This window comes from Gadus macrocephalus, chromosome 13 (genome assembly GCF_031168955.1).
Source record: "Gadus macrocephalus chromosome 13, ASM3116895v1".
Lineage (NCBI taxonomy): Eukaryota > Metazoa > Chordata > Actinopteri > Gadiformes > Gadidae > Gadus > Gadus macrocephalus.
The window spans coordinates 4046690-4185749 of record NC_082394.1 but is presented as its reverse complement, the minus strand read 5'-3'; the positions used below and the strand labels follow the sequence as shown (position 1 = coordinate 4185749).

Here is a 139060-nt window from a genome sequence, read left to right as displayed (position 1 = left end):
CTCCCCCCTCCAGGTATCTCCTCTGTGCTGTTTGACTCCAGGCTGGGCTGTCTGGAGCCGGTGGTTCCCGAGGAGACGGAGCGGTTCATCCAGTCCATCAACACCATGTTCGTCATGACGCTGCTCACCATGGCGATGCCCGACTGGCTGCAGCGCCTCTTCCCCAAACCCTGGACCACCTTCTGCCAGTGCTGGGACTACATGTTCGCCTTCGGTCAGTACATCAAATGTAATTGTATTTGTATAGCCCTTAATCACGGGTACAGTCTCAGAGGGCTGAACATGTTGATGACACCCCCCTGAGCGTGACCCTAGAGGTTAGGGAAAACTCTTAATTAGCAAGGAGGAAATCTGGGGGATCCCTCCTTCCAGGGATGATCAGGAGTGCATTGGGGGCCATCATTTCTCATTTCTAGTTGGTAGTCGCAATCTTTACATTATCATATAAAATACATTTTTGTTAAGGCCCTCTCCAATGCTGTTGAGGTAACGCTAAGGGGAATGAGCCTACAGCCCCCTGAGGAAAGCCCTTGCATGTTTAGCATGATGAATGTTAGAAAATGGGTGTCATACCACTTATCACCAGAGGTGTCGCCAGATAGAACAAAACAGAGATAATTTAGCTTGCCCGTTCAAAAAAGACTACTCTGAAACTGACCTGTCCCCTTTGCATGTTTTCGCTGTAGCCAAAGGTCACATCGACGAGCGTCTGCAGAAGGATGCAGCGAACATGGCTCGTGGGGAGAAGGTGGAGGGGAACTACCTCACCTACTACCTGACCCAGGCCGGTCTGCCCATGAAGACCGTCTACAGCAACGTGACCGAGCTCCTCCTGGCTGGGGTGGACACCGTAAGAACCCTGAATCCTCTGTCTATACTGTTAAAACATCTCAATGTTCAGCCGGCTGGAAATATTCAGCTAACTAGAAACATTGAAATATTCAGTTGAATAGAAACAATTCAATATTCAACTAGAAACATGTAAATATCAGCTAATTGGAAACATCTAAATATACAGCTAATAAGGAATAATCTAAATATTAACTAGAAACATCAAAATATTACATAGAAACATTGACATTTTAACTAGAAACAACTTAATATCAACTAGAAACATCTTTATACTCAGCTAACTTGAACCATTTTAATATTAACTAGAAAACCTCTAAGTATTAACTAGAAACCTCTAAATATCAACTAGAAACCTCTTAATATTCAGCTTCCTAGAAACATCTGGCCCATTCCCACTGACACTGTGGGCGGAGATGTTAATCGCTCCCTGGTCCTTCCTCCTAGATCTCCAGCACCCTGTCCTGGTCGCTGTACGAGCTGTCCCGCCACCCTGAGTTGCAGGCGTCCCTTCGAGAGGAGGTGCTGTCCGTCCTCGGAGATCGTAAAATACCCGAGGCTGCGGACGTGGCTCGCATGCCCCTCCTGAAGGCCACCGTCAAAGAGGCCCACCGGTACGAAGAACCACAACTCAACCATAACCATAACCTAACCTCGACCAGCTCTGAGTTCACACTGTAACCAACCAGTGATCACTATTATTCACCTGCTCTGAGTTCACACTGTAACCAACCAGTGATCACTATTCACCAGCTCTGAGTTCACACTGTAACCAACCAGTGATCACTATTACTCACCAGCTCTGAGTTCATACCGTCAACATACTATAACTATCACACTGGTTGCTTCAGACTGTAACCGGTTAGGGGTAACCATGACCTTTGTGTTTCTTCAGGCTGTACCCTGTTATCCCGGCCAACGCCCGGGTCCTCACAGAGGGTGACATCGAGCTTGGAGGCTTCCTCATTCCCAAAAATGTAAGCTCATCTTTTGTTCTGTCTGTAGGGATTTAAAATACTCCATCTGCTAGCTTCCATCCATCCACAAATTCACCTGGCGCTGCGATGTGAAATCAATACGATTATAATCACTTTGTTGACACTTCTTTATTATAATCGATCAGATCAAGACATTGACTCATGCTGAAGATCGTGCTGCAGATCTCTAATCCTACGTCTGTCCTCCCCAGACTCTGATCACGCTGTGCCATTTCGCCACCTCCCGGGACCCTGCGATCTTCCCGAACCCGGATGAGTTCCAGCCGCGGCGCTGGCTGAGCCGGGACCAGAGCCACCACCCGTACGCCTCTGTGCCGTTCGGCGTCGGGAAGCGCAGCTGTGTGGGTCGACGCATCGCTGAGCTGGAGCTCTACCTCGCACTCGCCCGGGTCAGTTGACTCACTCCTCTCACTCTCGTTAAACGGGTTCCAGAACATTCACTCATATCCCAGTACACGTACTTCCTGAAATGTACTGACAGTCTCTCCAATTAGTAACTATACTGTTTATTGCTAATTGCTTAGTGAAAATCCCGATAACAGAACATGTGGGACCTGGATTCATTGTATTCGGGGGTTTGGGGTAACCTAACAATCGTTAGTGCTTGGCACTTGGTTCTATGAATATCCTTAGTGTACAGAAAGCGTTGTATGGTTGTTTCCCTTTCTTCTGACAATTGTGCTTACTGTAAGTCAGTTTGGAAAAGCGTCTTCTAAATGCCCTAAATGTAATGTAAAAGTAATGTAAAAGTAAATAGAACTCGTTCCATTGTGAATCCCTCCATTAATGAAGCATAGAGCTATCTACAGGCCAATCATATCTGTTGAACATGCTATAGTTTGCCCTTTAAATGGGTAATCCCCGTGTTCAGAAATGCAACCACAGTATCATCTCTGTCACACCACCATTAATGAATAACGGTTGTTCCTTGTTCCTCCAGATTGTGACGGAGTTCGAGGTGAAGCCAGACCCAGCAGGAGGAGACGTGAAGCCCATGACCCGAACGCTTCTGGTCCCCGACCGGGATGTCAACCTCCAGTTTGTTGACCTGTGACCCCTAGAGCTGACTGCTTCAGCTACGGGGAAATCGATAAGACTAGACTTGTCCGTCCAAGAGATAAAAAATACTGTGAGGAGGACTTCTCCTTGTTGCTCGCTCCAGATGGCTACAATAGATTTAGGCTCTGGGGCTCTTCTGATTTACTCGTTCAATCACTTGAAATGACAGAATGGGCCGAGGCATTCTGTAATTCAATCAGGCCAGATGTAGCTGTGTGTGTTGTAATGTGTCTTTTTATAAGATGATCATGGTGAATTATCAGAAATGTATTGCCTTTATGTGTTTAACTAGTATGTAAATACTGTAATTCTAGGAATGGCAGCTGTTACTTGAAAAACAAATCCCTTTTAATGATACTTGTTTCCGCATTTCAAAAGTCCGGAATGCAGCACAGTGGACTTTCTGTATATATTACATAGTCTGTAAATGTATATATGTGTTTATATGTATTTATCTACCTTCGAATAATTGAAGCTAAAGCTAATGTGCAAAGTGACCGTGGGTGCTATTTTGTAAACCTTTTTGAACCTTCACGATCTGAAGTCTGTATTTAGTATGATGTTAAACATTATGGAAATGTGTGTATTCATACGGCCATCCAATCGTTTTATATAAACTTGTAGCATGATGGTAATCTACCAGACCTTTATCCTCTACTAAATAGTCTTTTGTGTAAATAAGTGTTGGTGCTACTTTGAGGGGCCCCTGTTAATATTCCTTTTTGAAAAGACCCTCTTTCCCCATGTTTACCTGGTGGCTCACCTTGAAAGTCTGATAAGCTCCAGTTTAGACACGTAGGCACTTATTTCTAAGAAATAGTGCTGAGGTTTCTGGTTACTGTAGGGCACGGCCAGGAACCTGGGCATTGTATTACAATGCACTCATTTGCAACCGCAAACCAATATCTTGCAATACATGTCTCGTTCTGTTCCACATTGTTTTTAATAAAAACATATGCCCAGAAAAATCTCCATTGGTATTTAGTGTTCTTTATCTATTTATTAATATATGATAATATAATGATAAACTTGTCTTTTTGTCTGTCTGCCCTTCCTTCGTCCTCTTTGTAATAATGAGGGAAAATAATAACTTTGAAATAGACAGAGCATTGATGCAACCTCCATTTCTCTTAAGATGTTTACTGTATCATGCAAATCATTAACTACCTCGAACATAGAAATTAAAATACCAAGTGATAGAAGTAGCAAAAAAAGTCATGGTAGTATAGCAGTAGTACATTTACTTTGACAACTTAAAAATATGCCTACATACGTACACTGTTCAAAAGACAGTCTATATATATATATATATACACACACACACACACACACACACACACACACACACACACACACACACACACACACACACACACACACACACACACACGTATTAGTTAGCCTAGTATTCAGATATCTATAGGGTGGAGTCCCATGTTTCTCCACCAGGGGGCGAGAGGGTTCTGTTGGGTACACATCCCTCCCAGTCACCAAATAAACCAAAAGCAGTAGAAGAAGAACACGTAGCTAACTGTAGCTAACAAAGCTAAACATTTTAGCTTCTCCTGTTGTTATATTAATATAAAGCAGACGTAGCTACTGCCTGGGATGCTACGACTCTAGATGCACTGAAATCTGTCGGCCTACAAAAAGATTTAACCGAGGTGAGTGACTTGGCGGGATTAATCAATATATATTCGAGCTAAGGGAGCTAGCTGATGCTAGTTCCAGTATCATGATAATAACGACAGTAAAGCCTAGCTAGCCTGTGTTCTGACTTAACGAGGGATTCGAGATGTTTCTTTGTATCTGGTGCCCACATCACACTGCAGGCTCAGACGCTAAAATACGTTGAACTAACGTTAACCATGCAGATGTGGTTAGCTGTGTAGCTACGAACACCTGCTGTGTCTGTGTCTCAATAACAACACCAGGCCAGACACACACAGGAATGTTCAATGTTGACGTGAACACATCATCGGTTGTTGGCGCATCACACGCATGATATGTTTATGTGTGAGATCATGCATGTGTGACTCGGGCCAACTGGATCGGCTGTGTGCTGCTGGCGTTCTGGTGCAGAACCTTCTGCATGATCACCGTCTCTGAAGTCAGTTCAGAGGGTCTCTAGGAACCTTAGAGTAAAGGTTTATTCAGGATACATTAAGTCTGGCATACAGCCATGACATCTGACGTGCCCTCCTCCTCCGTGTCGGACTAGATGCAGGCGGGGGGCCCTGTAGGCCCGCAGATGGCAGCGGCCGGAGCTCAGAGTCGGTCGGAGGATGAGGAGCCCGCAGGGAAGAAGGATCTGAAGAGGACGACTACCCAAGCCTTCGGCGGTGGGATTCCCAAACGGAGGAGTTCGTCCAGGTGTGATTGCCTTCATTTCCATATGTGTCGGATAATTAAACTAGCATAAAACCACATCATTGTCTTAGACAATTGAGCCATGTCAGATTTACTTATGTATGAATGCAAACAATGTTCCCCTTTTTAGGTCCATTAAGAGGAAGAAGTTTGACGATGAGCTGGTGGAGAGCAGCCTGGTGAAGTCCTCAACCAGAGTGAAAGGCCCTCCAGTCATAGAGCCAATCCGCTGCTCAGGGAGCGAGCCTTCGTCCAATGAGAAAAAGAAGGTAACTGAGACATCAACAGCGCTCCAATTATACACTTAAAAGACGGATGTTCAGAATTTTTCTGATTGATTGCTTCTCCCCCAATTTCAAACCCTTCGTTTCAGGTGACAAAGTCCAGCACTACTCTTACACCCCCCCTCACCATGGTGGTCACCCCCCCTCCCATCGCCAAGAGGGTGAAGAAGAGCAAGCAGCCGCTGCAAATCACAAAAGACCTGGGCCGCTGGAAACCCACCGACGACCTCCTCCTCATCAACGCTGTTTTACAGGTGAGTTCTGCTGTCCTACAGGTGAGATTAGTCTGGTGCATGCGTATGGGTTCTTATGAGTCTGATTGCATATGGGTTCTTCTGCGTCCTGCAGACCACAGACCTCACCTCGGTCCACCTGGGGGTGAAGTTCAGCTGTCGTTTCACCTTCCGGGAGATCAAGGAGCGATGGTACGCTCTGCTCTACGACCCGGTCATCTCAAAGTAAGACGAGTCTCCAAACCGCTCCCTGCATGTCTCTCTCTCCCTTTGTACTCCTTCTGGTCTCCTCGTCACCTAACCCTTCTCCTTCCTGTCGCCCCCACCCCAGGCTGGCGTGGCAGGCCATGCGCCAGCTCCACCCGGAGACCATCGCTGCCATCCAGAGCAAGGCCCTCTTCAGCCAGGCGGAGGAGGCCCTGATGGCAAAGATCGGCTCGGTAAACACCGGAAAGATCCGTGGAGGGAATGATACTTGTGGATTGAATCATTTTTTTGGACCCTGTGCAGTGATAATCATAGTGCTCTTCCTATCTTCATGACAAACTCAGTGTCTTATATGACATGTTGTTCATGATCAACAAACTGCTGGCTAACATTGAACATTACACTTGTTAAGGCTGATGGGAGGCTGATGACTTGCATGTAGGGTATAATACAACACCTTGAAAGTGCATGTAATGCAACACTAAGGGGCGCCATTGTCTCATGTAAACCAACATGGCAGTCCGCCACTTGAGATGACTGTGTGAATGTACCCTGCGGATGTGAATGTACAGCATGGATGGATCACCACAATATCACACTGGTGTTATGATTCTAATATTATACTGTTATTTAGTGTTTTTTTTATATATACTGTGATAAAATGCAAATCTGTTTACATTTCTTGGTCATATCCCAGAGTCAAAACAAGAGATGACTTTGTGTCTCTTCCACCTTACAGACCAGTCAGCCGAAGCTGGAGGTGTTCCAAGAGCTTCTGAGCAAATACCCCAGCGTGTTCCATCCCTCCAGGACCCCCAAGAGCCTGCTGGTCCACTGGCAGCTGCTCAAGCAGTACTACCTCCTGGAGGACCAGAGTGGTGGGTCTTCTCCTTAGAACTGGACTAGTATCACCTGGTCCTCACTCTCTGTGACGGTCTGGTCTCGGCAGCGGTTCCGCTGTTAAGGTTTCAAAACGTGATTCATGTTTCGGATTTGTGGCATAGATGTGTTTCACCGATTTAGTGGAAGTACAACTGATCAGATGTACTACATATTTAGAGAATTAATGGATCATGAAGTAAATGAGGCTGTCCAGTCAGGGCAGTGTGAGTGAATGAATGGAGGCGAGGAAACCAGCCTAATAAACTCATGTATAATGGTGGTGTGTTGCAGTCCAGCCCCTACCGAAGGGGGACCAGGTCCTCAACTTCTCTGACGCTGAGCAGATGGTCGATGAGGCCAAACTAAAGTAAGGGAACCACCCCCCTCCTTAAATCCCTTTAGTGTTGCTCTGGTGAGAACTGTTCCGTGGTGAGTTGAGTATCATGCGTTCTGCGTTCTGTGTTTGACACAGGGACAGCAGGGACGAGGTGTTGGAGCATGGTAAGCATTCATCTTAATGTGATCTTCGATTGGCTACTGCCCTCTATGAGGTGACGTTATCTTCCTGGATCAGCCTATTACGGGCTGTCCAGCAGCAGGTCTGTGGCCCGCCCCTTCATGGCTCTGTTTGTTCCCTCAGAGCTGATGATCTCCGACCGGCACCAGAAGCGGGAGATCCGCCAGTTGGAGCAGGAGTTGCCCCGCTGGCAGGTTCTGGTGGACAGCATCACCGGTCAGTAGGCCCCTGTTTACCGCCTCCCTGTACCCCCGTTTATTGGACGTGGAGAGTGGAGCGGGACGATTCAATCGATTTTAAACTGAGGCATGCAGAAGCGTGGGAGATGTGTTATTTATTGGGCTTTGTTAATCATTGTTATTCCTCAAAAAAAAAATCAAAACTCAAAAAATCTATATTCTTTTCACTTATAGAAAATAATCGATCAAAATCAATCATCAGGTTTGGTTTGGAAAAGATCGGAGATTTAATTTTTATGCCGAATCACCCAGCCCTAGTGGAGAGACGAGCTTCTTCCTCCTGTGGTTCTCCTCAGGAATGAACGTCCCGGACTTCGACAACCAGACCCTGGCTGCGCTGCGGGGCCGCATGGTGCGCTACCTCATGAGGTCCAGAGAGGTAAGCACACCCGGCGCACGGCCGCCTCCACGCAGTGGGCCTGAGGCTCCGCCTGCCTGGGTAACGGGTCGGCTTAGCTCAGGAGGTAGAGCAGGGTGGGCTGCTAACCGGAAGGTTGGTTGGTAGCCTCACCCTGACTGCTCCCGACGAGCTGGCTGTCGCCTTGCATGGTCGACTCCGCTGTCGGTGTGAATGTGTCCATTAACCGTTGTCAGTCGCTTTGGATAAAAGCTTCTGCTAAATGCCCTAAATGTAAAGGTAACGTCTGATTGATTGATTGAAAACTTTATTGAACCACAATTTAAAAAATAAATAAAATAAAGCCCAAAGGCTGGTTTCAATTGTGGCCCTTTTTAGATGGAAAGGGAGAAACGGCACAGGACTAAAACATGGAGAACGAACAGCACATGGACTACATTGAGGAAAACAATGTTTAGATTAACGTGTCGTCTGTCTGTGGGCCAGATCACCCTGGGGAGAGCCACCAAGGACAAACAGATCGACGTTGACCTGTCGCTAGAGGGGCCCGCCTGGAAGATCTCCAGGAAACAAGGTGATCCTCCGCAGTGACGGGGCTAAATACGAAAATACCCTCCTCGTTCTGCTTCCTGTCATTTCATTACATTTTATTGGGTTTTCTTATGCATTTTTTATTCCTTTTCCCATAAATATTCCCTGTTCTCATGCACTGTTTTTTTAGATTTTCCTTATGCTATTTGATTTGTATTGAATTTCATTAGGCTCTTCTTATTACATCATTATGATCCTAGTTTCATATGACCTGTTTTTTATCCCCCATCCACACTATTATATGTCTTGTATAAGGCTGCTACATGAAATATGTTTTATTTTCTTATTCAACTGGACGGTCTGGAAAGTCTTCTGTGCTCATGCATAGAAAGTCACCCATAAGTAAACATTGGTTATTTATCAGTATATCGCTGCGCCTATCAATTGCCTTCCCCAGGAATGTCCCTTTTTATTGCCCACAATCTCTGACTTCCCTTCTGTATCTATATCTGAAATACCTACAGGAATTATTAAGCTGAAGAATAATGGTGATTTCTTCATCGCCAACGAGGGTCGTCGTCCGATCTACATCGATGGCAGACCAGTTCTGTCCGGCAACAAGTGGAAACTTAACAACAACTCTGTGGTGGAAGTGGGTAACGCGCCTTTACCGTCTGAAACAAACACCTCATCCATTAGTCTGCTGAAACTTGAACAACGTGTTTGTGTCGTTCAGATTGCAGGGTTGCGATTCGTCTTCCTCATCAACCTCGAACTCATTTCACTCATCAAAGCGGAGGCGGCCAAGATGACTCAGCAGTGACCTCTACAGGTTTGGACTGAAACTACACGCGGAAGCCGTTCGGTCGCAGGAGCCTTGATGAAGACCATCAAGAACTTGTATCTGCATTGAGCATCTTACGGACCTCTTGTGATGCTCATGCTCACCTAACCTCCGGGAGCGAGAGAGAGACATGTTTCTTACTACCACGATTTAACTGTAGTCTTTTTTTCTGTATTGTTTTTTTCTGGATATTAAATTGTATTTAAACTTGACACAATGTTGTGGTCTCAACTTGCAAAATAAATGTGCTAGCTTGCCTTTTTGAAATATGGCCACGGAATAGTGCTGCAAAGCAGTATGTTAAGTATGTTTGTAAATGGGTACGCTTCATGAGTTTTCTGCTCTATTTGCTTACTCTTGTTTGCACTGAAATGATCCAGCTAAAAATTATATGTACTCTCATCAAGTCATCATGTTCATCTTCTGGGCTGTGGCAGGATTTGCCGGTGTTGCTAGCGTCAATATTGATATTTTTTTGATAAGCGTAGACGCCGGTGTTTGAACAATGAACAACATACAAAGTGATGACGTTTCAAAGTACGACTCCAAAAGGTATTTGGAATGGTCAAAGTATGGGAAGTTTTCAAAATGAAGAAAATAGAATAATAATAATAATACATTTAATTTAGAGGCGCCTTTCAAGACACCCAAGGAATACCGATCCATACAGACTTATCCAAGCGTTTGCTATACAAAACGTGTGCATGTTGAAGCGAAAACTACTTTATGTTGAGCTGCTGACGTGATTTCACACCTGACACTAGTCCTAATGTCTTGAAGACTCACTCAGGGGTCATCAGTGTCGGATGGTGCCTGGCCCCCGTGGGGGGGGAGGGGGGAATAGATACCATCCAGATCTCGCGAGATGATCTATTTCTCTGCAGAATTGTATTCATTACTGAACTGAAAAGTGAATATCTGGATGGTCAAACTTGGAACATCTACGGAAGTCTCACCAGTGATCCCTGGTGTCCTACTTGATATTGGAAATAAAAGCATTGCAATCGGGCAGTTGGTTCAAAATAGATGACGATTAGAAACATGAGCAGGAGATGCTATTCCTGGTTATAATTGTGTACATGCTATTGCTGCGCGACTGACCAGATAATTCCTATTGGTCCAAAACATGGGCGTCGACCTGCAGTTGGTGCGATTACGTACTGAACAGTAAACAGTAGCGTCGTAGCGGTCTTGAACGTCCCTTCTGTCCAGCTGCTCTTTTTGTGAGCCGGTAGTAAATTGTTTAACAGGAGCGTCGTGTCGGTCTTGAACGTGTTTGTCCACGTGTTTCAGCAGCTTCTGGTTTCCAGCAAGAGGCTGGGTGTTGTTAAACCTTCTGCTCTAATCTGTGCATCGTGGATAGCATCACTGGGTCCGAGTTATCCTGTCAACACGCGTTTTTAGGAGATAAAGGTCAGTGATGTCTTTTGTTTGGATTTAAAAAAAAAAGCTAATATTGAGTTGTGTTTAGTTGTTATCATCATATAGGGTCATTGACCTGTCAGATGAAGTGTTGCACAATACCAGCGGTAGCAGCACAAATCCGGGAATTAGCAGGCAATGAAAGTGACTTATCACTAATATTGTGAGTGCATGCGCCATTGTCCGTTATGTTTACCTGCACAATGCTTGTGGCTGGACTTGGTTCAAATAGGTGCAACTAGTTCAGTATTTGTCCATATGTCTGCAGGACTGATCTGGGCGTTTGTTTTGTCCTCGGACTACGCAAAAATGCCAACAGTTTCGAAACCTATAAGTTGAGTTAGAAAATGAAAATGACATCTTCTGAAACATAGTTTGGACGATTTAGTTTGTACCGAATATGGCCAATCAAGCGTATGAATGACATGCATTCATGCAACCAAACCTTCGGAAAGTTTCGAAATACTGGGAACGGAGAGGTTTGTTTGGTCCTCGGACTACGCAAAAATTCCATCAATTTCGAAACCTATAAGTTGAGTTAGAAAATGAAAATGTCATCTTCTGAAACATAGTTTGGACGATTTAGTTAGTACCGAATATGACCAATCAAGCGTATGAATGACATGCATTCATGCAACCAAACCTTCGGAAAGTGTCGAAATACTGGGAACGGAGAGGACAGTCCTACTGAGAGTTAAATGGAGAGAACAGTCCTACTGGGAGTTAAAAATACCGAATGGTCCTACCATTACAGGAAGGACTATGAACAGGCCTACCACCCTCTTCATCAAATGGATTTATGTGTTAACATCTAAGGGACTTCATATATATTCCACTCAGTCGACTGCTTCTTCTTCTAGTCGACTGCTGACTGTTGTTCTAAACACCACGAGCTGGTGGTATAAAGAAATGTAGGTTATAATACAGTAGTGCAGTATAATAGTAGCTGACTAGTGCTTGAGCAAATCAACCAGGAGGAAGACCGTAAGGTCCAACCTATGACCTAGCGATTTGCATTGGGAAATTGACTTACTAAAAATTATGCGTTGCTCCTTACTCTTGTTTGTATAGTGAAAGTAGGCAAAATATTAACATCTGCGTGACAAGGAACAGACGCCCGACTGAATTATGAAGGAACCACTAGAATCACAAAGGTGTATATTACATAAGGACTGAGGTGGGACGTCGTTATCCATTTACAGCTCCATTGACTGATTATTGGAAACCGATCTGCTGATAATGGGGCTGTCATCATTAAACCATCAGAGCTTCTGTGGTAAACGTGCTTAATGTTCCACTGAATGGGGTTAATGGGTAGCTGGGTAAAATTGGTCACATACATATAAATAAATAATACAATGAACGCAACATTTAAAATAATGTTCTGTTTAAATATGAATTGGCCTGTATTTTGGAATTCTGTAATTGTGATTCAAAATGTATTCAGCATAAACTGGCAAATCATGCACACTATAATTATTGTATTATAATAACTAATTTAGTCAAATGTACTTTTTTATATTGTTGAACCCTTTCACATAGTTTCGCTATCGAAATGACAAAATGTTACTTGCCATGTCTAGGCATGACATATAAATCATTAGAACTCTAAATTATGTTATGTTACAGTCCTTTTAATCAAAGTATCGTATCGTATAAGGGCAGGTCTTAATGTCTATCATGCCTTAGTTGTAGTGGTGGCCCTATCCCTCACAAGAAAACTAGAGCCTATTTACACGACTTCACCCCAGCTTGTTTCCACATACAACAACCTGTCACTGTACCCTCTGTGGGACGTCCTGTCACTGTTCCCTCTGTGTGGCCGACTGGAGGTGGTTAAGACGCTGTGCTGGTGTAAAGCACCAACCTTTGGTGCTTTACAACCTCTGGAATGTTTTAACGACTGGCAAATAAATGAGGCGTCCAGTAACCTGCTCTGGAACCTTCTTCCTCCTCCTGATCCCCTCCCTGCCCCACGCACTGCTGGTCTGAAGACGTGACCCCCGTGGATCTCCGAAGGGGGACAGCACGTGAACCCGAGGGATGGGTATGCCCTCTCTCTCTCTCTCTGCCCCCCAGTACACTGTGTCTAACGGTGAACCTCTTTATCTCTCGGCAGGACGTCGATGCGATGCTGCTGCTGCGACGGTGCAGACGGCTCACTGCAGGGCTGAGTCCTGCCCAGGCGCAACGGTAGGCGGGCAATCCACCAAGTGTGCCTCCTTTATTGGAGCGTGTGTTACGAGGCAAGGGTTGTCAAATTTAAATGTTTTCTCATTCATTCCCTCTATTGGCCGGTGACTCACTCACCGGCCAATAGAGGGAATTTTAGAAGCGTTGATTTTAGAATCGCACAGGACTTGTCAAGGGAATTCATGACCCACGCAGGTTTTTTTGCTTTCTCCCTTTTTTAAATTCACCTTTTCTGATGAATTGATTCAGCCTTCTTCACGGGTGACTCTTTATCTAGCATTAGCCAGCTGGATCATCAGCTCCTGTATGAGCTGGCTTCTGCTTCATGGGCTATCAGCCCGCCACTCGTCTGCTAGCCCTGCTTTCCCTGATAAGACTGTCTAATCAGCAGTGGTGGAAGAGCCACAGAGATAAGGTCTCATCTGAGGAAGTCTTCTATCTTAGAGAGGGAGACTCTGACTGAACCTTGTGTAGTTAACCAAAGCTACAGAGTTGAGGTCTCGGCTGAGGAAGACTTCTACCTTAGAGAGAGAGACTGAGTGTACCTTGTGTAGTTAGGCAAGGCAAGGCAACTTTATTTATGTAGCACTTTTCATACACAAGGCAGACTCAAAGTGCTTCACATATAAACATTGTCATACAATAAAATAAAATAATAGATAAGTAAAAGAAGACATATGCAAGGAAATGGGTAAAATAGGAAGTTAAAAAGGCATTTTAGTATTAAAATAGAAAATAAAGGCAAAGTTAAAAAAGCTTTTTAGAAAGTGCAATGTATTTAAGATTTAGCAGAAAGCTAAAGAAAACATAAAAAAGCTAGTTAACCAAAGTTAACCAGTTAACCAAAGCTACCGAGTTGAGGTCTGGGCTGAGGAAGCCTTCTTGGAGAGGGAGACTCTGACTGAACCTTGTGTAGTTAACCAAAGCCCCAAGGATAAGGCATTGTCTGAGGAAGTCTTCTACCTTAGAGAGAGAGAGACTCTGACTCTTACCCCTTTGTGTAGTAAACCATTTGTAGTTAACCATTTGTACTAAGATACTAACTCGGTTCATGTCCTCATCTCAGGGCCAGACCAGCGGGCTCCCCAGCCCCGTCATGGTGCGGGGTGGGGGGGGGCAGCCGGAGCAGCAGTGGTGGGGGTGAGGACGGGCAGACCGCCCAGGACCCCCGCTGGAGGCCCGCCCTGGCCGGCCTGCTGGTTGGGACCGGCGCCGTCCTGGCCTACGGCCTCCACCACCACAAGGTAGGACCCGCGGCCTGCTTCCAACCACAGCTTCACATGTACATCGGGCGGCAGTAGCTCAGGAGGTGGAGCGGGTTGGCTGGTAACCTGAAGGTTGCTGGTTCAATCCCCGGCTCCTCCTAGCTGAGTGTCGAGGTGTCCTTGAGCAAGGCACCTAACCCTGACTGTTAGCTCCCGACGAGCTGGCTGTCGCCTTGCATGGTTGACTCCGCCGTCGGTGTGTGAATGTGTGCGTGAATGGTGAATGTGAGGCAACATTGTAAAGCGCTTTGGGTGGCCGATGGTCAGAAAAGCGCTATATAAATGCAGTCCATTTACATTTACATCGAGGGCCTTTAGCAGGCGCTTTTATCCAAGGCGACTTACAATAAGTACATTGGTCAGAAGAGGGAGAAACAACAATATATCGCTGTCGGTCCAGTAAGGCTGTTAATAGAAACAAGGGCCAAGCACTAACCATCACTAGGTTAACCCATTCCCCATACACAACAAAGATAGCTAAGCTAAGATGCTACACCATGCCGAGAACAATTTTTTATGTGCAGGGACGTACAACATACAATAAGTGCGTACATTAGGTGCCAGGACGTACAATAAGTGCGTAAGAGTGGGGGGGGGGGGGGGGGGGGGGGGGGGGGGCTTTCTGTCAAAGATTGTCCCAGTGTTTCCCCTAGAATTTTTTTTTAGGCCCGGTGGTAAGAGCTGATAGTGTGATTTGTTATACATTTTTCCCGGGATGCTAGAGTATTTGTTGGTTATTTCCATATAAAACACTTGCTTAGCCATCACAAGTTGATAATGATTCAATAAACACGTTATTAACAATAAACTAATTTTATTTACAATACAATTTTTGGTGGTGCCATGCTAATGATGATATAACTTAATGCTGTCAGATTGTCCGTTATGATGGGGCATCATCTGCGCACGCGCGGCACCGCAGTATTTTATTATTATTTTTTTTTCTCTTTTTCATTTTCTTTTTTTTTTTCTCTTTTTCATATTTTTTCTTTTTTTTGGCCGGTTGTTGGCCTGGCGGGGGCGCTCGTTGGCCTGGCGGCCCGCCAGGCCTGAACAATGGTAGGGGAAACACTGTCCCCAGTACAAACATGTACTTTGGGGACTGGGTGGAAGGAGGCTGACAGGCGCATGACAAATGTTCATAGAAGAGAAAAATGTTATCGCCCTAGTCAGGCAGTAAACTGTACAAACAGAGCATGCAGTGAGCAGTGGTGTACATTTCATCACCATCATCCATGACACACATTATGCTTCCCAGGCGTTTTCTGAGCGCTGCTCACTTTAACCGATCATGATTTACTATTACCAAGAAAACTATGGCAATAGTTAGTGAGATAATTAGTGTTCACAACGATAACCCGACCATGACCTCGAGGAGATGTTGTTCTTCATTTGAGAGCCCGTGTAAATAGATGCATTTATACAGCGCTTTTCGAACCAGTGGCCACTCAATGCACTTTACAATATTTCCTCACATTCACCGATGTGGCGACAGCCAGCTCGTCAGGAGCAGTTGGGGTGAGGTGTCTTGCTCAGGGACACCTCGACACTCTGAATCAGTTAGTGCGAAGGTGCTCTTTGGTATACAAAAACATAGTTTCTAAAAAGATAAGCTGACCAAGGCACTCTTCTTAAAGTTAAAAAAGCTTTAAGAAATAGGCTAATTCATAATATAATTCTAAAAAAGTTACCAACATGTTTCGGCCATCGTAGGCCTTCATCAGGCCATGAATAATAAACAAGGTGTACCAGCAGTAATATCAAGTCATAGCGATTAGTAAACTCTCTACAGCTGGAGTAGGCTGAGTCAACCAATTACTCATAATGCAGCATAAATCAAGTAATACGATCACAAAATACATACATATCCATGACAAACATAGAATGGATCCGGTGTTGAATAACAATCATAGCATTACAATCAAAATCATTTAACCAGTCACAAACAGCTCCTCTACTCTGAAGGTAGACCGCCATTTCAATAGAGCCATTCAATCCTGGGAAGGCCATAGCATCTAGTTTATAGATCCAGCGACTCTCCGATTGGTTTAGGCCCAATCCCATTCCTACCCCTTCCCCTCCCCCTCCCCCTTCCCCTCCCCCTTCCCCTTCCCCTTCCCCTTCCGCTTCCCCTTCCCCCTACCCCTTCCCCCTTCACCCTTTCCCCTCCCCCTCCCCCTCCCCCTCCCCCTTCCCCTTCCCCTTCCGCTTCCGCTTCCACTTCCCCCTTCACCCTTACCCTTACCCTTACCCTTACCCCTTCCCCTTCCCCCTTCAAACCAAGGAATGGCTACCCCTTCCCCCTACCCCTTCCCCCTTACCCTTACCCCTTCCAACCAAGGGGTAAGGGTAAGGGGTAGGAATGGGATTGGGCCTTAGTGTTTGATGGGATGTAACCCCGCGTCCGTCTGTCCTCCAGGCGGAGCGGCCGTTGGCCCCCATGGAGCCGGCGCCGCCCGTCTTCAGCCAGGCTGAGGTGTCCAAGCACGGCTCGCTGGAGGCCGGCGTCTGGGTCACCTTCCGGGGCGGCGTCTACGACATCACCGAGTTCGTGGCCATGCACCCCGGGGGGGACAAGATCCTGCTGGCGGCGGGCGGGGCCCTGGAGCCCTTCTGGGCGCTGTACGCCGTCCACAGCCAGGACCACGTGCTGGACATCCTGTCGGAGTACAAGGTGGGCACGGAGGGGGCGGAGGGGGCGGGGTTCCGGGGTTCTGACCCTGTTCTCCACTGGGCTGCTCCTTAGGGCTCTACCTTAACACAGCAACACACCCAACGCTCTCCCTTCGTTTAAACAGGCCCTCAAAACACACCTTCCACCTCTCCCACCTCCTTCCCTTCCTACCTCCTTTTATATTTCTACTACTTCTATACGTTCTTATTAAATAATTCTACTCTATGTTCACTCTGTAAAGCGTCTTGAGTATTTAGAAAAGCGCTATATAAGTCTATTATATTCTTATTACCACCTGGGGTCAGGAGTAAAGTGTCGTTTGAATGATAGTCTGTGATGATCCACCTTGCTGTGGATCTCTCTCTCTCCTCTCTCTCCTCTCTCTCTCTCTCTCTCTCTCTCTCTCTCTCTCTCTCTCTCTCTCTCTCTCTCTCTCTCTCTCTCTCTCTCTCTCTCTCTCTCTCTCTCTCTCTCTCTCTCTCTCTCTCTCTCTCTCTCTCTCTCTCTCTCTCTCTCTCTCTCTCTCTCTCTCTCTCTCTCTCTCTCGAGGTGGGGGAGCTGGACCCTGAGGACCAGGCGCGCCAGCGGGCGGTGGAGCCGTCGGACCCCTACTCCGGGGACCCCCAGCGCCACCCCGTCCTGCGGGTCAACAGCGCCAAGCCCTTCAACGCCGAGCCGCCGCCCGAGCTGCTGGGCGACAGCTACATCACGCCCTCCGCCATCTTCTTCAAGCGGAACCACCTCCCCGTGCCGCGCGTGGACCCCGCGTCGTACCGGCTGCGCGTGGAGGGCCTCCCGCGGCCCCTGAGCCTCTCGCTGGCGGACCTCAAGAGCCGCTTCCCGAAGCACACGGTGACGGCCACGCTGCAGTGCGCCGGCAACCGCCGCTCTGAGATGAACGCCGTGAAGCAGGTGAAGGGGCTGAACTGGGGCATCGCCGCCATCAGCAACGCCACCTGGAGCGGCGCCCTGCTCAGGGACGTGCTGCGCGAGGGGGGCTGGGGCCCCGAGGCGGCCGGCGGGGGGGCCCGCCACGTGCAGTTCGAAGGCCTGGATGCGGACGCGTCGGGCACCACCTACGGCGCGTCCATCCCGCTGAACAAGGCGCTGAGCGAGGAGGGCGACGTGCTGCTGGCGTACCAGATGAACGGCGAGGACCTGCCGGCCGACCACGGCTACCCGCTGCGCGTGGTCGTGCCCGGCACCGTGGGCGCCCGCAACGTCAAGTGGCTGGGCAAGGTGATCGTCAGCCGGGAGGAGAGCGCCAGCCACTGGCAGCAGAACGACTACAAGGGCTTCTCGCCGGGCACGGACTGGGACACGGTGGACTTCAAGTCGGCCCCCGCCATCCAGGAGCTGCCGGTGCAGTCGGCCATCACGCAGCCCGCCGACGGGGCGGTGCTGGAGCGCGACGCCGACGGGGAGGTGACGGTGCGCGGCTACGCCTGGAGCGGCGGCGGGCGGGAGGTGGTGCGCGTGGACGTGTCGCTGGACGGGGGGAAGACGTGGCAGGTGGCGCGACTGAGGGAGGGGGAGGAGCAGGGGGAGGAGCAGGGGGAGGCCCCGCCGCCGCCGCCGCTGCCGGGCCGCGCCTGGGCCTGGAAGCTGTGGGAGGTGGTGGCGCCGCTGCCCCCCGGGGAGCAGCAGGTGGAGATCGTGTGCAAGGCGGTGGACAACAGCTACAACATGCAGCCCGACTCGGTGGCGCCCATCTGGAACTTGAGAGGCGTGCTGAGCAACGCCTGGCACCGGGTGAGGGTGACGGTCAGGGAGGACTGAGCACCCCGACACCCTCAACAACCTGACACCCTCAGCACCCTGACACCCACAGCTTTGAGGCTGTTTGTGCAGCTTCAGCCCTTTGCTGTCCTCATCCGGATACATGAAGTGCTTCTAGAAGGTTGCTTATCATCAGATAGTCTTGAGGTTTTATCTAGGGATCTAGGAATGAATGAATGTGATCGAAACAAAGAAGTATTATATTCGGCATTTGATCAATTGATTTGTGCTTTTTGTAAGACGTCTATTTTTCTAATCCTGACTTGAGTCAGGTCACTTAGCCAGAGTTTGAACACTTTGAATCATTGTTTCTCAATTAATCTTTTCAACTGCTGTGGGTCTTTTTCCCTTCCTTTTGTCTTTTTTAAATGTTAAAAGTAGACTTATTTAACTAATATTTGAAACATGCTCAAGTCAATAATTTGCTGTTCTTCATGTTAATGTTTGAACTGTATATTCAGTTTTGTATGAGTACTACTTTATTTATTCGACTTCTAAGCTGGTAAATAAAGTGAATGCTGATCACACGGTTTATGTGAGTGTTTTCGATCACAGAATGGACGTTCCTCTGGTTGTTTCGATCCTAGCCAACCTCACTCATCCAATATATCAAACACATCTTGGCTTTCCTATGAGATTCAGGAATCTTTTGACGTCCTCCGCATGACACCAGGTCTTTGGTCAAATATGCAGTCATAGGCAAGTCTTTATAATGAGCTACATATCGTTTTAAATGGGAACACTCGATTCCTGACACCCAGTTGCATGTCTTGTGGTATCGTACTTGTTTTGTTTTTCATTTCTAGAATATAGTTGTAAGAGACCTGTTGATCAAATCTACCACTGAGCCCTTTAGCAACCATCTACTTTAGTTATCCTCTATTCATCTAGTTTAATAACATCTAGTATCGTAATCCTTTAGTTGAGTTATCCTCTAGTCATCTAGATTAGATACCATCTAGTTTAGTTATGAGTTGACCGGAGTAATGCGTTTGTATTGCAGCCAATATAATGCGATTCAAAGGCCCAACTTTATAACTTAAATATGAGTTCTTGTAAAATAATTAAGGTGATTTATTACAGATGACGGATCTAAAAAGAATAGTCCTTATCGCAGTGCTGTCATTATTTTTTAAAAGGTATTGAAACCGATCAAAGGTCGAGAACCAGTCCCACTCTATTCATAGAGACACTGGTTCACTGACAGCCTTGTGTTTCACGGCCTTGTGAGGCTCACCAACAGAAGGAAGGTCTCTCAGCTCAGTCCAGCAGATGCATATCCTCAGACTAACTCTCAGCAGTCCATCTCTCACAGTTACATTAAGGCCCAATCCCATTTCTACCCCTTCCCCCTCCCCCTTGTTTTGAAGGGGGAGGGGGAAGGGGTAAGGGGTAGAAATGGGATTGGGCCTTAGGCCCAATCCATTTCTACCCCTTCCCCCTTCCCCCTTCAAAACAAGGGGGATGGGTAAGGGTAAGGGGTAGAAATTGATTTGGGCCTAAGCCTCCAAAGACTCACCTTAGAAAGGTGTTCATCTGATCAGTCTAGGGGGGACCAGACAGCTTAAGCTGCAGACCTCTCATCCCAGTTACTTTGCTGGCCTTCAAATTGGTTGGACAGGACTACCTCCCCTCTATTCACTTTGACTCCCCAGGAAAGATAAGACACATTAATATTCGGAATCAGCAACAAAGTCATGTCAACAAAGCCCTCCCCCCCCACACACACACACAGTTTCCAGCAAGGGGAGGACTGTTTCCTCCTCCCACTAATTGTGTCTGTTGTTAATTTAGTGGTGCGTTCCTGTTAGCTGGTCGTTTGGTCATTTCTTTGTTGCCCCCTAGTGGTCGTGGGACATTAATGGCGGATGCATTTTGTGCTATAATTACCAACAAAAACGTAATGGGAATGTAAAGTAAACTTTAACATAATAAAACTATAATAAATAAAAACGCTAATAATGTTGACATATTATGAAATAGTCTAGGCTACTTTTTGTAGAAATCTGAGTCTGGAATCTGCCCTCACCTACAGGGACGCGGGAAGTCAGTCCGAGGGGGGGGTGCTGAGAGAGAATCTATATAATGACGTCATAATAAATGCTGCGCAACATCCGTTGTTTACAGAGACGAGATGACGGGTGACGTCACATTCAGGGATCCGCTCTGATAAACACTCTACTGGTGTGTAAAAAGAGTTCTGCCAACTAGCCACTGTTATTCACAAACGTTAGCAAGTAAACAATGTGGAAATTAGAGTCAACTCGGCTGATACTGTGCTGAATTTCACACACTAACAACATGCCGACAAGCTGTTGCGGTCCGGGATTAGGCTATACACAGAGTTATAACAAGGATTCAGGAGGTTATTTCTAAAGGTTTACAAAGAAAAGTGACATAATAGAAAGCCTTCATTTTCATCCAGAGTTACGAGTTGTCTGATATGAGGAAAGTGGCGGTTTCTCCGTCAAGTGAACCGCCCGTCTTTGCTCTTTTTTTGCCAACCAGTTTACGTGCGGGATTCCAGAATCAAAACGATAACATTCAACGTGTCTATTAATATGGCAGCAACATTTTACACCAGTTTTAAAATGTTCACTACAACAGATGTTGAACACCAACATGCTTATGTAAAATCAGCATAGTACCGATGATACGTTAAATATCATAAAAAGGGTGGATGTCAATAATTTAATGAAAAATCATGTTGTATGATAAAATTATACAAAAAAAAAAAGTATTGATTTGTTCAGAAAACCTTCTCACTTGCAGTTACAGCCAGGGGCCGCTGCAGCACCCTAAGCACCCCCACTTCCCGCGTCCCTGGGTAACACTGTTGTTTTTTATTGGTCGTCATGAAAAAAAACATAAGGGGTAACACTGTTGTTTTTTATTGGTCGTCATGAAAAAAAACATAAGGGGTAACACTGTTGTTTTTTATTGGTCGTCATGAAAAAAACGTAAGGGGTAACACTGTTGTTTTTTATTGGTCGTCATGAAAAAAACATAAGGGGTAACACTGTTGTTTTTTATTGGTCGTCATGAAAAAAACGTAAGGGGTAACACTGTTGTTTTTTATTGGTCGTCATGAAAAAAACATAAGGGGTAACACTGTTGTTTTTTATCGGTCGTCATGAAAAAAAACATAAGGGGTAACACTGTTGTTTTTTATTGGTCGTCATGAAAAAAAACATAAAGGGGGTAACACTGTTGTTTATTATTGGTCGTCGTGAAAAAAAACATAAGGGAAATACACACATACATTTTAATGTCATGTATATCCTCTTTATTGATGATTGATTATTGTGTATTGTCATCGCCTCAGTGGTGCAGTGGGGTGCACTCTGCCTAACCCCCTGGTGACCGGGGTTCAAGTCCGGTTGATGACCTCTGTTGGAAGATTCTTTTCTCTATTTCATTCGAATAATAAAGTCAAGTATAACCTTTGTGATGACTTTAATCGGTGTCTTGATGGGGCATTGTTAAATTCGGAGGTTAACACTCTAAACAGCTCATGTTCGTGTCCCTGCAATAACGTCGACACGGGTGCTGTTGTTTTTTATTGGTCAACATGGAAAAAACATGAGGGGTAACTGTCGTTTTTTATCGGCCGTCCTGAAAAAAATATAAGGGGAATACACTGTTGATATTTATCAAATAAAACATAGGGGGTGACACAGTTGTTTTTCTTTGGTCGTCATGAAAAAAAACACAAGGGGTAACACTGTCGTTTTTATCAAATGAAACACAAGGGGTAACACTGTCGTTTTTTATTGGTCGTCATGAAAAAAAACATAAGGGGTAACACTGTTGTTTTTATTGGTCGTCATGAAAAAAAACATAAGGGGTAACACTGTCGTTTTTTATTGGTCGTCATGAAAAAAAACATAAGAGGTAACACTGTCGTTTTTATTGGTCGTCATGAAAAAAAACATAAGGGGTAAGACTGCTGTTTTTTATTGGTCGTCATGAAAAAAACATAAGGGGTAACACTGTTGTCTTTGTCAAATAAAATATAAGGGGTAACACTGTCGTTTTTTATCAGTCATCATGAAAAAAACAAGGGGTAACACGGTCGTTTTTTATTGGTCGTCACGAAAAAAAACATAAGGGAAATAATAGAAATACACACATACATTTTAATGTCATGTATATCCTCTTTGTTGACGATTGATTATTGTGTATCGTCATCGCCTCAGTGGTGCAGTGGAGTGCACTCTGCCTAACCCACTGGAGACCTCGGCTAAATTTCTGTGGAAAACACAATATCTTTAATTTTAAACGTAATGCTATCATGTCATATATAACCACAGACATAATGAAACTAAAAATCTCAGTGGGAAGTGGAGAGAGCTGTGAGCTAACCCCCTGGAGACTGGGGTTCAAGTCCGGTTGATGACCTCTGTTGGAAGACTCATATCACTATTTCATGCGAATTATAAAGTCAAGTATAACCCTTGTGTTGTCTTGATGGTGCATTGATAAGTTCGGAGGATAACTCTCTAAACAGCTCAAGTTTGTATCCCTGCAAAAACGTTGACTGGGCTACCACTGATGTTTCTTATTGGTCGACATGGAAAAAACATGAGGGGTAACTGTCGTTTTTTATCGGCCGTCATGAAATAAACACTGTCGATATTTATCAAATAAAACATGAGGGGTAACTGTTGTTTTTAATTGGTGGTCATGAAAAAAAACATAAGGGGTAACACTTGTTTTTTATTGGTCGTCATGAAAAACAACATAAGGGGTAACACTGTCGTTTTTTATTGGTCGTCATGAAAAAAAACATAAGGGCTAACACTGTCGTTTTTATTGGTCGTCATGAAAAAAAACATAAGGGGTAACACTGCTGTTTTTTATTGGTCGTCATGAAAAAAAACATAAGGGGTAACACTGTTGTTTTTTATTGGTCGTCATGAAAAAAAACATAAGGGGTAACACTGTTGTTTTTTATTGGTCGTCATGAAAAAAAACATAAGGGGTAACACTGTCGTTTTTTTGGGTCGTCATGAAAAAAAACATAAGGGGTAACACTGCTGTTTTTTATTGGTCGTCATGAAAAAAAACATAAGGGGTAACATTGTTGTTTTTTATTGGTCGTCATGAAAAAAAACATAAGGGGTAACACTTGTTTTTTATTGGTCGTCATGAAAAACAACATAAGGGGTAACACTGTCGTTTTTTATTGGTCGTCATGAAAAAAAACATAAGGGGTAACACTGTCGTTTTTATTGGTCGTCATGAAAAAAAACACAAGGGGTAACACTGCTGTTTTTTATTGGTCGTCATGAAAAAAAACATAAGGGGTAACACTTGTTTTTTATTGGTCGTCATGAAAAACAACATAAGGGGTAACACTGTCGTTTTTATTGGTCGTCATGAAAAAAAACATAAGGGGTAACACTGCTGTTTTTTATTGGTCGTCATGAAAAAAAACATAAGGGGTAACACTGTTGTTTTTTATTGGTCGTCATGAAAAAAAACATAAGGGGTAACACTGTTGTTTTTTATTGGTCGTCATGAAAAAAAACATAAGGGGTAACACTTGTTTTTTATTGGTCGTCATGAAAAACAACATAAGGGGTAACACTGTCGTTTTTTTTGGTCGTCATGAAAAAAAACATAAGGGGTAACACTGCTGTTTTTTATTGGTCGTCATGAAAAAAAACATAAGGGGTAACATTGTTGTTTTTTATTGGTCGTCATGAAAAAAAACATAAGGGGTAACACTTGTTTTTTATTGGTCGTCATGAAAAACAACATAAGGGGTAACACTGTCGTTTTTTATTGGTCGTCATGAAAAAAAACATAAGGGGTAACACTGTCGTTTTTATTGGTCGTCATGAAAAAAAACACAAGGGGTAACACTGCTGTTTTTTATTGGTCGTCATGAAAAAAAACATAAGGGGTAACACTTGTTTTTTATTGGTCGTCATGAAAAACAACATAAGGGGTAACACTGTCGTTTTTATTGGTCGTCATGAAAAAAAACATAAGGGGTAACACTGTTGTTTTTTATTGGTCGTCATGAAAAAAAACATAAGGGGTAACACTGTTGTTTTTTATTGGTCGTCATGAAAAAAAACATAAGGGGTAACACTTGTTTTTTATTGGTCGTCATGAAAAACAACATAAGGGGTAACACTGTCGTTTTTTATTAGGCGTCATGAAAAAAAACATAAGGGGTAACACTGTCGTTTTTATTGGTCGTCATGAAAAAAAAAACATAAGGGGTAAGACTGTTGTTTTTTATTGGTCGTCATGAATAAAAACATAAGGGGTAACACTTGTTTTTTATTGGTCGTCATGAAAAAAAACACAAGGGGTAACACTGTTGTCTTTGTCAAATAAAATATAAGGAGTAACACTGTTGTTTTTCATCAGTCATCATGGGAAAAAAACATAAAAAAAATAGTTTTTATCAAATGCAACGTAAAAAAAACTGTCGTTTTTTATCTGTGGTCATGAAAAACCCATAAGGGGTAACACTGTCGAAAAGTATCGAATCAAACATAGGGGGTAACACCAGGGACGCGGGAAGTCAGTCCAAGGGGGGGGGGGGTTGCTGAGAGAGAGTCTATATAATGACGTCATAATAAATGCTGCGCAACATCCATTGTTTACAGAGACGAGATGACGGGTGACGTCACATTCAGGGCTCCGCTCTGATAAACACTCTACTGGTGTGTAAAAAGAGTTCTGCCAACTAGCCACTGTTATTCACAAACGTCAGCAAGTAAATAATGTGGAAATTAGAGTCAACTCGGCTGATACTGTGCTGAATTTCACACACTAACAACATGCCGACAAGCTGTTGCGGTCCGGGATTATACACAGCGTTATAACAAGGATTCAGGAGGTTATTTCTAAAGGTTTAAAAGGAAAGTGACAATAAAAGAAAGCCTTCATTTTCATCCAGAGTTACGAGTTGTCTGATATGAGGAAAGTGACGGTTTCTCCGTCAAGTGAACCGTCCGTCTTTGCTCTTTTTTTGCCAACCAGTTTACGTGCAGGATTCCAGAATCATAACGATAACATTCAACGTGTCTATTAATATGGCAGCAATATTTTACACCAGTTTTAGAATGTTCACTACAACAGATGTTGAACACCAACATGCTTATGTAAAATCAGCATAGTACCATATTCAGCTATTGACAGTTCTGCGTTGTGCGTCATAGCCTACGTCGGCCTACTCAGACAATGTTCTAAATAAAATGAAATTGATGATGATAAATTTCATAAAAAGGGTGGATGTCAATAATTTAATGAAAAATCATGTTGTATGATAAAATGATAAAAAAAAAAAAAAAGTATTGATTTGTTCAGAAAACCTTCTCACTTGCAGTTACAGCCAGAGGCCGCCAGGGGGGGTGCTGCAGCACCCTAAGCACCCCCACTTCCCGCGTCCCTGCTCACCTACGTCAATCAATTACTTGTCATTGCTAACCATTTTAGTTAAGCATTGACCTTTTTTTGTTTCGTTGAATGGTACGATCCTCTGTGGGTTCATTTATTTTTTTACATACAAATAATCTGTTCTTTGTAGAGTTTTAGTTGGGCACTTTAAGCAACTCCTATGTTGTAGCCTGTATTGTACTGAAGGCCTATCTGGTGTAATAAATGTAAATGTATCATACCTATTAATAATAATTCATAAAACTAATTCTGTGTGTGTGTGTCGGTTATGATGGAGCCTTGTTTCATCCTGCAAACTGGTTTAGTCTCCTCTAAAACCACCTCAGTTTCGAGATTAGACTAACACGCACAAAATACACCCTCTAGTGTCTGATGTGAATTTCTCTGAAGACACAGCAATTGAGATCAAGGTAAAACGCAGCTGCAGATTAAACCACTAGTACATATGACACAGCAATGGAGTTTAAGACGTCACGTGACTTGAGTTTAAAACCGTGTTAAACTCTAAAAAGTGGCTAAGCTAGCGACAGAGCAATTGCCCCATCAGGTCTGGAGTGTTGTTACCAACTGCATTTTTGGATTAGCGTAGGATGGGACAGGTAACTAGACGTGTTGTCTACTCTGCAGCTACAGAGCTTTATTTTCTTGTTGTTAGCTACAAGCTTAGCGCTGTGTTGTTTTGTTCTTTTATTTGGCAACACTCGATTCCTGACACCCAGTTGCATGTCTTGTGGTATCGCACTTGTTTTGTTTTTTTATGTTCACTGATCCCCCGGTAAGACCCTTTTCATCATCTGTTGTTTCCAGTCCATTGTTAGTCACCAACAACACGCTCGTTCAATTATCCATAAGCCACACATTTCACATCCGTTACCAACCCTACCGCCCCGAGACAGCGGGGCGGCAACATCCTGGTAGATACCTGCATTCTTCATTAAAGGTTGGGTACGGAATTTGCTTTTTTGGCCATTTTTGCAAAATTACTATCCTTATCATAATCCGCTTACAGCCACTGAGTTAGAAGTACTGACATGAAAATTAAACAAGTCAATCATCTGTGGAACGGGCAGGGCTCGAAAAACTCCAGCCAATCATTTGGATTGCCACCTCGTTGCATTGGACAGTAAGTACGTCAATCAAACGGTCGTACTGCACTCCCCCTCCCCCGCGCCCCGCGCGCGACCCCTTCGTGCAGTACTCGTGACCCAGAGCAAGCTCCTGTTTGTTGTTATCCTGCGGTAGCTACTGGAACTAGTTAATCCACATTTGGAAGACAATTTCCATGGCAGACAAGACGCCACCATCCCCACCACCACCACCACCACCACCACCACCACCAGCAAAGAGAAGGAAAACTCTTTTTCAGAGAGTAATTGATAATAAAAACGCTGAAAGAGAAAAACTGAAATCAAGAATAATCCTAGGCGCTGCTTTCGAACGTTGGCGGCAACTGAAGGACGAGAAGGGTCTAAAAACCGATGCTTGTGTGGCGGTTGACATAGTTTCAAAGTTTATACCGTTTATACTCGGTAATACCGGTGTTGAGACGAGTGTATTACTCGTTGTGAAAATGTCCACACCGCAGCAACCCTAGTGAAAACCAGGACTTCCAATACAATTATATGAAACAAACATACATTTTCTAAAAATAGTAATGATTTATGTGACCGTTTAATGTTTATAACATCTGGTGCAACCATAGCCGCGAGAACGTATTCTCAGCAGGGGGTGCTGTAAAAAAATAACTCAGCCTGCACTAGACTCGCAACTAGTTACATTGATAAAAAAGATATATAGCAGCGCAGCTCAATTACACCAGTTGAAAATCGATCGTTGTGTTCACTTTCTTCACACCATGGTTCACATCCAGCTGCTCACAGAACAAGTTTAGCGCACCACCGCTACCCTCACACTTTTTCATATAACCTTTTTTCAGCACTAGGTCATATGAGCATTAAATAAATGCTGCGTCTCAAAATGCCTTGGACAGCAGCGAGGATGACTCCGAAACAGTTCGGAGCGACCACAGCCAGAGCGAACACAGCGGGGCAGAGGAGTGTCAGGAATAGTCTTTGGTGTACACATCAGTACGGCCTATTTGCACTACTGTTTAGTGGCAATGCAGTGTTTTATTCTATGCCTTTTTATTTTCGTATATTATTTCAATGAATACAATTTATTTATTCATAAAAACAAGATCTGGTCTTCAAATCTTTTTTCCAAATATAGGTCGTCTTACAATGGGGTTTGTGTTTATATTCGGACCAATACGGTACAGCGGGCGCTCACATGACGTTAAGCATTTCCTGGTGCATAATGTGACGCTTCAGAACCTACAATTTTAGAAATGATTTTCTGTGATAAGACAGGGCCTCGGACAGGGGGTGTTGCAGCACCCCCAGCACCCCTACTTCCCGCGGTACTGGGTGCAACTTACAGCTGAATGTAGTGCCATGTTGTTAAACGAAAACCTACGCTAGCCTGGCTCGCTCTCGCACATCTCTGTTCGCGCTCGTGCATGATTGCGCGTCCAGGTACTCAGCGTTGAAGGAGAGGGGGTAGGACCATTTGAGTTGTGTATTTTCAAAATCTGCTGGCGTTTCGCAAATCGCATACCCAACCTTTAAGTACTGGTAAATACCTGCATTCTTCATAAGGTACTGGTGAAGACCTCTGTGGGAGTGTGTGTGGACGATGGCTGGTTGAAGCAGCTTCTCCCGGCCCTTGGCAGGCTGATGGATAATTTGGACTCTGGGTCTGGCTGAGGCTGAACACCTGTTGTGCATAGAGTAATCAGTGTGCACAGGTTAATCACATTCCTACCCCTTCCCCCTTCCCCTTACCCCTCCCCCTTGTTTTGAAGGGGTAAGGGGTAGAAATGGGATTGGGCCTTAGGCCCAATCCCATTTCTCCCCCTTACGCCTTCCCCTTACCCCTTTCCCTTACCCCTTCAAAACAAGGGGGAGGGGTAAGGGGTAGAAATGGGATTGGGCCTAAACCCAGCCCAAGGTCATCTATCAGCCTTTACAATAACTGGTCTTCCAACAACCCCACCCTGCGCCCTTGGTTGGAGTAGCCCGGTTAAAGTCCCCTTAGGTGGGGGGCAGCATTGTCCTTGCTACAACCTGGATTCTTCAAAATTTGAATGCAAATTTAAATTCTAAAATGTTAAATTATACACTAACACAATGGATGAATTTTGGATTAATTGACTTTTTACAATAATGTCGGATAGTGTATTGTATGGTGATCATGTGAACATAAGTCTATGCATTGATAAATTAAGAAAATAAATTGTTTTGTATTAACTAGTAAACTTGGTTGAGAAGCAGGGGAGTTTGCTCTGCTCTCATTTTCATCCTCATACTATCTTCTCCTCTCTCTCCTCCTCTCCTATCCTGTTCTTGTTAAGGAACTGCGGGTGCATGCAGGCAGGTAGGACCCAAACGCAGACGGTATTTCAGGAAACGGCACTTTATTCAAGCCTAAAGGCTAAGGCACAGGAATCAGGGAACTCGGGAGACAACTCGGAACTCGGGAGACTACAGGGAACTCGGGAGACGACAGGGAACACGGAACACGCAGGACTAGCCACCACCAACAACCACAGCAAACCACAATAAACCACAATGACAGCACAAGGAACAAAGGAAAGACGAGGGCTTAAATAACAAACACAACGAGCAACAGCTGAGACACATTAGGGGAGGGAACAGTAATCAACACAGGAGGGAAAACCAGGGAAACACACACACCCTGACAGTACCCCCCCCTTAAGGGTCGACTCCCAGGCGACCCACGACAAGCAAAAAAAACAAAGAAAGTCAAACCCAAAACGGGTGGGTGGAGGGGCGCCAGGAGGGGGGAATCAAAAAAAAATAAATGGACTGGGGCAGAGCCGAGGGACGTCAAGCGGGCGGCCAGAAAACTGCCCCAGGGCATGGCAGGGAGCCTCAGGCGGACGGCCTGGGGGGCAAGCAGAGGCAGAGTGGAGGCGGAACCCTTCCGGAGGCCGGCGGCAAGGACGATGAGGGCTCAGTCCCTCAGGAGACCTGCAGTGGCGCAGAACCCCCTCAGAAGGCCGGCAGCGGTGAAGGCGGAACCCTTCAGGAGGCCGGCGAAGGCGAGGTAGAGGGCGGGTCCCCTCAAGAGGAAGGCCAGGTAGAGGGCGGGTCCCCTCAGGAGGCAGGCCAGGTAGAGGGCGGGTCCCCTCAGGAGGCAGGCCAGGTAGAGGGCGGGTCCCCTCAGGAGGCAGGCCAGGTAGAGGGCGGGTCCCCTCAGGAGGCAGGCCAGGTAGAGGGCGGGTCCCCTCAGGAGGCAGGCCAGGTAGAGGGCGGGTCCCCTCAGGAGGCAGGCCAGGTAGAGGGCGGGTCCCCTCAGGAGGCGGGCCAGGTAGAGGGCGGGTCCCCTCAGGAGGCGGGCCAGGCAGAGGGCGGGTCCCCTCAGGAGGAGGGCCAGGCAGAGGGCGGGTCCCCTCAGGAGGAGGGCCAGGCAGAGGGCGGGTCCCCTCTGGTGGCAGGCCAGGTAGGGGGCGGGTCCCCTCCGGTGGACAGGGTAGAGGGCGGGTCCCCTCTGGTGGAAGGCCAGGCAGAAGGCGGGTCCCTTCTGGTGGAAGGCCAGGTAGAGGGCGGGTCCCCTCCGGTGGAAGGCCTTGAAGGGGAACCCCCCTCGGGAAGGAGTGGAGGAGGGCCCCCACAGGCAGGAGCGGGGAGCGTGCCTCCCCTGGACGGTCTGGAGGGCGGACCCCCTCCGGCGGACAGGGTAGAGGGCGGGTCCCCTCTGGTGGAAGGCCAGGCAGAGGGCGGGTCCCCTCTGGTGGAAGGCCAGGTAGAGGGCGGGTCCCCTCCGGTGGAAGGCCTTGAAGGGGAACCCCCCTCGGGAAGGAGTGGAGGAGGGCCCCCACAGGCAGGAGCGGGGAGCGTGCCTCCCCTGGACGGTCTGGAGGGCGGACCCCCTCCGGCAGGAGCAGAGGCCGGTCCCCCTCTGGAAGGAGCAGGGGGCGGGCCCCCTCAGGCAGGAGCGGAGGGCGGACCACCTCAAGCAGGCGAAGAGGCCGGTCCCCCTCTGGAAGGCTAGGAGTGGGGTGAGGAACCGGACAGGGCTCGGGGACCGGAGTCAATGCGGAAGCTAGAGTACCAGGAGGAACCGGGTGGCACCCCCAACCCTTACAGCGCTCCATTGTCTTCCTTGTTTTGGCTACTAAATCCTCCAACTTACGGTCAAATTGAGCGTCCGCTGGGTCCCATAGTGGTGCTGTCATTCTGTTAAGGAACTGCGGGTGCATGCAGGCAGGTAGGACCCAAACGCAGACGGTATTTCAGGAAACGGCACTTTATTCAAGCCTAAAGGCTAAGGCACAGGAATCAGGGAACTCGGGAGACAACTCGGAACTCGGGAGACTACAGGGAACTCGGGAGACGACAGGGAACACGGAACACGCAGGACTAGCCACCACCAACAACCACAATAAACCACAATGACAGCACAAGGAACAAAGGAAAGACGAGGGCTTAAATAACAAACACAACGAGCAACAGCTGAGACACATTAGGGGAGGGAACAGTAATCAACACAGGAGGGAAAACCAGGGAAACACACACACCCTGACAGTTCTCTTCTCTCCTCCTCTCCTATCCTGTTCTCTTCTCTTCTCCCCTCCTCTCCTATCCTGTTCTCCCCTCCTCTCCTATCCTGTTCTATTCTCCTCCTCTCCTCTCCTCCTCTCTCTGTATTTGATATATCTCAATACCTCAAAAACTGACCCTGTTCTGCCAATCTAAGGATCTTCTCCCCAACAGCCCAACGTGTCTCTTGTATCAGTCTATTGTCTTTCATCTCCTCACACACCAAACGTCTATTTCCTCTTTCCTAATCCCAACATTTTGAGCCTATTTGAATTATATGATAGATTATTGAATCATACATTATAATAGCATTATAATGTGGGCTTCACCCAGACCCACGTCACGGTCCCCCTCCTCAGGGGGGGCTGGTCAGACCCGCGCCGGGAGCTGCGTGGGTTGAAGAGCCCCGAGAGGAACCCGGCTCCACCTCGTCCGACCCCGAGATCATGAGAAACACATCAGCGCAGACGAACCAGCCTCATCACAGACGCACCAGCCTCATCACAGACGCACCAGCCTCATCATAGACTCACCAGCCTCATCACAGACTCACCAGCCTCATCACAGACGCACCAGCCTCATCACAGACGCACCAGCCTCATCACAGACTCACCAGCCTCATCACAGACTCACCAGCCTCATCACAGACGCACCAGCCTCATCACAGACGCACCAGCCTCATCACAGACGCACCAGCCTCATCACAGACTCACCAGCCTCATCACAGACTCACCAGCCTCATCACAGACGCACCAGCCTCATCACAGACTCACCAGCCTCATCACAGACTCACCAGCCTCATCACAGACGCACCAGCCTCATCACAGACTCACCAGCCTCATCACAGACTCACCAGCCTCATCACAGACTCACCAGCCTCATCACAGACTCACCAGCCTCATCACAGACTCACCAGCCTCATCACAGACGCACCAGCCTCATCACAGACTCACCAGCCTCATCACAGACGCACCAGCCTCATCACAGACTCAGCAGCCTCATCACAGACGCACCAGCCTCATCACAGACGCACCAGCCTCATCACAGACGCACCACCAGCCTCATCACAGACTCACCAGCCTCATCACAGACGCACCAGCCTCATCACAGACTCACCAGCCTCATCACAGACGCACCAGCCTCATCACAGACTCAGCAGCCTCATCACAGACGCACCAGCCTCATCACAGACGCACCAGCCTCATCACAGACTCACCAGCCTCATCACAGACTCTCTGATGCTGCAGTGGGTTTGTGCGTGTGTGAGAACGAGCTGTTTAAGGACCATGGGGAGGTGGGGGACAGATGGGCTGCAAGGGCTTCTCAGATCGTCCCAAGAAACAGAATGGATGATTAGCGATAGATGATATGTACAGGGCCCTTATAAAAGGTACGCATTTGATACCACCGCAGTCAACAACCTCATGATGCAGGCACTGCTTGAGCGATCGATGCAATACGTGTTTTTCTGTGTTGCAAGCTGTAAATGTTGCAAGTACCACTGAGAACACTTCCCAAATCCACTGTTTCTTCCCCTCTAGGGATTATTCATTGCTTAATAAATGTGGTGGGGATGATGGAGGACAGGAAGTGTGGCTGAAGGGCTTCCTGTAAATAAACCCAGCTGGCAGGAAGGGAGATGGGATGACCCATCAAGAGTCACATGCCAAGAAAAGGAAATCCGTGTTTAGCAAAAGTCTAAATATAAAAGGAGGGTTATCAGGGAGTGAGGATTCACACTTGACAGCATGGATTTGATGGAGCAGTAATCTGTTGATAAGCATGTTTACATTTTGCTACATGCAAATTAGTTCCTCTAAAAAAGTGCACTGACTCACTGCCTGTTCGCATCAGAGTCGACGATAAACGCGATTCGTCAATTCTTTAGTTCTTAAGAAATTCGAGGATAGATGAAATGACGCCTCCATTTACTGCTATGACTGTTGAAATGATTTGATGTTCAAATCTTCTTTCTCTACTGACTCATAGATGATGACTGTGTGTGTGTGTGTGTGTGTGTGTGTGTGTGTGTGTGTGTGTGTGTGTGTGTGTGTGTGTGTGTGTGTGTGTGTGTGTGTGTGTGTATGTGTGTGTGTGTTTACCAGCGTCTAGTTATTTGGTACCGTGTATCGTGAGAATTTACTGCTTTATTGTTGCAGACTAAACTCATTCCATGTGTCAATGAGAGGCTCATTATGCAGTATATTGGTTCTGTATACTGATTCAGTCTGTGGACACAAAGTCCACAAAAAAAGAGTTATTGCTGTAGCCTACTCAGATCACTATATGGCTCTTTGGGCCGGCAGAATGTTTTAAAGGAGGCAACATCAACTCAGCAACGACACAATGTTCAACATTAAATACTCTTGGATAAATTCACTGCTGCTCAAATACCAAAACCACTGCAAAACATCTGGCTCTCAGTATAGATTAGCTTGTGATCCAACATTGAACTGACAGATAGCTGGACTACCCATACAACAGGTCAAAGAAGCTGAGCTTCAAGGTCTATGGCTTGACTGCTCAATCTCTGAGTCCAATCATATCTGCCTTATCAAAGATATCAAAGATATATTATCGGAGATAGAAGAGGTTCCAGGGTTGGCAGAGCTGTTTGAATCACCAGGAAATGGGTTCCTTCAGACCTCGTTGTTGAGCCAGATCCTTGAATCATCAGTGTCATCTGGATCATGGTTCGCTAGTTCGATCGTCTGATCAGATGGAAACCGCTGATAGCTTCAGTTGTCTCACCATAGAGCTTTTGGCCTGGTTCTGGACTGGTTCTGACCTGGTTCTGGACTGGTTGTAACTTGCTGTTCTGGGCCCATGAGGCTGGCACCCATACCCGTCTATAACGGCCCCCTGTAGAGAAAAGACTCTTTCATACAGTTACATAAACAGCGTTTCCTCAGCGTTTGTTTACAGTTAACTTATATCTCAAAACTACGAGTGGCCAGCAGGGGGCAGTAACACCCCATTTCAAACTGATTATTGGAAGAAGACTAAAGAATATACAGGAATACTATACAGACTGTTTATTATGTCCCTTGACCATCGTTACATTTGCTTGTACGCTGTTTGCTGGTTCATATCTGGTGAATTACATTGTTTTGGATGTGTTTGGCTATCAATGTCCTTATTTTCATTTTAGTGTTGGTGTTGTTTTAATTTAACTGTATTTCGTTTGTGTCGTCTATGGTTTGGTTTAATTTGTAGATTTGTTTTACTTCCCTTGTTTTGTCTGTCCGTTTCTTTCGTTATCACTGTTGGCCTGTTTTATGGTTCTGGACCCCAGGAGGTCTGGTTGGTCTGTGTGTCAGCGGGGGCGGCTTTAATAACACAAATCTGAAGATCAACGTTTGCTTCTGTAAATGCAAATCGAGTCAAATTCAGTCAGGTGGACATGATGGGAGGACTGTGGTTTGTCCTGCTAGATAAACAAATTCATATTAAACAATAAGTGTATTTTCTGTAAGTTAAGACTGCTTAGGCTGCACCACTCGGTGTTGATTACAATGTTTAGTGGAGGGCTTTGAGCTCAGAGGCATCTTTTTTTTTTAATAACAGAAACATATGTAATAACCGCCACAAATCATGTCGAACAACTTTTCTAAAAGCTTTTTATGGGTTCTGACTCACCAAAAAACCTCCTCACCGCCTAATGTTTACATCATATCATCGTTCGTAAAGCGGAAGGAGGACTACCAGCTGACTGCGTCCCTCCTCATTCCCCAGGGGTGCATCATCTTGACTCATCCTCTGGCCAACTCCAGGAACCGCCGCTTGTTCTGCAGCCTGCCAGGAGTACAAGAGGAACGATCACCCGCTCCACTCACTAAGAAAACAACCGAGGAGAACCGATCACCAGCTCCACTCACTAGAGCTCCAACCGAGGAGAACCGATCACAAGCTCATCTCACTAGAACGTCAGATGGGAACTTTACGGCCACTGGCGCTGCTGGTCGCCGCTTTGTTTTACGCAAATTCGGCTTCATTGGAGCGATGGCCTGAACTAGAAGAAGCAAAGGTAGGCTGACCTGGAGTGGACTCGATTGCAGGACTGCAGATCAAGCTTTATCTCATGTCTGCCTTTTACCTTCCAGGAATATCTAACAAAATACGGCTACTTGAAAAACGGCACCGACCTCCTGGACGCGTCCCACCTCAGGGATGTAATCGAGGCTCTGAGGTAACGGGACCACACCAAACCAAACGCACACATGTTGTACACGTCAGACGACAGCAAAGCGTGATGCTGTCCCACGGACGGTTATCGAGGGAGTAGGTGGATACGATACACCAAACGGAGTATCCACAGGACTGTGTGCAACTTTTGCCTGAGCTTAAACCTGTTAAACTTGTGAACGTCCCATGCAGAGTGTTCCAGCGGGTGAGCGACGTACCCATCACCGGGGAGGTGGACCCCGCCACCCTGGACGCGATGAGGGCGCCCCGCTGTGGCAACGAGGACCCCTTCAACCAGAAGACGCTCAAATACAGGATCCTGAGTGAGACCTCATATCTTCTTCGTCAGTTTGAATCATTACTTCAGGTCGATAGAAAAAAAAAAATAATGAATCAACAATCAACTTTCGCAGCATTCCACTTAAATTAAATAAAAAATATTTTTTTTGAATGACACGTGGTACCCGGTGCTGAGACCAGAGTTAAAGGGGTGATATAATGACACCAGGGGTGGGTGTGATACGCCATTACAAGCAGCTTGAAAATCGGACTTCATCCATCACAAGTGGGCGTGTCTACCTAAATGTACGCTGGATAGATCAGCAACATTTTCTACAGTCTACTGGGTAGGCTTGTAGAAACTACTCCAAACTCACACCTGGTGATATAATATCCTCCTCTTAACTAACCAAACGTGCTCCGTCTTTCTTCTGCTCGCATTCTCAACGTCAGGTCGCTGGCGCAAGAAGAGCCTGACGTACCGCCTGTACAACTACACCCCGGACATGACAAGGGCCGCCGTCCAGAGCGCCATCAAGGCCGCCTTCAAGTACTGGAGCGACGTGACCCCGTTGACCTTCAGGGAGGTCACCTACACCAGGGCCGACATTAGGATACTGTTCCACAGGAACGAGAACTTGTGTGATATCCCCTTCGACGGTCGCGGTGAGGAATCCGGCTACAAGCACTTGAACTTAAAGATAGTACTTAGCATTGTGTAGCATCTTATCGGAACTATCTTTGTTAAGGGGTGGGTTACCCTAGCGATTGTGAATGCTTGGCACTTGGTTCTATGAACATCCTTACTGTACCGACAGCGATATATTGTCGTTTCTCTTTCTTGTGACAAATGTACTTGTTGTAAGTCGCTTTGGATAAAAGCGTCTGCTAAAATGCCCTAAAGTGTAAATGTAAATGTACCAGCATCAGTGTCAAATGACCCAGATGGATATTGACTATGACATCACAAACCCTTTCTTTGTGTCATCGATGTCCCTCCAAGGCGGGGTGCTGGCTCACGCTAAAGAACCAGAATACGGTGTCGTCCATTTTGACGAGGCCGAGTTCTGGACAGAGGGCAGGTACTACGGCACCAATCTGCGTATCGTCGCCGCCCACGAGATAGGCCACGCCCTCGGCCTAGGCCATTCCCAGTACAGCCAGGCTGTGATGGGCGCCCGGTACAACGGCTACCGGACCAACTTCAGACTGCACCACGACGATGTGAAGGGCATCCAGTTCCTGTATGGTGAGTGGGTCAAGCAGCCCTACTGTGTGTTCACCCCCTAGCCCTACCCTGTCTTACTGGGTAGGACTCAGTCACCGTATAGGGACAGGAACAGTGGTTCTCAGACTTTTTTTGAGAATCACTGATTCTCAGGACATCCAAAAGTTCTCAAAATTGTTCTACTAGTGTACCCCCTCTCAGATATGTCATCAGTTTCAGTACCCCCTTAAAGGGCACAAGCCTTTTATTTTTAAGAATACACTAAATATTGAGAAACATGGGCCTGTGCTTTGTGCAACTGTTGGCTAATTTCTCCCCACATAAGAGGCCCAACGCCAGATGAGGGTCAGAGCATGTAGAGGTGAATCCCATTCAAATATATCCCTCCTGAAACTGACCAAACTTTCGTTGTTTTTGTTGAATGCAGGAATACCCCCTGCAGTTCTCCAAAGTACCCCTAGGGGTATGCGTACCCCCATTTGAGAACCACTGCTCTAGAGTTTAAACCTACCCTGTCTCACTGAAGGGCCGCCCTAACCTGTCTCACTGCCCTATCCTGTCTCACTGAATGGCATAATCCCAACTGGACTAGACAAGTATTTGTATATTTGTAGGCCTACTATTATAAGGACGGAAACTCTTGTCATTTAATAATACTCTGATTTAGTAAATGTCTATGTTCGTCTTCTTAAAGGGGCGGTACGATTCAAGATATGTCGATGCACCCTAACGTTTGACTCCTCCTCCGTGTGAAGGCTCAAAGCCCCCAAAGGGGTTGGAGACAGCCAATCATCTGCCGCTCCCAGGGGACCCAACCGGCGGCCCCGAGCAGGTTCCCGACCCCTGCACAGCCCGACTGGACGCCGTCATGCTGGGTAAGACAGCAGTCGATGTTATCGTAGTTGTGAACACCAGCTTCTTTCTTCACTTCATGTCATGAGCACTAGCCTGTAGCTCTGAAAGTAGAGATGTTCCGATACAATTTTTTTTTCCTTCCCGGTACGACAGTAATGTATAGTCAATGTATAGAATATTTTTTCAGAACTACATCATTTACATTTCTAATCTATAATTACAATAAAACATTTGTGTTATTGTGACCGCTAATAAACTCATCACAACACCGCACCTGTCTGTGATGTTCGATGCCTTTGTAGTAAATCACTAACGTGATGATATTGGATCGGCGCATAGACTCGCGTACTCGTCGATACCCGATTCTTTGGGCAGTATCGGAGGAATTTTTGACACTGGTATCGGTATCGGAACTCTGAAGCACCTCCAGACCCGTGAAGCTCCTGCCCTCCCACCCTCAGGTCCCTGGAAGAAGACGTTTGCCTTCAGCGGTGAGCACGTGTGGACCGTGTCGGACCAGGGCCACAACAAACCCCTGAGGATACACACGCTGTGGAAGGAACTCCCGGGGAACCTGAGTGCTGTGGTCTACTCCCAGAGGACCAAGAAGGCCTATTTCCTCAAAGGTAGGACCCTTGGGACCCGGTCCGGACCCCACCGGTGTCATCAGGGACCCCCCCCCCCCCCAACGCTGTCTGTGTTTGGTCCAGACGCCGCTGGTTTTATCAGGGACCCCTACCCTAACGCGGTCTGTGTTTGTCTCCAGGCAGGACGTTGTGGAAGTACAGTGACTTCGTGCTGGAACGGGGGTACCCCAAACAGATGACCCATCTCCCCGCAGACATAGACGCAGCGTTGTACCTGGAGAGGAACAAGAAGCTGGTCTTCATCAAGGTAGGGGAGCTGCACTATACACCATACTCCATCTGCTACCCCATACACCAATCAGTGGTGTATACTGCCTCTCTATCAGTCACAAAATACCGTCTCTCTACCAGACACCAAGTACTGTCTCTCTATCAGTCACCAAGTACTGTCTCTCTACCAGTCACCAAGTACTGCCTCTCTATCAGTCACAAAATACCGTCTCTCTACCAGTCACCAAGTACTGTCTCTCTATCAGTCACCAAGTACTGTCTCTCTATCAGTCACAAAATACCGTCTCTCTACCAGACACCAAGTACTGTCTCTCTATCAGTCACCAAGTACTGTCTCTCTATCAGTCACAAAATACCGTCTCTCTACCAGACACCAAGTACTGTCTCTCTACCAGTCACCAAGTACTGCCTCTCTATCAGTCACAAAATACCATCTCTCTATCAGACACCAAGTACTGTCTCTCTATCAGTCACCAAGTACTGTCTCTCTACCAGTCACCAAGTACTGCCTCTCTATCAGTCACAAAATACCATCTCTCTATCAGACACCAAGTACTGTCTCTCTATCAGTCACCAAGTACTGTCTCTCTATCAGTCACAAAATACTATCTCTCTATCAGACACCAAGTACTGTCTCTCTATCAGTCACCAAGTACTGTCTCTATCAGTCACAAAATACTGTCTCTCTACCAGTCACCAAGTACTGTCTCTCTATCAGTCACCAAGTACTGTCTCTCTATCAGTCACCAAGTACTGTCTCTCTACCAGTCACCAAGTACTGTCTCTCTATCAGTCACCAAGTACTGTCTCTCTACCAGTCACCAAGTACTGTCTCTCTATCAGTCACCAAGTACTGTCTCTCTACCAGTCACCAAGTACTGTCTCTCTATCAGTCACCAAGTACTGTCTCTCTACCAGTCACCAAGTACTGTCTCTCTATCAGTCACAAAATTCTGTCTCATCAGTCACAAAATATTGTCTCTCTATCAGTCACAAAATACTGTCTCATCAGTCACAAAATATTGTCTCTCTATCAGTCACAAAATACTGTCTCTCTATCAGTCACCAAGCACTGTCTCTATCAGTCGCAAAATACTGACCCTCTATCAGTCACAAAATACTGTCTCTCTATCAGGCACCAAGTTCTGTCTCTCTATCAGTCGCAAAATATTGTCCCTCTATCAGTCACACACTGTGTAAAACGACTGTCTCTCCATCAGTCACATACTGTGTACAATTATGGTCTCTCTATCAGTCACATACTGTGTAATTGACGGGCTCTCTTTTCCCTTGCCCCCCTGCAGGGTTCCCAGTTCTGGCAGTGGGATGAGCTGCAATACACCAACCTGACCTACTACCCCAAGCCCCTCTCCATGCTCTTTAGCGGGGTGCCCGCCAGCCCGGACGCAGCCCTCACCTGGACCAATGGGAAGGTGTTCTTCTTCAAGGGCGACGACTACTGGCGGTTGAACGACAGCCTGAGTGTGGACAGAGGCTACCCACAGAGCACAGCCACGCGCTGGATGCGTTGCTAGGGTTGACCAGCAGGTGGCAGCAAAGGCCGGGACGCTCCTCGATGCGGTGTCGGCGAAATGTGCATGAAAAAATAAGTCTTTACCAACTTACACTGAATCGTGCTTCACTGAATAAGACATCGTGAGAAAGTATATTCTCAGATGAAAAGCCTGACGTTATGCTGGGAACTGTCTACCAACAACCATGCATAGAACATTGTACGACCCTGCACAAAATGCAGAATATTTCATAGTTTCATACTTTTCTAAAAAGTGTGTATGTTCATCTGTGTGTGTGTGTGTGTGTGTGTGTGTGTGTGTGTGTGTGTGTGTGTGTGTGTGTGTGTGTGTGTGTGTGTGTGTGTGTGTGTGTGTGTGTGTGTGTGTGTGTGTGTGTGTGTGTGTGTGTGTCCTTTAACGACCTCAGGGAAGCATCGGAGTCTTGGGTCGGTCTGTGCAGCAGATGTTCTGCAAGGGCCTCTAAGCTCCGCCCACTCTAAGCTCCGCCCACTCACTGAGCCCCTATATTGGTGCTTCTTCGTGATCGCTTTTTACTTTTCTACTGTTTTTCAATGAGTGCCCTCTGGTGTTTTTCTTTTAATAAATACCTGAAAAATAAACGTGCCTTAGTATTTAATATCCTCAAAAACATTATTTGAGTCATCAGCATTCGGTATGTCGTCACCTTGTGCACGAAACCATGAAGTTTAGGTGCGCAACAGTTAATCCTGTAGAATCAGCTGATCCGACGTTACACACGATAAACTACTTTTGGTCTCCTCTTAGTCATGCGTCGGGTATGTCTGCTCAATAACATCTCAGGCACCATGGCAACAGGAACTCCTCCCTCTGGTCCTGGTCTGAGGGAGACAGCCGAAGCCCGCCAGACTCTGGCGTTGCTAGGCGATCAGTGTAGCGAAAACAGAGGCTGCTTCGCAGTCCGAGCTCTGACTCAGTGTTTCGTATTTCATCCAAGACATTTATTTGACTTTGAAAAACTCTATCAACAATTCTGTACACATGAATCTGACATGAAAAGGACTCACTCCTGCTCAATAACTCACCCACGCATACACACAAAATGTGATTATCACAATCTACGAATGAAAAGCAAAACGTTTTCTGAGGTTGTCGTGTTTCTTCCTTTTTCCTTATTGCGCACGGTGTCGGGGTGTGAGATGACCGAACGTTCTGAGTCCAGGGGTTTGGGTTCGACTGATAACGGCCCCTCCGCTCAGACATTAAGAACAAGCAAAACACATCTACATTTACCTATTCATACTCACCTATTCCTCTCTCAATCTAGAAATATTTAAAAAGATAGAAACTCCCAGTAAGACAGGATCAGTGAGACGGGTTGTCCACAACTTCCATTAAGACACGGCCAATGAGACAGGGTCAGTGAGACAGTTTGTTCACAACTTCCAATAAGACAGGGTCAGGGAGACAGGGTCAGTGAGACAGGGTCAGGGAGACAGGGTCAGTGAGACAGGTTGTCCAGAGTGAATAACTTGAGGAATCGGTTCCATAACGTTCTTCATCGCCCCTCACTATAAAACCTGTTCCATCATCAGGTAAAGAAAGATGTGAGCTGGGTTAGTATCTACCTCTAATGTCATGTCCCCTGTAACCCCCCCCCCCTCGTCCCTCTCCTTCAGTCTCTCTCCCTCTCTCTCTCCTTCAGTGTCTCTCTCCCTCTCTCCTTTAGTGGTTCTGAAGTGTGTCCAACAGACTCTCTCTCCCTTCCCGCCCTGTAGTCCAGGTGATGGGGCGGGGCGGGGGGGGGGGGGGGGGGGTTGGTGTTGGTGTTGGCGATGGGGGGTAGGGTTGCGGTGGGGGGGGGGTCAGGACCCCTCAGACCCGGACTACAGGGGGGTTGGCGATGGGGGCCCGGTGGGGGGGGGGTAAGGACTCGGACCACAGGGTTGGGGGTGGTGAGGGGCCAGATGGGGGGGGTCTTCAAACCCGGACCACGGGGGTTGGTGGTGGGGGTGGGGGCGTGGCGGGGGCCCGGTGGGGGGGGGTCAGACCCGCACCACGGGGGTGGTGGCGGTGAGGGGGGCGGTGGAGCCCGTGTCGTAGTCCATGTCGATCATGCTGTGGTTGGTGGCCCCCAGGCTGCTAAGGGATGTCCCGGTACCGCTTTGCCGGTCCCGCAGACTTTGCAGGTAGCTCTGGAGGGGGGAGACAACAGGGAGACAAGGGGGGAGACAAGGGTTAGGGCGCGCGGGACAGGACGTCATCAATGTGCTCCGGGGTCTACGGCAACGCTGGCTGAAGGGGGGGCTGGGGGGGGGTCTGAGACTGACCGGCGCCAGCAGGTCCCCGGCGTAACGTTTGACCGGGGGGGCTTTGCGGCGGTACGTTCCTTCCTGCCCACCTGTCTGCTGCCGCTTCCTTGCCTCCTTCTCCCGGATCCGCATCAGCTGCACGCGCTTCTGCCGGCGGCTGATCACCACTAGGGGGCGGCAGAGAGAGGGAGGCTCAGTGAGGCAGCGGGCAGCACGTTCAATGACGCTCGCGTTTAGCATTTACAACTACATCGAGGGCATTACGTTTTTTATCTTACGAGACTTACAACGGTTCACACACACACACACACACTCACACACACCGATGGCGGAGACTGCAGTTTAAGACGACAGCCGGCCCGTCGGGAGCAGTTAGGTTTAAGCGTCTTGCTCAGACACGCCTCGACACGCGAACTAGCAACCTTCCGGTTCCAAGTCAAACCGCTGTACCTCCTGAGCAAAGCCGACTCTTTAACTTCATTTCCTCTACTTATATCTATTGCAGTTCTTTCGTTTTTATTATTTTAACACACTGCAGTTCTGCTGCTGTGACTCCCGTTCCCGATGGGGATAACAAAGGAATCTCAAGTTATCTTACATTTTCAAAATTAAATCCAATCTTCGAACATATGAGCCGTCACAACCCAACAACGATCATCATCATCATCATCAAACCCCCCCCAACAGAGCCCGCCCCTCCCCGTTCGCCCTCTGACCTTCGGTGTGCGAGTACCCCGCGTCGGTCAGCTTCCACTGCACCAGCACGCCCATCAGGCTGAGCAGCGGCCACACCCCCAGCACCACCCAGCTGTACCAGCACAGCGGCGGGCCGGGCGCCAGCCGCAGCACGCCGTACGCGTGCAGCGTCAGCGTCAGCGTCTCCACAAAGTAGTCGGCGCACACCGTCATGATGGCGGCGCCGAACACGGCCGTGGACAGCACCGTCAGGGGCTTCTGCCACTGCAGCGTCAGCACCGAGAACAGCATGCCGGTGCCCAGCAGGGAGCCCAGGGGCACCCACACCGTGGTGGGCGGCGCGATGAACTGCTGCGCCGCCAGCAGGCCGGCCAGAGCCAGCAGCAGGCCCAGGAGCAGGCCGGTCATGAAGAGGCCCACGCTGCGCACCAGCATGGTCACCAGGCCGCACAGGAGGCCTATGCCCAGGCCGATGCCCGCCGAGGCCTCCACGCTCAGCTGGGTGTCCAGCACCCGCTCCTTGTGGCACAGCAGGAAGATGATGACCGAGCCGAACATCAGACCCGACAGGAACATCACCGCCTTGAAGCAGCGGTAACCTGGGGGGGAGGGGGGGAGAGGGGAGAGGGGAGAGGGGAGGTAGGGGGGAGGAGAGAGGAGGAGGAGGAGATTGGAGATGAGAAAGGGAGGAGGAGAAGGGGAAAGGAGGAGAGGGCGTGATGGGCGTTGGGGGAGGAGGAGAGGAGAGGGGGGAAAAGGAGGAGAGGCGAGAGTAGGAGAAGAGGAGAGGAGAGGGGGTGGGGAGAGGAGAGGAGGAGAGAGTGTTATGGTTTTGGCGAGGTGTTGGACGGGGGAGTCTTGGGAAGCTCTTGAGAGCATGAAGTGGTCAACTTACAGAGTCAACACAGCCGTGAGAGACTGTATGTCGTGTGTGTGCAGATCACAATAATAAAACACACAAATATCAGCTCGCTGTGTTAAAACCAACATTGCAGTCTTTGCAATGATATATGGATTACAATGCATCATACTGGAACTCATGCAGGGACAATTCATAACCTTTAAGCAAGGATGTATGGGCTCAATGTAGGTTTTTCTAGCTTTAAACAAGTCAAACACAGTTCATTGAACATCTGTTGAGTTCAACCCAGGCTGCGTCCTTTAACAGAGACACCGGCCAACACTGAACCATCAGTCCTTTAACAGAGACAACGGCCAACACTAGACCATGAGGCTGTGACCTTTAACAGAGAAACCGGCCAACACTAGACCATCAGTCCTTTAACAGAGAAACCGGCCAACACTAGACCATCAGTCCTTTAACAGAGAAACCGGCCAACACTAGACCATCAGTCCTTTAACAGAGAAACCGGCCAACACTAGACCATCAGTCCTTTAACAGAGAAACCGGCCAACACTGAACCATCAGTCCTTTAACAGACACCAGCCAACACTGAACCATCCGGCTCAGATGGCCGCCCTGTAACATAAGCTCATAGAGATGTTGTGTTTCAGAGTATGCTCAGAATGGGCAGATGCTCTTTATGGGGCCTCATGTCCCCCGGTTCGGCGCTCCCCGGGCTCCCAGCCAGCGGTGTGTGTGTGTGTGTGTGTGTGTGTGTTGGGGGGGGGGGGGGGGGGGTGTGGTCCTCACCGAAGAAGCAGTAGATGATCCCGAACAGGCAGCACATGGAGCAGATGACCGCCGGGATGACCTCGTAGTTCCTCTCGGGCTCCAGGCTGCAGATGTCCACCTCCGCCACGCCGGCCCCGGACCCCTCCAGACCGGGCCCCGTGGGGTCTGCCATGCTGGGGCGTGGATCAGGGACGGGGAGGGGGGTGGGGGGGGGGGTGTTGAGGGGAGGATGTGGTTCCAACTGGCGATGAGGGCTTTATCTGAAATCCATCCGGTTCGCCGGCTGTGGAGACAGAGAGCGTTCGGGACGGACGTCAGACGGATGTTTTTGGTTCATCAACGTTTTTAACGACGGTTTTGGATTAAGTTTGAGCGCCAAAATAAACGAGGTTCTCTGGTTACTGCTTCTGTTAGGAATGCCGTTTTTTTTCCCCCTCCTTCTTTTCACACGGTCTTCACAAAACAGGGCTCGGTGTTCCCAGACACAGAACCGCCCTGCAAGGGTCGGGGTACCCGGGGCTGAGAGGGAGGTGTGAAAGCTGCATGTCAACTGGGACTTCTCCCTGGTTACACACGCACACACACACACACACACACACACACACACACACACACACACACACACACACACACACACACACACACACACACACACACACACACACACACACACACACACACACAGGGGGGGTATCCATGGGAGTATAGGCAAGTCCACATCTCATGGATCACAAGGTGGTTCTCATTTCTCAAACCCAGGTGGGGTCATAGGTCATGACCCCACCTGGTAACCCCCCCTAACCCGTGACACCAGGAGGCCGGGGGGGTTGGCTGGGGTTGGCACCGTGGAGAAGCGATGGCTTCCCCACGGTGGGTCTTCCTGACAACTATTCAGTTTTCCGCCCGCAGCGGTTCAGCAGTTCAGCGGTTAAACGCGCCGTCGGTGCTTCCAGCTGACGGGGTTTGTTTGTGCTTCCTAACCGACACGCAGAACCCGTCCGACATGTTGGAAGAGGTTCAGAGAGGCCTCCCACAGACAGCCCTGGGGGGGGTTTGGGACTAGGCTGGGCTAGACTACTACGCCAGACTACTACGCAGGTCTACTACGCAGGAACATTACTACTACCGTACTACTATGCCGTACTACTATTCTGGACCGCTAGGCCGGATCACTAGGCTAGACCACTAGGCTAGACCACTACCCTGGACCCCAACCCTAGACCACTAACTTAGACTACTACCCTAGACTACTACCTTAGACTACTAACCTAGACTACTACCTTAGACTACTACCTTAGACTACTACGCAGGACCACTATGCCGTACTAACTAATAGGCTGGACCACTAAGCTAGACTACTACGATGGAGTACTACCCTAGACCATAACCCTAGACCACTACCCTAGACAACTGGGCTGGAGTACTACCCTAGAGTACTACTCTGGAGTACTACGAGCTCCACGTCAGCTCTCGGCTCTCTCCTACATGAGCTCACCAGAAGCCCGGCTCAGATTACAAACCCCCTCCCTGGTCCGGTCAACAACAGACTCTCCCCCCTTCTCCCCCTTCTCCCCCTTCTCCCTCTCACAGACCTCTGTGCGGGGCCCTTCTCATGTATGGATGAACCCGTCCCCCGTGTCTCCTGAGAGGAGAGGAGCGAGAGGCCTCCAGTGACGTGTGTGTGCGTGCCTCTCGCTCCACAACACGCGGACACGTAGCGCCCGACGGAGCCCGCCTCCACATGGAAAGAGTGAGGAGGCACCGCCGCCCTGCCTGCTCTGATAGTCTCCTTCCTCTGTCTGCTATCACTTCTCCTTCTTCTTCTTCTGCTGCAGAACACCGAGAGCAGACGCTGGTCTGGGGGGAGGGGTTCCCGGTAACCCTTTCACAATAAGGGGACATTGATCAACCATGGGTGCACTTCAGTTAACGCGGTTAGAAGCGTTACCTAACAATTAACTAACAGGGAATTAAGAGTTAACTTATGGTCTATTTACCATCATCCAACATTAGCTTGTTAGTTTAGGGGTGGGATTAGGGTTAACCTTAGCACTATTAAATACTGTAAACATGAACACCATTAGTAAACAACAAAACCATTAGTAAATGATTACTCGACTATCACTTAACTGTTAATGTTGTTTACACGTTGTTTAACGATGATTACGGCATTAACTAATGCTAATGAGTGTACCCTTATTGTGCGTTACCGTGGTTTCACATTCAAAAGGGCTTTCAATCCCTCCTCTATAGAGCCACTCACGGGGAAGGATTGTGAAATAAAGCCCTTGGGCCTACCCATAAACGTTACAGAACACTGGATTATTCTCATCTGGAGTCATTCTAATAACAGGTCTGAAACCCTAAAACGGCACAACATGTCAAGGCTGAAAGTGCACAAAGTACCCTTCGGGCAAAACAGCATATTTTTACGGTCTTTACTCCGACCAGAAAATCAGCGAGGCCCGAGAGAAATGTTTACACAATCAGGCCCACGGTATAATCTCCATGCGAGACTCCAACCAGCCGAAGAGGAGGAGGAAGGCGAGCGCCGTGGACAAAAACAGCCCCGGCATAATGGAGGAGTACGCCGGCTAACTTTAGAGCCAAAGGGTTCCCTCCTCTCTCATCGGCCCTCCCTGCCCCCAGAGCCCGACCACAGCTCCGGCTCCAGGGAGGCCTCATGTTTGGGCCCTTCTGTCCGCCGGGGGCCACCTGGCCGGGGCCACCTGGCCGGGGCCCCCCGGCTCAAACACCTGTGCTGCCGGCCAGCTGGCCCTGAGGTCATTTGCAAAGCCGTCTGCGGGGAGATGGATGCCTCTTCACAGGGCGCAGTTCAGAGCCCAGAGCTCCGCGCCCCTCTTTATGGCCGTCAAATGACCCTTTGTTATTTAAATCATTCGTCGGGGCTCGTTTTCATTTCTCCACGGAGGGAATTGGAGGACTCTAAGCGCTGGCTACTTGTTAATGGCTTTAGAGTAGCACTGCCGCCTAGCATTGAGTTACAGCCTTCTCTTTGAGCTGCTAAACCGGGACATTGTCCCAAGGAGAGATGTAAACTAGTATGTTGTACTTCTACAAGGGGCCAGGACTGCTCCAGTGATCGTTTCGTTGGGGCGTGAGGGGAGCAGCAAATCAAACCCTCTCCCCCCCCATCTCCAAAACAGGAAGTGAAGATCATGTTGCTAATCCTGCTCCATTGTTGATCTAGTTTAGCGCATGGGTCCTACTGTAGGGTAGTCCAAACAGCCCCGGTGAAGCAGCATTGTGATGAATAAACCCGTTCCAACACAGGGAACGGGTCCATCCTCTAGTGATCACCAGGGTTCCCGACGTGTTGTGAGTCAACAGCTCAATCTCCCCTGTGGGATCCATTAGGATCCATTCGGTCGACTGAGATGTTTGCCGTCACCACAGGCGATGAGAAACCCTTCCCTAAAACAGGGACCCGGGGAAGCTCAGAGAGCCGACCGTTTCCAAGGCGCCGTGTGTGTGTGTGCATGCTTGATGTCGGCGGCCCTCGGCGGGTCACAGTGGTGTCCTCTGTCTGCGAGGACTGGAGGTCCGTGCCTCGCGAGGAGAATGGAGCCATTATGGGGCCCGAACAAAGACTCTGGGGCCCGAGGCCTGACCCCCCCCCCCCCCTGGCACCCAGAGAGGGTCCCGCCGGGGGAGAGACGGGCCGCGCAGTGAAGGCCAGGGGGGGGGGGCGCTGAGGGAGCCCACAGCTCCGTGGGCCGCGGCCTGGGACGGGCGCCGCGGCGCCTCCGCGTGCTCGTGGGAGACGGAGCCGGGAGCGCTTAGGGGAACAGAGACGTCTGCGTCGTAGCGTCGCGGCGGTTCCCAGGCCGACTGCTCGACTGCTTAAGAAGCAGACGTCGCCCTGGCAACGCACAACAATGCCCTCGGACAAAGTCCGGCGAAGGGTCTTTGTTCCGCGGTACGAACGGCGGGTTCAGCAGAGGAGCGAGAAGGTTTGGGGGGGCTCGGGTCCCCAACGACATGCTGGGTTTAATCAAAGGCATTATCGTTGATCAAATGCATTATCGTTGATTAAATACGTTATCGTCAATCAAACACATTATCGTTTATCAAACGCATTATCGTTTATCAAATCTATTATCGGCTGTTATATGGCCGTTACATACGGGGGGGGGGGGAGGGGGGGAACCGAACCGGGCTGACAAGTTCCCCACATAGCTTGTTTAGGGGTGTGTGTGTGTGTGTGGACCAACACCAGCTGAACCAAGAAGCCTGAGACCTTGCAGATGTCCTGGCTGCGTGCTGCCGGCATGTTGAGGGGCAGCCGTTGGGGTCCACACACACACACACACACACACACACACACACACACACACACACACACACACACACACACACACACACACACACACACACACACACACACACACACACACACACACACACACACACACACACACACACACACACACCTTCTAAAATCGTTTGTGTTCTCCCGTGGCGCTCAGCTGAACCTACAGAGGCTTCGGGCCGGACTCGTCTGCTGTCACGCTTCAAACCGCGTAGCTGCTCGCCACTTCCTCTGCTGCGCCGCAGGGTAGCGGCGCCACAGGAAGTGGAGCTCATCAGGACCGCGTGCTGCAGCGGGCACTTCCTGTCGGGCCACATCGCAAACGCAGCAGCGACCTGGTGGCTTCCTGGCTGTCTGACGACAATACTCAGAATACTATATATATCACGCTCAGTGTTGCGTACTTATATATCATAGCCTACTCAGTGTTGTGCAAGTTCACCCTCCACAAGAGCTAGCTGAAAGATCAGTTCACACAGACTAAAAGTGAACTCGTTCACGTTCATAGCTAACAATTAAAAATGTTGTCACGGAAAATGAACAGTTACTTTCTTCTTTTTTATTCTATTATTTCCTTATCAGTAGAACCTCCTCCTCCCCATCCACCCCCAGGCCCCCAATCACTGCCCACTGCCCAAACTCAATGAATCACTGTGTACTACTGTAGAATCAAGATAACTTTAAAAGCCAAGATAAAACAATGCAAGTGTATGTTTCACCACTTAAAACAATAGGCCTTACCCATCTTGTGAATGATCGTCATTAAGTATTTACACAAATATTTTGCCAGACCGGTCGGACACTTCAATTCGATACGTCTGTTTAATTTGTTGCAGATGACGTGCAGACTCGTAACCTCAGACCCGGAGGGAACCATTTGCATTTCGACGTTTGATTTAAACCGTTCAAATCGGTGCTCGTTTGATCATAATCTTCTTTCAAGTATTCATATGACCTATTGGCTTCAGCGGTAGCTACGTTGTCGTTTTTCTTTTTTTTTAGAGCCATGCTGGCAGCCGGTTGCAGTGAATCATCAGGTGCCTGTAAACTGCGTGAGCGCTGTTCACTATCGCCCGAGCCTCGGAGAGTGAACGACGCTCACCTACTGGCTGCCGACGTTCTGGTCACGTTCACGTCACCGCCACACTTATCTTGTATATCATACTATACTATGATTTATTAGGAAAAGACAGTTATCTATCCTGGCTCTAATTAATACTTTTAAATCAAACCAAAGAAAGGATATAACCTGTACAGGGGAAGCTTCTCAAGCTTCTGAACACAGACCAAATGCTCAGATCAGACCAACCTTCAGTTGAAAAGAGTCGCTCTCAAGTGAAGACATGCAAACCGGATCTTCACTAATGGCCCCGATCAACTGCCGGTTTGATATTTGAATGCCCTCCATGATGCCCTCATTAGTGATGTAACAACAACATGGTAGAGTGTGCAGACTGAACAACAACGACCCACAGCCTGGGAACCCTGACCTCTCAGAACCCAGACCTGAAAGAACCCTGAACTGAGAGAATCCTGAATAGAGAGAACGCTGTCCTGAGAGAATCCTGAACTGAGAGAACAATGTCCTAAGAGAACCTTGTCCTGAGAGAACCCTGAACTGAGAGAACGCTGTCCTGAGAGAACGCTGTCCTGAGAGAACCCTGAACTGAGAGAACGCTGTCCTGAGAGAACCCTGACCTGAGAGAACCCTGAACTGAGAGAACCCTGACCTGAGAGAACCCTGACCTGAGAGAACCCTGAACTGAGAGAACGCTGTCCTGAGCCTCAGGGCCTGACCTTCCAGACGTACTTCCAGGCCCTGGTGACCCTCGTTTAGGGACGTGGGCCCCTAAACGAGGTGAACCTCTCTATCCGTAGCAGTCTTTCCGTTCACTGGGTATACCGTACTTGAATGCGTTTCACAGCAAATCACTCTTTTGATACTAGTCTGTATCAAAAGAGTGCTCATCATATTAAAATGAGCTAACTATTACTACTATACTTCAGGTTTTGTGGCAATAATTAAATATTATTCGCATTGTGTGCGAGTTTGAATTTGTGGCCTGGTGCATTGCATGCGCTTCCTGGAAAATATTAAAATACTGGGCAAGCACGAGGCATGATGCGTTGCGTTTCCAGCAATCAGGGCAGATCCAGAAACAGAGAGGGATCTTTTACATGAATGCATTAGGCACCGTCAGTAAGACTTAAGACACTTGGCATCTGATGAGAAAATTGCATTTCAGACAGAGGATAGGCCTCCTGCCTCAGGCCTGACTGCATAAATACATGCAGACCGATTATAGGCTTTAAAAAGAAGGTATCATACTGAATATTACCTTTTTCATGAAACTAATCGGAACTGAGCCGGTTTCTTCGCTCTCTGGTCTAAACGGTGGATTTGTGTTGTTTTGAAACCTCTCCAGACACTTGTGTAAAGTTGACTGCTGCGGGCCTAGTTTGTGTTCCCACTCACAGATCCTTCAGACTTTAGAGGGTAATCTAAAGTCTGAGAGACTAGGTTTCTTTAAATGGAGGCGTCAAACCGATTTGTCAACACACAGACAGCTTTTAAAAATAATGTGCGTCTCTGGTCTGAACCTGTCTATGGTTCAAACCCTGAATATAGGTCACGCCAAATAAATGACCGTATCGGATGTCGCTATAGGGTATGGATTTCCTCTGCATCTGTCACGATAAGATTTGCAAGTCTCTGAATGACATACACTTCGTAACACAACACCCGGAACGTAACTCCTCTCATCCCCTCGCGTTAAACCTTCCTTCACCTGAGGGGGGGGGGGGGGGGGGGGGGGGTCGTCCGTCTGTCCCTCATCTGTCCGTCTGTCTTGGCCAGGACTCCAGCCATGTACAATTAAATTGAATTGAACCAAGGGCCAAGCACTAACAGTTGCCACTAGGTTAACCCATTCCCCGTACACAACAAAGATGGCATTGTGTAACATCTTATCCTAGCTAAGTACTATTTTTAAGTCCCAGGACGTAGAACATAAAATACTTGTGTAAGAGGGTGTTTTGGGGGCCTATGCAGAGTCTAGGTGAACTCTGAACAAGTGAGCCTTGAGTCTTATGAACATCTGCCTAGGGCTGGCAATTCATCGAATCTCAATCTCGATTTCGATTTTAGCGTCAAACGATCACAAAACTAATATAAATCGAGTTTTAGATTATTATTATTATAATTATTATTTTTTTTATTAAATGTTTAATAGAAAGTGCAGAACAGCTGTATACATATCCGTGCATCATTTTAGATTTGACCATTTTCTTTTTGATCATTTATTGATCGTATATTTCTCGCGTGTAAGTAAGTTCTCAGTTACAAATTGTTTTTGGGAGAGACATGTTGAATAAATACATTATGCTTTCAAACTCAAAAGTAATCGTTTGAATAATCTTGATTTCAATATTGACCAAAATAATCGTGATTATGATTTTTTCCATAATCGAGCAGCCCTACATCTGCCCTCCAAGTATGAGCAGGAGCAACTCGTCCAAATTAGAGGACAATCAACATGGGGGCGGCATATATTTAAGGTAGAGTGGGTTGGCTGGTAACCGGAAGGTTGCTAGTTCGATCCCCGGCTCCTCCTAGCTGAGATTGTCGAGGTGTCCCTGAGCGAGACGCCTCAGCCTGACTGCTCCCGTCGAGCTGGCTGTCGCCTTTCATGGCGGACACCACCGTCGGTGTGTGAATGTGTGCATGAATGGGTGAATGTATAAATGCAGTCCATTTACCATGACCGGTGAAGCTTTGGCTGACATTGAGCCAAGAACAGAGCGGAACAACAGAGGGCGGTAGGGGAGGGCGGTCTCGCACCACCACCACCACCGGCAAGGAACCCAAACAAGGTAAACCAGGAGTCTACAGGTGGTCAGAAATACACGACGGTCCGCCAACGGCAAAATCTGAGGCTAACTTGATTGGTTGCAGAGATATTTGTAATGTAGAAACAGGCACACAAACTGAGGCTTCAAGAAGCACAATTAGACAGAAATGGGAAAAATGGGTTCTTTACAGGACTCAAAATGAAGACATTGGATTGGAACAATAACTAAGAGATAATTACATCCTCAGGATGTGAAAGTAAGAAGGCACTTCTCAGGCAGTTTGATTTAGCGATTAGCTTTTCTTTTATTTCTCTTGCCAACTTATATCTGTATGCATGGTATCAAGTTGCTGCAACTGTCATGTTAATGTGAAAAAACTCTCTATAAAGTTCTAAGAGATTTCGTTTTTTAAGAAATGCACGGCGTCAGATTCACACCCACCAGACTCAGTATGGATCGAAACCCAAATAAGCTGTCGGGTGAAACAGAGAATTCAGTGAACTCACGGCGACCGAAAAAGCCCAGAGCCGTTCGGCATTAGCAGTCGCCTCATAATCCCCTGGATCCATGATTAGAGAGCTGATGGGGAACAATAGGGGCCTTTCAACACAGAGCCGTTGGGCGATGCTCACAGAAAAAAGGCAGAAAATTACAGTCAGTTAAAGACCGGCTGCACAATGAGTCTGTTTTAAGAGGGTCACATGCCTCATTCTGCATGCTGGGACAGACATACAGGGAAACACAGACACAGACACAGACACACACACACACACACACACACACACACACACACACACACACACACACACACACACACACACACACACACACACACACACACACACACACACACACACAGTGCTGTGGGTCTCCAATGCATCAGTATTCAGAACGCTGGTTGAGGCGCAGTAAGTAAACTGTGTGGGGGGGCAGGGTGAGCTGTGTGTGTGTGTGTGTGGGGGGGGGGGGGCAGGGTGAGACGGAGGGTGAGCTATGTGTTTGTATGTGTGTGTGTGGGGGGGGGGGCAGAGGGTGAGACGGAGGGTGAGCTGTGTGTGTGTGTGGGGGGGGGGTGAGGCGCAGGGTGAGATGTGGCGGGGGGGGGGGCGTTTAGCTCTGCTGGGGAGTCCCAAAGACCCCCTGGTCTGGACGGCCCTCGTGGGGGCTTGGGGTGAATCAGGATGGACCGCACGGGAACAAAGCTATAGGGTTCCAGAGTGCAGGAAGGCGAAGAAGTGACTTTTAGCCCCCTATTATTTATGGCCACTCTTGAAGGGCTGCCCCCCCCCCCCCCCCCATCATATTTATTAGTCATTGTTGTTGTTTATGTTTTTAATGCTGTTTCATGTCCTCATGTATAATTGTTGGGATGTACTGCAAGAAAATATTCTGTGCAAACGGACGATAAAGTATCTTAACTTATCTCATCTAGCCGAGTGACAAAACCGGCCCACTGAGATACGTGAGGAAAATGCAAATGTCATCGGCCGTGATGAACTCTCTGCTCACGCCATTCGTCACTCGCGGAGGTGCCGAGCGTCGCGTTGGTGTCAGGGTAAGTCGAATCAAAGAAGGGACAAACATCTTGACTAAAGACATGAAGTGAAACGGGGGGGGGGGGGGGGGGGGGGGGGGAAGGAGGGGGTCTTCAGGCTCCAGCGGGCCGTGTCGTATCGCAGGGCTCCAGTAATAGATCCCCTGTGTAGGCTATTGAATGATACTCCTAGCATCAGCTCGGAGCCGTTCCATCTGTGACTAATGAGGCTTCCATACTGTAGCAGTCCAACCCCCCCCCCCACCCACCTTATGTTCTTCATCATCCAAGACATTCTCAACACCGGCCTTCTCCTTCCTAAACAAACTGAACCAAACTCCTCCTCAACGATGACCAGTTTGGTCTTCCCCCCTCGTTTGTCTAATTGCCAACCTCCCACTGTGTTCCCTGTACGGCCCACATCCTGGAGAGCAGGAGCAGAAGCAGCAGGTGACCTCTGACCTCTGACGGTGTAGCAATGTGCCGAGCTGGAACAGGTCGGATCGTCTTACGACTCGATTCCATCGGACTCTGAAGAGGAATGATCCCTTCTCTGGGTAGGAGGAGAAGGGGGGAGATGTCTGGAGCGACTTACTCATCGCCGTTTGAATCTCGTTGCTTTGGAAGAGTTCTCGTAAAACATAGAGACACGACTACACTATTTGGATTATACAGCGCCACACAAAACCCGTAACTGCTCCTCAACAACAAACCGATGGGAGGGGAAAAAACAAGCTTTGTGAATAAACCCTCATACTCTTATACCTCGCTTTTCTATCCAGCGGCCACTCAAAGTGCGTTACAATGTCGCCTCACATTCACCCATTCATGCGCACATTCACACACCCACGGCGGACTCAACCATGCAAGGCGACAGCCAGCTCGTCAAGAGCGGTGAGGGTGAGGTGTCTTGCTCAGGGACACCTCGACACCCGGGACACCGGGGCCGGGGATCGAACTAGAAGCCCTCCGGTTGCCAGACACCCACTCGACCTCCTGAGCCACATGCCACCCCTAATGTTCTGTTCATTGGACCAGAAAGATGAAAAAAACGTCTGCATTTCACACATTTGACTTAACAACATTGAATTGATGTTACAGCACGTCAAGGAAACTTTTTTTGAAGTGACACACACACACGCGTCACGATGTAGATTAGATCCACTCATGCGCAGGGGTATACTTGTGTGTACACGCGCACGTTCACTGAAGTATACCGCGCCAACACACACATGGATCAATGTCAAAAAGGTGAGCCAACAGTCGCTCCTCCACATCTCGCATCTGTCCCCTCTCCCCCCGGCCAGAGCAGGGCTGGGTTTCCTGGGCCGTTTCCCAGGGACAGCACATCTGGCTCCCGCTAGCAGAATAGCGTTTAGCTCCAGTGGATAGGGGGGGGGGGGGGGGGGTGTGTGCAGGGGAGCAGAGTAACTACAGACTAGGACTCCAAGCCTATCATCACAACGGCCTGAACACAGAAATAGACCGTCTCTCCCACTCTGGAGGACAGCGGAGATCAGAGAAAGGATTTGGGGGTTTACTTCACAGTGAGATACTAAAGAAGTCAAACACAGGACAAGAAATGTATAGGAAATATTAATGAGCCACATATGACCACCGACCACCACACATACTGTCTTCCTATGTAAACTGTTAACTAGACTTTATGCATGAGGGGAACCCTTGCATGCTGCCAAGTCAGTAATCACTAGATTAACGCATTGTGAGGGGTCTGGTGGGAACCAACACGGTTCAGTGCATAAAGGAGTTGTTGATTTCAAACCGGGAGAGATGAGCCGCATTGTTTTCTCAATGAGGATACTATGACATCACGCCACGCCGTGTGTAGACGTTCGCCAACAGAGTTATCATTTTATTCTCTCGACTTTGGGTGGGACCGTACAATCAATTATAAATATAGCCTATCCACGTCAGTGAATAAAGCGTATTGCTGCATGACTTAAATGGAAAACAGTCGATTCGTCGTCATTGTCGCCACAAGGACTAGAAATCCCAAAAGTTTCTAGAGGGGGGGGGGGGAGCGTCCTCGTTTTCTTGGGGACAGTCTGAAGACCACCACTACGAAAAACTTGTGAGGTATGATGAATCGTTTTAACTCACCCGTGAGCCAAGGGTCGGCGGCGTCCTACTGCAGAACGCACCGCGGTTCAGAGACACAAGAGCGGCGGTGGGCTCCAGGCAGGACCGGGTGGGCTCCAGCTGGACGAGCTCTCCTCTGTGGACTCGGGGGGCCCCGACCGCTCATCTGACACGGTCGAAATCTCTAATCCAGAGTAGGCTATTGATCCAGATCCCTCCAGCGCACTGCCCGTCTCTCCTCGCTGCAGGGCTGAGCTCGGCTCTAAACTCTTCTTCAAAGCCGAGGATCTCGAACCGACGAACACGTTGTCAACAAGTACAGGCTCCCCGCCCTGAACCGGTCGGGACTACCGGGCTAGACTGACGCTTCCCTTCCTTCATAAGGTAGAGCTGTGGGAGGCTATGGGTGGCTGTGGGAGGCTGTGGGATCGGCTATTGGATCAGCAATGGGAGGCTTCTCAACTTTTCTCTTCTCTCCCCCTGTCCCATCCGTAGGGGCCCCTCCTCCAGATGTCTGTGTCTCCACGTTACGACACACCACTGCTTAGGTCATCAATGATGTGTTCAAATAAGATCAAATAAAGTTGTATTTTTACTTTGAATAAAGTTGTATTTTTTTTACCTTAAGTCCCCGAGTAGCGCCTTCCCAAGAAAGATGAAATGGACGTTGTTTCTGTAGCATTCATATTATTTACATTAATAAACAAATATTTCACATCTTTAAATTATCTTGTTCTTTCCTGAATAATAATATGTGATGAATTGTAACTTTGTGAATTGTAATTGTGTTCTTTTCAATTTTTTAAACTTCAAACCAATCAAATGTATCATAGTGACATCATTGTTGTTGTTCAACGCGTCTTCACAACGCTGATTGAGATGAAGAGGGCCCTCAAATCATACTTCACTTCAAATCCATCCCTAAACCTCAATCTCATTCATCTGGCAACGACTCGAGGTCGATTATACCCATGAGTTAAAGACACACAGACTAATGTAACATGATCTACTGCCAACGCCGTGCATTGTCAACGGACGTTTGAGGGAACCACCAACGTGTTGCGACATGCTCCAGGTTCGAGTCTCCTTTTGTTTTCCTCATAATAAACTTCCGTCTGTTAGAATAGCTCACATCCCCAGTCGTGACACTTTGGATTCACACAACTCTACTCTCTGCTTGACCAAACGCTGTGACCGGAAGTCAATAACATGGTCCACATTTGAAGATCCCCCCCAAACAGGAAGTCACAAACATGATCCACATGTGTAGACCCCCCCCCCCCCCAACAGGAAGTCACTAACATGGTCCACATGTTTAGACCCCCGCCCCCCCCCCGCACAGTTGGAGAGAGTGGGTCTGAAACGCGACGCTTCAACGCATGTAACGCGTCTACGCGCCTATACCAATGGTTCCCTATGCAAAAATGCCGAGTTTGGACGCCCCTAACGCGAGTAACGCGTTTGGTGTGGCCGCACCTTATGAGTGGGTACGCTAGTTATAAAAAGTTTGAGAACCACTGCCATAGACTGTGAACCATAAGATTTGGGCTGTTAGACTCCAGTTTTAACCAAAATGTTTCAGCCAAATTTTGAGTCCCATTTTTGCTCCTCCGCTTTTAGGTCCCCTTGTAACTCAACTTTAAATGCATGAAGAGTGTTGCCAATCCTCTACCTTGTCGAGCCAGAGATGGTGCTGATCGTCCTGTATTCGGCCACGATGCCCAAGGAAGAACTTTGAGAAATCTGTCGAGAGGTTAAGAATACATATCGATTTTATTCTCTCATTTTAACTCATTTTATTTTTCCAACCCTGTGACCCATGACCGTATGCTTGGAAAATGTTACGGGCAACCAATTACATTTTAGTTATTTTATGAGGTTTTGGCACAGCACATGGCAATTGGCCATAGTGCATTTAGACGGCCAGCGACTCCCCTAACGTCAGCTGTCTAAGAACCAAAACAATCCACAATTTAATTTTCAGTGTTACCCCTTATGTTTTTTTTCGTGACGACCGATAAAAAACGACAGTGTCACCCCTTATGTTTTTTTTGACAAGGACAAATTTATTTATTTTTTCAAACTTTTTTTTCATGACGGCCGATAAAAAAACAACAGTGTTACCCCTTATGTTTTTTTTCATGACGACAAATAAAAAACAAAAGTGTTACCCTCGACGTTTCATTTGATAAAAACGACAGTGTTACATCTTATTTTATTTTCCCATGATGACTGATGAAAAACAACAGTGTTACCCCTTATATTTTATTTGACAAGGACAATTTTCTTTTTTTTTTCAAATATATATATTTTTTTTTCAAACATAAAAGCAGAATCTCAATTAAGGTTTAACCTTCCCCAGAATGGCCCTCTAGTGTTTCAACTTGCATGAAATAAATCAGAAAGTACATTTGTTATCAAAACAGTAACAATTTATTAATCAATACACTTTTATGGGGCTTTCAAATTAACTTGGCAAAACGAAGACACAAAATTTCCTATACAAATATATCAATGCAACAAGGACATGTAACTGTAATTACCTCATCATAATGGTAAGTGTAAGAGTATATAGGAAGTATGCAGATGGACAAACTGTTTAACTTTTAACAATGCCGGCCATGAACAAAAACAACACAAAAACACACCTAGCATAACTGTCATTTTTAACTTAACAGAGATGACATGACCTTAAAACAGTTATGTACAACTCGTCTTCCCAGGAAAACCACCAGGTGAGTTTGAGCCGTCCTCAGGCTTCATGTTGGACCTTCTCTTCACCAGTTCTACTCATCCTCATCATCCTCGTCGATGAGGGCCGCCTGTCTCCGTCTCTTGGCCGGGGCGGCGACCGTCTCTCTGTCGGAGTCTCCCCCGCTGTCCATCACCAAGGGGCCGGGGGAAGCTGGAGACATCACGGACGACGTTATGAGGCGTCATGGAGATGATATCCCAGCACAGGTTCATTAAAAACCCTTTAGCGCAGTCACAGTCAACATATACCGTATATTCCGCACTATGAGGCGCACCGGAGTATAAGCCGCAGCAGCTAAATTGAATGATGTGTACATATATAAGCCGCACTAGAGCCCGCCGCTTCAAGGTGGGGGGGCACGGACCGGTCATAGAGCCCATAGAGTTAAAGTTGGTGGACTGTAACCTGTAAAATCCATAGATTTAGGAGGTCCCCTAGTGGCCGTTAGCTATAAAATTCAAAGATTAGCCCCACCGTTATATAAGCCACAGGAAAAAAGGCGTGGCTTATAGTCCGAAAATGACGGTACATCTACGGTTGACGCATTGATCAAAAGCATCTTAAACATTTTCATAATAATAAATGTATAGTCTTTGAACGTTGGGTCACAATAGGAATTGCACCCCTAACCCTGGCAGTATGTAGTAATGCCTTGCTCAGAGGTCCCAGTGGGACTCCTACCCTGGCAGTGTGTTGTGATGACATGCTCTACCAACGAGTTAGACAGGATCTAGCAGTCTGTGTAATATCTTAAAGGTTCACCAGTTTCCATTTCAACATTCCCAGAACTGTCCAACATTAAACAGTGAAGATCACAACAGTACGTGAACATACCCATGTCCTCGTCTTCATCTTCATCCTCATCTTCATCGTCCAGAACTCTTCTTCTTTTAACGGACGGCTTCTCTTGTTTGGACCTGCGGCTACAGGAGAGAACCACAAGACTGGTGTTAGACTGTACAGGCTCACTAGTGAACCACAAGACTGGTGTTAGACTGTACAGGGTTCACTAGTGAACCACAAGACTGGTGTTAGACTGTACAGCTTCACTAGTGAACCACAAGACTGGTGTTAGACTGGACAGGGTTCACTAGTGAACCACAAGACTGGTGTTAGACTGTACAGCTTCACTAGTGAACCACAAGACTGGTGTTAGACTGGACAGGGCTCACTAGTGAACCACAAGACTGGTGTTAGACTGTACAGCTTCACTAGTGAACCACAAGACTGGTGTTAGACTGGACAGGGCTCACTAGTGAACCACAAGACTGGTGTTAGACTGGACAGGGCTCACTAGTGAACCACAAGACTGGTGTTAGACTGTACAGCTTCACTAGTGAACCACAAGACTGGTGTTAGACTGGACAGGGCTCACTAGTGAACCACAAGACTGGTGTTAGACTGGACAGGGCTCACTAGTGAACCACAAGACTGGTGTTAGACTGGACAGGGTTCACTAGTGAACCACAAGACTGGTGTTAGACTGGACAGGGCTCACTAGTGAACCACAAGACTGGTGTTAGACTGTACAGGCTCACTAGTGAACCACAAGACTGGTGTTAGACTGGACAGGGTTCACTAGTGAACCACAAGACTGGTGTTAGACTGGACAGGGCTCACTAGTGACTAGCAGACGGTTACTAGTGGACAAGCAGAAGGGTACAAGTGAACGAGCATACGTGTAGTAGTAGTAGTAGTGAATGAGTAGACGGGTACTGGTGAACGAGTACATGGGTAGTGGTGGTGAAAAAGCAGACGGTTACTAGTGACCAGCCGACAGGGGTCTGGCTCACCTTCCATGCGGGCTCTCTGTGACTGGGGTCTCTGCACTTCTGTCTTCCACTGGGGGGGAATCTAGGAAAACCCCCAAAACACACGTTATGACATCGATCAAGAGCTGTGGCCGTGTGAACTGAGGTTTGAGGATGATGCTCATTGGTTTAAACATGTGCAAACCTGGGGGGTGCCCCCCCTTCTGGAGGGGCACCCCCCAGGTTGGGAACCACTGGTTTAAGCCTACCGTCGGTCTCCTTGGGGGGGGGGTTCCTCTTGCGGGCGAGGAGCAGAGCCCGAATGGCCTCTGATCTCTGCTCATGTGAGGAGGCCCCCGCCTCCCCAACCTCCCCCACCTCCTCCCCCTCCCCCTCCCCCTCCTGGGGCTCCGGCCCCCCAGCGGGGAGCTCCTCTCCGGGGGCGAGGGCCGCGGCCGCCCCTCTGAGCTGGGCGGGGCTCAGCCTCTCCGGGATCCTCCAGAAGGTCTCCTGATTGGACGGCAGGACAGGGAGTTCACCGTGACGCTCATGACACGTGACATGGCTCCACTTCCTGTCCTATAGTCGAGGGGATGTGTGGCGAACTGTGTCGAATAGGACCTGCTCATTGGCCGGGGCGCGCAGGCCCAGCTTGCGGAGAAGCTTCTGGAAGCTCCTCTTCTCCATCGCGTCCTCGTTGTCCTCCGAGAGGGGGACCAGAGGCACGGGCTGGGACAGATCTGGGGGGGGGGGGGGGGTGTGTTACTAACGAGCCATGCCTCGTTAGTAACACCACCACGGTCTTTAACTGAAGAGGTCGCACCGGGCCACTTTGAAATTCATCCTGTTTATAGCGTTTGTTTTGTTAGTGCTTACTTTAGCATCTCTTTTGGTTTTCCTCAGCACTACTTTGTATTTTTATAGTGTTGCAGTATATCCTGTGTCTACCACTGCGGATGTGCTGCAACAAAGGAATTACTAAAGTTGTTTCTATCTATCTATACCCATCCAGCAACAAGAACATTTCACTGAGACATTGCAAACAGGGGGGGAACAAAGAATGATTGTGGACGTGTCCGTACTGTCTTCCTCCCGGTCGTCGGCCGTCCGGTTCAGGCAGTTCTGCAGCCACAGCAAGGGTCCAGCCAAACCTGGACACAACCACAACCAGCCAGCATTGAGGTACTGCTATCGGGCTAATCAGATCCGGACACTCTAGAAAGTAACATGAAGAGGTTAACAGGTAGCAGTTTGGAAGTAAGTACATTTTGTGGTTAACTGTTAAGATGACGGATGCAGTACGTGTGTGCATTTCTCGAAAGAGGTGGTCGATATATTTCCAGCGAACCGAACACTTCACTACGCAAAAAAGTGTGATTCACACGTCGAAACAAGAAGAGGATGTTGAAGGAAACTGAGAAAGGAAAAGGTTTGATTCAGGTTTAGTTGAGGGGCTTCACCTTCTTGTTTGAGCGAGTGCAGCATGGGGCCCACGTCCGGCCCCCTCCCCACGCCGGGCTCCTGGGTTCTCCTCCTCGCTCCTCCATCAGAGGAGGTGACCCTCTCCCTCCGCTCCTCAAACGTCTCCTCATCGCTCTCCGAAGAACCTTCCTCCTCTTCCTCGTGATCTTCATCAGCCACCTCGCCCGTTAAGTCGGCCAGGAAGTCCTCTTCAGTCTGCCACAGAGGAACACCAATCAATTCACTCGTTCATACACAGTGCTGAGGATTCACTCATGCACACCCAGCTGGGGATTCCCTCACACACCCAGCTGACGATTCACTCACACACCCAGCTGGGGATTCCCTCACACACCCAGCTGACGATTCACTCACACACCCAGCTCAGGATTCCCTCACACACCCAGCTGGGGATTCACTCACACACCCAGCTGACGATTCACTCACACACCCAGCTGGGGATTCACTTGCACACCCAGCAGAGGATTCACTCATACACACCGCTGGAGATTCATTCGCACACAGCTGAGGATTCACTCATACACACCGCTGAGGATTCACTCACACACCCACCTGAGGATTCACTCATACACACCGCTGAGGATTCACTCATACACACCCACCTGAGGATTCACTCACACCCACCTGAGGATTCACTCACACCCACCTGAGGATTCACTCACACACACCGCTGAGGATTCACTCACACACCCACCTGAGGATTCACTCATACACACCGCTGAGGATTCACTCACACACACCGCTGAGGATTCACTCATACACACCGCTGAGGATTCACTCACACACACCGCTGAGGATTCACTCACACACACCGCTGAGGATTCACTCACACACACCGCTGAGGATTCACTCACACACCCACCTGAGGATTCACTCATACACACCGCTGAGGATTCACTCATACACACAGCACTGAGGATTCCCTCATACATAAGAGCATCCAAGGCGGTCATATCGAAACGTGTGACAGACGTTCAGACATTTTAGAGTTAACGTTAACAAACAAAAAACTACAATAAAAGTCCTCACCATGCTGTTCCCGGAGCTTTTACCGGAGCTTTTACCGGATCCTTTGGCGGCGGTCTTCCGGGGACCGCCACCGCCGCCGCCGCTGCGCTTCTTGTAGAGCTGCCGTCTCTCCGACACCAGCCCCATGCTGAGCAGCTTGTCCACCACGCGGGCCCGCGACCGCTTGGCCGTGGTCTTCCTCAGCATGTTCCCCAGCACGTCTGCACAGAACACCATAATATGGTATCGGTTTCGGAAAAGGTAGTATCGGGTATCGGCGAGTACGCAAGTCTATGCGCCGATTCCGATAGCATCACTTGGACTCATTTACTACACAGGCAGGGAACATCACAAACACGTGCGGCGTTATGCCGAGTTCGTTAACGGTCAGAGGTGGAAAGTCGGATTGGGAAACACATCATCCCCGACCTACGTTTGTTTGAACTAAGCCGTAAAAACATAGATGCTCACGCTTAACTAAAACGATATTAATGAATCAATATAATTATTGATTATAAATGTAAACGATCTAGGCCTGAAAGTAAAATTGTCGACAGTAAGTGAACCGGCTGTCATCGTAAGAGAACCCTTCAACAAGAACAAGTGCTATGAGCAGTTACAATGCGAGATGCTGTATCGGTATATACTGGATATCAGGGATCTGAATCGTATCGAGAAGAAAAAAAAAACGGTCTTGGAACATCTAGTCTGGACAGACGGGGCCGAGCACAGAAGACCTCGTCGGGTCACTAGAACCTGACCCGGTCTCAGGGAGGAGAACCCGGCCTCAGGGAGGAGAACCCGGTCTCAGGGAGGAGAACCCGGCCTCGGGGAGGAGAACCCGGCCTCAGGGAGGAGAACCCGGTCTGAGGGTGGAGAACCCGGCCTCGGGGAGGAGAACCCGGTCTGAGGGTGGAGAACCCGGCCTCAGGGAGGAGAACCCGGTCTGAGGGTGGAGAACCGTCTCACCGTCTGAGTCTTTGAACTCCTCGTACAGCATCTCCAGCTCGTCCTCCTGCTGCTCCGTCCACAGGACGATCCCCGTGCCGACCCTGAGGGGGGAATCAGAGGTCAGGTCGGCAGATCAGGAGCAGGACAGCCGCGGATTCATTCATAGGCCCAATCCCATTTCTACCCCTTACCCCTTACCCTTACCCCTCCCCCTTGTTTTGAAGGGGTAAAGGGGTAAGGGGTAGAAATGGGATTGGGCCATAGAGTCCGGGAATTTGAAGTCAGGCGTTTCATAGAGTGCATGAATATGAATTCAGGGGTTGACTACAGTGCTTGAACATGAATTAAGGTGTTCATAGGGTGAGTGAAGATGAATTCAGGTGTTTCCTACAGAGCGTGATTATGAATTCAGGTGTTCATAGAGTGCCTGAATATGAATTCAGGTGTTCAAAGAGTGCCTGAATATGAATTCAGGTGTTCATAGAGTGCCTGAATATGAATTCAGGTGTTTCCTACAGTGCGTGAAAATGCATTCTGGTGTTTCATGGAGAGCATGAATATGAATGCAGTTATTTCCTAGAGTGCGTGTCTATAATTGCATCCACGCAGTAAGGAACCCTTTGAGCCCCGTGGAACGCCCGCCAGCTCCCCCCTGGCCACTAGAGGGGGCTAACGCGGTGCAGGACCTACTTGTGCTTCTTGAGCTGCTTGGCGCTCTCCACCAGGCCCATGTGCACCAGCTGCACCACCACCTGCCGCCGCGAGCGCGTGGTCCCCAGCAGCGGGAGCAGGGCCTCCACCGGGTCGGGCACTGGAGGGAGGGAGGGAGAGAGGGAGAGAGGGAGAGAGAGAGAGAGAGAGAGAGAGAGAGAGAGAGAGAGAGAGAGAGAGAGAGAGAGAGAGAGAGGGGGAGAGAGAGAGAGAGAGAGAGGGAGAGAGAGAGAGGGAGAGGGAGAGGGAGAGGGAGAGGGAGAGAGAGAGAGAGAGAGAGAGAGAGAGAGGGAGAGAGGGAGAGACACAGAGAGAGAGACAGAGAGAGAGAGAGAGAGAGAGAGAGAGAGAGAGAGAGAGAGAGAGAGAGAGAGAGAGAGAGAGAGAGAGAGAGAGAGGGAGAGAGACACAGAGAGAAAGAGAGAGAGAGAGAGAGAGAGAGGGAGAGGGAGAGGGAGAGACAGAGAGAGAGAGAGAGGGAGAGGGAGAGGGAGAGGGAGAGAGAGGGAGAGGGAGAGGGAGGGAGAGGGAGAGGGAGAGGGAGAGGGAGAGGGAGAGACAGAGAGACACAGAGAGAGAGAGAGAGAGACAGAGAGAGAGACAGAGAGAGAGAGAGGAGGAGGCGGGAGAGCGGGAGAGGGTGAGAGGGAGAGAGAGGGACAGCGGGGTCAGAGAGAGCAGAGCCTCGCACCAGAACACCGTCGCACTGGAGCTGGACAGAACCGTCACCTTCTGAGTCGCGCTGCTCCATGAACAGGCTCCGCAGCTCCTCCTCCTCCTCCTCCGTCCAGGCCACCTTCGTCTTGGAGCCGTCCCTGAGGGAGAGACCGAGGGGAGACCGAGGGGGAGGCCGAGGGGGGGAGAGACCAGGGCAGATGGATGCAGGGCATTCAGTGGTTCTGTTCAGTAAGACCCTCATGACCCTAACGCACACTTTTGTTCCTCAACAAGCACTTCCACACAGCCCCACTCACACAGTTAACGGTGGTTATATAGATAGTATGATAATGATCAGACAATAGAGTGACTCTCACCCCTCCTTGCCGTAGCCCTCGGTCATCTCGTGCACCGTCCCCACGTTCTTCCAGAACAGCAGCTCGACGAAGGCCTTGTCGTTCCGCGCCGCCACCACCAGGAACCGGCTCACCACGAACTTAGCGAAGGTCCCGAGCTCCTGATGGGAGAGACAGGGTCATCAGGGGGGAGAGAGACCGGGTCAGGGGGGAGAGAGACCGGGGGAGACAGACACCCAGTGAGGAGACAGACACCCAGTGAGGAGAGACAGACACCCAGTGAGGAGACAGACACCCAGTGAGGAGAGACAGACACCCAGTGAGGAGACACAGACACCCAGTGAGGAGAGACAGACACCCAGTGAGGAGAGACAGACACCCAGTGAGGAGAGACAGACACCCAGTGAGGAGAGACAGACACCCAGTGAGGAGACACAGACACCCAGTGAGGAGACACAGACACCCAGTGAGGAGAGACAGACACCCAGTGAGGAGACACAGACACCCAGTGAGGAGAGACAGACACCCAGTGAGGAGAGACAGACACCCAGTGAGGAGAGACAGACACCCAGTGAGGAGAGACAGACACCCAGTGAGGAGACACAGACACCCAGTGAGGAGAGACAGACACCCAGTGAGGAGAGACAGACACCCAGTGAGGAGAGACAGACACCCAGTGAGGAGAGACAGACACCCAGTGAGGAGAGACAGACACCCAGTGAGGACACTGAGGAGGCCCCCGGCGAGGGGTTCCTAGGGCACCTTGTAGGCCGCGGCGGCCGGGTCGCTCAGGATGCGGTTGAAGGCGCTGAACACGGACAGCTGGTAGAGCAGCGCGTCCATCTTGAGGTCCACGGCCAGCCGGTGCAGCATGCGCGCGATGCAGTGGTTGGTGTGCGGGGAGTTGGTGGAGTAGGTCTTCAGCAGCAGCACGTAGGGCCGCACGATGGCCGGCTGGGCGAACCTACGCGCGCCGGGGGGGGGATGAAGCACAGGAGACGACGGATCGCTAAGAGCAGGCAAAAGGTTTGATCGTCCAAGGCACAGCTCTTCTCTGTTTTGGCACCGCAGTGGTGGAACGAGCTCCCCGCCGACGTCAGGACCACAGGATCGCTCGTCAGCTTCCTCAAGAGTCTCAAGACTCGCTTGTTCAGAGTCCACCTAGACTCTGCATAGCCTTCCCCCTTTACCCCTCCCCCCCAGCCCTCTAATATACTTATTGTATGTTCTATGTCCTGACACCTAATAAATAGTACTAAGCATTGTGTAGTCTCTTATCCTAGCTAGCTATGTTGTGTACAGGGAATGTGTTCACCTGGCGATTGTTAGTGCTTGGCACTTGGTTCTATGAACATCCTTACTGCAACGACAGCAATATATTGTTTCTCTTTCTTCTGACAAATGTACTGATTGTAAATCGCTTCGGAAAAAAGCGTCTGCTCAATGCCCTGAATGTAAATGTAAACAAAGGGAGCTGACAGGTACAGAGGTACATTATATTTAGGAGACTAATTATACAAAAGGAAGTTATTTTACAGCAGGGGGTTGCTCCTTACCGCTTGATGAAGTCCAGGAAGTTGAAGTCCGTCTCAGACACCTGGACAGACTCCAGCTCCTCTTCCTCGTACTCCGGCCCGTCCTCGTCTTCCTCAGCCGGGACCTCCGGGGGGGCGGACCCTGGTGTGTGGGGGGGGGGGGGGGGGGGGAGATGCCATAACTCAGATCACAGCTGGAACACACCGTTATGTCAATGCAGTGGCCGCCGTCGTGACTCATCAGGGACACCTGGAGGACTTCACTGGAGTTGGAGCGATACGGCGTGGATCAAAACTAGTTGTTCCGACAACGATGCCAGTATCGCAATTATATCTATAAATCTTTGTCTCTACATCTGCCTAAAATACAGCATCGGTTATCGGCGCGTACACAAGTTTATGCTCCGATCCGATTGCCATCACGTGACTCATTTACCACACAGGCAAAGAAGATCACAAGCACGTGCAGTGTTATGCTGCGTTCGTTGACGTCGGAGGTGGAAAAGTCGGAATGGGAAACGCCTATCTGGAATGATTCTTTTTTTTTTTTTTTTTGGATCGTCTCTAGTCGGAGCCGTCGCCCGGGGACTCACGGGGCAGCGTGGCGTGGAGGATCTGCTTCAGCAGCTCCAGCTCGTCCTCCGGCTCCACGTCGGCCGGCCCGAACACGTCCCCCTCCGGCCACACCTCCCTGGGGACACGGGGAGCAGGGGGGGCCCCGGTTAGAGCCACAGGCGGACGGGGCCCAGCGGGGCAGTGGGAGAGAGAGAGAGAGAGTGGAGACAGGGGCCCGGTTAGAGTCACAGGCCAGTGGGGCCCCATGGAGGGAGAGAGGGAGAGAGAGAGGGAGGGAGGGAGAGAGAGAGAGAGAGAGAGAGAGAGAGAGAGAGTGGAGACAGGGGCCCGGTCGAGCCACAGGCCACTGGGGTCCGCTGGGTGTAAGGCAGGGCGTGAGAGGGAGCTTGGAGGCTGGGGTCCCAGTTAGAGCCTCAGTCTTGGGGCCCGGTTAGAGCCACATGCCAGAGGGGGCCCCGCGGGGCGAGAGAGAGAGGAGGCTGGGGGCCCGGTTAGTCACATGCAGGCGGGGTACAGTGAGGCCTGAGACGAGAGGCTGGGGGCCCGGTTAAAGCCAGAGGCCACAGGGGCCCTGCGGGGGGGGGGGGAGAGAGAGAGAGAGAGAGAGAGAGAGAGAGAGAGAGAGAGAGAGAGAGAGAGAGAGAGAGAGAGAGAGAGAGAGAGAGAGAGAGAGAGAGAGAGGGCTGGGGGCCCAGTTGGAGCCTCAGGCCAACCTGTCCCCACGGGGTGAGAGAGTTGAGGTTGGGGGGGGGGGGGTCACTGACCTGGCAGCGCGCAGCAGGCCCAGCGCCTCGGGGCCCAGCCGGGCCATCAGGGCGTCCTGCACGCGCACCACCGTCTGGCTCCGCTGGTCCTCCAGGGAGACCTCCGAGGCGGCGTCGAAGGGGACCACGGCCTCCGTCACCCCGGCAGACAGCTGAGGGGAGAGGGGGGGGGGGGGGTGCAACGCGGCAGGTCAGCGGACGGGACGCCCCACACAGAGGGGTCCCGCTCCTGCAGTCAGAGAGTACGGACAGACGGACGGAACCGGCCCGGACCAGTTCCGCCATCTGTCCGCCGATACATAAGCCTGTTAAAGCCCAACATATTACACAACAACAATTACATCAACTCAAACCATCAAGGCGGTTATTTTAAAGTACTGTTCTACATTTCGGCACGTTAGTCATTCACAAGTTCAAGTAGACTGTACTTCATCTTAGTCGACGACTTGAACTTGTGAATGACTCTAACGTGCTCAAATGTAGATGTAGTACTTATGTACTTATATAGTACTAAGTAGAGGATATAATGGAGCTAAACCTTTATCCATGTTTAGGAGCGGTATCAATACCGCAAAAAAATGCTTTCCATCGGAGCCTCAGATAAACTTGAGGCCCTGCAGGGGAAAATGTTGACGGATTGAACTGAGAATAAAGTTCGTAGTTAACACGGAGGCGGAGGTAGCAATGCGCCCCCTGGTGGCGACATGGTGGAACTACCTGGAAGCCAGCAGCCCTCAGCTCCTCGGACACAATCTTCCAGGTTTCCTCCAACACCTCGGGGTCCGTCTCCGGGGTAGACTTCTTCTGGGGCCGGTTCCTTCTCTTCCTCACCTTCTTCTTCTGTGGTAGAAGAAACAACAGTTCAGAGTTCAGCTAAACTCTGCATAGCCAGCCTCCCTCCCCCCCACACCCCTCTCACGCACTTATTGAACGTTGTACGTCCTTGCACTCAGAAATACGACTTAGCATCGTGTAGCGTGTTATCCTAGCTATCTCTGTTGTTTACGGGGAATGGGTTAACCTAGTGATTGTTAGTGCTTCGCACGTGGTTCTATGAACATCCTTACTGTACCGACAGCGATTTTTTATCGTTTCTCTTACTTCTGACAAATGCACTTATTGGTCTTCGCTTTGGGTGAAAGCGTCTGAATGTAAACGTAAACAGGGACGTGTGATAAAGTGACTCCAGAGAAATCCCCCCTACAGAGCCTTGATCCCCTGACCCCATCAGCGAAGGTGTAGGTGTCTGGGCTCCGTCCGGGCTCCGTCCGGGCGGTGGGGCTCCGTCCGGGCTGGGGGGGGGGGACTCACCTGCACCATCAGGTTGTTGCGGCCCTTGCAGAAGCGCTCCAGCATGCGCAGGAAGAGGTGCGTGGACTCCACCAGGTCCCGGAGGAACGACTGCGGCTGCTTGGTCTCGTCGTACTTGCGGAGCAGCGTGAGGAAGAGCTCCCGGTACTCCATCATGTAGAAGATGTTACCTGGAGGAGGTGGAGACATGCAAGGTATGAAACCACTCCAGCTACTGCAGGGTAACACCTCTAAAAGCCATATTTATTAACAACATACCATCCTTTTTTCCATCACTAGCCTTTTTTTCTTTCAATAATAACTTTACGTGAATTAAAACCAGCTGAATAACTGCTGCCTTTATAAAGGCCTACAATTTTACTTTTACAGTTATAGTTTATCTATCTTTGGATGTGGTACTTTTGATGACGTTGGAGCTCTGTCGGATGGTGTCGTCACGGGAACGGTCCATCTCGTTCACCGTCAGCAGCAGCTCCTGGTAGGCCTTCAGCGCCAGGTGCATCCTAGCGGGGGGTCACGGAGAACAAGCCTGTGTCAGATCACAGAGGATTCTGACCTCAGCGTGGGGGGGGGGGACCCCAATGTAGTCCTCTCTCTGGGACTGGGCCCCCCCACCGAGCTGCTCAGGGGACCTGCTCCAGGCCATGGCCCACACCTCGGGGACCAGGCCATGGGGCTCAGCTTGGGGGGACCACGACGTGGGGCTCACCTTCGGGACCACGACGTGGCCTCCTTGCGGTCCGTCAGCATCATCTCGTAGTAGTTGGTGACGTTGCGCTCGATGAAGTGGAAGGCCCGGATGGACATGGTCTCCGACACCAGGTCGGCGCGGAAACCGTTGCCGCGGTTGAAGGCCATGAAGAAGCTCAGGGCCCACAGGAAGTAGGTCTCGTCGTGCTGCTGCGCCTGCTCCCGGATCAGCCCCTCCTGGGGGACAGAGCCGGCGGGCGGGGTTAGGGGGGCGGCGGGGAGGTGGTGGTGTGATGATGGTGGTGGTGTAAAGATGATGGTGGTGTTAAGATGGTGGTGGTGTAAAGATGGTGGCGTTATGAGGCCTGCTCCCAGACCAGCCCCTCCTGGACATAACCACCGGGCGGGGTTAGTAGAGGCGTGCTGGGGAGGTGGTGTTATCAGGGTGCTGGGGTGCTGTTGTTATGATGGTGGTGGCGTTAGGATGGTGGTGCTGGGGAGGTGGTGTTATCAGGGTGCTGGGGTGGTGGTGGTGTTATTGGTGCAATGCTACCGTGGCTGTGTTGGCGCCGATATGATGGTGTGTCGGTGACACAATGCTCAGAAGATGAAACTGATGCTCTCCTACTAGGTGGTGTTATGCAGGTGATGGTGTGAGGGTGGTGTTACGATGGTGGAGTCACGATGGTGGAGCTACGACGGTGGAGTCACGATGGTGGAGCTACGACGGTGGAGCTACGACGGTGGAGCTACGACGGTGGAGCTACGACGGTGGAGCTACGACGGGGGAGCTACGACGGGGGAGCTACGACGGGGGAGCTACGACGGTGGAGCTACGACGGTGGAGCTACGACGGTGGAGCTACGAAGGTGGAGCTACGACGGTGGGTGTGGCGGACACAATGCTCAGTAGATAAAACCGATGCACCACGGCACGTTGACTTCCCCCCGGCCGGGCTCACCTTCACCAAGTACATCAGGTGGTTGTAGCAGTTCTCCAGGAAGTCCACGCAGAACTCCCGCAGGAAGAGCCGGACGTTGAGGGCGGAGCGGCGCTGGCCCTCGCTGTCCCGCGCCCGCCGGTGCCTCTTGGGGACGCGCCGCACCGCCTTGCCCGCGTCGTGGCTGTAGTTCTTGAACTGGACGGACAGACGGACAGACAGCAGCCATCGGTTACTGATTCACCTGGTGTGCAGTTCTGAAGGCCGGCTCAGCTCAGGAGACAGAGCGGGTTGGCTGGTCACCGGAAGGTTGCTAGTTCAATCCCCGGCTCCTCCAAGGAGGGTCGAGGTGTCCCTGAGCAAGACGCCTCTAACCCTAACTCACGTTGTGGAAGGCTCTGGGTCCTAGCGTTAACTCACGTTGTGGAGGGCTCTGGGTCCTAGCGTTAACTCACGTTCTGGAGGCCTCTGGGTCCTAACCCTAACTCAGGTTGTGGAAGGCTCTGGGTCCTAGCTTTAACTCACGTTGTGGAGGGCTCTGAGTCCTGGCGTTAACTCACGTTGTGGAGGGCTCTGGGTCCTAGCGTTAACTCACGTTGTGGAGGTCTCTGGGTCCTGGCGTTAACTCACGTTGTGGAGGGCTCTGGGTCCTAGCGTTAACTCAGGTTGTGGAGGGCTCTGAGTCCTGGCGTTAACTCACGTTGTGGAGGGCTCTGGGTCCTAGCGTTAACTCACGTTGTGGAGGTCTCTGGGTCCTGGCGTTAACTCACGTTGTGGAGGGCTCTGGGTCCTAGCGTTAACTCACGTTGTGGAGGGCTCTGGGTCCTGGCGTTAACTCACGTTGTGGAAGGCTCTGGGTCCTGGCGTTAACTCACGTTGTGGAGGGCTCTGGGTCCTAGCGTTAACTCACGTTGTGGAGGGCTCTGGGTCCTAGCGTTAACTCACGTTGTGGAGGGCTCTGGGTCCTAGCGTTAACTCACGTTGTGGAGGGCTCTGGGTCCTAGCGTTAACTCACGTTGTGGAGGGCTCTGGGTCCTAGCGTTAACTCAGGTTGTGGAAGGCTCTGGGTCCTAGCGTTAACTCACGTTGTGGAGGGCTCTGGGTCCTAGCGTTAACTCAGGTTGTGGAAGGCTCTGGGTCCTAGCGTTAACTCACGTTGTGGAGGGCTCTGGGTCCTAGCGTTAACTCACGTTGTGGAAGGCTCTGGGTCCTAGCGTTAACTCACGTTGTGGAGGGCTCTGGGTCCTAGCGTTAACTCACGTTGTGGATGCCTCTGTGGTAGACGACGTCTTCGTTCCCGACCGCTTTGAGGCCCGCGACGACGTAGGTGCCCCCGAAGCGTGAGTGTCTGAAAGAGATGCAGGGAGTGAGGGGGGGGGGGGTGAGGGGGGGGGGGGGGCATTCAAAGGAAATTATAATACTGAACAACCCTGAAACATAGGCAGTAGAAAGCAGTTTATATATATGTAGATATATATTTCTTTCTACTGATCAATGTTTATAGGCTAGTTCAGTATTACTATATCTGATGCACTACTGCAAAGATGGACCCCCCCCCCACCCTCTTGAAACCAGTCCTCCTCCAACCCAGACCCCAGAGGGACCAGCACCTGTCCGCTCACCTGGTTCCCCTCTGCAGCGTACGGCTGCGCTTCTCCGCCTGCTCCTTCTGCCGCAGCACCTCCAGCTCCGTCAGGTCCCGGCTCTTCTCCTGGGCCGAGCGGGCGTGGCCGGCGCTCACCAGGGCCTCTGGCGTCTGGGAGGAGGGGGGGGGGGGGTTAGGGTCCGACTCTTCAACCATGGGGACTGGGGGGTGACTTTGAGCAAGATGCACTTAAAAGAGCACTGCTCCTTAAAGGAGAGTACTGGTTTTGGACCAAACCATTGTAAATGGTAGATGCACTTAATGTACTCACTTATTGTATGTTGTACGGTCCGGCACTTAATGTACACACTTAATGTATGTTGTACGGTCCGGGCGGCACTTAATGTAAACACTTAATGTATGTTGTACGGTCCGGCACTTAATGCACGCACTTATTGTATGTTGTACATGTTGGCACTATAATAGTACTTAGCATTGTGTAGCATCTTATCCTAGCTATCTTTGTTGCATACGGGGAATGGGTTCACCTAGTGATTGTTAGTGCTTGGCACTTGGTTCTATGAACATCCTTACTGTACCGACAGCGGTATATTGTTGTTTCTCTCTCTTCTGACAAATGGGACTTATTTGAAGTTGCTTTGGATAAAAGCGTCTGGCGAATGCCCTGAATGTGAACGTGAACCCCTGCGTGAGGTTCTGCCTCGGGCCGGCCCAGACAGACGGGGGTCCCCACCTGGTCCCTGAACAGCAGCGAGACCACCTCCAGCACGTGCATGCACCACTGCTGCTCGCTCTGGGCCGACGCCAGGAACTTGACGAGGTCGTCGAAGCCGCTCATGTGGACGGCCCACAGCAGCTTGTCATGGACGCTGGCGTCGTCGTCCACGTTCTGCAAACACCAGGAGACAGGGTCAGAGATCAAAGGTCACACCGCCAGGACACAGGGTCAGAGATCAAAAGGTCACACCGCCAGGACACCGGGTCAGAGATCAAAGGTCACAACACCAGGACAGAGGGTCAGAGGTGACGGAGGAGACTATTAGAGATGGAGAGAGGACATTACAGATGGAGAGAGGCCATTACAGATGGAGAGAGGACATTACAGATGGAGAGAGGCCATTACAGATGGAGAGAGGACATTACAGATGGAGACAGGACATCATGGTTTCTTGAAGTCACCAGAACACAGAGTCAGTAGGAGAGGACAGAGAGAGATGGAGGACATTATTATGTCGCCAACGTTCTGGAAGCATATCATTTATATAATGATCTATATTAGACATGTATTATTAATGTGTCATTATATCATAATATGCATTATTAATATGATAATATACATTATTAATCATGCAGCATCATACATGTATTTTTGGATAGTGATATCTATATTAAACATTCAAACATGTATTATTATTCATGTATTTTCCCCAGTGGTATCTGGATATTATTATGATATCTGTATTGAGCACGGGCTCCGTGAGACCTTCTCCTCGTAGGGGTCGGCGGGGACGTGGAGGACGTTCCTGACCAGCAGCAGGATCCTCTCCACCAGCAGGTTGTCCTCCTCCTGCCGCTGCTCCCAGTCCTGGAGGAGGAGGAGGAGGAGGAGGGGGGGGAGTGGGAGGAGGAGGAGGAGGAGGAGGAGGAGGAGGAGGAGGAGGAGGAGGAGGAGGCGAGGGAGGAGGAGGAGGGGGAGGAGGAGGCGAGGGAGGAGGAGCAGAAGGAGGGGGAGGAGGAGGGGGGAGAGGAGGAGGAGGGGGAGGGGGAGGAGGAGATGGAGGAGCAGGAGGAGGAGGAGGAGGGGGGAGGGGTAGGAGGAAGAGGCGTCAGTCAGCCTATCAGGACTCAGAGTGGGAGGAGCCACTGGGGTCAGTCAGCCTATCAGGACTCAGAGTAGGAGGAGCCACTGGGGTCAGTCAGCCTATCAGGACTCAGAGTGGGAGGAGCCACTGGGGTCAGTCAGCCTATCAGGACTCAGAGTAGGAGGAGCCACTGGGGTCAGTCAGCCTATCAGGACTCAAGAGTCAGAGTCTCCCCTCCCATCACCATGAGCTCACCAGCTGTAGCAGGTTGTACAAGGTCTCACTCAGAACCCCGAACACCTTCTCACTGGCGAACGCCTGCAGGACGACACATGGAGAAGGAGATGAAGACACAGACATCCATTTGAATGTTAGCACAATGTATTCACAGTTCTCACGACTTTAGTAAGAACATCACGGTACCTCTTTGTAGGCCTGCAGGTAGGAGGTGACCTGAAGGAAGTGATGTCTTAAGGCCGGGTCGTCTGGGACCTTCCCGAAGCAGAGCAGCGCAGGCTGTGTGAGGTTCACCATGAGCCTGGGGATCGCGGATCACACCCCGAGACTCAGAGACAAACTCAATGACACTCAGAGCCAAACGACACCAAACAAACACAGAGAATCAGAGCAAAACAATCAGAGCCAAACACACAAGGACTCATAGACAAACACAGACACTCGGTGTTATGATTGACGGTCCAGTACCTGATGCACGCGTCAAACAGGGGTTTGTCTCCGCCATGCTGGGAGATGATTGGCAGCAGGTCATTCTGCAGGATATGTCCCGCCCCCAGCTGCTGGCGGATGTCCCTTGTGTCGTCCTCGTGCCTCAGGTACCTGATGAGGTCCTTCACGCTCTCTGCAACAGACCCGGCCAGAAGGTGTCAGAAGCGCGGGAGAACCAGGCCCTGTTCCTTCTTAAATGGTAAACGCACTGCATTTATACAGCGCTTTTCTAACCAGTGGCCACTCAAAGCGCTTTACAATACTACCCATTTATGCACACTTTAACACACCGACGGCGGTGTCAGCCATGCAAGGTGACAGCCAGCTCACCGGGAGCAGTTAGGGTGAGGTGTCTTGCCCAGGAACACCTCGACACTCCTAGGAGGAGCCGGAGATCGAACTAGCAACCTTCGGGTTACCAGCCAACCCGCTCTACCTCCTGAGCCCCATGCCTTCCCGGCGTGTTCCCCCCCCCGACCGTCGTGGGTGTAGGAGATGACATGTTGGGACACTCACCCAGACAGTCTGCCTCTTTGTGGTACGTTTCCCCCTCCAGGTACCCCAGGGCGCTGCACGTGGCCAGGACCTCGCAGTTCATCCTGCAGTCTAGATCAGCTACCGCTGGGGAACGCACGGTGGGGCGCAGGGTTCAGGCATCAGGGGGTTCCAGAAGGTTCCATGGATGACGGCAAACGGAAGTAAAGTCAGACCCAATAGACAGAACCACAACAGAACAACATGCTCACAAGGAAGAAGGTATGAGGGAGTTTTGAATTCAGTGCTCTAGTTATTGCATGCATTATGTTGGGGATGAATGTCAACAGTTGAGCCTAGACTCGGACTGGACTCGGACTAGACCCAGACTGGACCTGATCCAGCCGTAATCCACTACTCTATACACTGACCCACCTCTGCAATAGTGTTTACTTTACTCTCTGAACATGAATTTCTGATATTAAACCGGGTCATCGAATCATAACAGTCTATAAGATAATATCGATAATACTGATAATAGTCATTATACTGATGTTAAAAATAACCCCACACAGCGCGATAATCAGGGTTTACCCTGCAGGATGAATAAACCATCAACAATATCAAAGTCCTTCATATTATCCCATAATCTGTCTATAATCACAGTTTTCAGGTCCGAACTAGAGCCTGTTGAGCCCTGAGCTTGGTTTATGCCCAAACAGACTTTAAAATAACATTTAACAACGTCTTACCATGTAGTGTAACAGCTCAGCTGGTGAGTAGTGAGTATCCGAACACTGGATCCAAACTCCCGCGGAAAGACGCAAACTTCCTTCCGGCTGCCAATGCTCATGCATTACCATTCTGTTCCTGTAGGGGGCGATGTTCCTTCCCCGCTTGACGCACTAATCTTTTTTCCTGTAGGGGCGCTGTTCCTCATATCTATTTTGATCTAATTAACTTTGAAGCAGAGGTAATTCGTCTGTGGTGCTGGGGCTATTTGAAACCTTCCAAAATACAATTGATACAATTGCACGCGTCAAACAGGGGTTTGTCTCCGCCATGCTGGGAGATGATTGGCAGCAGGTCATTCTGCAGGATATGTCCCGCCCCCAGCTGCTGGCGGATGTCCCTTGTGTCGTCCTCGTGCCTCAGGTACCTGATGAGGTCCTTCACGCTCTCTGCAACAGACCCGGCCAGAAGGTGTCAGAAGCGCGGGAGAACCAGGCCCTGTTCCTTCTTAAATGGTAAACGCACTGCATTTATACAGCGCTTTTCTAACTAGGGGGCGATGTTCCTTCCCCGCTTGACGCACTAATCTTTTTTCCTGTAGGGGCGCTGTTCCTCATATCTATTTTGATCTAATTAACTTTGAAGCAGAGGTAATTCGTCTGTGGTGCTGGGGCTATTTGAAACCTTCCAAAATACAATTGATACGTGAAACCTATGTTTTGCAGATGCAGATTCAATTGAGTGTGCCAGATATGTCAGGAACGTACAATGATACACTAAACAAGTAACTTGTTGACCTATATTTTACATTTTAAAATAATTAATAATATAATCAACGCAGTTTTGAGACTGGTTGTTCCAAAACACACACACTTAAATATACATCTTATTGAGTCAATGAGGAATTTATAATTAATGACACAACACACACTTCTGCTCTTAGTGACTTTATTTAAATCTCTGCTTCCGGTTGCTCAGTAGACATTGTTACACATTGTATTTCTGTAAGGTGTGGTTATTGTTGTTCTGCTTATGGTTAACCAGGATGCAGTTAAATGAGAGCTCCGCATGTCTAAAGAAACACAGACGCAAACATCACCGTCGTCGTGTGACATCAGCCTTGACGTGGTTAACCCTTAACGGTCATGTCATCATCAGTCACACAGACGCGTCTTCAACGACCACCTCAAAGCACCCTGTCCTTCACTGCCCCCCCCACGCCTGGCCTTCTTTCATGAGGTTGTCTTTGTGAAAGAATTAGTGCCGACCTGCGAATGTTTCAGGGTATATGCACGTAAACAAGACCCCGTGGTGGCCCGGTAGTTCGGCTCGTTGCGCAGCACTGAGGACTCGTTTCTACAGCGAGAATGAGCGGTTATGACTAAGTAGCACCAAGGTGACCCTGCCTAAAGACACGTTCATGTTTTTTTTTAATATTGCACCGTAAACAGTAAGCTAGACATTCACACAAACAAGGAGCGGGAAATGAAGAGCTAACCTTCTACTGATTGTTTAAACCTTTTAGGCAACTTTTGCTTTATACTATATTAGTGCAACCCTGGAAGCTGGAGCGTGTGGAGTCATGAGCTACTCCTCATTGGAGGAGTCCTTGTCCTTGGAGTCACGCTGGTCCGCCTCTCTCTCCTTCTCTTTCCTGGACTCCTGAATCACCTGCAGAAAAAACAACCAGTCAGATACACTGTCTTTCATCCACTCGTCCGATACTTATTCCCCTTGTTCTTGGAGAGCTCATCTCTTTGATGTGAGAAGCAGGTCTGATCTGCAGGTGAACCCACCTCTCCATCGCGTGTCTCCACGGTCTTGATGACCACGGTGCGTTTGCTGGAGACCTCTGGGATCATCTCATACTCTGTGGATACAAGAAGAAAAAGTAATGAATCTTCCAATGAAATACTTTTGTGTCACTTGATACTTGAGATTGGTTTATTGGTGGTTATTCTAGTGTTAAAAGCCTATATAACTTTGAATCAGATCTCACCTCTGTCACTTGACTGGTTGCTCATGCTGAACTGATTGCTCATGTTGAACATGGGGATGGTGATCCTGTGGGGCAGAGGAGGGTGATAGGTCAGGGAAATGTGTCAATCAAAAAGTCCAATACATTGGGACTTGAACCATGAACCACGGAAAACAATAGAAACTCAAACTAAAAAGCCAAGTTTATTGGAGCTAAATAGTTAGTTAAAAAGTGAAGAGTTCTCACCGGCTCTCCTCTCCCTCCAGCAGCTTGCGGTAGGTGGCGATCTCGATGTCCAGGGCCATCTTGACGTTGAGCAGGTCCTGGTACTCCCGCAGGTGGCGGGCCATCTCGTCCTTCAGGTGGCGGATCTCGTCCTCCAGACGGCCCACGCTGTCCTGGTAGTTCCCGACCTCGTTCCCGAACTGGTCTTCCATCTCACGCATCTGCCTCAGCAAGGACTCGTTCTGAATGTCGCACGGGAGGGAGAGATCGGGGAGAGTATGAACAATATGGTAACGCAGGTGACGTAGTATTGTATCGTACGACAAGCAGTATAGTAACGCATGTAATCTGCAGTCTACTACAAACAGTATAGTGACGCATGTAATCTGTAGTCTACTACAAACAGTATAGTGACGCATGTAATCTGTAGTCTACTACAAACAGTATAGTGACGCATGTAATCTGTAGTCTACTACAAGCAGTATAGTAATGCATGAAATCTGTAGGTTACTACAAGCAGTATAGTATAGCATATAATAAAGTATTGTAGTTTAGTATAGGCAGTATAGCATCGCATGTAATATAGTATTGTAGTGTAGTATAGGCAGTATAGTATTGCATGTAATGTAGTATATTAGTGTACCACAAGCAGTATAGTATAGAGCATGTAATATAATATTCTAGTGTACCACAAGCAGTATAGTATAGCATGTAATATAGTATTCTAGTGTACTACAAACAGTATAGTAATGAATGTAATATAGAATTGTAGTAGTAGTATATTATAAAAAAAAAAATATATATACTATAGTATTAGTACACTTCTATAGTTAGTGCTGTAGTACATTATAACAGTAATGTAATGTGCAGTAATGTAATGTCTCACCGTGTTCTTCATGGCGTCCACCTCACAGTTGAGGGACTGGATCTGCCTGCGGGACTCGTTGGCTTCCTGCTTGGCCTGTCGGATGGAGTCGTTGTTCTTCTTGGCCGACTCGGTGAGGTCAGTGAACTGCAGGAGGGAACCACACGGCCCGCACGTCAACACAAGGAACCAACGCTCACCGCTCTGGAGCAGTTCCGATACCGATACCAGTATCGGAAATTCCTCAGATACTTCCTAAAATGCAGCATTGGGTATCGGTGAGCATGCGAGTCTATGCGCCGATCCTATTCCACCACGTGACTAGCTCATTCACCACCCAAGGCAGAGAACATCTCAAACGCCACGGTGCTATGCTGCGTTCGTTAACGGTCAGAGGTGGAAAGTCGGAAAGGGGAAACGCGCCATCCACGAGCTACGTGCGATCGAGCAAAAAAGTCTGAAAAACATGGATGCTCACGCTTAACTACAAGAATACAAATGTATTATTATAATCCTAGATTCGAAATGTAGATGAGCTAGTTCAGAAAAAAATTATTTGCCGACATTTAGTGAACCGACTATACATTGCGGTCATCGGAAGAGAACCCGTCAATAAGAATAAGTGCTACAAGTCGTCACAATGCTAGATGCTGTAACTGTATATACTCGGTATTGCCCCATACTCAAGTTCAGGAATTGGTATCGGTATCGAGAAGGAGAAAATGGTATCGGAACATCTCTACACTCTATGTCTGGGGTCGGGCGCTGCGTTCCTCCGCACCTTGGACTTGTACCACTCCTCAGACTCATGCATGTTCTTGCTGGCGATGGTCTCGTACTGGGCTCTGATGTCCCTCAGGGCGGCCGTGAGGTCGGGCCTGGCGGTCTGCTCCACCATCTCCATCTGCTGGTGCTGCGTCTGCACGCTCACGTGCACGTCCTGGATCTCCTGGGACCGCGCCAGCGGGAAGGGGAGGCACACGCAGAAAAACACAGCACAAACATACACACACACACACACACACAAACAGGCACGCACACACATGCACACTCACACACATGGACACAAACGCACACACACACATGCACGCAGGCGCACACACACACACACACATGCACACAAACAAGCACGCACCATCACACACACACACACACACACACACACACACACACACACACACACACACAGCAGACACACACACACACAAAGACGCACGCACCAATACACAAACACAAATACACACACACACACACACACACACACACACACACACACACACAAACCAATAACAGGTCAATAGGAGATTATCTAAGGTCAATATTCTCTTATTTTCTATGCTGTGCGTTGAGGTTAAAAGCAATGCCCTGAACTCAGTGGTTTGAACCATTGCACCAAGAGCAGACGATGGTTGGGCGTCCCTGCAGAGACGTTACCTCATCATGGAGCTTCTTGAGGAACTCAATCTCGTCCATCAGAGACTCGATCTTCCTCTCCAGCTCCAGGCGGGCCAGTGTGGCATCGTCCACATCCTGGGGGACAGAGGAGGACGTGTTGGGGGGGTTTAGCGTTATCTTCCTTGTTACGCACCTGGCCTAGGGGCGCCAGGCTACACAACAAAAAGACGGGAGACAACAGTTTCCCAATCAAAATAAGTATTTTAATCAAAGCAAACCAATCCAAGTGCTCAACTTATAATAAAAGTATGGGATGTGGAAGTCAGTAAGTCTGTAGTGTGGAGTGTGTATGCATGAGTGGATTATAGGTGTGTGTGTTGTTTTAACATAAGTGTTGAAAGGTGTGCATGGATGTGGAGCTGAAAAGAACAGAGAGGGAATGACTGGGGAAGCAGACTCTTATAGGGCGTTGGCACCCGGGCCCAGGTGCACGCCAATCCCTCCTAATGACCAATTAAGTAGGCCTAGGTCTCTGCTCCCCAGTCCTAGAAACCAATGGAAGACACAACATACAGGGAACCGTCACACCCCCCCCCATAAAGACGGAGTCCCAAAGGGATCACCGGCAACCCATTTAACATTGGATAAATATATACTATCTACTCCCTATCATACCCAACCTCTACTCCAATGGCCGCCTGCCGACTGTCACAGGCCTCCACCCCAGCAACCGGTACCACGGAAGCACTTTAAGGGGTGCAAGACAGACAGAGGCAAAAAGGACCAACGGAGACCGGACCTCAACTTTTGATTAGGCTCGTCAGTTAACTGGCATGCATGACAAGTTTTGATAAATGCTGACACATCTCTCCTCATACGAGGCCAAAAGAAATGCCTAAGTAGTCTATCATAAGTTTTTCTCACACCAGCATGTCCAGATTCATTATGCGCTACTTTTAACACTGACTGGCGAAGTTTCTCTGGCAACACAATTTGGAACACTGGTTCACCCACAAACCTTCCTTTATGTGACAGCCATTTTCTCACCAACAATGAGTCCTTCAGAAAATACCCACAAGCACTGTCAAACAGCTCCTCCTCTGGCCGTACCAATGGAAATATCTCCTTCAGATAGGCATCAGCCTGCTGTTCCGCAACCAGATCTGAACGGGTTATGGACAATGGAAAATCAGAAAGAGGTATCGAAAACTTTTCAGATACTTTTGCCTTAATTGAATCATTTAAATGAGATTTCTCTTTTAACTTAGCCATTGCACGGGTCACCGCACCCGCTGTAAAAACCTCTGGGAAGTCATGTTCACATTCATCAGCTTCCTCCGTTACCAAGGGAACAGAGGTCACCACTGCCGGCGGCAGCGGCGGTACCCCAGCCCAGACCTTAGCACCCACCAGGTCGTTGCCCAGGATCAGCGTCACACCCGGAATAGGCAGTGCTGGGCGCACAGCGAGCTTTGCTTCTCCCTGGAACAGTTCACATTTTAGGACAACATTATGCAAGGGAACCAACAAAATATTCATGTCTAAGCCCCGGATAGGAACCTTATCACCAGTGTCAGAAACATTAGTCAAAGGGAGAATACCAGCTTGAATGAATGAATCAAAAGCCCCAGTGTCCCTCAAAATAGTTACCGGTACTTCTTCCCCACCCTGCACCAAAGACACAGTCCCCTGCATGATAAATGGACGGTAAGAATTCAGAGCTACAACCGATGTATCCTCATTTGAACCGAAAGTAGGTGTAACACAAGTGGACACCGGACGAACTGGAGCTGCCGTAGCAACCCCTTTTGGTTCCCAATGACCCGCCTTAGGGGAATTTAACAAGAAGCAATCTTTTTTCCAGTGCCCCCATTTGTTACAGTGATGGCAAACCTTCCCCGAGTCACGCACATCATCTCTACTGTTGTTGGCGTTAGCTCTGGAATCGACAGGCAGAGATTTATTAAATCGGCCATGCGACTCACTGGCGGCAACATAATTGCCACCGCCCGCTCTAAACTCTCCACGGTGCGTTAAGACAAAGTCATCTGCGAGCGCCGCCGCATCTGCTGCGTTGCGTGCTTTCTGCTCACTGATATATGTTGCCACACGAGCTGGAACAGAACCTTTGAACTGCTCCAAAATCATCAAATCTTGTAAGCCTTCGAAATCTTCCACCTCCGAGGCGTTACACCAGCGGTTAAAGCTCGTCGTCAAATCACGTGCAAACTCCAAATGACTTTGTCTGTCATGTTTCTTCCAAAATCTAAACCGCTGCCTGTACGCCTCAGGAACGAGCTCGTACGACTTCAGTACCACCGCCTTAACACGGGCATACTCTTGACTGTCAGCCGCATTCATAGCTGAAAAAACCTCTTGCGCCCTGCCTGTTAAGACGCACTGCAGCATCAATGTGCGCGCCGAGTCAGGCCATTTACGCACATCTGCCACCCTCTCAAACATGGCAAAGAATGCCTCAGGATCACGTTCGGAAAACTTGGGCACCAGACGTAGATTGCCACTAATGTCAAACCCCCCTGCAGACCGTTCTGCTGGTTCTGAAAACAATGGTGCAGCCGCTGAAATCTTACCATCCCCTATCAAGTCCAATCTATTTTGCTCTACCTGCAACTTAGCCAGTTCTGTCTGCTGTTTCATTTTTTCAATAGCATACTCACTATCTAGCCTAAGTTGTTCCTGATCAGTTTTTAATTTCGCTTGCAAAATGATTAATTCTTTTTGTTGGTCGAACGTCAACCCTGACATAGCTGCTGGTGAAGGCACCTCCATTGCGGCACCTACTGCGGGAGAAAGAGACGCCTCCTCTTTCTTATCCCGTTCCTCAGTTGAAACCGCTATACCACATAGCTCTCTTTTCAAAACTTCCAACAATGTCTCCTTTAACCTTCTATCACTAGCTTCAATTTTCAACCCAAAACGATCTGCAACGTTCAGCAATTGGTCTTTGGTGCATTGATTTAAGAGCTCCACCGAGGGAGACTGAACAACGTCATCCACTGACACCATCCTGGGTATTGTGCGCTTTAAGAGCCTCCTAGCTGGCAAACCAAACAAACTAAATACAATACAAGTGTCCCCCTAGCCTATATAAACCCCAGCTAACTCCACCCTCTTCGTGTGCCGGTTGCGGAGGATTTCTACGCACTGAAGGCCACCGCAAAGGCCTAGCTCATACCAAAGGGGAGGAAAGGCAACCAATAACTGGCGACCCGCATGCCCCCCTTAGCCGTGCCCCCGAGTCGAGATATTCAGTACGAACTTCTCGCTACTGCCGCACCTGACGCACCTAGCCACCCCCCGGCCTAAACCAACGAGCTATTTTACCCAGGCAGCTAAGCGCACCTACCGGGGACACTCGTATCAAACAAATACAAAAAAAATAAAATAAACAACCAGCCAGGCAACTGTTGGCGTCCCAAATGACGTTTACTTAGCTGCACAACTACCAGAAATAAACAAGTCTCCAACCGCACAAAATGAACCAAACAGCTACCGTACTGTACTGAAATAACCAAACCTAATCAAATTAACTCAAATTTAAACAGATGAATTCAACTAATAACAATTAACTGCATCTCCCCAAAGTCTGAATAACAAGCCTGTAACATTGCTTTGTCTACTCACCGGACTGTTGACCAAACAATGGAACGACGGAACCTCCCGGAAAGATTCCCAACTGACGTCACTCCATTCACAAATCCAATACAGGAGTGAGACTAAATTGACGCTCCAAACTCACTGTACAAACAACTTATTGGACGAGCCCCCACTTTGTTACGCACCTGGCCTAGGGGCGCCAGGCTACACAACAAAAAGACGGGAGACAACAGTTTCCCAATCAAAATAAGTATTTTAATCAAAGCAAACCAATCCAAGTGCTCAACTTATAATAAAAGTATGGGATGTGGAAGTCAGTAAGTCTGTAGTGTGGAGTGTGTATGCATGAGTGGATTATAGGTGTGTGTGTTGTTTTAACATAAGTGTTGAAAGGTGTGCATGGATGTGGAGCTGAAAAGAACAGAGAGGGAATGACTGGGGAAGCAGACTCTTATAGGGCGTTGGCACCCGGGCCCAGGTGCACGCCAATCCCTCCTAATGACCAATTAAGTAGGCCTAGGTCTCTGCTCCCCAGTCCTAGAAACCAATGGAAGACACAACATACAGGGAACCGTCACATCCTAAAGATACGACTCTTTAACCGCGGGGATTCATGGAACACTGAATAGAACAGGGGTTCTTAAGTGGGGGTACACACACAAAAAAAAAGTAAACACTAAATACTAAAAGCTAGACAATCGAAAATGGACAAGTGGTTGAGATGTGAATCCGAAAACACAGATTGCGCATCGAGTATCAACAAAATGTCGTCAGTTTCAGGATAAATATATTTGAATGGATTCACCTCTTAATGCTCTGACACTCCCCTTGCGATGTGCTTCTTTTGTCGGGAGAAATAAAAACCAAAAAATCTCCCCGAAATGTTTTGCGTCGGTGTATGGGGTACTAAAATATCTTAGTGGGGGTACAATAGTATAACAAGTTTGAGAACCACTGGTATAGAACAAGCATCTGGTTGTTTACCTTGCGGAAGACAATCAGGTTGCCTTCAGCTTCGGCCCTCTTCTGCGCCTCTTCGTCCAGCCTGTAGTGAGGAGGATGAAGGAGGAAGAGGAAGGGCAACGGGTTTAACACAAGACCTCCTTCAGGCCCAGGAAAACCTTCTTGACATGGAAAAGGTTTCGTTGTGATTCCCTTTTACAATACATGCACCAGCTGGCGAAAAGCCTGGGAATCAATTTCATCAATTTGCGGTGGCCCTACTCCCAGAATTACACCGGGTCCTTTGGGATCGCCGGACGGCCTTTTCAGCTAATTTGGTTTGCTGATGGGGTCGTCTGTCCGGACACGACCTCTCCTCAGCACTTCCTCTCCCAGCTCACTTCCATCTCACTTTCTCCCTTTTCTGCTGTATCATAAAGGTTATCATCTCAAACCGAACAGCGTGATGAGAGACGACACAGATAGAAATTAGGTTTTATTTCATGCATTATTGGGTTCAATAACTACGTCTTCGGGCTACTGACTGCATCCCAGATTAAAAGTGAAAGCGTGGAGAACTGGACATCCTACAGGCGTTGATATGAGTGTAACCAGTGGCAACAATGGAGGCTGAAAAGCATCTTGTTCCTGGTGGTTCTCAACAGGCGCTGGGTGTGTCTGCACCGTGAGGCTGCTGCTGTCGCGTGTCACCCAGCGAAGACGCAACAGGACATAAACCAGATTAGTGGCATGACATCACCGGTGTGGTCGGGCCTCCTCATCTTTAATTCATGCCCTGTCCCATGCAGGGTTGTTATTCCCTAATGGGGTCTCTGGCACCGTCCCACCGGAGAGGGAGAGATGAACGCCCCCCCCCCCCCCCCACCCACCCACCCACCCACCCCTAATGGAGCCATCAGACGCATTGATTTTTCCACAAGCTATTTTCTACCACTGCTCTAAACCATAGCCACACCTTGCTTTCTCCCCTGCCCATCCTTCATTCCCCCTCCCTCCTGAAACCACTCCCTTAACCACTCCCATAACCCCTCCCCTTTCCTTGGGAGGCTCCGCCCAGTCTCTAGTTTGTCCAATTTGCTATCAAGCCTTCACAATAGACATAATAATACGGAAAAAACGTAGCCTTTGTCTCGATATTCCCCCTGCTTTGCTACAGTCTCATATCTATTCAGGAATTATCCAATTATAACCACCGTTATGTTTTCTTCTAAATCATTATTAAACTCAATCAACTTCAGAAACAATCCTATTAGTCTGTTGTACCCATTGTGTAATGCAATCAAGTAGGGTGGAACTATGACAAATCGTGGCCTGAATGCCATGCAGCGCTTTGTCATTCAGCTCCACCATCACACAGCCAATAACGTGAGAGCCTCACTAGAGGTCCTACGGCGCTAAGTGCATTACAAGAGATCACACAAAGCTCAGTGGATCTGTTGCATGTCCTCCCCCCGGACCACGCCCTACACCGCTGCGAAGAACGTTCTGGGCGCTGCGACGCCCATCGAATGTCACATCCCTGGATTACATGTCCACATTCGGGTCAAGGTTCATCTGCTCTATCTGTGTGTCTGTCTGCCGACCGGCCGGGTGTTTCTGTCTGTCTCTCTGCCTGTCTTGAGCGCTGTACCCATTCAACCGGCAGCAGCAAAGGTGCATCTGCTCTATCCGTCCGTCTGTCTGTCTGCCGACTAGGCCGGGTGTTTCTGTCTGTCTCTCTGCCTGTCTTGTCGCTGTACCCATTCAACCGGCAGCAGCAAAGGTGCGTCTGCTCTATCCGTCTGTCTGTCTGTCTGTCTGCCAACTGGGCCGGTCAGTCAGTCTGTCCCCCCTGTCGCTGTACCCCGTTCGACCGGCGGCAGCAGTGCCTCCCTCTTAACCCCCTGACTCATCCCCGGGGGGGCCCACCTCTGCCGGAGCAGGCCCAGGTCCTCGGCCAGGTTGTCCCGCTCCACGTGGAACTGGTCGCGCTCCTTGCCCACGTCGTCCAGCTGCCTCTTGAGCTCCCGCAGCTCCTCCTGGAAGAGGTCGGTGGCGCGGCTGGGCTGGCCCAGCTGCTGCTGCCCCTTGAAGGTGTTGAGCTCCTGCTGCAGGCTGCCGTTCTGCTGCTCCAGGTAGCGCACCTTGTCGATGAAGCTGGCGAAGCGGTCGTTGAGCTCCTGCAGCTCCTGCTTCTCGTTGCTGCGCGTGGCCAGGAACTCCTGGTTCACCGCCTCCGCCAGGCTGAAGTCCACCTTGTCGTAGGAGATTCGCGGCTGGTGGTGGCTGGCGCCGCTGCTTCGCCCGCGCTGGTAGGTGGTGGCGGAGCGGGAGGACACCACCGGGGACATGGAGCGCATGTAGCGGCCGCCGCCGCCGCCTCCGCTGGCGCCTCCGCCCGACATGCGGGAGGAGACGGGGGAGTAGGAGGACATGGAGATGACTTTGGGGCCGCCGAAGGTTCGGTGGTAGGAGGTGGTGGCGCGGCTGGAGGAGTGGCTCATGGTGGGTCCGGACGCGGCGGCTTTGGGGGGTCAGAACCTGGACGACTGGAGGACTCGGAGGTGCAGGCGAGACTCTTGAGAGGTGCAGGCGCGGAGCAGCGGGATGTCCGGCAGAGAGGCTCTGGGGTTTTATACCCTGGACGTATCCTGCTGCCTCACGTCTCCTCCTCCTCCTCCCTCCTCCTCCTCCTCTCTCCTCCCCTCCGCTGCTCTCAGCCCCACCCTCAGACCCGTCATCCTACCCTCCCGGTCCCCGCTGCCTGTCGACCCCTCCCCTCGTCCTCTGGTGAGACCAGCCCCGCCGGTCCGGTCTCTCTCTCTCTCTCTCTCTCTCTCTCTCTCTCTCTCTCTCTGCTGCTCTATGCCAGTTCAATCCTGTCTCCATCGCACTGGGACATGAAGACGGACAGATGGGCAGTGTGTCCTCCGTGCGTTGCTCTGATACCCAAAGAGGTCTCCATGTCCTCACCACTTGGACGGTCGCCTAATCAAATGCTTCCTCTAATGCCGAGTTCCGACTATTATCAATACACACTAAGGCCTTTCTCCGGGAAGCTTTGGGCCTTCATAGAGCCTGAATGCTACCGCAGATTAAAGTGCTCTGTCATTCTTTTCCTTCCTTCTGAATTCTCCTTCCTTTCTCCCTTTCCTTCCATCCTTCCCGCCATCCTTTCCGTCTTTGTCCCCCCCTCTCTCCGATAATGGAGCGCAGTATTGACGTTATGATGGGTAATGGCAGAACCATGACTGTGCAGTTATTCTATCCCTTAGAACTAGTGTGCATTACATCCAGTAATCCTTGGTGGCTTATTGATATTTAATAACTCATGCCTTTAATGAGCTTAGTCCCAGCAGAAGAAGAGGAAACTATTATTGAATTGGACGTTTATTTCACATTTATATTAGCATGCCGGAGAATACCTTTTTCTTTCTTTACTTTTGAGGGGAAAAAAGGGAAGTTCATAAGTAGGATAACTGCACACACACAAGTCACAAGTACGCTCCATGGAGAGCTGTTGTACAATACATAGTAGTGCTAATGATAATAGTGGACAGAGTAGTGCTAGTGATAAAGGTTCCAAATATTAGTGCTAGTGATATCAGGTAAAAAGCTGTAGGACAGCTAATAGTATTTATTTTTACTGTCAAATTCTTGAATTTCTAATTATTAAAATTGCTTTTCTGGCTCCACTCCTGTGTAGCTTTTACATAAAAATGCAGACAAATTAAGCAGTTACTCATTCAACCAGTCAACGTACAGCATTGCAGCAAATATGATACATGTTTACACAGATGTACCATACTGTGTGTGCGTTCGTGTGTGTGTGTGTGTGCGTGCGTGCGTGCCTGCCTGCATGCTTGTGTGTGTGTGTGTTTGTGCCTGTGTGCGTTCCTTTGTGTTTGTGCGTTTCTGTGTGTGTCTATGTGGCTCTATTTAGAACGCTGACAGGCTGCTGATCCGATATACAGTAACAGTACATGCGCTCTTCTCACTGGGTGGGGTCCTTTCTCCCACTCCTCCACCCTTCTCCCCTCGCATGCAGCACTTTCTCCATGCTTACTTTAATTAATTATAACGTCCACACAAGTCATATGAAGGATAATTGATGGCCAGGCAATAGCCATGTTGCTCCACCATTAACCTGCTACTGGGGGGGCCCCATTAGAGCCCTTAGTTTAATGAAAAAGCTTCACACACAAGTGGCCGGCTTCCTGGCCTCCCCATCCCTCTGGGAGGACTGCAGCCCACGTGACGCCAATAAAAGCTCTCCCTTTCTCCTCCTGGATCTCTTCCTCTTCATCTCTGTCTCCTCTCTCTCCCCCCTCTCTCTTATCTCTGTCTCCTCTCTCTACCTTTCTCTTTCTCTTCATGGCTGTCTCCTCTCTCTCGCTCCCCTCTAACTCATCTCTTTCTCTCTGTATCCTCTCTCTCCCCATCCCTCCCGTCTTTCCTCTCTTCCTCTTTCTCCTTCCTCCCTCTTTGTCTCTCTCTATTCTTTATTTCCTTTCTATCTCACCTCTAACTGTCTCTATGAATGTGGGAATTGATGTCTCTCTCTCTCTCTCTCTCTCTCTCTCTCTCTCTCTCTCTCTCTCTCTCTCTCTCTCTCTCTCTCTCTCTCTCTCTCTCTCTCTCTCTCTCTCTCTCTCTCTTTCTCTCTCACACACACACACTTCCCAAACACACTAACACAAAGTCCCTGTTAGCGTTCTGGGGAAGCTGTTCAGGACGTCTGGTTCCTCATAACAAACGTCCTCTGGAGCTTTAATCAGATCAGCCTCATGGCCAATAACTCTTCTAAGGCTCCACTCTGAATCTCTCTATGCCTGTCTGTCTGCTCTCTGCCTCTCTGTCTGCCCTCTATCTGTCTGTCTGCCTTTTGCCTGTCTGTCTGCTTTTTTCCTAGCTGTCTGCTCTACGTCTCTCTCTGATCTATATCTGTCTGTCTGTTCTCTGCCTGTCTGTCTGCTCTATGTCTGTCTGCCTGTTATCAGTCTGTCGTCTACTCTATATCTATCTGTCTGCCCTCCGTATATCTGTCGGATCTCAGTCTGTCTGTCCGCTTTCTATCTGTCTTTGTCTCCTGCAACAGGGCATCACGCGGTGTCTAACTTCTTCGGATATCAATAAAGTTTTAGATCTTCAATATCAATGAGCCATTGTGGATGTTGGATTTGTGAACAGAGCTCAAGAAAGGTTAAGTGATTGTTTGTATTGTGCAAAAGGAAATCACAAGACGCTCTGAAAACAAAATCACTTATAAAAGCAATCCCCGGAAATGCTTTTAGCAGATTAAGATCAGAACACTTTGCAGTTCCACACACTTTCCTGGTCTGAACCGAAGGACCTTTCCTGGTCCGTTCTTGTCTGATCTGAAGGACCTTTCCTGGTCTGATCTGAAGAACCTTTCCTGGTCCGTTCAGAAGAACCTTTCCTGGTCTGATCTGAAGGACCTTTCCTGGTCTGGTCTGAAGGACCTTTCCTGGTCTGATCTGAAGGACCTTCCTGGTCTGATCTGAAGGAACATTCCTGGTCTGATCTGAAGAACCTTTCCTGGTCTGATCAGGAGAACGTTTCCTGGTCCTTCTAAAGAACCTTACCTAGTCCGATCAGAAGGACCTTTCCTGGTCTGATCTGAAGAACCTTTCCTGGTCTGAACTGAAGGACCTTTCTTGGTCTTATCTGAAGGTCCATTTTCTGCAGTGAATTCAGTCCTCTCTTTCTCTGCACTGCAGTGTGTCATGTGACCTGCATGTCAGCCGCACACTGTTCTCAACACAACATGGTCATAACTAAAACACGTGTGCGAAGTACACTGAAATAAACATTGGGAAAAGTGTCTGTGTTCGCTCTGTTGTGTACAAGCCTTCACAAAAAGAGATGAACAGACTCTTATAGTCACAACCTTTATAAATACTTTTTGGTATCAAGCCCACACAAACAGATGTAAGGACTCTTATAGCCCTGTCCTTTATAAAGGCTTTTGTGTCTTCAGCCAGCACATACAGTATGTACAGACTCTTATGGCACACCCTTTTAAACCAAGGCGTCTCCCTACTGTTGCACCGCCACCGTGTGGACACTGTTTGGAAATGTTGCAATCACACAAATGCATCGCTGATGTCTTGGGATGGGGAAATACCTCCAAACTCCATCAAATACCGTAATGCTGTCATTTTTAGAAATATGCGAAATATGCAAAAGACTCTTTCCAATCACACCCTTGTCCCGGTTTTAAACAGGATTCAAGTACAAGTAAAACTCATTATTTTCCATCATCATGTCTCCAGGGGTCTCCTGTCTCCACACCACACCCAGCAGCCTCACTCCTTCTCATGGGTTCCTTCTTTAGTGGTTCAGGTTTCACCCCCTTGCTGACTGAGCACTTATCTGTTGAACACGGCAGAATGCGTCGGGCTGGAGCTCTCATCTTACCAGGCTGCTCAGATGTCCGCCGTCGTATGTGAGCGTTATCTCTCCATCGCCCTCCTCGTAGAGCCCAGGAGCAACACGCATGTCAGCGATATCTCTGTCTCTGAAATGTGGAAATCTCTATATTATGCATTATTCCTACCACCATCTTCTAAGGAGAACATAGAGGGATTCCTGGATCCTTCCTGGTTCCTCTGATGTATGTTAGAGAGAGCTTGTTATGACCCGTGGTCAGGGATGGACTGGCCCAAAAATTTGGCCCGGGACTTTGGGATGGAGAGGCCTTTTATGAGACCGCAGGAATAGCGCGCGTAGAATTTTGCCCCGGTGTAAAATAATAAAAATGAGTCCTTATCCGTGGATATGTGCATTGCAACTGCATGTCAATGTTGGGATGTGCATGTGTTTAGAATATTGTGAAGATCACTGGGAAATATTTTATAAGCAATCTTGTCCATGTACAAAATATTAGAAATTGCATGTGCCTAGAAAGGTAAATCAAGGCTGAAAATGATCTAAATAGTGCAAGATAGAATTATTTTAGTGGAAAAAAATTGTCATTGACACATACACAGGGTTTGGGAGATTGTTGTCCGTTGCTGTGGTTACCGGTGTTGAAGCGTTCCAATGGTTTATTAGCGGTGGTATCTAATAAATCGCTCTCTAATCAATACTTCATTCACTGCCTCTTCCGTGGGCATTACAATATTATGAATAGTTCTCTGACGTCTCTGGTACTTCCATAATTAGTTTAAGTCATTATTATATTGCCAAACATGCTCGCTAGTGCACCTGTCATAGCTATGTTGCTGTGTCCTGTTCCCGCCTCACCATTGGACTCGCTGACAGGGGCGTCGCCGTCAACCTTGGCTTTTCCACGAAAATGGTTGGTTAATTTAGCACATTTGGCTGCGTCTTGCTCTAACATTTTTTTCCTTTTCAACCTCAACTTCTGAGTGCCACCCAATTCTTTTTCCTCTCCACCACCTTTTTGACATTTTCGTATTTCGGTGTAACTTCAGTGAGATCAACGAGAAGTAAGTGACCCGGCCGTGTGTCAGGCTGAGCCAATCAGAAATGACAGACCGCGGAGCAGTCCAAGTTGGGAGGGGCCGTTCGGCCGCTCGCTTTGGCCGCTCGCTTTGCCCCCATACACTGTGGGGGTGCTCCCCCCTCTAAATTGACAGTAATACATTGGCCCCGTTTCACCGTCAGGCAAGAGCTCCGTTTCGCGCTGTAAGCAAATATCCGGCCGCAGGCCGTCCCAAATCACGGCTTACTTAACTTTTTCATTTTTTTTTTACATCTTTTACAACAAAAAATATAATATAAATATGTAATAAAAAAAAAAATAATAATAATAATAATAATAAAAAAAATCTAAAAGAATTACGGCCGGCCGGCTCGGCCTGAAATCGACCGGCCGTTCGGGAAATCTCCCGAACCTCCCGATGGCCAGTCCGCCCCTGCCCGTGGTCATAGTTTAGTGTATGTGCTTGTGTTGATGTCCCTTCTTGTGTTCATGTTTCCTGGCATGCCAGCCTGCTGACACGTTTGTTTGAGCTGATTGGATGATGAGTTCATCGATAATACTGACTGGCTTGGCAGGTGGCAGCTAGGTTTGTGTCCACGTGAGTTTCGGTTGTCCTACTAAGTTTTGTTCAATTAAATGTAAAACAAACGTCGTCTGTTTGGAGAGCATGATTTGTGGGAATCTGAGTAGGGAGTGGAGAACTTCCGTGTTACCGGCCGTTCCCCTCGGCCGGCCGTGCCGTAGCTGGTGGATGATGGGATGGTGCACTATGTATTGATCTGTCTGGGTTCCAGACAAGCTGAGTTGCTCCCCTCATATCCTGTTCAAACTGGCTCTTGTGCCCAGTCATCTGGGCTGAGAGGACTCACCACAACGCTGTTCTGAGTGGCTCAACTAAGGAACGCGACAAAAAATCGAATGATACGTTTATTGCCTTCAGTTTGCTGCTCAGGAGGATGTGGTCAGGGGCCGGAAATGTTAACGGTTTTTCAAATGTATGAATGGTCAGTGGAAATATGTTAACGTTCTGTTCAGATGTGTTAGTGCTCTGTCAAAAGATGCTAGCTTTGGTGCCACCAAAGCTAAATATCTGGTTTGTGGATCGACACTGTGTGACACTGTGATCAAAGATGGCCAGGGAAGATTTGGCAGCCGTGGAGAAGGATTGAGACGAGGTCAGGGATGACATTTTTAGGGTTAGGATTAGGTTTAGGTAAGGGTCAGGGTTAGGGTCACGGTTCGGATAACGGTTGGTGTTAGGGTTAGGTCAGGGTTAGGGTTAGGTTACGGCCAGGGTTAGGGTTAGGTTTAGGGTTAGGGTTTGGTTTAGGGTTCGGGTTTGGGTTAGCTTTAGGGTTAGGGTAAGGTTTAGGTTTGGGTTAGTGTTAGGATAAGAGGAGAAGCAGGAGAAGATGGAGAGGTAACCAACAGTAACTGGTTGAGCGTACTCATATTTTTCTCCTTGCTGTCGTGATCATAGTGTAAATTAATAGATTAAACTAATAATCTAATACTCTAAGTTAGTATAATGTTAGAATGGACAGGGGTCACTATTTAAATACTGTATGATCAAATTAATAGGAAATTAAGGAAATTTTAATAAAAACAAGATGATGAAACACAATGATGTAAGTCTTAAACTTGTATTAAGTACGGCAAACATTGGAAAGGGCAAATGATTTAAACTACATTGGAATAGGAATTGAAAAGAGGTTAACATTAATAATGGTGATTCTTCTCTAAGGACTTAGTACGTCACAAATAAGTTACAAAACAGTTAGTGCCATTCAATAAAAAATAAGTGGAGTCAAAATAAATACAAGATTTTCTCACAACGGAAGCATTTATTGACGGCCATCTGGGTTCCACGGAAATTATTTTATTTCGTTGAGCGCGTTAACAGGGGATCGTGTGAAGGTGTGTTTCCGTCAGGCTGTGTGAGAACAGGGGGCCCACACGCTGGGCTACAGTGTGTGCCTGTCCCCGGGGGGAAGGGGCCGGGGGGGGGGTGGTGATGGCAGCCTGGCCCCTAGACGCCTCGGCTCTGGAGCAGGGGACGACTCTCTCCTGGAGACTGGCGGCTCAGCAGGTTCCACAGCAGCAGGGGCACCGACGTGATGGTGTTGACCCCACTGCCCTCACCCTCCTCCCGCAGGGGCTGGTACTGCTTCACCCGTCTGTGGAGAGGAGGGGAGGGGAGGTGAGGTGAGGGATTGTCATTGGCTTAAGGATAGCTCACCTGTACATTCATCTCATTGGTTGAAGGATAGACCACCTGTACATCGATCTCATTGCTCGAAAGATAGCTCACCTGTAAATCAATCTCATTGGTCTAAAGATGGCCTACCTGTACATCAATCTCATTGGTCGAATAATAGCTCACCTGTACATCAATCTCATTGGTTGAAGGATAGACTACCTGTACATTAATCTCATTGGTTGAAGGATAGACTACATGTACATTAATCTCATTGGTCGAAGGATAGCCTACCTGTACATCAGTCCAATGGTGCCCATGATGCCCACGATGACCATGACTCCCAGTACAGTAGCGGCGGTGCCGCCAGGAGAACCCGATGAACCTGCAGTTCCAGTGCACAGAGTGAGACAACAATAACCCCCGAGCTCTCAGCTTCCTGAGGAGACGCGGATGGGCACTCTCTCTTTTTATAAGTCTATTAAAAAATCAATCCCACCATACCCGGGGGCACCTCACTGTACCATCAATAAGATTTGTTCTGACGTATTGTATGACTGCACTTGAAAAAAGTAATTAAAAACAATTAAAAAAAATCAAAATGAAAGTAAAAAAAAAAAAAAGAAAAAGTAAAATATAAAAAAGAAACCGCACTTACCGACGGTGACGCTGACTCTGGCGCTGGTTACGGCGAGGCTCACGTCGTTGGTGAGCGACACGTTGACGCAGAACTCGCCGGAGCCGTTGAAGAACTGGCGGAGGACCAGCTGGCAGTCCGGGGACGGCAGCGCCACGCCGCACACCGTCTCCACGGGCGTCACGCAGTCGGCGTCGGAGACCACGGTGCACACCTCGCTGGGCAGGCTGCGGGAGGTCACATGACACAGTGGGAATACAATCCGGACCAACCCCAGTCCTGTGGTAAGTACCTGCTGACTGAGGGTAACCCAGCAGCACTGAGTAGGACGGGGAGGCGGGAGGAAAGCGGCGGTCGTGATTCCTCACCTTCCTTGACAGCTGATGGTCAGGTCCACGGCATTCTGCCCCAGCTCAGTCGTCAGGGACACCACGTTGGAAACCTGCAGGATCTCCACACTCTCTATCCCCTCTGTAGTGCAGAGAGGCCAAGAAGAAGTCAACCATGAAGTCCTTCACGTCCACCGATGGCGACCCGAGTACCATGCATTGAATTCAGACCACAAACGCTTGGCTTCACTCACGGATGATCTCCACCGAGGTGGCCAGGGAGCCGTAGCGGTAGACGGTGCAGTCTGCGGGGGCTTCGGGGGCCTGTCTCTTGGTCAGGACCAGCGCCACCTGGGCGGGCTCGTTCTCCGCGGTGACCTCCACCTCAGCCGCCAACTCCACCGCGACTACTCCAACTTTTTTTTAAGGGGAGAAAATGGAAGATCGTTTTTCAGATGTTTAACAGAGTTAAGTGGCCTGAGATGTTTGGAAAGTTGATGGAATGGGAATGTAATGTAACGTATGAACATAACTGGTCACCTGTTGGGACTGCGCCCTCATTGAATTCGACCTCTGCTACTTCCGCCTCAGCGTCGACCGCGGCAGCGACCTCCACGACCACCTCGGTGCTCTCAGTGGCCGCAGGCACCAGGACGTTAACGGCCGGGGCCGCCTCTGTTACCACGGCAACCGCCTCCACCTGCTCCACTGCCTCCACCGGAGCGGCAGTGGCAGCCTCCACCACCAGGGCTTCTTCCGCCTCCACGGCCACGCCATCGACGGCGACGGCAGCCGCGTCGGTGGGGACCGCGGCTTCATCTACAGCGGCCACGGTGGCCTCAACAACCTCTTCGGCCTCAGGGGCCACGGCGGCCACGGTGGCCTCTTCTGCCTCAGGGGCCACGGCGGCCACAACAACCTCTTCTGCCTCGGGGGCCACGGCGGCCTCAACAACCTCTCCCTCTGCAGCGGCTACAGCTGCCTCATCAGCCTCTTCAGCTGCAGGGACCACAGCCGCCACAACAGCCTCTTCTGCCTCCGGGACGACGACGGCTGCCTCAACGGCCGCCTCCTCTCCAGCGACCACAACGGCCTCCACAGCCTCTACGGTGGCCGGGGTCACAGCGGCTTCGACCGCCTCTTCACCTGCAGGGGCGACAGCTGCCTCCACAACCTCTTCATCTCCAGGGGCCAGGACGACCTCAACAGCCTCTCCTGCTGCAGGGACGACGAGGGCCTCTTCATCTCCAGGGGCCAGGACGACCTCAACAGCCTCTCCTGCTGCAGGGACGACGAGGGCCTCTTCATCTCCAGGCACCACAACGGCCTCCACAGCCTCTACGGTTTCCGGGGCCACGGCGGCGTCTGCCTCCCCCTCTGCTGCAGGGGCCACGGCGGCCTCGGCTGCTGTGTCCACAGCGAGGTCGGTCGCTGGCTGGACGGAGGCAGCGAGGGCCAGGTCGTCAGCTGGGATGGGGCTCGGGGTGGAGGCCACTACAACGACTACAGGGGCAGCGGAGGGAGCGACTGGGGCCACTGAGGAAGGTAAAGGGAGAGGTTTAATGGGTGACGGACAATACATATAATTACAAATATCTAATGTATATTTCAAAAGTAGCAAAGAGTGGTAAAAGGAGGATGAGTGGGAGGACAAACAGCAGGATTTGGATGTTGAGTTCATGGCATCGTACCGGCGGTGGTCTCGGCACAGACGTTGGGAATGGTGGCCATCAGGACCACCTTGGGTTTGTAGGCGCCTGGCGACAGGTAGGTGTGAGTCACGCTCAGGTCCCTGGAGATGAGGGTCCCGGTCTGGTCCCCAAAGTCCCAGTTGAAGGTGATGTCGGAGGAGCCCAGGTACTGGCTGGGATCGTGGAGCCGGACGTTGAAGGCGATGGCTCGGTTCTGGATGAAGCTCTGGTCGTTCTGGTTGACGTCGTTGATCTGGTTGAGGGAGATGGTGAAGGGGATTTGATCTGAGGGTGAAGAAACGAGATGTTAGGATACAACCATGAGATGATAGAGGAGTCGCAGGGTGTTGATCACAGAGGAGTATAACATGGTGGATTATAACGTACACCAAGCTATGTAAGGTTTTATGAGTTTTGTAAGGATTAACATTTTATAAATTTGTAGAGGCCTGTAGTCTCAGAACACCTGGTCAAACCTTTAAAGTGAAGTTGAACATGTATTGTAATAAGTGTTCAAACCGGTGATGGAGAACTGTGTTGAGGCATATCCGAGGGGGATGAACTGGTCGTCTCCACGGCTGTGGTAGATGACCACCTCCATTTTGTAGGAGCCCAGCGGGACACTGTCGGTGTCAATGCTGAGGGAGGAGGAGGGGCCGTCGGCCACCTGCCAGAAGCGACCTTTGGAGGAAACCAAACCACTCATAAGAACACTAGAAGCTGTCGACTGAGCTGGAGCAGTCAGTTGAGCGACACTTCTGAATCTTTAACATCGTCTCTGGACTCTAGCTGTACAATTCATTTCTATACACAGATATTTTCCATTTCTAAAAATCTAATTTCGTTAAAAGATGATAGATTAGGGGAACAAAAATACTTTTATGTTTCATTACTTCACTGGGGTTGATAAAACTATGGCCAAATCATAAAATACGTAATTTTTTCGTTAAAAATCGTTGCTATGCTGATAGATCATGACACGATAAAGAGAGATACAATGTTCAACATGCCAATTAGAATGACTACGTTTCCACAACGAGTCTTAGGTCATCTTTTTTAATGTGTGGCCGGGGACAACGGATGTAAACAATCCGCCTCTTAGGCTAACTCTGGCTCACTTACAGTTTGGCTGTTGATTAGTGTGCAATGTCTCTGAAATCAACCAAGAAATAAAAAAATAAAAATCTTTACCCCAAGTTTTCCACACAAACACGTAGCGGGGCTTCCGATCCTGAGTCCTGTTGAAGGGGGAGCCGTCTGGGAACACCCCGACTCCTCTGCTGCCTGAGGCCCGGTCAGCGTACACCGCCTGCCCCTCCACATAGTCCCGCCCTGGAAGGGACCAATCAGAAGAGTACAAACAATGAACCAGGATGCAACGCCACAAGGCCACAAGGCACGGAGAGCAAGGCCTGAAGGTGATGGATGACCAAGAGGATGATGATCCTGGCACTTAATGAACACACTTATTGTATGTTGTACGTCCTGGCACTTAATGAACACACTTATTGTATGTTGTACGTCCTGGCACTTTTAAATAGTACTCATCTTATCCTAGCTATCTTTGTTGTGTAAGGGGAATGGGTTAACCTATCGATTGTTAGTGCTTGGCACTTGGTTCTATGAACATCCTTACTGTACCGACAGCAGTATATTGTTCTTTCTCTTTCTTCTGACAAATGAACTTATTCTAAGTCGCGTTGAATAAAGGCGGCTGCTAAACGCCCTGAATGTAAATGTAAATGTAACAGTGTTCCCATGTCATAAAAGAGTAAAAAATGATGTCAAAGAAAGGAGAAGATGGCTGACCGTCGACGGTGCAGTTCCTGGCCCAGACCACCTGGCCGTCGGGGAGCACGGATTGGTTGGTGGGGAAGTGGAGGTCGATGTTGAAGGTCGCCTTGGCGCCCGTCAGGGTGGGCGCGTCGTTCCGGACTTCAAAGGATACGTTACCGCCTTGAACCCAGCCATGGGAGGAAGATAAACGACATCAATGTGGAACATTTGGGAAAACATCAGTTCTACACATACAGGAAATAACCCACAGGATTATAGTGTACATCGAGCTGAAGAAATATAGGGTTTTATAAGAGTTTTATAAGGATTAACATTTGACCAATTTGTAATGGCCCATAGTGTCAGAACACCTAATGAAACCTTTTAAGAGTTAAACATAGATTGTAATTAGTGTTCTCACCAGTCCAACAGTTTCTGAATCTTGAGTCTCCATCTCTCCATACGGGGTACATTCTTGAGTTCCATGAACGAAACCGTGTGAACTGAACCTTAGACCCTGAAAGACAAAATACATGAGTCCTTCTGAACGCACCTAAAGGGTTTCGCAATATATGATTCAGCCTGTAACACAAAAATCACACATGTTCTATTTGAAAATCCCTTAGGGCCCAATTTCTAAGAGATGTTTTGTTTATTCTTTCAAATGTTCCGATGCAAACCCACTTCAATGTTTCGATTTTAAATGTGGTGTTCTGTAAACTTGGCAGGCAGAGTGAACATGGCACAATGGTAAATGGTGAAGGTATGACGTGTGTTGAGGTCTAGGGGCGCCAGTCACAAGACCGGGCTGAAACCCCCCAATCCTTTTCATGTGACCATCATCTGAGCGGTGGTAATCCCAGCGGTGGAATGAGAGCTCAGACGTGCAGCCACCTTCCCTTCAACTTGATTGATGATCCGTGTGGGAAACCTCATCCATAACCTTACTCTAATCATTTGGTTTCACGCAAAGTATCCAAATCAGAGTAAACTAATTAAAAGTATCCTGAATGTGAACTAATAGAAAGAGTCTATGTTTCAGTTTTTAAATTATTGCTTTGAATTTATTTGAATTTGTGAAGAGCGGTGATTTGTGTAGCCATGAAATCAGATAAATTCACCACACACTTCAATCAATGGATTACTTTAGTCTCAATGAGAACACACATAACCTAACAAGCGTCAGACCACAAGTTGACATGGAGGTTAAGATGATTAGTAACATTGGTCACATCTAATTTAACTACATGATGCCTTTGAGCAAAATGAGGAAGCTTGAATTCTCAAACCATTAACAAGCAACAGTATTGTTTGTTGAGGAGGTGTTAATACCATAGTTCTTTTGTCACAGTGGCGAAACAAATCAATGACAGACATTGGGAACTCAGTGAGCAAGACAAATAAGCATCAAACCATTGATCAGATCCAACCATGCTATCTAGGAACTGGAGATGTACTCACTTGCCACAGTTGTAGATGTGAAAGCCAATACCAGAACCAACAGAGTTACCGTCCCCATTTTAGCACGACCGTCTGATCCTACTTCTCACCTGTTCTAAACAACTTCCAGACTGACGAAAGGGAGGACTTCTGAGCCTCTTTAAGAGTACCTCTGGCCCTGAATTAGCATAAACGTTCCTCTCATCTCTGACATCATCATCTAGGCTGCCCATTGGCCCCGCCCTCTTTGGTCAACTCTGGGTTCTGTTGTAACCGATCAGTTCTACTCTACTCCAATACATGTTATTGTTCAATCTTTATTGATAAACTCTTTGTTCTGTTGTAACTGATCGGTTCTGTACTGTACTCCAATAGATGTCATTGATCATTATTCATTGATAAACTCTGGGTTCTGTTGTAACTGATTGGTTCTGTACTGTACTCCGATAGATGTTATTGATCACTGTTCATTGAGCAATCACAGTCTTTAGTCTTTAGTCATTAGTTTCTTCTTTCAATAATTGTTCTTATTAATTTCAGATTTCTGATCTATTAGAATAAATGGATGCATTGATATATGTTCTAAGGCATTATGCTAGGAAAGGAAGATGTAAAATATATCTTTCTATATATACAAAACTTTTTAAAGCAGGAATTACATTCAATAAACAGATGTGGACCAAATTAGGTAGTACATGAATTCAAACGGTAAATAATGAGTTCAAAATTAAAAATATATTTATTTTTAATTTAACTAGAATGCTTGACACATTACTATGGTGGATAAATACAGTAAATACACTGGGCCATGTCTGTGGCCCATCGAGGAGTTAATAGAGCTGTCTTAGTCATGCAAATTTCAAATCTGACCTTTGAGTCCGCAAGAGGGTCACAAGATGAGGGTGAGCATAGCCAATCAATAGCTTCCTTTTGTTCCCCGAGCACAGGAGCGTCTATCTGCAGGCCTTTCGTTGAGGCGGGGACACATCGTTGTGAGCGCCACACATCCGTGCTGCTTCATTGAGCATATGAGGCCGTAATCAGGCTAGCTCTAAATGCTCCCCATTCGCAGTTTTTTAAAGAATGTTATTATGAATCAACGTCAATGTATGTAAGTCAAAGTCATTGTATATAAACATCATCAAGCAGCCCCAATTAATAATTCTGGTCAATTTATGTTTTCTTTAATAATAAGAAAGTGTTGTTTTCATAATTTAATGATAATACTCCTAACGATAATAATAATGCATGTTATGTCTCATCTTGAATATTGTTTTTTCTATGCTGTGGGTAGAAACCCATATAAATGTAGGCCTACCCTTAATTAAATCAATGAAATAAAGAGTAGGTTTTCCCATCTAATGAGAATCATTTAAAAGTCAGGGTAGACCCTGGAGCAATAATAATTGTCCAACAGGTAACCTCTAACCCAGATCTTAATGAGTACATTATAAGTCAACTCTAAATGGGCAAACTCGGTTCTCATTAGACCGAGCAGATGACCCGGCCCCTGGAGCGGAGCAGCCATCACTGGAGAGCAGAGCTCAATGGGAACTCTGTCCGCCGATCTGCGGAACCAGGAGGCTGAGCGCTGTCTCATGTCTGGGATACCGCTGCGGCGGGCCTGCATGTGATCCCTCGTGCGCCTCTCTGACAACAGAGCTTACTGGTGGTAAGTCCTCCCCGCGAAGCACCTGACTTGAAATACCACGAATACCCAGGCCTCACCCCAGAGTAAGTATTCGCCACAAGACGTGCTCAATGGGAACGGGTTGTTGCATGAAAAAAGGGAGTGAATTCTTATTCTTATTTATATTTGTTAACGAAGAAAAACTTACCATTTCGGGAATATTTTAGAAAGAATATTCCTAAAATATTTAAAATAATGAGAGGTGATAATAATTGTGGTGAAATGTTATGCTTCTCTGTATGGAGCCATTGACCATAACTAGGATAAGGTAGTATATAGCTTTATCATATAATTATTAAATTACATAGGCTATATAATCTTATTTGAAAAGAGTCCAACGTTCCAAAAGAGGCCAAAAACCAGACCTTAGGAGGAGTTTAAGTAATACTGTCATTGAGGAGTCTTAAACTCGATAGGCTGATTTCTGATTGGAGTTTAATGTAACAGTAAGCTGACAACGCCGCAACTGCAAATGAAACACACGGAGATAACCATGGCAACCGGTCAAACAAATCATTCTGCGCGCGCATCCGCCGTTTTGATAAACAAATAACCCCCCAATTGAACGAAGTTAAACCGAGTGCGCGTGCCGTTCACAGACACCAGAATGAACGAGTTCACAGTAACGTTCATCAGGCAGTAATACAGTACGTTCAGTTCACGTTCGCCGAAAATATGAACGAGTTCATGAACTATCGTTCAATGAACGCGTTCAGGCACAACACTGTCGATAGGCCTCTTGAACACCGTAATGCAGCCTATACTAAGTTATCATTCACTAATTACAGTTATTGTTAAAGGCACCCAGTGCAACTTTATGTAAACATTCAATGAAAAATAAACATTCAATTTCTAGTATTTTTTACACGTAGTAAGTTTCAATAACTCCATTACATATCGACATTCAAGGAGCAAAGATGAGACGTCGTTGTGTGGTGAGAACTGATAGAAAATCGTCAACAACAACAATCGCCGGTGGGGAGAAGCCATTTTTCCACTGACTGGAAGCCTGCTTTATTTATTGTAGGTTACAAAAAATAAAGAAAATGGCGGCATTGTTGTTGTTATCGATTTTGTATCAGTTCTCACCACACAACGACGTCTCATCTTTGCTGCTTAAATGTCGGTATGTAATGGTATGGAGTTATTGAAACTTACTACGTGTAAAAAAGACTAGAAATGTAATGTTTATTTTTAAGCCTCGAAAGTTGCACTGGGTGCCTTTAATATTGTGGTCTGGGATCAGCGTCCTCTGTGTTGAAGGTGACGTCACGGGACAGCTGCTCAAGTTTTTCAAGGGAGGCGGGGCCTGAAGTCACGTGAAAACTGCAGCTCCGTGAATGCTTGTTTTTAACTCCAGCACTTGCAGCTCACTCCGCTCTAACTCCGACAATTGGGATGTTTTACAATGACTTACTATAGGTCTAAAAGTACGTTCCTACTATAATTTAATTTATAGTATGTTTTATAGTTAAGCTATACTATCATGTATAGTTTAGCAAACGAACGGAAAGGTGTAGCAATACAGGGTTTGTCTAATTTTGGCCCCACCCTGGCTGGCATAGGCGTCCCGAAAGTGAACGAAAACGAGCGCATCCCGGGAGAACGCGGGAACCGCTGATAGGTTCCACCCCGTTCAGAGTTGACGCGCGCTTATCCGTTTCTTTCTTTATTATTGTTTCACGTTAGCATTTACCCATGGCAGAGCTAATACACTTATCGACAATTTGAGTTCGTCCAAAAAAACTCATAAGAAGTGTCTTTTATAGAGGAATTACAGCTGTGGGCCGTTTAAGTAAAAAAATAAAATATAACAACAAGTTAGACGGGGAATTTTTCGGTGGTTTTGGTCGTTGTAACGCCGCTCTGTAGCTAGTGTCTGTCGAGGTGTTGACTCCAGGAGCCTTCAGGATGGACTCGTTTCAGAAGGTGGAGAAGATCGGCGAGGGGACATATGGCGTGGTCTACAAAGCCAAGAACAAAGTCACGGGCGAGACGGTTGCCCTCAAGAAAATCCGACTAGACACGTAAGTCCTTGTGGCGTAACACTGCTGCTGTGGTAATACTACTACTACTTCTGCTGCTGCTGGGGTGACACTACTGTGGGGTAACACTACTGCTGGGGTAACAGTACTGCTGGCAGGGCTAACAGTACTGCTGGCTGGGGTAACACTACTGCTGGGGTAACACTACTACTGCTGCTGCAGGGCTAACTCTACTCCTGGCTGGGGTAACAGTACTGCTGGCTGGGGTAACAGTACTGCTGGCTGGGGTAACAGTACTGCTGGCTGGGGTAACAGTACTGCTGGCTTGGCTAACAGTACTGTTGGCTGGGGTAATAGTACTGTTGGCTGGGGTAACAGTACTGCTGGCTGGGGTAAGCCTAATACTAATATCATTACGCTATAATTTGTCTCGTAATGGAAATATACTCTAGCGCTTTATCTTTTGATAAGCCACAGAATGCGAGTGGGCTGCGGTGTCCAGTGATGTCAAAGTCCAACATGTTGTTTTATACTTCCTGGTTACCAGGGAAACGGAGGGGGTGCCAAGCACGGCCATCCGGGAAATCTCGCTCCTGAAAGAACTCAGTCACCCCAACATCGTCAAGTAGGTCCTCCTCTGTTTCCAGCCAGCACCAGGTGTAACGCCGAGGTGAAATGCTGCGCTGACCCGTCTTCCCCCATCCCCTCCCCCCCCCCCCCCCCCTCCCCCCTAGGCTGCTGGACGTCATCCACACGGAAAATAAGCTCTACCTCGTCTTCGAGTTCCTTCACCAGGACCTGAAGAAGTTCATGGACTCCTCCATCACCGGCGTCCCCCTGCCCCTCGTGAAGGTACACACGACCTTCATCCCTATGAGTTTTCTAGAAGATCAGAGTGATCAGCTGGAACGTGTAGTTTGAATGGTACAGAATTATTGTATGTTATACGTCCTGGCACTTACACATAGTATCTTTTGTTAGTAACCTCTAACGATTGTTAGTGATGTCGAAGTCCAACACTTCTTGTTCTATGAATACCTTTACTGTACTGACAGCGATATAATGTTTCTCTTTCTTGACAAATGTACTTATTAACACATTAGTCAGATAAAAAAGTCTGCTAAACGCCCTGAATGTAAATGCAAATTTAAATGCTACGGTCTTCCCATGTCCCTCCTGGCAGAGCTACCTCTTCCAGCTGCTGCAGGGCCTTGCCTTCTGTCACTCCCACCGGGTCCTCCACCGGGACCTGAAGCCCCAGAACCTTCTCATCAACGCCCAGGGGGAGATCAAGCTGGCCGACTTCGGCCTGGCCAGGGCCTTCGGGGTGCCGGTCCGCACGTACACGCATGAGGTCAGAGGAGTCGGGGATCACGTCCAGCCCCGTCCAGCTCCGCTGTTATCTCCTATGGTGGGGTAACGCCATATTGTTTCTAAACCTCACCGCTTTGATGTCTCCCCCCTGCAGGTGGTGACGCTCTGGTACCGAGCTCCAGAGATCCTCCTGGGCTGTAAATACTACTCCACCGCCGTGGACCTGTGGAGCCTGGGCTGCATCTTCGCTGAGATGGTACGTCCTTCAGTGGTGTGGACCGCAGCGCTGTCCCCCCCCCCCGTCTGTAGCGCCCGCCCGACCGCGAGGGTCCAGCGACCCACGCCAAGCCGTGCTTCAAACAGTCTTTTATTGTGTGAAAGTGTGTGACTATTTATATAAAAAGATATTGCGTTCAAAATTAAATATTTTCCATTAGTTTGCTGGACTACAATCTGCAAATATATAAAAACATGAGTATTTTTTAACATGTTTTATTTTAAGCTTTTGTAAAACATATATAAAATATTCTTTTAAGTATACAAATTATTTTAACAAATAAAACCTAGAACTTCTACACAAATCGTAAAGCTTAATTATAATAACAATAATTATAAAACGTTCTCCAAACGGAAAACGTTCCAACAGAAGGCGTTCCAACAGAAGGCTGACGTTCTCATCTCACGGCCACGCTCTCTCCCCCCTTTCCTCCCTCTCCTCCCTCTCCCCCCTCTCCCCCAGATCACCAAGCGGGCCCTGTTCCCCGGGGACTCTGAGATCGACCAGCTGTTCCGGATCTTCCGGACGCTGGGAACGCCGGACGAGACGGTGTGGCCGGGCGTCACCTCAATGCCCGACTACAAGCCCTCCTTCCCCAAGTGGGCGCGGCAGGACATGAACAAGGTGGTCCCCCCGCTGGACGACGACGGCCGCGAGCTGCTGGCGGTAAGCTCCGTTAGGGTCCGTCAGCGGGTACTGGGTTACAAGTCGGTCTCGATAAACGTCCGGGTTCGTTTGTTTAGTGGCAGGTCGTCGTACCCGACCGGTGCAGTCTCCTCCTTTTATGAGACAGTGTGTCGCCCTTCAAGAGTAGTGCTGTTTTGTTATTTTCCGATATAGAAACTAGGCTGCAACTCCTCAACTTGCCTACGCTCCTTAATGCCGTTCACCACACCCTGGTTGAGTAGGGAACTACAACAACACTAGCGAGCTGCTCGCCCTCAGTGTCGCCCGCCGTGTTATTTACACACGCCCTGATCTGTAGTCTCACCCTCTCATGATAATCCTCTCACCTTTGCCGTCTTTATCTTTGCAGCAAATGTTGAGTTACGACCCCAACAAGAGGATATCGGCCAAAAACGCTCTTGTCCACCGGTTCTTCCGCGACGTCACTATGCCCGTCCCGCACCTGCGACTCTGAGGGTAAAAACCTAGTTCTGGTTCCCACGACAACGGAGCAATACGGGACCCTGCTGCTTCACCTCAGTGTGTTCCCTCGGTCTCTCTCCAGCGGCCACGGGGGACGGGGGGCCGTCGCGACAAGACTCAACCGGTGCCTTCTCGCCGCTCATTCCTACGATCGTTTTCATTCCGACGTTCCATCAGCGTTCCTCAAGTCAGTCCCGAGCTGGCGTTGTTCCCTGACCCCGCTGTTGATGCCAGTTAAAGTAACAAGAGTTCTAAAAACCGTGTGGTTGTGTTTGTTTGTGTGTGTGTGGGTGTGTTTCCTCTCCACCCGTTGGTGGATAACGTTGTTTGAGAAGTTTTCCGATACGGTTGCTGCTCTGTTCCTCGGTTGCGTTTTCCTGGGCGTTCCTGGATGCATGAGAACTTCAGCCTTCTGCCGGAACGTTTTCCGAGAATGTGCCGAGTTCATCGTTTTATTATTATTGTTATTGTAATTCAGCTTTCCGCTTTGTGTAAAGGTGCTAGGTTTTATTTGTCAAGAGAATTTGTAAACTTTTAAAAAAATTGTTTTTTACAAATGCTTAAAATAAACAGTAAAAAATAAAAAAAGTTTACAACAGTACTATGTTGTTAATGTTTTTATATATTGGTAGATAAGTCTAGCTCACTAATGGGACATATTTAATTTTGAACTTAATATCTTTTTTGTATAAACCGTCACATCTTTCACACAATAAAAGATTGTTTTAAGCATGACTGACATGCATTTTATTTAATATTTCCTAATGTTATGTTATCAAATCTTAAGCTATTTTAGTCTACCTCTCCAGTTTCTCATGGAATGGATTTGTCTTTTTTAAGAACATTAGTCGGATGAGAAGAATCACAACCTAGAGGCAACAGAATCTCTAACCAAGTTACTACGATTACTCTGGTGTGTTGAATATGTATGGATGCAGGAACATTGGAAAAACTGCTTCTTTTGTAAAATACAGCTATGCATTGATTGGTATATGTTTTAGATTCTCAATAAACAATTGTGCAATACTCTACAATATTTCTCAATTAACTAGTATATACGCCGTATTCAGCTGAAACTGAACTCTGCTTGAACTTTACATTTTGAGCATCAATCTTGAAACTCGTCATCCTCTTGTTGTATCAGGGTTCCACCTTGGTTGGAAGTTGGAGGGGACAGAACTAGTATCCTACATGTATCCATTCAGTGTCAGGCTCCGACCAGCAGATGGCGACCAAGGTTTGTCGTCTAAAGTTTCTTACAAGAGCCTACATTTGGAGGTTACTGAGATGGAGCTCTCTGCATATTGCATGATTAGATTCACAAAATAAGCAAATATAGAGACCAACATTTCCATTTCCTTTGACCTTTTCGGTAAAGCATAACTAGATTGTATGTTGAATAGGCCGTCTTCGCGTGGTTATGTGGCTCAGTCTATATATTAAGACTTGATGTATAGTATAATACAATATATCAATTGATAATACAATATTTAGTATTCAGCCACTTTCAAATATAATATACTGCGATAATGGTATGTAAAACCAATGAATTAGCGTGAGGTGCAGAGAAAGCTGCAGTAGTCTTCTTAGGAACTGTAAAGATGGCCGTCCGAGATGGGTCACTCATTCCTGTGACCTCTCCTCAAGCCCTGAAGTCACTGGGGACTCTGCTGTTCCTTGTGGAGCGAGGGGACCCTGGCCGCCATGGTAACGGGAGAAGGACACACTGGTGGTGGTGGTGGTGGTGGTGGTGACCGCCTCACTGAGAGGGAGAATGAAATGCCACGGATAAACTGAGCTCCGAGAGAGGGCCAGATTGGGCCGCCCGACGAGAACACTGCCCCGCTCTGTGCGGAGCTCGCAGTCACGAAAGCAGAGCCCGAATGAATGAGCTCCCCGCGGGACGCTCGTTCCGCCGGCCGGCTTTGTGCCCCGGTCCCGGGTGTCCTTTACTCCCGGTGTCAAGGTGATGTACTGCGTATACCCGTCACGCCAGGGTGTCCGCGTCGGGCCGGCCATTGTGGTGGTGGTGGACATAAACACTTCCTCGTGCTCGGCTGTACCCCACCAACGGTTTAATTACGGCCTCCGCATTCTTGCCGCTTCGTCAAAGGAACGCTACATTCCTGGGGCGGGAATAAGTGAGGTCTCTCCGCTCGCTCCCGGAGGAGACGTGAAAGCCCCTTGAATGGAGAAACTCCTCAATAGGAGGAAGATAAACAATTGGGTTGGTCCAGGGGCGTGAGGGGGGAGAGCCTCGGAGGGCGAGGGAGCGTGCAGAGGAGAGAGAAAAGGCTCTCTGACGCGCTGGGATCCCCATGGAGATAGTCTCTCCGTGTAAAGGAGCATCTCGTAAAGTTCTTCAACGGGGGATGATTTCTCTCCCCTTTCCTCGTACAGTTTTTTTTTTATTTGGGCAGAGGGAGGGGGGAATGGGTGGAGGGGTTTTCTTTGGACGCGGGGAGAGAGAGGTGGTGGGGAGGAGGTGAGGGGAGGGGTGGTGCTGGTGGTGGAGGAGGAGGAGGAGGTGGTGGTGGTGGTGGTGGTAGTGGAGGGGTGGGTGCTGGTGGGTGAGGAGAAAGGAGTCACGTGCACACATGTGCACACTCAAATCGACTCACAATTTGCTCCTAGATTGTCCGGCGCTCGCTTTGGGGAAAGCGCTCCATTGTTTGGGGCTGAACAGTTCTTGTTTTGCTGTGTGTCTAAATCAGGAGCTGCTTTTACACAAAGGCCTGTCGCCCCCCCTGTCTCCTGCAGGGGCCTCACCTCTATCAAACTGCTCTCACAACTCGAGTCAGCCACGTGCATTGCTAAGGCCATCTTGGAACATGAAAAACTTCTCTATCCCTTAAGGGAGCAGTAGATGTTATAAAACATGAGAGGTTTTCCATGTTAGTTGTGTGGAAGTTTTATTTTCAAACTTCCATGGAACTTTAGTGCTCAGATCACGGGTTGTATTGAAGTCTGAAAAGCCATTCCCTAAAGTATCCCAGCCCTTAAGGGATGAGTAGAGGTTATAAGTATGAGAGGTTTTCCATGTTAGTTGTATGGAAGTTTTATTTTCAACCTTCCATACAACTGGTGATCTAAGTCTCAGATCAAGAGTTGTGTGGACGTTTGGAAAGCCATTCCCTCAAGCATCCCAGCCCTTAAGGGATGAGTAGAGGTTATACATATGAGAGGTTTTCCATGTTAGTTGTATGGAAGTTTTTCTTTTCAACCATCCATACAAGAATATCTAAGGCTCAGATCACGTGTTGTGTGGACGTTTGAAAAGTCCTTCCCCAAAGTATCCGAGCCCCACAGCCAGAGTTGTGCCCTCATTAGCCAGTTCTGTTCCTGTCTTGTGTCTCCGGTTTAGTCCCGTGTCAACACTTCATTATCAGCCCAATGCCCGAGCAGTCCCTCCATAGTCCCTCAATCACGCGGCACAAAGCATTTGCTTTGTTATGTTTCGGAGTTCTTCAGGCAAGCTTAGTCTCAGGTGTTGAGCTCACCGCGGTCACCATGGTGACCTCACAAATGGCTGCCTGGCAATGACGTAAACAAGGTAGCGGTTGTAGTGGCGCTAATAATCATAATGATAGTTAGATTAATCATGAACTTGATTATGAGTATCCTAAACAGGCTCAACAACACATTTTCCACAGGATTTCCAATGTGAGTTGCTCTGTTTGTCTTGTTATTAAAACTAGACCTTTATTGTAATTGTATTATTGTAATATTGTGCATGTTGCAAAGATGCAACATGCTTTAAGAGAACAGGGTGCGTTAATTATTTATAAAAGGAATATAGATTGTGATCAAACTGCTCTAGTTGGCCGTAATGTATGCATCAATCGTAGTAGCAGTTTCATATTTCTTACAAACCGGTTATTTATGATTGATCCAATGAAGGCACAGAGAAACACAGACAATCAAAGATATTGCATTACGATGCCCCTAAGATGGATATTATTGTTTAAAACGTTGCGGACCAAATCATCATTTCATACATTCCCATACTTTAGTATGAAGGTAGTTGATGAAGTGTTGAACAGAAACAAACGCTGATGAGGACTGGAGGAAGGGGGCAGGAGAGGAGTGGGAGTCTTAGCTCAGAAGGTTGTTTCTTTGTTGACTTGTAACCGGAAGGTTGCTTGTTTGATCTCTGACTCCTCCTAGCTGAGTGTCGAGGTGTCCCTGAGCAAGGCATCTCACCCTAACGGTGTGTGAATCTATATGAACCGGGTCTTCTAAATGAGTGGAAAGGCCTTGTCACAAAGGTTTGGAGACCGTCTTTGTTGCTTCAGAGGGGAACATTTACTTGGCGAAGGCGACCTGGCAGCTATTGTATTGGCCCGAAAGGACAACAGATCGGAAGGTGTTCTGCAGAACCAGGCCGGCAGGAGTCCACCTCAGTCTCAGAGAACCATGAGGTGGGGCGTGGTATTGAGTGACACAACGGACAGGGATTGGTTATGACATCGATCCTACTCATGTCATGTGATGACGGCAGTGATGGAGATGTTGGACCATGAGCTCTGCTCCACCTACCTGAGGCCCTGACGGAGTCTCATGAGGTCGTCAGGCCATGAAGGTGGAGGAGAAGGTCCCAGTCCAACTCAATCTCCATCTGATCTAAGATCAGATGTACAATGAACAGAGAAAGAGTTGTTACTGAGTCTTGTTTCCCTGGGCCAATCAATGTTCAGTCTACTAAAGCTGCAGAAGCGCATCAGGTTCAGAAGCCTCCTGAACGTTCTTCAGTAGAAACGGGGATCTGACCCAGGTATGTTTAAAGGGGCGTCTGATTAGAGGGAGGGGCGTGCTAAAAAGTACAAAGAACGAAGTCCGCGAGACCTGGGAAACACAAAGGTCCTTAAGTAGACACCTCGACAAACACGCTCAGCCCATCCATCCAAGGGCACCAGCACTGCACAAGTTCAGTCTCCCTGAACGTGTTCAGTCAGGTCTCAGACCAGTCGGTCTCCTCAGTTCCATAAGTCTCACCTGCCTGTGCGGAACAGAGCAGAACAGAGCAGAGCATAACAGATCTGAACCAGGAAGAACAGAGAAGAACAGAGGAGGACAGAGCAGAGCAGAACAGATCTGAACCAGGAAGAACAGAGGAGGACAGAACAGAGCAGAACAGATCTGAACCAGGAAGAACAGAGCAGAACAGAGCTGATCCAGGAAGAACAGAGGAGGACAGAACAGAGCAGAACAGATCTGAACCAGGAAGAACAGAGAAGAACAGAGGAGGACAGAGCAGAGCAGAGTGGAGCTGAGCAGAACAGAGCTGAACCAGGAAGAACAGAGCAGAACAGAGCTGAACCAGGAAGAACAGAGGAGGACAGAACAGAGCAGAACAGAGCTGAACCAGGAAGAACAGAGCTGAACCAGGAAGAACAGAGGAGGACAGAACAGAGCAGAACAGATCTGAACCAGGAAGAACAGAGCAGAACAGAGGAGGACAGAGCAGAGTGGAGCTGAGCAGAACAGATCTGAACCAGGAAGAACAGAGGAGAGCAGAGCAGAACAGAGTGGAGCTGAGCAGAACAGAGCTGAACCAGGAAGAACAGAGGAGGACAGAACAGAGCAGAACAGATCTGAACCAGGAAGAACAGAGGAGGACAGAGCAGAGCAGAACAGATCTGAACCAGGAAGAACAGAGCAGAACAGATCTGAACCAGGAAGAACAGAGCAGAACAGATCTGAACCAGGAAGAACAGAGGAGGACAGAGCAGAGCAGAACAGATCTGAACCAGGAAGAACAGAGGAGGACAGAGCAGAGCAGAACAGATCTGAACCAGGAAGAACAGAGGAGGACAGAGCAGAGCAGAACAGAGCAGAGTGGAGCTGAGCAGAACAGATCTGAACCAGGAAGAACAGAGGAGGACAGAGCAGAGCAGAACAGAGCAGAACAGATCTGAACCAGGGATAACAGAGGAGGACAGACTAGAGCAGAGCTGAACCGGGAGGACGTGCAGCGTAAGGGCCGCCCGGCATGTGTTGAGCGCCGCTCTACGGAGGCGTGTTGGTTTTGCAGAGCGCTTGTGTCGTGGAGCAGAAAGAGGGGTGGGATCCAGGGGGGTGGAGTTGATGAATGCGTTGATGGTGGCGTTTTGATGGGGGTAATTCTGACCTGACAGGACCCAGGCTCTCATGAATCAAAACGTGTCGGCCAGGCACCGGAGACGGAGCGCGTCTCATTGCGCCCCCCCCCCCCCCCCCTGACGCCCGTGTGAGGGGGCCGAGGTGGCTGGGGGTCAAGTGTGACACCTCATTAGAACGCTGTTGATTTAGTGGGGGCTGCAGCTCTACCGCACGTCCCCCGGGGGCTCCCAGAGGTGTGCTGCCCTGGCGGGGGGGGGGGGTGCTCTTCCTCCAGGGTAGCGGCCCGTCTGACAGTGTGCGAATCCCAGGGCTTCGGGCCAACCACAGCAGCCTCTCGAGACAACGGGTTTGAACCCGCGTGTTAGTTCCTGAAGATGCAATTCTAGTTATTATTATTTATTTATTTGATTAGGACAGTGCACATTAATCAACATGTCAGCCAGAGCATCAATATAAATATGCCGGAGTTAGCTTAGTTGCTAATTTACATCCGTTGTCCTAAGGCAAGTCAAGAACATAAAAACAACATACCAGTATACAAAATAGATAAAAAAACACTTTTACACACAAAATAGGTCCCAATTCACATCAAGAGTCCATGTAGAAAAAGTAGAGCCCGAATGTAAAGGTATCGCTGTGTCCTGTCGGACGGGGGGCCAGTGTAGGAGCTGGGCTACCATCCTCCTCCCCCCCCCTCCTCCTCCTCCTCCTCCCCCCCTCCTCCTCCTCCTCCTCCCCCCCTCCTCCTCCTCCTCCTCCATGATCGCAATCACCCTGTCAGAATAATGCCGACCTTTCACCTTTGATCTCTGGGTTAAAACCCTTCCCTCCAAAGTCACGATTACTTTGGACGATCTGCAGTTGTTTTCCACCTCATGTTTCGTACTGCGTCCAAACATGAGACTACACAGATTTGTTTTTGTAAATTTGTTGTATTTTGGGAGGGGGTGCTTTGAATTGATTGGGCTTTTCTTATTGCTATATAGCAATATATTCCTATAAATATTGCTCTGTATCTAGGGGTCAGACGAAAAATATTTAATTCACAGAAAAATGCAAAATAATAATGAATCCAGCATATGTTAAGTAAAAAGGCTGTAATCAAATGTACCCATTAATCACAAAAATCTCACAGGTTTAAACATTTTGTAAAAAAAAAAAAATCAATAAATTGATATGTAATTTAATAATAATTTCCCTTCATAACCTAATTATGTGTCCAGTTACTGATATTCCTACTTTACCTTTGAGGACCATCGCCTCATTGGAAAAGTCTCATCTGCGCCTTCAATAATTTTTTCATAAGCATAATATTAGATAACCATTTATGTCTCTAATATCTCCTCTTTTAAAAACTATGTGTCTGAGAAAAAATCGACAGCAAAAAAAAAGAAAAGGTTCAGTTTGAGATTTGCACCTCAAAATGAATGATCATAAAAATCATTCAAAGTGCATCGTCAACGGGTCTGTTCCCATCCATCTTCTTTAAGACCCCATATATCCCGTCAGCTGAGGCAATCCGTCAATCAAACCGAACACAATGCCGTCCCCCGATGCACAGCCCGGCTGTAGTTACACCCCCCGGCCACACCATGTCACCGGCGGACCGCGAGCGGCCGCCCGGCAGAGTAGTCGTCATGGAGGGGCAAGATGCTGCTCTGATATTGCTTGAATGGGATGGCCCTGGCCGATTCCAGCCCCCCAAACCTAGCTTATCATGAGCTCCTGCCCCCACACAAAGGGCGTCGGGTGACCCCCTCTGCGTTAAACTATCAAGCACACGTACGTCTGAGATGATGGACAGCGCTGAACAGAATGGGTGAGAGGATGCAGGAATAATGAATGAATTTCAATCATACTTGGTCCGGTCATTTGTCACTCACAAAGTAGCGAGATCCAGCTTTTGCACACATTTTCTTTTTTTTTCTTTTGCATAATTGTTGTGTAGAGAAGGACACATATTTGGTGTAAAATAAAACACAGATTTATTGTTTAATAAAACTTACACTTTTTATTTTGTATTAAATAATACTTTTCATCAACCAGGCTAAAGCTGTGTCTCCGTTTTTGATACTCGGACACATGCATGGCTGTATGTGTGCACACGCACGGACACACGCACGCGCACACACAAAGGTACCTAGGGCCATCTGTCTTTTCTGACACTGCATGTATTTCTAGAGAAGAAGGCTGCATGACGTTTCAGATGCTTTCCTCCGTGCGTGAAACGCATGGATCATGTTTTGTGTGTGTGTCCATTGTTCCTCCAGTGGCCGGGGGGTTAAAAGTAACAATTCATTTTCAAGATTTGTTTCTACAAACATCAGATTTTGTCCACTCTACCTCTATCCCGGGATGAATGATTTATGAACGCTGTTTTATGTCACAGTCCACTTTTGTTGCCTTTGAGTTTTTACTCATTAGTCTGAATAATAACTGTCACTAATTCAAGCTGTTCTCCAATGGCTTTTTGAATAGAAAGAGAGGGAGAGAGGGGGGAGAGAGAGCAAGAGAGAGAGAGGGGGGAGAGAGAGCAAGAGAGAGAGAGAGGGGGGAGAGAGAGCAAGAGAGAGAGAGCGAGAGGGGAGAGAGAGAGAGGGGGGGGGGGGGGAGAGAAGAGAGAGAGAGGGGGAGAGGAGAGAGAGTGGGGGGGGAGAGAGGGGGAGAGAGAGAGAGCAATAGAAAGAGAAAGAGCAAGAGAGAGAGAGCAATAGAGAGAGGGGAGAGAGAGAGAGAGAGAGAGAGAGAGAAGGGGCTGAGAGATTAACTCCAGTGAGCTCACTCTGAGAGGCCAGGAACGGCTGAATATTGTTCTAGTGGGGGAGAGATGGGGGAGATGGGGGAGACACGGGAGAGGGGCAGAAAGGGAAAAAAAAAGAGAAAGAGCCCGTGTGCAGCCAGAGAAATGAACTTGATGATCTCAGCCGGGCGGGGGGATCACCAGTCCTTGCTCCTGACAATCAAAATTAGATTGGCCAGCACTGTGTCAACACTGGGCTCAGTTAAGGCATGACAGGGAGGGGGAGGGGTGAGGGGGTGGGGGTGGGGGGGGTGGGGACGGAGGGAGGGGGGGGGCCTTACCCCCCCGTGGGTTCTTGAGAGCCTGCCATGTGAACTATAGAGACACCACGGTGCCTTTCACTGACTGCTCAGGCCTCAAGAAACACAAGCCCTCTTTTTTTTCAGCCGGGTTCCCGGGTGCCGTGGCCCGCGCGGCCCGTCCCCCTCCGTACCTCCCCCCCCCCCGTACCTCCCCCCCCCCCCCCCCTCCCCCCCCCCCCCCCCCCCGCACGCACGCCTTCCCTCCCTCCCTCCCCCCCCCCCGCCCGCACGCCGTCCCTCCCGCCCGCACGTTTGTTGCCATGTTTCGGGGGAGTTTAAAGCTAACAACTTCCGGGGCTGGAAGGTGGGTGTTAATAAGGCGTGAACGGTAACTGTCCTCCTCTAAGGGGCCTTTGTCCCGGCCGGGGGCCCACGGTGCGGGACGCACTCGCTGAGGTGGACCCCTCGTTAAGGGCATCTCTCGGCCAATCACACGCAATGTGGAGTCATTGGAATAAACTGGACTTTAGAAATTCACTGGCTGAACGAAAGTGCACGGTTAATATTCTGTTGTTAGAATGTCCTAATATATGCTAGTAAAAGTATGAAATACATCGGAAACCCAGACAATAACATAGAAATATATATAGTTTATAGTTTTAACAACATAAATATTTATTTCTTAAAGACAAAACCCCAACCCACTGAACTCATAAACACAACAAAAAAAATTATAATCGGAAGAAAGCTGAGAAAATGTCCCTCGTTAACAGAATCAGAGATTCTTGCGTCAGGTAGGAATCTGATTCTGCAGCTGAAGGGACATGTTTCCTCCCTGTTCTTCCTGTTCTCCTGCGTGGTCTTTGTGTTCTGAGCTGGTGTGTCTGTGTTGTTGTACATCTGCTGAGGAGGGTTGGGGCTGTCAGAGCTGGTGTTGTGTTTTTTGGGGAAGTTTGTGAGCAGTGACCTGGAATCTTTCAGTTTGTTCCTATCAGGCGGTGAGAGCACAGCTGTGTCCCCGGGTAACCCCTCAGCTTGAAGATGCACACCTCACCAGGCCTTTTATTACACGTACGGCAAGCGCAAAGGGAGAAACTGCCCCAGAGCTGAATGAGATTAGCACCTTCTGATTTGAAATAGTTTTTTTGTGCATTGGCTGAAAAGGTTGGATTTTTTTTTGGATTTTTTATTGTTAAGTCTTTATAAAAAAGGTTCAGGGAGCTGTTTCAATCTCTCGGTTCTTGCAGCAGAGAGATGTTTGAACTGGTTTGAACTGACAACAGACTGAACCTTTGACAAGCAGTGGGACTGATTTTTATAAAGTTGATTGTTTTAAAGTTTAGTGTTATAAAGATGAGAATACAAATCTCTAAAGATCCTCAAAATCCCAGTACCAGAGTTATTAGAATATCAAAAAGGCGAAAAGATAAATCATCAAACCATACGCTTGTTATAGAACAGTTTAATATCACAATAGCAACAATTATAACATAATCTGTTTGTTATAGAACAGTTTAATACCACAAGGTAAATCATAACACCATACGTTTGTTATAGAACAGTTTAATACCACAAGGTAAATCATAACACCATACGTTTGTTATAGAACAGTTCAATACCACAAGGTAAATCTTAACCCAATACATTTGTTATAGAACAGTTTAATATCACAAGGTAAATCATAACACCATACGTTTGTTATAGAACAGTTCAATATCACAATAGCATCCAGCTAAACCGTAACACAATATGTTTGTTGGGGAGCAGTTCAGTATCACAGCTACCATTACACCGTACGTAACGTGATCCTGGACCTACGAGGAATCCTCTACACTGAATAGCAGCGATAGTTTGCCGTGAGGAGGCTTTACGGTATGGGACCCCGGGAAGGGGAAACTCCTCCAGGCTAGGGCTGTTCTGGTCCACGACCTGGGGCAGACCGACGTGCTGGGGCAGGGCTCCACCCCCAGACCCCTCCGGCGCAGGCTCCTACCGGTCTCGGGCATCGCAGCCCGCTCGTGGTTTCACCCTGAGGCAGGTGGCGAGCACGTTGGCGGGAACAGCAGTTTCTGCACACGTGAAACCCGTCATTTGAAGCCACCTTGAGCCGGCGCTGCCTGGAGGTCTTCTGAGGTGCTGGGAGCTCTGTGTGGGGAGCCTCCGTCCTGGGATGGAGCGATGTCTGCTGCTGCCTAGAGTTATGTCATTAAGGACGGATGTGTACTGGCCTGCTGGGCATGCAGCTGGTTTGGTTTGTTAAGTAACTCTTATTTTGGACTTGCAGTTGCTTCATTATTGATAGTTATTCTTATTCTAAGTTTGTCCGAAAACAACAATCAATAATATCCTACAAAAATTGTTTATGTGGCTCTTCTGGAATAAGGAAAGAACAATTTAATCTATAACATAGGTAACATAACCATCCATAATATATTACTATACAACCATTAGCACTCTGCTATGACAGAATATACGTAGCCAAACGTTATTTACTGTAAAGTGTAAAGCCCACTGAACCTGATGATGAAAGGAGGTAGTTCATAAACGGTGGCCCTAATGTCAGGGCCCTTGTTTAATCACTTAGTTAAGAAACCCAATTACAGCTTGAATCTCCCCCTCCCCTCCTCTGCACTTTATGATCCTGTGAGATTCTTCCTTCCCATTAGGGAGTGTGTGATCTCTGCGGAGCAGCGCCCCTCTCTAAGCGCTGTGCAGCGAGCCAGACAAAAAGGTGTCACTGATTACTGTGTCCAGCAATTCAAGCTATTGAGTGCTGACCCCAATTTACCTTCTCTCTTAACTTTACGGCCGTACTTGCTGCCGTTGTAAAGGCAGCCTCCCGTCCCCGGTCCCCCGGTCCCCAGGGCCCTCCTGTTCAGCCCTGGGTACCTCCTTAGCCGTCCCCATACTGGGACTGTTCCCGGATCTCTGTGTTCATGTATTGCTGTATCCCAGTTCCCCTAGCTTTAACTTGTTTAGGGCTTCTACTGCTGCTGCAGTAGCAGACCAAACCCTCCAGTCACCTCCCTCCCTCCCTCCCTCCCTCCCTCCCTCCCTCCCTCTCTTCGTCCCTGGCCGGAGGGGCCGTGAACGGGGCAAATGTTTACGTCCGCTGAGAAGGCTTCCGGAGTTCATTGCTAGCGTCGGCCTCCTCCGAGCGAGGCACTGGGTGGTCCTCAGCCGTTTCTATTCATACAAGCCTCATTCTGACTCCTGTTTTTACGCAATGATGCTCTAAATTAGGTTGATGAGGGGCCCTCCTATCAGGTGACATGTTAATTGGGTCAGGCCGCATCTCATATGAAATCCCAATAATGACTACCCAAGGCAACACTAAAGCTCTGTGTTCAGCGCTCTCTCTCTCTCTTTCACCAATTAGGCTCTGAGTAAATATGGCACCTCCGATTGCCTGTCCAGACAGGCCAAATCACAGCGGTGCATTAAGTGTGCGTGCGAGTGTGTACATGAGTGTGAGTGTGAGAGTATGTCAGTGTGTTTGCGTGTGTGTGTGTGTGTGTGTGTGTTTGGGTCTGTGTTTGCGTGTAAGTATGAGCTGTGCCACGCGGACCCGGCCGTGAAAAGAGCAACATGAGAAATAAACACTGCGTTACGTAAGCTAAATAAATGATTTATTGTACAAAAGAAAAAAGACAGCAAATAAACAACAAATGGTCAAAAATAACAATTGAACAGTTATTCATACGCACAACCATTACAACTACAAGGTTGGGGTGAATTTCCTTTACTACACAATGAGGAGGGATGAAGAGGGGAGTGAGCGAGACATTAGAAGTAGCGAACCTGTCCAAAACTGCATAAATGCCAACATTTGGGTGATTATTTACATAGAGATTTTTAACGCTCATATATTTATATATGAAAACACTCTCACACATACCGGTATACAAACAACTAAATCCCAATGCGACGTGTCCACCACTGGCCGTGACTCTAGTGATGCAGGCTCTAGCTCTGGGCCCTTTTGTGTCGGTGGGCCAGAGCGTCGTGGACCTCAGGCGTTCCTCCAACACTGCCTTCCCTCACTCCACCCTGAGACACGGACCCTGTGTGTTCAGACCTCCTTCCTGTTTGGGGTGTTACTCCTTCCTCTGGGTGACGTGCGTGATTCACAGATTTATAATGAGATTTCAAATTAAAAAACGCGAGGGTTTTAGATTGCTAGAGTGAGGTAGACATACTTTGAAACGCATTATAATATTAATAAATAGACAATTGACCAGCTGAATGGTTTCCAACCACCGTTCCTACTACCGTTGTTTCTCTCTCCCTTTGAAATATTCTAGTATATTCTTGCTATTACAAAAGTTACATCACACAACATGTCATCCTCTACTTTGGCTAACAGTCCCTGGATAGTCCCATGCTTACATGGATGCTTTCACTTAAAATACACACAAAGGCAAAAACACGTCTTTGTAAAAAAAAACGCTCGACATGCTGTTCCATCAGAGGACGTCGTTTCTACGGTAACAGATTGATGCTGTGGGGGGGAGGGCCGTTGACTTCTCTCTTCCGGTTAAAGCATTCTATATTCAAGGAGCCCAACCCCTTCACTCCTCACACCGGCCAACAGGGACTCGGTTGAGATGGGGGGGGGGGGGGGGGCTGGCCTCTCCCGGGACCCCGCCCGGACGGGGGCGTGTGAGCGTATGGACGGCCCCCCCCCCCCCCCCCCCCCCCCCCCCCGCGCTGGGACATAAGTCGGGGCGGCGTGGTGGTTTGAGGTGGTTCTCCTCGTGGTTCCTCCTCCCCAAAAGCCTTCAGAGGTCTTCCTCCCAGACTGTACGAGCTCTCTTGTGCTTGGCCACACACACACACACACACACACACACACACCGCCCCTACCGTCGTCAAACGTCCCCATAGTGCAAAATTTATTGTTGGTAAGGTAGAGGACCCCCACAAAAAAAGTTGGTTGTACCTCTTCTTTTTCTTCTTTTTTAAATATATACATATATCATTTATATATAACGTCAGAAGGCTCTTCCTTTATCCAACAGTATAGTGCTTTCGTTTTCAACAAAGGAATATCTCGCTGTGATATCCAGGTGACGCGAGCGGCCGTTCCGAGGAGCTAGTCTCCGCCGGCTCTTCCGTGGGTTCTCCGTGGAACATACAGCTCAGGACGGCTTTGGGGTGCAGGGCAGGCCCAGATGTTTTCCGAAACATCTGCTTTTTTTTTCTCTTCCTTTCGCTTTGCAACTGGTGACGTTGTTCTACACAATCTATATAGTGATATATTTAAACCATGAGCATCTCTTTTTTTTGTTCCAATGTACAGTTCCACAGTGACAGGATTTGAAATGTTATTGTTCCTCGGATTCTACCAGTGATTTTATCTTCTAACGCGAGTCTAGGATGAGAGGCCATAGAGCAACCGATGGATTGCTGTGACAGAACGGTTATAGATACACGCTAGATTCACGGTCGTTGAAACCTTTAAACATGTTAGTAGCTGTAAATTGTAGAATCTATTGTTATTGTATTGAATAAAAGTATTGTATTGTATTGTATTGTATTGAGTAAAGTATTGTATTGTATTGAGTTAAAGTATTGTATTGAGTTAAAGTATTGTATTGTACTGAGCTAACGTATTGTATTGAGTTAAAGTATTGTATTGTATACTGAGTTAAAGTATTGTATTGTACTGAGTTAAAGTATTGTATTGTACTGAGTTAAAGTATTGTATTGTATTGAGTAAGTGTTGTATAGTGTGAACGTATGTATTGAAGAGTATTGTGCCCTTTGGATCAGCACTTCTGAGCTACTGAAATCATTGAAACATGTTGATGCAAATGTGCTGATTCTGACACCTGACGTCTGTGGTGAAGTGTGGATGAAGGCAAATGTGTGTAACATTGGTAACGAGTTTCAAAACCAGCCTAGGCGTACGACCAGCCTTTCCATAATCGAACACAACCTGTGCCCCGTTCCTCTGAGCTCCAGCACGACGCCTCTGGCTCTGAGGCGCGTACGGAGGCTTCCAGGCTCTCCGTGCTGTCCGAGGGATGGGCCCCGGGCGCTGGGAGCCGCTGGTATTGTAGGAGCGCTTCACGCTGGGAGCCAAACAATGGCCCTTCCTCTCCGGGGGAAAGAGACCCCAAGACTCGCAGAGTTCGTCTGCGGAAACTCTCCGTTCTCACGTCAGAACTCGTGAGAACGTGTGGACGTTGGATCCGACCTTCACGTTTTTTTTGTGCAGTGGTCCGTGCAATTGTCGAGTGTCTGGAGAGAGGGTTTTTTGTGTTTTTTTTCTGAAACTTGCTCGCTTGTAATGATGGAGTAGAGCAGCGTACGATGGTTGTCTCTTGTCTCTGGTCTCTCTGTGGTACGAGACGCCAAATGAAGGAGATGAAAGTGACTGCTCAGTGGAGGTGGAGAATGGCCCCCTGGGGATGGACGCATAAATAGAGGGCGAAGGTTTGGTTTGTTCTTATCTTTAAAACTCTCTTCTCTAAACAAGACAAACAAGCAAAAGGTAACAAAAAGACATTTGGGATTCGTTCAGATTGCTTTCTTCAGCTCGACTAAGGTTTCCTCGAGGGCTGAGCTTTTGCGGAAGGGGGCACTTTGAATAAGACTTGCCACCTTTTTTTGTAACACTTTAGTGGTTTGAATTCCACGTCTATTAATTTGATGAAACCTTTCCAAAATTTAAAAACACTAATTTACCAAAACTAATTTACTGCAAATGTTGTTTTGTATCTTTCTGTGTCGATCCACTGTCCTGGATATCACACAAATATGATGTTGTTTCAAATATCTTGATGAATGCAACATCAAAGCTGACATATATAACATAGTTTCGTTTTGTTTACCATTTTCTGAAGCGGCTTCACAATCCCACTCCTGTTGTAATTCATCATGCACTCCTATTTCAGTCTCTTGATGCTTTACATCTCATCTTAAACTTTTTTTTAAATACTTTTCACGTAAAAATAAACTCATCGACTGGCAAGAAAAAAAAACATGGAAAAAAGTCCAGCAGGATGTTTCTCTCTCTGCGTCAGTATCAAAGAGCGGAGACGTGTGGCGGGGAGCGGGTGGGGGCTGGGGAGAGCTTCCAAAGGGTGTTTCTGCGTGGTATGATGCGATGGTGGCGGTACATGTGTGTGTCTCCCTCCTGATGGCCCCCCCCCCGTGGAGAGCCTAGGAGCAGCCGCAGCGGTCCACCACCATGCCGGGGATCTTGCCGTGGATGATCTGCTGCTTGTCGTTGAAGTACAGCATGTTGATGGGGGACATCTTGGTGGGGGTGCAGCAGGGCCCGGCCGAGCCACGCGGGTTGGCGTGCTGCACCAGGTGGGTGTGCGGGTACTTCTGCATGAACATGTACTCGCACTGGCCCGAGCAGTAGTTGGCCTTGTAGCGCTTGGGGGCGATGATCCAGTCCCAGCCGAAGGCCTCGAAGTCCACCGTCAGCGGGTAGCGGCAGCACCTGGACTCGGTGGAGTGCTCGTCGCAGTCCAGACCCAGGTTCCTCCGGGAGCGCTTGTTCGTCTCCAGAACCTTCACCTCCAGGAACGGCTGCTGGAATCAGGGGGCGAGGGAGGTGGGAAGAGGTGGTTATAAAACAATACTGAGGGAAGTCACTCTCTTATAGCTGTGGCACACTGTAACATGGGTGCAAGTTCAGGCCTGCTCAGTAGTTTTGGCCACGCCTGCTCAGTAGTTTGGTACAAGCTGGATCAGTAGTTTGGGTCAGGCCTGCTCAGTAGTTTGGGTCAGGCCTTCTCAGTAGTTTAAATCAGGCCTGATCCGTAGTTTTGGCCAGGCCTGATCCGTAGTTTTGGCCAGGCCTGTTCAGTAGTTTGGGTCAGGCCTGTTCAGTAGTTTGGTACAAGCTGGATCAGTAGTTTGAGTCAGGCCTGCACAGTAGTTTGGTTCAGGCCTGATCAGTAGTTTGGGTCAGGCCTGCTCAGTAGTTTAAATCAGGCCTGATCCGTAGTTTTGGCCAGGCCTGTTCAGTAGTTTGGGTCAGGCCTGTTCAGTAGTTTGGTACAAGCTGGATCAGTAGTTTGAGTCAGGCCTGCACAGTAGTTTGGTTCAGGCCTGATCAGTAGTTTGGGTCAGGCCTGCTCAGTAGTTTAAATCAGGCCTGATCAGTAGTTTGGGTCAGGCCTGCTCAGTAGTTTATTTCCGGCCTGATCAGTTCTTTGGGTCAGGCCTGCTCAGTAGTTTGGTACAAGCTGGATCAGTAGTTATGGTCAGGCCTGTTCAGTAGTTTGAGTCAGGCCTGCACAGTAGTTTATTTCCGGCCTGCTTCGAATCATCCTTTCCTGCTATACTGTACTACTACTACTACTGTAGCGTTTGAAGTATCCTGGGTATGTTTGCAGAAAAAATGCAAGTGATTCAGAAGAGAGATGAAATGATACGTTATCTTCTCTTTCCTTCATGAATATTTACCTCATAGACTAACTTATCTAATGGTACAGTCACGGTCACCCCAAACAGTACACAGTATACTCTGGGCAGCCCATTGGACCCAGGAGCCTTGTGGTCCCCCTGACCTCGACCCGTGACTCATCCTGAGAGCCACACCCCCCCCCCCCCCCCCCCCCCCCCAGAGCTGGATCAGCTGGGCCCCAGCACAACAGATTTTTGGGGGTTTGTTTGTGACTCATTCAGAAGGGGAAGATGAAAGCCTGGAGGGTTACAACCTGCCACCCTGGGCTCGGGGGTTGATGTTTGTTTCCAAAAAAGCAGAAAAAGAAAGAGAAAAACAAGAGTAGAGCGGCGCTGGTGGCTGAGAAGAGGGCCGGCCCTGCTTGTTGTGCTTGGTTTTATTTTTGGTACTCATGGCGTGGTGTTTGATCTGCTCTCTAAAGGATAACATCTCCCGCTGCCGGGAGGTCAGAGGTCAGTGGTCCGCAGGGCCCAGGCTCCACAGCTGACCTCTGCTACGTGGTGTGAGGAGCTGACCCCTGTGACCGCTCCGTGAACGGTCACTCCAGCGCTGACCTACATAACTACCACAGCCCCCTGACACTGCGGTCACTGCGCTGGATGTGTGCGGGCTGGGTGGGGACGGTGTGGAGATCAGGTGATCTGGAGATGATGAACTCCGCTCAGTGCACCTGGAAGCTCAGAGTTTGGCACTTCTAGGTGACACACCTTGTTTGATTTGATGATGAGGGTTAGGACTATAGGCTACATCGCGATGTATTGGTAGGACTGCAGGACTACATGGTGTATTGGTAGGACTATAGGCTACATCGCGATGTATTGGTAGGACTGCAGGACTACATGATGTATTGGTAGGACTATGGGCTACATCGCGATGTATTGGTAGGACTGCAGGACTACATGATGTATTGGTAGGACTGCAGGACTACATGGTGTATTGGTAGGACTGCAGGACTACATGGTGTATTGGTAGGACTACAGGACTACATGGTGTATTGGTAGGACTATAGGCTACATCGCGATGTATTGGTAGGACTGCAGGACTACATGATGTATTGGTAGGACTGCAGGACTACATGGTGTATTGGTAGGACTGCAGGACTACATGGTGTATTGGTAGGACTACAGGACTACATGGTGTATTGGTAGGACTGCAGGACTACATGGTGTATTGGTAGGACTGCAGGACTACATGGTGTATTGGTAGGACTACAGGACTACATGGTGTATTGGTAGGACTACAGGACTACATGGTGTATTGGTAGGACTACAGGACTACATGATGTATTGGTAGGACTATAGGACTACGAGATGTATTGGTAGGACTACAGGACTACATGATGTATTGGTAGGACTATATGACTACGAGATGTATTGGTAGGACTACAGGACTACATGATGTATTGGCAGGACGATAGGACTGTCATTATGAGGTGTTGAGTGAGCCTGTTGAGTGAGCCTCGGTTCACTATGATTCGACAACCATCTCCATTACGGATCATTTGAGTCATTGGTTGAGTTTGGTGGGATGTTCTGGAGCAAGTTGCAGTTCTAAAACTCATAAATGGTCCCCAATAGTAGTTGGATCTATTTAAGTCTAGCTCAGAATATTCAAGGATCCATACATATCCATCATCTGTCCGGTGGTCTGGTGATGGACGGAGGGGCGGTGGATGGTGGACGTGACCTCCAGATTACTGAGCTGGGGTAGAATTGATCCATCTGCCTCAAATCCCCCCCCCCCCCCCCCTACACCCTTGGCTAGGTCTGAGGTTCTAACCAGACCCCCCTAAACCCCTGGGCCAGGTCTGAGGGCCAGACCCCCCGTCCCCCTACACCCTGGGCCAGGTCTGATGTCCTTACCAGTCCCTCCTCCCCGGGCCTCAGCGAGGTGACGGCCAGGTCGTGTCCGCTCTCGTCGAAGGCGTTGATGTCGATCCCCCAGTTGGTGTGCGGCTGCTTGAACCAGTTCTGCAGGACGTGCTTGAAGTCGATGCTCTTCCAGTGGCCCACGCGGGAGTTGAGCTCGATCTTCTGCGAGCGGATGCGGATGTGCCGGCTCCCCTGCTCTGTGACGGGCTTGAGCCGCAGGATCTGCAGGTACACGGTGGAGGTCTGCTGCAGTGGCCGCAGGTACACCCACAGCTGGGCCTTCAGCACCTTGGTGAACATCAGCTTGGGGCTGAACTTGAAGAAGCAGCAGCTGGGCTTCCCGTCGATCTGGACCAGCGGCTCGGCTGCAGACACACACAAACACAGGCAATGTGTTAGTGCACCGTACTGTACTATAGAAATGATTGATTACTGGTCAGAGGTTTTACAGTTACTTTTTACTAGAGCTTTTCCGAAACTGATACCAGTATCGGAAGATTCCTCCGGTAATTTCTACAATGCAGTATGTCGGCGAGTACGTAATTCTATGCGCCGATCCGATGCTATCAATGGACTAGCTCCTTTACTACACAGGTGAAGAACATAAACACAATGCTAGATGGTGTATCGGTATGTACTCGGTATCAGCCGATACTCAAGTTCAGGAATCGAATCGGTATCGGGAAGGAAAAATGGTATCGGAACATCTCTACTTTTTGCTAATATTTACTCCAATTCATTGACAACGATGGATGCCTCTAAGATGTATGGATATCTGTTCTGTGCTGATGAATACTTCTAGTTTAGCTCTTTGTCATCAAGGCTAGAATTGGTTTCATCAATTGAGTCTCTTCTTGAGATTCGAGGAGGACTACTTGGTCCTACCTAAAGATCTCATGTTGGCTCTCAAAGCCGTCGAGCAGAACATCAGACAACATGTTGGTTCTAAAAGCATTATGAATTTAATTATATTCATTATATCAAATTCATTATATCAAACATTTCAAATTTGAAGGGTGTCTTCATTAAGATTATACCGATCTAAATTGGAATATTATTGTTGAAGAAATAATGGGAAGATTATATAATCCTCAAATTTGAACTGATCTGAGATCTGAGTTGAACTGAGAATAGATCATTTGTCATTTTAATTCCGAAACCTTTTAAAAAATAAATGCTCAGATCGGCATCCGATTAAAAAACTCTTTAATAGGTCGAAGTCAAGACAAACTATTGACAAGTCCGTAAGCAAAAACAACTTCTGCTCATTTTAAATATACACATGCTCCAATTTACATAAGGGGAATGTTTTTCATTTTAAAGAAATACTTTTATTTATATAATATTGTGTCTCTCCTCAACATTGTTGTTATCCTCAATCCACTTAAATCAGTGATTCCATCAGGGCTTGGGAGCATTTGCATGTTCAAACAAGGTTTAGTAATGGTTACCAGTAGCCAGATGGTCACCTTTGATTCCCATGGGTCAATCACAATGAAATGCTCCCGTCCACCTTCAGATAAGCACGTCTAAACCCCAAACTGATCCTGGCAGCCCCACAGAGCAAGGACAAGTATCATTTCTGGATGAATGCATGGGCTGAAGAAAGTGACCCACAATGTCTTTATTTATTTGTATTTCTTTGGCAGCATATGTCCAATCTGCACAGTTGTTCATTTACATAGACTTCAGTGGGAAATAACCACATCCATCTTTGGCATTCATAGATTAATTTCCATGTAAAAGCATTCATTTATGAAGGCAAATTTATTCTGCCCCTATCTGGCATAATAATGTGGCTCATAGCACAATAGGACTTTGTGAACCCCCATTCTCACTTGCTATGTTCGATTTGTCTCCTGTTCAAAGTTGACTACATTAATAATGTTGTGATCTTTCTCCTGGTTTGTTGTGGTGATGATGCTGCTGTTGCTGCTGCTGTTGTTGTTGTTTCAATACAAGGAACTAAACTATATGGACCCGTCAATCATTGCCAAATCTGAGGGTTGCTCAGGCAACCTGCAAATGCTTCCTGGGTCAAAAGGTCATTTCGAACCCCGGCCTAGTTAAGAAATGGGATCAGGGGTCAAAACCGTCAGCCCTTTTACATCTCCGGGATGCTGTGGGGGGGGTGGGGGGGTGGGGGGCTAATAGCTAGATTGAGTTTGAAGGTCAAGGGCGATGGGAACATGTCTTCCCTCACAACAGACCCCAGAAAATAATTACAATCTGGGAAAGTAGAACCGGGACAACGCATTGTTTACTCCGACCCCCCTGTCTCTTACTCCTTTACCTCGGGTAAAGGACTACTTTACTTTGGCTTGTTTTTGTTTTGTTCGTCTCCATGGCGGTGGGAGCTCCTCCAGCCAATGGGAGCCTGTCCCTGAGAGCTCCGCCGGGGCTACAGAGAACAGCGGGCAGGCCTGGTTGACACCAAACAAGAGTAGTAATTGAATCATGGGGCAGGCTCGGAGAGGTATGAATCCCCTGGTGTTCGGGGAAGCGTCCGTTAGCGGGCTCCAAGGAACGTTGAGCCGGGGCCAAGCGGTGACGCCGGGGCCCTTCAGCGCCATCATTAGCGAGTGTAAATTATACAGTGTCTCACGCTGGACAAACAATATGTCAATGTTCCTCCTGGCGGGTTGCTGGGGTCACAGCAATTAAGGAGGCGGGCGTTGTGTTTGCTCATCAGCCACCGAACTCGAGGGCAATGATTCTGCAGTTTATGTGCTGCTACTATTTGTTGTTGTTTTTATCGGTGTGTGGTTCCGGCGGACGACGTTCTCCAACCCAGAACCCCGAGACAAAGCCAGGAAGACGATTCGGCGGAAAAGGAGGAGGACCTGGTGTACCGGGGACCGTGTCGGTAAATACACACGAACGACGTGTTCCTCATGGCGCTAAACAAAGAGCACATTGATCAGTCGGAAATCAATGTGTGCTTCTATAGATCCGGTACGTCGATGAGCGATGGGGAAACGATGGAGCGCCAAGCGCCCCCGAAGCCTAATCACGCTCCAAAGCGATGGCAGTACGTTTAAAAGGAACAATGGCACCTTGTCATTAATTGACCGAAAGCCGAGTGGACACTTGAACCCCACCTGAACTTGCTCTCGCTGCCCGCTGCCCGCTCTGATTAATAACAGAACCGCTCTGACCGCGAGCGAGTGGAGCCCTGCCGCGTGCACAGCTTCAGGTCCTGCTCCGCTCACCTCATCATTCAAGCTACTTTCTAAACGAGAAGGTGGAGGAAACCCTCCCAGAACTACCGTACTGCAGCTGTACAGCTCGCTGCAGGAAGACCGGTCCTTCGCCTCAACGCAGGCAACTCACGCGGCCGGATTTCATCCAACGAAATCCGTCGCTGCCTTCCGCCGAGCGTCGTTATTGGTGCAGCTTATTTCCCTGCCGTCTAATTGCGGCGTTGAGCTGCAGGTGAGGTCTGACCGTCCCCAGGTACCCTGCCTTCCCACGTGCTGATAGAGGGGAAACTTACTAGGGAGGTTCTTATCTTTCATATCCCACGTGTGTAACACGGTTTTATAACCTTTAATAACCAAGAGCGCTGAGGTTGTCCGGGAGCCGAGAGTACGGCGGAGGAAATGTGGATGACGTGGAAAACATTATCTCCACCACTGCATGTGAACGCTGTATGAGAACAAAATGGCGTAATCCCTTCTAGTTCTGACGTCAGAATCACCTAAAGGAGGGTTAATCCCACTGCTGAACAGCAGTCCTTCAAGAACGCATGATATCATCTGGATATATTCCTGAAGGCATCTCCGTGTATTCCTGCATCATCAATATAAAAGTAGCCCTTCTTACTTCAAATAAAGCCGGGTACCTCAGCTAACAACAAACCCATCAGGCACTAAGCTCAAACCACTGAGCCAACTGGAGAACGATGACAGACCGGTTCGACCGAAGGATAAACCGTAACCGGTGAGCTCAGAGATCCGCTCTGCCGCACAACACTAACTTTCCTCCTCACCTCAATCTGCCCCAAACCGGTTCACCAGGTGAGAACCCGCTCCTAAAACACAGCGGCGACCTGCCGGTCATCCATTGTCAATGCCCACTTGGATCACGCGTGAGGCACAGACCCAGATAGGGATTTCATTTGCATATATATCTATATTTTTTCTTTTCCTAATGGGAAATGCAAATGGGCCATTTTGTGGTTGGGGAGTGTGTCGGGGAGTCCCGGCGCTGAATAAATGTGGCTCTGGAGTATCCCCACGCTCCTCGGCCTATTAATCATCGTGACACCTTCACGACCCTTCTAATAAGACAGGGGCCGCGGTGCACCCCCAAACATCCCGGCCCACCCCAGCCCCGCTCCCTCTTTGTCCCCGGGCCGTCCCATGGGAGCAGGCGGGGGGGGGGCGAGGGGGGAGGCAGGAGGAGGCAGGACTCTGGGTTTGAGGGGGGGGGGGGGGCGGGGGGGTGAAGTTAGATCCCCCTCATTCAGGACCCCTCCCCTGGGACTACGGCAGGCCCCCCCCCCCCCCCCCGGGGCAACAAAAGACACCTCCTAATGCTGCCTGTTCTATCCCAGTGAGCACACACACACACACACACACACACACTCACTCACACACACGCCCCAAAACCGACGCCCCCCCCCCCCCCCCCCCCCCCCCCCCAGCCTAGGGATGAAGCTTGCTCTCCTATATTGTCGCTATATTTGCACATGTGAGCAATCTGTGGGAGCTGATATAATAAGTGCTGAACACGATCCATACCATCCAGCCTGCCCTCCACAAAGTCCTACAGGCCTGTATAGGAGCATGACTAAAACATAAAACATGCGCTCCGGGACGCGCCAAGGCTATATTTATGTGTGTTTGTTTATGTGCCAGCACATATCGAGGAGGTTAACGGCAAAGGGAGGGGTTTGTCTAACGTCAGCTTTCCCTCCTCTCTTTCCCTCCTCTGTGTGTTATCCAACCGAGAAAAAAGGGGGCTTCAGGATTTCACTTCAAAAAACAAACTGAATTTGGTTTGGGTTTTCCGCGTATCTCAACCGATTAGCGATGGCAGATCCGGCCCTTTCACGGATCAGCCCATGACATTGACGGAGTATGAAAATGAATACGCGATATTAAAGCAGTGCTGTCCTACTGAAGGCTTCGCCTTGAAAGCCCTGAAGCTCGTTCACAGCAACAGGAACCATCATTCCTTCTGTTCAATCACAACACTACGACACACAACTACACACGGCTAAACTACCAACACTGATCCCATACGGTCGCTAGGAGACTTGAGATGCATTGTGTTGCATACTGTTGAAATGTGACAAATCACACTATATGTGTGCAGCGTTTATGTGCAACAACTGACAACCAGTTGGTGCAAAGATCTAAATGGCGTTTCGTAAATAATTAATAACAAGCTAATTGATGCAACCTCCGTTCACGTCTGGGATTGACTCAAAAGCATCGCAGTGCAACCGAAAAACCACGTGTACAACCACACTGGTCAGCTCCATACAAGACATAAACATGGGATTCATGTCTTAATATGAAACTACAACCACCCAATGACCAGTGACACATTTCCATTTTGTCTTTCTCACTACTGATACAAACAAGACCAAAGGCTGTTCTCCAAACGCAGATGTGATGAACTGCTGCTGAAGCAGAGATCAGTAAGCCATCTGCTTTGTGAACTTCACTAACTGGGATACACCACCAGAGTAGAAAAGCTTTGTGATGATGAAGAACTGAGAAGGTGCGCTTCACTCTCTCAGACCTGGCAGGTCACGTACCGCCCAACTGAAATCAGTGGCCTGGCTTCAGCTGAGCCATTTAAGACGCAGCCCGACTCATTCCTAATGCTCTGTAACTTTGTAAGCCATCATAACATGTACCTTGTGCTAAAATACCTCATTATACGGCGTGGTTTTGGACATAATCTTTTGCATGTCTTAATACGTCTGTTATGAATAAAGGAGAATCCCTCTGCAGTGACTGCAGTCTCTACTGTAAAGTTCACCCATCTGCGCCTGATAGAAAATAAAGCCATTAAAAGCGTATTAGCCCCTTCCCCAGTACGTAGTAGAAACAACCCATTAAAGCACTTCCTCTGGGTTTAATGGCGGCCCCTGATTTGCCACCATTTAAAGCAGCTTTTTAATGAGACCGTTTTTTATGAGACAAGTAACCAGCCATGACTTGACCTCTGATATTATGTACTTCCTCCATTGTGCCAGAATCAGGAGTACATTTTGTGCGTAACAATTGTGTTCGCAAGATAAAAAAAAAACAACAACACACAGCTCCTGATCGAGGACGACTTGTTGTGGCCGCGGTGGAGCTGAGGAATCTGCAGGAACAAAACAGCTGCCAGGTGCAGGTCTGCGTGCGATAGCAGTAATGAGCGGGGCTAGGGTGCCACGCTGGTATCTGACGGGACACTGGCCCCCCCTCCCTGTGGGGCGCTGCTTCCAGGAGCCCTGTCCCTGACTCAGCCCCTTGGCAAGACCCGCCGGCAGGACTCGGGCCGAGGACTTGGCCTCTGAGCCCCCGAGTCGCCCGGCTGCTGGCCGCGAGGGCTGACCTGCGTTGTTTGCCTGTGTTCCAGGTTCTGTTTGTTTTGAACTGAAACCCTGTTTTTGCCAAAACGTCGTCTTTTTTTCAAAGGACACACAGACTGCTCTAAAGAGACGTGACAATTAGCGTGACTCAACGATACGCCACAATGTCAGAGCAACACTGTGTGATTGGCAGTCCCCCACTATAGTTCTCGCCGGTGAGTGGTCGTCTAAAGAGCACCAAAACATTCTCAAGCCGCATGCCGCTGTGGGGTATGAGGAGGAACGGCGTCTCCCGGAGAGGTTGGATTCCTCTTGCACATGCCACTTTATTTCATTACTCTGGATTAACCCTGGGATCTGCACACTTTGCCCAATACATACATACATACAATAAACCATCCACACGCGAACATGTTGATGCTGCTCTGCTGAATTGCAGTAAATGTCAGGAAGTATTCTTGACGTTACTTCGGGATACATTTTATTCGTTGTGCGTGCTGCCGTGCACACACACAAACACACACACACACACACAAACAAGTGCGCACACACAGAAACATTCACGTGCACGCACACATGCACACACGCACACACAGCGTAAGTGTATCAAAGCCATGCCGTGCTGCGAGTCTGTTTGTCCGTGTTCCACGGCGCGCTATAAAGCAGTAGTGAACCGCTCAACCCCACAGGATCCGTCCCAGAAAGCGGCCTCAGGTTCCTCTGATCTAGATCACACATGTTCTGAACACAGAAGTGTGTTTTCTGTTCCCTCCGGGAGCGATCAACACACCTAGGGAGGCACTGCGCTCGTTCTCTTCAAACTAACTAATGGGCCTCTGTCATTCCCCAAGTGTTCTGCATAAATCAAAGTTTGGCTTGGTCCCTGAAGAACATTTAGACCGCGTGCGATGAGCTTCCCCTAATGAGCTCCCGGGGTTACGGGGGTACGAGGCGGAGGGAAACTGCAACCACAGGTGATTTATACAGCAGAGCGCGGATCCCATCCCTGCCAGCTAAAAAAGCCAGCTAATTAAATTTTCATGTGGATAATCAGGAGGTTATCCCCCCGTTAACTGAGCAGCTTCACAGAGCTCAGCCCAGCGGAGCCCGCAGTCTATGAACCATAAACCGTCATTATGAACCTGCATTATGAACCTGTATGAACCTGCAGTATGAACCATAAAGCTGCATTATGAACCTGCAGTATGAACCATAAAGCTGCATTATGAACCTGCATTATGAACTATAAACCACCATTATGAACATAAACCTGCATTATGAACCTTTATTATGAACCATAAACCTGCATTATGAACATAAAGCTGCATTATAAACCTGTATAAAGCTGCATTATGAACCATAAACCTGCATTATGAACCTGTATGAACCTGTATTATGCCAATGCTGCATTTTCTTTGCTTATATAATGGACTCTAAAACAGGCACACACACACACACACAACCACACCAACACAGGCACACACCAGCACAGAAGCACGCACACACACACACGCACACACACACAGCTCCCTCGTGTTCCTACACAGGGCTTAATTACTGGTGTGAAGTGATTATGTCCTTTATTAGTGAAACATAACATCTGTTTCGGGTCTTTTTTAATTGTGGCTATAAAACCTCTTAATGATTTCTGTCCCTTTAGGACAGGACTGAACTCGCTACTCCCTGTGGACCCACAGTCATTCCCCTCCAACTAGCCCTACACCACCACCACCACCACCTCCACAACCAGCAAGTCCACCTCCACCACCACCACCTCCTCCACAACCAGCAAGTCCACCTCCACCACCACCACCTCCACCACCAACAACACTACAATCTTCTCCAGCACCACCACCACCACTATCTTCTCCACCACCACCACCACTATCTTCTCCACCTCCACCACCACCACCACCACTATCTTCTCCACCACCACCACCACTATCTTCTCCACCTCCACCACCACCACCACTATCTTCTCCTGCACCAGCACCACCACCACCACCACTATCTTCTCCACCACCACCACCACCACCACCACTATCTTCTCCTGCACCAGCACCACCACCACCACCACCACTATCTTCTCCACCTCCACCACCACCACCACCACTATCTTCTCCACCACCACCACCACTATCTTCTCCACCACCACCACCACCACCACTATCTTCTCCACCACCACCACTATCTTCTCCAGCACCACCACCACAACCCCTACATCACCTCCACCTCCACCACCACCACTATCTTCTCCAGCACCACCACCCCCACATCACCTCCACCACCACCACCACTATCTTCTCCACCTCCAGCACCACCACCACCATCTTCTCCAGCACCACCTCCACCACATCACCTCCACCACCACCACCACCAACACCACCACCACCATATCCCTCAACCTCCAACACCAACAGCACCAGCTCTACCACCACCCCCGACTCCTCCAGCTCCCCCCCTCCCCTCCCCTCCCCTCTAGCCTCCCCCCCTCCCCTCCCCTCCCCTCTAGCCTCCAGCCCGGCCGGCTCCGGCCCCACGTTGAGGGGCCGGGGCCCCAGCACGCGGTCTTCATGCCCTCTGAATAATGCCTCGCTTGGGGGCTGACACAAGCAGCCTACTGTACTGTCTCTGTGCCTCCCTGCCGCCCTCCAGGAGGAGCTCAAGAGAGGCCGTATGAGGCCGCATGAGAGGCTGTGAGAGGCCGCATGAGAGGCCGTGAGAGGCCGCATGAGAGGCCGTGAGAGGCCGCATGAGAGGCCGTGAGAGGCCGCATGAGAGGCTGTATGAGGCCGCATGAGAGGCCGTATGAGGCCGCATGAGAGGCTGTGAGAGGCCGCATGAGAGGCCGCATGAGAGGCCGTGAGAGGCCGCATGAGAGGCCGTGAGAGGCCGCATGAGAGGCTGTATGAGGCCGTATGAGGCCGCATGAGAGGCTGTGAGAGGCCGCATGAGAGGCTGTGAGAGGCCGCATGAGAGGCTGTGAGAGGCCGCATGAGAGGCCGTGAGAGGCCGCATGAGAGGCCGTGAGAGGCCGTGAGAGGCCGCATGAGAGGCTGTATGAGGCCGCATGAGAGGCCGTATGAGGCCGCATGAGAGGCCGTGAGAGGGCCGCATGAGAGGCCGTGAGAGGCCGTATGAGAGGCTGTGAGAGGCCGCATGAGAGGCCGTGAGAGGCCGCATGAGAGGCCGTGAGAGGCCGCATGAGAGGCTGTGAGAGGCCGAATGAGAGGCTGTGAGAGGCCGCATGAGAGGCTGTGAGAGGCCGCATGAGAGGCTGTGAGAGGCGTATGAGATGCCGCATGAGAGGCTGTGAGAGGCCGCATGAGAGGCCGTGAGAGGCCGCATGAGAGGCTGTGAGAGGCCGTATGAGAGGCTGTGAGAGGCCGCATGAGAGGCTGTGAGAGGCCGCATGAGACGCTGTATGAGAGGCCGTATGAGAGGCTTTGAGAGGCCGTATGAGAGGCTGTGAGAGGCCGTATGAGAGGCTGTATGAGAGGCCGTATGAGATGCCATATTAGAGTGTATGAGATGCCATACGAGAGGCCGTATGAGAGGCTGTGAGAGGCCGTATGAGAGGCTGTATGAGAGGCTGCATGAGAGGCTGCATGAGAGGCCGTATGAGAGGCTGTATGAGAGGCTGCATGAGAGGCTGTGAGAGGCTGTATGAGAGGCCGTATGAGAGGCCGCATTAGAGGCCGCATGAGAGGCCGCATTAGAGGCCGTATGAGGGGCCGTATGAGAGGCTGTATGAGAGCCGTATGAGAGGCTGTATGAGAGGCTGCATGAGAGGCTATGAGAGGCTGTATGAGAGCCGTATGAGAGGCCCTGCCATGTGTTGTCGCTGTAGTCTGGGTTCTGTTTTGGTACTGTGTAGATAAGAAAAAAGATTGTAAAGTCAAAAGAGTGAAATATTCCCAAAATTCCTTGAATTGAAAAAGCAAGATGGCGGCGGAGAGGGACGGAGCGTGGGAACAGGGAGGGGGGGAGCAGTGAGATTCCTGAGTCCGGGGGACATTTCGCTGCCGTATTAATAGACTATGGTGCCTTTGAAATTTTATTAGCCATAAAGTTGACAGCGTGTTGTGCAATTTCTTCAGTCCCTCGGAACAAACGCGCCGAGTTTTTCACCCCTTAAA

General features: G+C 48.8%; 10 protein-coding genes across 14 annotated transcripts in view; 5 read left to right on the top strand and 5 right to left on the bottom strand.

Moving 5' to 3' along the window:
- The window catches only part of LOC132470146 (25-hydroxyvitamin D-1 alpha hydroxylase, mitochondrial), a 5166-nt gene extending 1290 nt beyond the window's left edge, over positions 1-3876 (top strand). Inside the window, exons 4-9 of the mRNA XM_060068465.1 lie at positions 14-214; positions 687-850; positions 1297-1463; positions 1745-1826; positions 2039-2236; positions 2788-3876. Coding sequence (XP_059924448.1) covers positions 14-214; positions 687-850; positions 1297-1463; positions 1745-1826; positions 2039-2236; positions 2788-2901 — 926 coding nt within the window. The 3' untranslated portion in view covers positions 2902-3876. The remainder of the gene's footprint in view (positions 1-13; positions 215-686; positions 851-1296; positions 1464-1744; positions 1827-2038; positions 2237-2787) is intronic.
- Positions 3877-4390: 514 nt separating this feature from the next.
- Positions 4391-9588, top strand: mcrs1 (microspherule protein 1). The gene is made up of 14 exons (XM_060068486.1): positions 4391-4570; positions 5128-5279; positions 5407-5545; positions 5650-5814; positions 5909-6018; positions 6125-6233; positions 6740-6878; positions 7174-7249; positions 7355-7383; positions 7523-7615; positions 7935-8017; positions 8483-8570; positions 9052-9179; positions 9264-9588. Exons 2-14 carry the CDS (start codon positions 5128-5130, stop codon positions 9348-9350), a joined length of 1398 nt encoding a protein of 465 aa, XP_059924469.1. The 5' UTR covers positions 4391-4570; the 3' UTR covers positions 9351-9588.
- A 985-nt stretch (positions 9589-10573) lies between these two features.
- suox (sulfite oxidase) lies at positions 10574-19229 on the top strand. The gene is made up of 5 exons (XM_060068438.1): positions 10574-10784; positions 12913-12986; positions 14053-14230; positions 16671-16925; positions 17475-19229. The coding sequence occupies exons 2-5, from the start codon at positions 12925-12927 to the stop codon at positions 18702-18704; spliced, it is 1725 nt and encodes a 574-aa protein (XP_059924421.1). The 5' UTR covers positions 10574-10784; positions 12913-12924; the 3' UTR covers positions 18705-19229.
- Positions 19230-35446: 16217 nt separating this feature from the next.
- On the top strand, positions 35447-41309 carry mmp19 (matrix metallopeptidase 19). Its single transcript, XM_060068483.1, has 9 exons — positions 35447-35777; positions 35854-35939; positions 36128-36258; positions 36668-36880; positions 37218-37463; positions 38198-38317; positions 38759-38923; positions 39064-39191; positions 40480-41309. The coding sequence occupies exons 1-9, from the start codon at positions 35682-35684 to the stop codon at positions 40708-40710; spliced, it is 1416 nt and encodes a 471-aa protein (XP_059924466.1). The 5' UTR covers positions 35447-35681; the 3' UTR covers positions 40711-41309.
- A 1266-nt stretch (positions 41310-42575) lies between these two features.
- Positions 42576-57670, bottom strand: LOC132470181 (transmembrane protein 198-like). Of its 2 annotated transcripts, none has more exons than XM_060068527.1 (5): positions 57153-57670; positions 45331-45595; positions 43697-44275; positions 42999-43147; positions 42576-42863 (listed from the first exon to the last, which is right to left on the bottom strand). In XM_060068527.1, the coding sequence occupies exons 2-5, from the start codon at positions 45482-45484 to the stop codon at positions 42714-42716; spliced, it is 1032 nt and encodes a 343-aa protein (XP_059924510.1). In that variant the 5' UTR covers positions 45485-45595; positions 57153-57670; the 3' UTR covers positions 42576-42713. The 2 variants fall into 2 exon arrangements, with proteins under 2 accessions (XP_059924510.1, XP_059924511.1); XM_060068528.1 differs by having other exon boundaries at positions 42646-42863; positions 43070-43147; positions 57153-57668.
- Positions 57671-59541: 1871 nt separating this feature from the next.
- On the bottom strand, positions 59542-78070 carry timeless (timeless circadian clock). The gene is made up of 30 exons (XM_060068244.1): positions 77979-78070; positions 77269-77373; positions 76732-76885; positions 76450-76564; positions 76282-76344; positions 75708-75809; positions 74958-75113; positions 74241-74374; positions 73879-73966; positions 72640-72816; positions 71698-71915; positions 71388-71491; positions 70989-71158; positions 70395-70517; positions 69678-69829; positions 68931-69028; positions 68359-68479; positions 67565-67766; positions 66824-66963; positions 66519-66604; positions 65769-65889; positions 65097-65179; positions 64149-64348; positions 63098-63314; positions 62720-62788; positions 62259-62377; positions 61907-62147; positions 61680-61740; positions 60721-60809; positions 59542-60036 (listed from the first exon to the last, which is right to left on the bottom strand). The coding sequence occupies exons 2-30, from the start codon at positions 77348-77350 to the stop codon at positions 59918-59920; spliced, it is 3804 nt and encodes a 1267-aa protein (XP_059924227.1). The 5' UTR covers positions 77351-77373; positions 77979-78070; the 3' UTR covers positions 59542-59917.
- Positions 78071-78889: 819 nt separating this feature from the next.
- prph (peripherin) lies at positions 78890-89629 on the bottom strand. The gene is made up of 9 exons (XM_060068475.1): positions 88911-89629; positions 87024-87084; positions 82461-82556; positions 81808-81975; positions 81048-81173; positions 80183-80403; positions 79958-80022; positions 79755-79828; positions 78890-79629 (listed from the first exon to the last, which is right to left on the bottom strand). The coding sequence occupies exons 1-9, from the start codon at positions 89483-89485 to the stop codon at positions 79546-79548; spliced, it is 1470 nt and encodes a 489-aa protein (XP_059924458.1). The 5' UTR covers positions 89486-89629; the 3' UTR covers positions 78890-79545.
- Positions 89630-96079: 6450 nt separating this feature from the next.
- On the bottom strand, positions 96080-102713 carry pmela (premelanosome protein a). 2 transcript variants are annotated; one of them, XM_060068324.1, is made up of 13 exons: positions 102544-102703; positions 101504-101599; positions 101116-101262; positions 100498-100638; positions 99826-99987; positions 99307-99591; positions 98571-99151; positions 98156-98534; positions 97870-98031; positions 97655-97757; positions 97308-97513; positions 96944-97034; positions 96080-96629 (listed from the first exon to the last, which is right to left on the bottom strand). In XM_060068324.1, the coding sequence occupies exons 1-13, from the start codon at positions 102599-102601 to the stop codon at positions 96482-96484; spliced, it is 2559 nt and encodes an 852-aa protein (XP_059924307.1). In that variant the 5' UTR covers positions 102602-102703; the 3' UTR covers positions 96080-96481. The 2 variants fall into 2 exon arrangements, with proteins under 2 accessions (XP_059924307.1, XP_059924306.1); XM_060068323.1 differs by having other exon boundaries at positions 98156-99151; positions 102544-102713.
- A 2853-nt stretch (positions 102714-105566) lies between these two features.
- Positions 105567-109672, top strand: cdk2 (cyclin dependent kinase 2). 2 transcript variants are annotated; one of them, XM_060069569.1, is made up of 8 exons: positions 105567-106239; positions 106745-106822; positions 106932-107049; positions 107381-107551; positions 107666-107767; positions 108251-108454; positions 108825-108939; positions 109027-109672. In XM_060069569.1, exons 1-7 carry the CDS (start codon positions 106124-106126, stop codon positions 108927-108929), a joined length of 894 nt encoding a protein of 297 aa, XP_059925552.1. In that variant the 5' UTR covers positions 105567-106123; the 3' UTR covers positions 108930-108939; positions 109027-109672. The 2 variants fall into 2 exon arrangements, with proteins under 2 accessions (XP_059925552.1, XP_059925551.1); XM_060069568.1 differs by having other exon boundaries at positions 105569-106239; positions 108825-109672.
- Positions 109673-124272: 14600 nt separating this feature from the next.
- The window catches only part of LOC132470689 (growth/differentiation factor 11-like), a 22887-nt gene continuing 8099 nt past the window's right edge, over positions 124273-139060 (bottom strand). Inside the window, exons 2-3 of one of the 2 annotated variants that reach the window (XM_060069495.1) lie at positions 128375-128748; positions 124273-125632 (exon numbers count right to left, since the gene is read on the bottom strand). In XM_060069495.1, the coding sequence (XP_059925478.1) occupies positions 125252-125632; positions 128375-128748 (755 nt within the window). In that variant the 3' untranslated portion in view covers positions 124273-125251. The remainder of the gene's footprint in view (positions 125633-128374; positions 128749-139060) is intronic. The other variant, XM_060069496.1, reaches the window with a different exon arrangement.

Excerpts from the sequence above, each read along its gene's own strand:
- mcrs1 (XM_060068486.1), top strand. The coding sequence starts at position 5,128 with ATGCAGGCGGGGGGCCCTGTAGGCCCGCAGATGGCAGCGGCCGGAGCT. Across the intron at positions 6,879-7,173 it reads CCTCCTGGAGGACCAGAGTG|TCCAGCCCCTACCGAAGGGG; the intron begins GTGGGTCTTCTC and ends GGTGTGTTGCAG. Across the intron at positions 7,384-7,522 it reads GGACGAGGTGTTGGAGCATG|AGCTGATGATCTCCGACCGG; the intron begins GTAAGCATTCAT and ends TTGTTCCCTCAG.
- suox (XM_060068438.1), top strand. The coding sequence starts at position 12,925 with ATGCTGCTGCTGCGACGGTGCAGACGGCTCACTGCAGGGCTGAGTCCT. Across the intron at positions 12,987-14,052 it reads AGTCCTGCCCAGGCGCAACG|GGCCAGACCAGCGGGCTCCC; the intron begins GTAGGCGGGCAA and ends TCCTCATCTCAG. Across the intron at positions 14,231-16,670 it reads ACGGCCTCCACCACCACAAG|GCGGAGCGGCCGTTGGCCCC; the intron begins GTAGGACCCGCG and ends TCTGTCCTCCAG.
- mmp19 (XM_060068483.1), top strand. The coding sequence starts at position 35,682 with ATGGGAACTTTACGGCCACTGGCGCTGCTGGTCGCCGCTTTGTTTTAC. Across the intron at positions 36,259-36,667 it reads GCTCAAATACAGGATCCTGA|GTCGCTGGCGCAAGAAGAGC; the intron begins GTGAGACCTCAT and ends TCTCAACGTCAG. Across the intron at positions 38,318-38,758 it reads ACTGGACGCCGTCATGCTGG|GTCCCTGGAAGAAGACGTTT; the intron begins GTAAGACAGCAG and ends TCCCACCCTCAG.
- LOC132470181 (XM_060068527.1), bottom strand. The coding sequence starts at position 45,484 with ATGGCAGACCCCACGGGGCCCGGTCTGGAGGGGTCCGGGGCCGGCGTG. Across the intron at positions 43,148-43,696 it reads GGGGTACTCGCACACCGAAG|TGGTGATCAGCCGCCGGCAG; the intron begins GTCAGAGGGCGA and ends GCCGCCCCCTAG. Across the intron at positions 42,864-42,998 it reads CCGGGGACCTGCTGGCGCCG|AGCTACCTGCAAAGTCTGCG; the intron begins GTCAGTCTCAGA and ends TCCCCCCTCCAG.
- timeless (XM_060068244.1), bottom strand. The coding sequence starts at position 77,350 with ATGAACTGCGAGGTCCTGGCCACGTGCAGCGCCCTGGGGTACCTGGAG. Across the intron at positions 76,345-76,449 it reads ACCTGCAGGCCTACAAAGAG|GCGTTCGCCAGTGAGAAGGT; the intron begins GTACCGTGATGT and ends GTCGTCCTGCAG. Across the intron at positions 60,037-60,720 it reads AGATGAAGACGAGGACATGG|CTTCCCCCGGCCCCTTGGTG; the intron begins GTATGTTCACGT and ends TGATGTCTCCAG.
- prph (XM_060068475.1), bottom strand. The coding sequence starts at position 89,485 with ATGAGCCACTCCTCCAGCCGCGCCACCACCTCCTACCACCGAACCTTC. Across the intron at positions 81,976-82,460 it reads TCAAGAAGCTCCATGATGAG|GAGATCCAGGACGTGCACGT; the intron begins GTAACGTCTCTG and ends GCGCGGTCCCAG. Across the intron at positions 80,023-80,182 it reads CTGGAGGGAGAGGAGAGCCG|GATCACCATCCCCATGTTCA; the intron begins GTGAGAACTCTT and ends TCTGCCCCACAG.
- pmela (XM_060068323.1), bottom strand. The coding sequence starts at position 102,601 with ATGGGGACGGTAACTCTGTTGGTTCTGGTATTGGCTTTCACATCTACA. Across the intron at positions 99,988-100,497 it reads GTTTGTGTGGAAAACTTGGG|GTCGCTTCTGGCAGGTGGCC; the intron begins GTAAAGATTTTT and ends TTTCCTCCAAAG. Across the intron at positions 96,630-96,943 it reads ACCATTGGACTGATGTACAG|ACGGGTGAAGCAGTACCAGC; the intron begins GTAGGCTATCCT and ends TCCTCTCCACAG.
- cdk2 (XM_060069569.1), top strand. The coding sequence starts at position 106,124 with ATGGACTCGTTTCAGAAGGTGGAGAAGATCGGCGAGGGGACATATGGC. Across the intron at positions 107,050-107,380 it reads TCCCCCTGCCCCTCGTGAAG|AGCTACCTCTTCCAGCTGCT; the intron begins GTACACACGACC and ends CCCTCCTGGCAG. Across the intron at positions 107,552-107,665 it reads TCCGCACGTACACGCATGAG|GTGGTGACGCTCTGGTACCG; the intron begins GTCAGAGGAGTC and ends TCCCCCCTGCAG.